At 46.0% G+C, this 109,580-nt stretch overlaps 4 protein-coding genes and 1 long non-coding RNA gene across 6 annotated transcripts in view; 2 read left to right on the top strand and 3 right to left on the bottom strand.

Moving 5' to 3' along the window:
* Positions 1-1,784: 1,784 nt before the first annotated feature.
* On the bottom strand, positions 1,785-51,070 carry LOC121168184 (RNA polymerase-associated protein RTF1 homolog). Its single transcript, XM_040998064.1, has 18 exons — positions 50,867-51,070; positions 37,221-37,331; positions 24,556-24,703; positions 22,380-22,584; positions 15,076-15,190; positions 14,201-14,312; positions 12,409-12,544; positions 11,766-11,943; positions 10,119-10,201; positions 8,745-8,832; positions 8,540-8,647; positions 7,930-8,007; positions 7,248-7,369; positions 7,006-7,063; positions 6,052-6,129; positions 4,954-5,049; positions 4,179-4,290; positions 1,785-3,971 (listed from the first exon to the last, which is right to left on the bottom strand). The coding sequence occupies exons 1-18, from the start codon at positions 51,065-51,067 to the stop codon at positions 3,865-3,867; spliced, it is 2,136 nt and encodes a 711-aa protein (XP_040853998.1). The 5' UTR covers positions 51,068-51,070; the 3' UTR covers positions 1,785-3,864.
* A 7,614-nt stretch (positions 51,071-58,684) lies between these two features.
* LOC121168195 (complex I intermediate-associated protein 30, mitochondrial-like) lies at positions 58,685-70,058 on the top strand. The gene is made up of 5 exons (XM_040998081.1): positions 58,685-58,759; positions 62,446-63,085; positions 64,044-64,229; positions 67,725-67,799; positions 68,604-70,058. Exons 2-5 carry the CDS (start codon positions 62,519-62,521, stop codon positions 68,751-68,753), a joined length of 978 nt encoding a protein of 325 aa, XP_040854015.1. The 5' UTR covers positions 58,685-58,759; positions 62,446-62,518; the 3' UTR covers positions 68,754-70,058.
* LOC121168194 (nucleolar and spindle-associated protein 1-like) lies at positions 70,012-95,643 on the bottom strand. Of its 2 annotated transcripts, none has more exons than XM_040998079.1 (11): positions 95,493-95,643; positions 90,159-90,227; positions 86,990-87,127; positions 85,896-86,058; positions 81,457-81,552; positions 78,920-79,029; positions 77,380-77,567; positions 76,256-76,413; positions 74,517-74,633; positions 71,695-71,803; positions 70,012-70,426 (listed from the first exon to the last, which is right to left on the bottom strand). In XM_040998079.1, the coding sequence occupies exons 1-11, from the start codon at positions 95,583-95,585 to the stop codon at positions 70,339-70,341; spliced, it is 1,329 nt and encodes a 442-aa protein (XP_040854013.1). In that variant the 5' UTR covers positions 95,586-95,643; the 3' UTR covers positions 70,012-70,338. The 2 variants fall into 2 exon arrangements, with proteins under 2 accessions (XP_040854013.1, XP_040854014.1); XM_040998080.1 differs by having other exon boundaries at positions 77,380-77,564; positions 95,493-95,634.
* A 336-nt stretch (positions 95,644-95,979) lies between these two features.
* Positions 95,980-102,964, top strand: LOC121168186 (protein Mis18-beta-like). The gene is made up of 5 exons (XM_040998066.1): positions 95,980-96,298; positions 96,465-96,531; positions 98,515-98,637; positions 100,295-100,376; positions 102,585-102,964. Exons 1-5 carry the CDS (start codon positions 95,980-95,982, stop codon positions 102,708-102,710), a joined length of 717 nt encoding a protein of 238 aa, XP_040854000.1. The 3' UTR covers positions 102,711-102,964.
* Positions 102,965-104,895: 1,931 nt separating this feature from the next.
* LOC121168209 overlaps positions 104,896-109,580 on the bottom strand; it is a 9,791-nt gene continuing 5,106 nt past the window's right edge. Inside the window, exon 4 of the long non-coding RNA XR_005885704.1 lies at positions 104,896-109,580. This exon is cut by the window's right edge and continues 1,678 nt beyond it. This is a non-coding gene — a long non-coding RNA (uncharacterized LOC121168209).

Raw genomic sequence — 109,580 nt, 5'->3', positions numbered from 1 at the left:
GGGGCGGTCGACAAGGCTTCTGAGAGGAGGAAGTTGAGCACTGGGAAAGTCGCTGAAGATGAACTGGGGCATTCTGGGCTCGGATGTCTGCAGGAGCCTTGCAAAGCAGGGCTGTCAGAGGTTTTAGAACTTTGGAGGTGGTGGTGCTGACAGCTTCACACCTGTGAGGATTCTTCCTGTAGCTGTGCGTCCCTCGGGGTCCGCCCTGAGCCATGCTACCCCAAAAGCTTCTCTCCCAAATGTAGTCACTTTTCCCACCACAGCAGCAGTTCTTGAGCCCCTACTGAAATCAGTAATACAGGATCTTGGTGTGTGATGATGATGCCTTTTATTTTAAGGGAGTTCAGAGTTAATTAGCCCAAGCTTAGCTGCACTGAAAACTATTTCAAGTATCTTGGCTTACTGGTCTACCTCCAGACTGCAGCACAAACTGGAAACCTGAGCTGTTGCATGCTGCAATGGCTGACCTAGCAGTCTACACCACAAAGTCCCATTTCCTGGTTCCAGCCAGAGGTCCTGGGACAGCTTGGGAAGCTACAGAGGCAGCAAGCTGCCCTTCCCTGCAGCCTTGGGGACTCAGTGGCTACCTTTGGTCTGGGAAATCAAGTGAAAAACCAAACTTGGGTGCCACCCATAGGAAAGGAGTTGTCCTGGAAAACACTGGGAGACGGAGTTGATCATCACAGCACCCCACCTCCCTCCACCTGCACTGGAGGTTACCTCTCCTTCCTAGAAGGGCCACATGGCCACAGGAGGCTGGGGACAACCTTATTGAGGACACTTGTAGCCAGTCCCTGGGCACACCTCCGTCTGATGAGGTGGATGCTGCAAGATCTCACTTCCAGATTCAGATGGCAGTTGAGACAGCTTCGGGCATTTGCACATCTGCCCAACTCAGGGAGAGAGGGTTGGGAATTAAGGGTTCCTTTGGAGCCTGACTTAACAGCCCCAGGCTTCCCCTTCTCCCGCATGACACACATTCCAGGAGTTAGGCTCAGGCCCTTAGAAAAGTCCACCTAGTTCTGTTAAAAGCTTGGTGACCTCTTCTAGATAGGAAGCAAACAACAACCATGGAAGATATGCTGGGTGCAGGCAATGACCCTAACTAATGGGCTCCTGGAAAACCAGGCTGTGGGAAACTGGTGACAGCCACTCTCACATTTTGGGGTGCAGGGCTGGCAGGAGGGGAAGAAGGGAAGTAGGAGTAGGGAGGCTCCCCTGGTTACCAAAAGCACAGCTCCAGGAGCAGCCATCTAGCACACAATGCTTGCACTCCACTGACCCCGTATTAAAATGATATCATTTATTTACAAATATCTGTACAGTATGAGTGACAAGTCAGGACCTCACAGAAACAAACAAAACATAGCATTCTTTTTGGAGGGAAGGTGCAGGCCCCAGACGCCCCTGTGCCCATCAGCAGCAGCACAGACAGGCCTGAATACTTCACACAGCAGGTGTGGGTGTGGCCCCTTCAACACCAAAACCATGTTAGAGCTGGTGAAGGGATTAGGGAAGACTGTGGGCCACCACAAAGGTGAGACGGTGGGCTGCAGGCAGTGTCTGGTGCCTGGCATGGTCTTGGTGCAGAGGCACAGCCCTGGCAACGACAGGAGACAAGGCCTCCGTGTGGAAGCAAGCTGCCGGCGGGCTGTGCAGCGGCTAAGGTGCCTCTCCATCGTCTTTGGGGGGCTTTTCTCCCTGCTCTGTGCTTTGGCATCTCAGAATGAAGCTCTCAGCAGGTGTGTTTCGGGAGGTAGTGGCAAAGTGGCTACAGGGTGATGCAGTTTGAATAAAAATTTTATTACACAGCCATAATGTCATTGACATGTCTCCAAATCCAAATGATACTAAATACAGATCTACACAATGGGTCAGAGGGATTGCAGCAAATGATATAGACTATCATTTTACGTCCTTTGAAACCAGAAAGGAAAAAAAAGTCTGAGTTCATCATGAGAAAGAGAGGTCCTGGCAGCTCCAGGAATGGCTGGGGGAGCCTGGAAGTATTTACCAGTCTGAGATTCCACATATACACAATGCTCTGTAAAGAGTTTTGGTCAATGGACTCTTCAAGTACACACGATTTTAATGAGTCCATTACCATTCCTTTGTCCAACCGAACCGTGCCACAGCCACCACTAGCTGTGTTACAGTTGTATTTATCAACTTGACATAGTCATAATACTTCTTTAAAACTGTCCATTACTGTTTTCAAAATTAAGAAAATGTAAACTAAGTTAAAGCAATGCCTAGGCTGTTCAACCTGGAAGAGTTACTAAGTTCATTTTCATGTTTAAATACAAATTAATTCCATGATTTCCCATCATCCCCCATCCCTCTTTATACAAAAGTAGGGTGCAGAAGTGACGAGCCCGGCTTCTGGATTCCTGTCCCTCTCGTGGGAATCAGCAGCCCTCAGCAGTCTCTTCAGCTTTGTTCTTGCTCTGTGTGTGTGCATGTGTGTGTATATGCCATATATATATACATATATAGCCAGCTGGACTTTGTTCTGGAAAGATTTGTTAAATGCCACTTTTATTTACAGTTGGAGCTTTACACCTGAGAATGATTATCAAGCAGTCAGCTTATCTCTTTTCAAACATTTCATAAAGACATACACACCTCTTCTGGCTTCACCCTGGCTGCCCAACAACACACACGCTCCCCACATCTCTGTGTACACACACTTGCAAACTGCTCATGCTGGGAACACCTGCAACCTAAAGCTTTATGTGTTCGCTCTCCACGTTCCTGTTGAAGAATTTCTCTTAAAAACAAAACAGAATGTCAATCTTGCCAAGCAGCCAAAAAGAACAACTAGGAAGATAGGTAAGGTAAGTGGGGGGAAAAAATAACACACTGTTCAGCTACAAAGCTATGGGCTGAGCCCATGGGATAAGCAAGACTCCTCCTCTGCCCTCCCAGGTCCGTGGCCATAGGCTTCCCTCCCATCTGCTGGGACACAGCCTGCAGGGCAGGGGACTAACTGGGGCAAATTCTGAGGGGGTGGTGACAGGGTGGGGTGGAGGGGAGAGTGGAAGTTACACAGCTACAGCAGTCAGGCCTGTTTAGTAAGAAGAATCACATTTAATGAATTTCTTTCTTGCAGTTTCAGATGCTCAAGTACAGCTGAAAAAAATCTGAAACAGCTATAGACCCATGACAGACTGATACAAAGAGTACTGCATTTTAAAAAATGATAAAAAAATCCACACACCTACACACACATACACACACTCTCTCTCTCTCTCTCACTCAAATTAGACACCCTCCCTCCCCACAAATGTACACTTTTTGGAAACTAAATTGGTTTTGAAGACCCTTCTTCCACAGTGATGGGAAGGAGGGAAAGGTGAGGAGAGAGGTGGGAGGACCGCAGGTGCCTGATCCCTGCGCGCTCCACAAGGGTCAGGTGCCACATGCTGAATGGATAGGTCCAAGGCAGAAGAGACTGCCCAGTGCTGCTGCTCTGGCCTCCATAGGCTCCAGGAGACTCCCAGCTCCGTGGTTAATACTGAACGTGTGCAGGGAGGCCAGTGAACTCTGCTGGCTTAAAACAAAAACAAAAACAAAAATGGGGGCGGAGAGGGGGAAGAAAAGAAAAAAAGCAAACACAAATCTAAAGTCATGGAAAAAGCTCCAGAGAGCCCAAGGGTACACTGGGAAGGGTCCGGGGCGGTGGGAGATGGTGCGGACAAAGAAGTCTATACAGCGAACGTTTATATTACAAATGACTGGCAGTTTAGAGTCTCTTCCCAGTTTCACTGCTGCTCCAGCCCAAAGGGGGCAAAACAAAGGAAAAGGGAAAGGAGGGCCGTGGAGATGGGACATGCAGGGTTGGAGGCAGTAGGCTGGGCACGCTCAGATAAGCCCCCGTCGTTTTTTGTAGTCTTCCAAGTTCAGTGATCTCCTGGGAGCACCATCCTTGGCTGGCGGGGCCTTGGAGGTGATGGCCAAAGCCTTTGACTCTGTGGGAAAGAATAGCAGATTGGCAGCTGGAGTACCTGCCCACGCCTTTCCTCCTTTGCCAGCCTTGCTGGTGCACCCTGTCTCGTCTCGTGATGCCCACAACCTGGGCCCTAGAGACACTCATGAACTGACACTCTGTTCTTCCCTAAAATCTGGCCTCCCTGTTGGCCAAAAACACATTGTCTCTGCTCCCAGCCCTGGCATACCTGAGCTGGGAACTTGCAAATCAATCTTCACATCAAAATCATGTACTTTGAACAGATCTTCTGAGAGGTCGCTGGCTGATTTTGAATTCAAATCTTTATCCTTCCCCTGGCCCTGCAACATGAGGATAGTGAAAGATAAGCACCCACGTGCAGGCGAGCTTCCAGTGGCAGCAGGTGCAAGCGGTCTCAGCTCGGTTCCAGCTGGCCCTCTGCAGAGGCTCCCGGTGTCTCTGCGAGAGAGCAAGGAGAGCCAAGGCCATCAGCGTTCCTTCTGGAAGCCTTTTTGGTCTTCCAAGCACTGAAGAGCAGGAATGCTCAGGGCCAGGGTATGAGAATAGGAAAGAGGGCCTAAGGCCACAGCCTCCATCCAACCCGAGATTTTACCAATTCCTGGAACAGTTTAGGTTCCCTGGGAAAAGACCTCTCAGGCAGACATTTGATTTTAAACAGGCAGTTTTCATGGTTTGCCTTAATCACTTCAGCAACTGCCTGGTGGGCACACACAGTTATGCTGGGTGGCAGGGAGGGCATCTTCTGCATTTTGCAGAACACGGTGCCAACATCTGCTAATCAATTTCCTAAAGACCCAGACCCCAGTGTGTGGGGGTGACAGGTTAGAATTCAGGTCGACTGATCCAAACTCCACAGCCCCTGGTCCCGTTTGTAAACAATGGGCAAGCAGGAAGATCAAGGCCAAACTAGGCAAGGTGCTTGCTCCAATGAGCAGGTGGCCTGCTCAACAGCCTGCAGAGGTGAAAGTGGGGGAGGTACTCGCCTTGCTCATTTCCTTGGGGGCGTCGGGTAACACTCCAGAACCATATTTTGCATTCAGCTGGGCCAAGATGGCAGCTTGAACAGCAGGGTCTCTGGACTGAGAGAAGAAATAAGCTACTTTAGAGACTGTTGCTTACTGAGCTCATTGCCTCCACCACCCTCACAAGCACCATGGGGGGCCCCAAAGCAGTTCAGTGGGGTTTCCTCAAGGGAGTGAAAAAGGGCAAGTAGATGCTTTAACAGGAAAACCCTGTCCAGCCAGGCCCTACCTAAGTAATGTATTACACACTAGACATCCAGAAGGCCATTAAAAAACAAAACAAAATCCATATGCTTTCATCTATGTGAAATGTAGAGTGACAGAAACAGAGCGAGCAGAGTGAGAGAAAGAAAGAGAGCGAGCTCAAATCCACCAGTCTCCTCTTCAAGTGGTCACCAATGTTGGGCCTCCAACCACTGGAGACTGGAGCCATCACTTCTGACCCCTGCATGCATACTAGGAGGAGCCTGGGGTTGGAGCAGGGGCACAAGCCCAGGTGGAGTGTAGGCATGCCCACCAAGTGTCCATTCTCATCCCGAACTTTGGATTACTGCCATTTCGCCACAAGAGGTAAATTCTCCACCTGATTTCATGTGATGGGTCACAGCTGTATGTAAGCATTCAGCAGATTCTGTTATAGAACTGCTGTCAGCCTGTGTATGTGAGGGCATTATGAAATACACATGAATCTTGTGCTTAGAGTTGGGCCTCACTGCCAAGAAGTCTATGTCAACATGCATATATTATTAAAAAAAAAAAAAAAAAGTGAAAGCTGAAACATTTCTGGCCCCAAGCATTTTGGATAAGGGATTTTTCAGCCCGTGTTCAAGCCTGTGGCATAAGGAGTTAATTGCCAGGCTGATACAGATCCATACCAGTTCTCACTGCCTATATGCCCTATAGCAAGATAAAAAAAGGAAATGTCCAGACCCAGGAGCTTGAGGAGAGCAAATCCCAGCCAAGAAGATATTATTTTTAACTTCTTTATTAATTTCCTAATGGAATTCACTGTCTGTCCTAGAATCTGGGTCCCCACTACCAACGTCCTCAGGCGCTCACGTTGGAGACGATGGTAGGCTTGCACTGCCGCCGGGTGAAGGGGTCCATCTGCTGGTTCTTCATGTTGTGACTTTCCGCCTGCGACACAGAGCAGCGTTACAGAACAGAATCTGCCTCCCTCCTCTCACCCACCGTGGGTCTGCATACAAATTAAGTCTTTGCAAGGAACTGCAAACAAGCAAAAGCTGTTTCTTGTCTTTTTTTTTCTTGCATTTATCTGGAAGGCTGAGCTATAGAGACAGAGAGAATGAGAAAGAGACATTTAACTACTTGTTCAACTCCCCTAAATGGCTGCAATGGTTGGAGGTACTCAGTCTGGAACCAGGAGCCAGAATTCTACCTGCATTTCCCATGTAAGTGCAGGGGCTCTGGCACTTGGGCCATCTTCTGGTGCTTTCCTAGGCTCATTAGCAGGGAGCTGTACTGCAAGTGAAGCAGCCAGAACTTGAACTGGTACTACAATATGAGATGCTGGTGGCAGTGCAACCTGCTGCCCCACAACGTCATCCCTGTTATCCCCTTCCCTTCAAGATTTACCAATGCAACGATCAAACACCAGAAATCAAAAAAATAATTTCTGTGGAGTAGCATCCAAAGGTGGGGAGAGTAAGACAAGAGAGAAGATGTTTTACTATAAATTAAGAAATCTGGAGCGGTGGTGGTACAGCAGTCAAGAAACCTCTTAGGACGCCCACATCCCACATCACAGTGCCTGTACTGAAGTCCCAGCCTTGGAGGCAACAGGTGGTGGTTTAAGTACACAAGTCCCTGTATGGCAAAAGCAGATTGAATTACTTGGCCTAACTTGTAGGAATTCTGGGAGTGAACCAGCAGGTAGAAGACCTTTGTCTTAGTTTTTCAAATCAATAAAAATTTAAATAAAATAGAAAATACAAGCATGCATATCTGCACACAGAGGGTGTGTATGCTAAGCATACAAGTGGTCCTACTCACCACCAGGGCCTTCTCTGACTCCACAATGTTCCACTCCCGGTTGCGCTGGTTGATATAACTGTGGGGTGAGTAAGAGTATGAGTCAGTGGGCTATAAAAGGAGGAAAGGAGCTGTTCAGTCCGATCCCGGAGATCTGTGGGATCAGGACAGCACAGTGGGTCAAGGTCACAGGCTTGCCTACTGGTGTTGCCCAAGATCCAGGGGCTGAGGACAGGGAGCCAACCAAAATAGGCAGTGTTTACCTGATGGCAGATATGTTCTTGGTTCTCTGGCGGTCCAAGGCCTCTGCTCGCTCCTCTAGTTCATTCAGCTGGTCTTGAATCTGTTTGGCTTTGTCCTGATCCCCTAGGTCCTCAGCCATGGCCTGCATACAGAGAGATGTGTCAGCTCTTGGAGACAACCGGCTCGCTATAAATTCTCCTGTCTTCCAGCACAGGCAAGACATGCTCATGTGATGAACAAGCAATAGCAAATGTGCAAAAATAGAAGCAGTACTTTACAAATATGAGATAAAATTTTCATTACAGTAGTAATACCTTCCATATGGGTACCTGACTCTGGGTCCCTAGTGGAGTGACACCCACCCATACCCTTAAGAAGTCAGAGTCCAGATAGCTAAGCCCCTATCATAAGACTTGCCCCATCCTTTTAATGTGAAGAAATGGAAATCCACCAGCCACCATGGCCGGCCAGTCCTTCTGGTCTGCTCATATTGGCTTGGGGCCAACCTTATTGCAAATGATACTAACATGAAAGAAAGGAGGATGGGATCAACAGGGGCCTTTTTGCTCTAGCAGGAAAAGGGCCAAGAACAACTCTGCTGCCTCCAGCTTGCTTCCAAGGGCCTGCAGTGCCTCGGCAGGGAGGGAAGTGTATGCCTTTGCATAGCCTCAGGCAGGGCGAGGCTTGAGTCCAGGGTCTCACCTTTTCCTTCAACAGCTGTGTCTTCTTCATAGCATAGTTGGGAGGAGCTTTTCTGAACCTTTCTTTCTCTTTAACAATCTGCACCAGAGAGGAGACACCAGCAGTGAGTATATGCTCTACCACTTGTGCCCACGGGTCATGTGGTGAGCCCCTTCTGAAGGCAGCCAGCTGGCTCAAGGGGCTGCTCTGCCCACAGCAGTGCCATGTCCCCAGGGAGGAGGCAGGCACACACGAAGGAACAGGATGGTGCTTCCCGGGACATGCATCAACTCTGCACCATTGTGAGGGAGTCAGTGCCCATCAGTGGCAGCAGTCTGAGGGCCAGGCACTGCAAGGCTAGCCACCAGCCTGGAACACAGATGAAAATGTTGGGATAAAGAGGCACACACATCCTGGAGCCTTGAAGGCACTTGAGTCCAGGAAATCTAATCTGTAGATAAGAATGCCCAGAGAAAAGCTGATCAATTCAAAGTTACACGGCAGTGATGTCTGTACTCCCTCATCTTCCTGTGCAGCTAAAAATATCAAGATACAGGGACACAGGAAATCACGATTTTTTCTAACACTTGTTCTTGATAAGCCCCAGGCGCTGGGGGACCAGCTGTCTTACCTCTTCAATGTCCTGATCATTGAATTTATAATTCAGAGCTTCTTTAATAGATAATTCCTTTTTATTGATTTCATCTAGAGTGGGCAATTGCATGCCGGCAGAGAACATCTGGAGAAAACATGATGAAAGGTTATTAGTAAGGAGTCTGGAAGCACCTTCCCCCTCAAGGCTTGTGGACACATGCTGGTTGTCTCCAGCCACTCACCGCCTCTTTCCATTTCATGAACTCGCTTTCAGTGAATTCCTGGTTTGAGACAAATTCTAGGCGAAACACTCGTTGGTCATTGCCATGCCTAAGGAAGAGTCAGCATGTCTAAGAATGTACATGACAACACCAACCTGACCGGATCCCATCTCCCTCTCTCTGTGGTTACTAAGCCAGACTACCCTTTGGAATTAATTATCTAGAAACATTTATATTCTAACGCTAAAGCACCATTCCAGGCCAATAGGATCAGAATCTCTAAGAGAAGAAACAGGCAGTGAAATAAAAATAAAGCAATAGGCCACTTGGATGGAGAATCACAAAGCTGCTGCTGGAACCAAATGGACCAAGTCAGTGCTTCCAAAGGAAACTCAGTTCACAGGACACTCCAGCATGGCCAAGCAATAGCAAGGATTTCCAGTACTAGGCAAGGGTCTGAATGATGAGCAAACAATTCCCTAGAGAAGATCACCGTGCCTCCTACTGTTATGGTAGTGAAGTTTGGTGCCATTCTCCTGGGAACTGTGTTTGTCACAGCCACACTCCCCACACTGGGTGGCTCTAGGATGGTGTGGGGATGTTAGATGGGGACATGGAGATCCAATCAGGCTGTGGGAGAGGGAGAACTGTGACCATGCTGTGTGAGCCTGGCCTGTTACTTCTTCCTACATGGGCTCTTGAGAACCCCCAAGCTACAAGAGGACAGGGATTGTATTGCATTTGTTTTGTTCTCTCCCTTTTCCTGATGCCTACAACAGCGCTGGGTGCACAGCAGACTTTCAGCAAATATTTGCTGAGAAGACATTTCCATTTTACTAACGAGAAGACTAAGTCAGGGGCCAGTGCTGTGACACAGTGGTTAAAGGTGCTATGACCAGCATCCTATTTGGGAACCAATTAGTGTCCTAGCTGTACCACATCCAACCCAACTCCCAGTTGGCTGCCTGGGAAAAACAGATGACCCAAGTACTTGGCCCCTGCCATCCATGTAGGAGACTAGGATGAAGCTCCTAGCTTCAGTCTGGCCCAGTGTTAGCTACTGCAGCCATGTGGGGAGTAAACCAGAGGTGGAAGATCTCTTGGTGACTCTTTCAAACAGATATATAAATCTCTAAAAAGGAAGGAAAAACAAAAGAGAACTAAGTCCAGAGACATGATCCAACTCATCAGGGTTGAAGTGACTTCAATGACATAGCAAGGAGGGAAGGCAGCTCCTCATGGATGGGCTTGCAGCTCGCACCCAATACCTGGCATCTCTGACTCCCCTGGGGGGAGAGAATGTCCTAGTTTCCCCCAGGCAAACACACAACACCAGCCTCCTCCAGCAGCCTGCATTTGAGGCGAAAGGCGAAGCTGCCAGGAAGCGACTCTCACCGTAGTTGTAGCCCTTTGTTTGTCCTGGTGCCACCAAGCTGGTAAACTTTGGCAGTTTCCACAACGCCAGTGATCTCAGCGACCTAAGTGACAGGACAGAGACCTATTAGGGACAAATTCTTCCAGCACTTTCCACACCACTCTTTTTTTTTTTTTTGACAATATTTACATGGTTAATTAGGGCACAAAGGTTCAAGGGCTATAGGAAAGCACACCACTCTTTCTTTAATCATCCTTGCATACCTGCCTGAACACACAGATGACCCTGTACTGAGAGGCGTGCAGGGCTGTCAGGAGACTCTGGGCACCTTTCAGGTATAGAATTGAAAAGGTACAGGGAGCCTCAGGGCAGGGTAACTAAGGGTAAGGATTTGGGGAGGGTGGAGCCCCTAAGAAGCTTTCCCTTCTGCTAACAATGGGGGAGTGGACTTGGGATTTCAGAGATGAAACCCTGATCACCCAGGTGTGAAGACACAGTCAGCGTGTGTTGCTAAGATCTCTGGAATGTGCCCTCAGACAGAGAGATGTTAAAACCAGACAAGCCAGGGGCTGGCATTATGGTATAATGGATAAAGCTGTCACCTGGTCAGCATCCTATGTAAGTGCTGGCTTGAGTCCCGGCTGTTCCACTTTCTGTCCTGTTCCCTAATGGCCTAGGAAAAGTAGCAAAAAGATGGCCCAAATGTTTGGGCCCAGTACCCACATGGGAGACCTGGAAGAAGCTCTTGGCTTTGGCCTGGCCCAGCCCTGGACATTGCGCCCACCTAGGGAGCAAATCAGTGAAAGGTTGCTTTCTCTCTCTCTCTCTCTCTAATGCTGGCTTTATTCAAATAAATGAAATTTCCCCCCCCCTTTTTTGTATGTAAAAGTTTTGCTTCATTCTGTGCCAAGTCACATGCTCTTTCTCAGTAATCACCTGAGCTGATGCAGCACACATGGGCTGGGCTCCTTTGCCTTTCACTGTCCTCTGTCGCTTCCATCTTCCCTTAGAACTGACGTGGCTTTGGAAGTGCCACCTCACCCTACAGGAAGTTCTTCCAGCTAAATGCTGCTCCCACTGAGCACTGAATCAAGCTTATAAGCTTTAAGACTTTATTAATAGAAATGCTGAAGTTCAACTGGAGTGTGGACTATCAAATAATCTTTTTCGAAACACACAATAAGCAAAAAGCCCAATCTAGAACAAAACAAATATAAAACATTTAAAAAGAAAAGGAAACAAAAAAGAAAGCAGCCCTGTTCCAGCTGCCCTGATCACAGAAGCATTGCCAGCGCCTGCACAGTAATCGCAGCAGGTGGCTGCTTTGTGTATTTCTGTAGCCTTTGTCAACTTCACGACAGCTCCCTGGTCTAAAAGTCACTTAGGAAGGAACAGTGAAAATTTTCACCCACTTATTGTCCAAAGGAACGTTATGTAGCTGCCCACAAATACTTCCTAAATGTCTCCCTTCTCCCTTATTTGGTAGCCCAGTACTTCTCCGACAGGCAGGCCTTGTGCGATCCCCACAATCCCCTTTGCTTCACACTGCCACTGTTCTACAGGCACTGTGACCAGGGCCCGTTTCCCAGAGCTGTTCAATAGCTTTGAATCCAGGCTGAGGATTCAAATAAAAACACGGACACCTGTGCCAGTAAGGAGACACCCACCCGGTACACAGGTTTGCTGTTGTGGTTTCCGATGCCAATCCGTACGAAGCAGCCTGTGACAGTTTTAGCAAAGAAGGGCATGTGACACCAACGCTCCAGTTTGTGCCGGGATAATCGGACCCGATTCAATTCTTCTGGTAGGGAGACTGGCTGTGATTTTGGAGGGATTTCTTCTTTCCTATGAAGAGCAAAGGACAGTGAGAAAAGCGCTCATCACAGAAAAAAATATGAGATGGGGAGAGACACCGCCAGCCACTCCGAGCTCCAACCCAGCTCACCTGGGAGGGGGAGTAATGAAGCCCCAGGGAAGGGCCGCGACAGACCCATCCCCAACCGGCCGTGTCAACTGTCTGGAAGAAGGCGGCCGAGCAGAGCCACAGCACTAAAAGAAGCTCCAGGCCAATCTCAGGCAACCGGAAGTCGTGTCCCACCTGCCGAGCCCAAGGGAAATGTCCAGGGACACAGGCTGGGAGCCAGAGGCATAAGAAATAAATGGGGTAGATGTGCTGGTAGACTCGGTTCAGTGATTCAGGTACTGAGCCAAACTGTGGCCCGAGGCCCAGATAGGGAGACTAGACTCCCCACTGAGCTGCTTCTGCAGACCACCCAGCCCGCCTACCAGACCAAAGTGTACACGGCTTACTCCTCTTCCTCGTCGGAGGAAGATGTTCGAGACGAACGGTCCGACTTTTCGCTAGACTTATCATCCTCTTCTTCCTCCTCATCGTCAGAGTAGACCTCACTGGTCTTTAATGGCTGTTTTTTGGCGAGGAGCTCAGCTAGAAAGAGAAAGGAAAGGCTTACGTAGGTTCAAAGGAAACGGAACCAGCTTTCACCCTTGAAAAAGACCTGAAACATGGCAGAGGACTCAAGCAAGCAGGTCTGTCTCCTCTGGACTCTACTATGACCACCTGAGCTGTATTCAAAGGGGAATTAACCCAGAGATGAAAGGAGCTGAGTCACTCATGATAGATCTACCCTATACACTACTACGTAACAAATAAAAAAGGTGAGCCACTGCCTCCTGAGTCAAAAAATGTGTGCTGAAGTTTGAGGTCACCATCTCAACTACTCAGTGTGGTTGTCCTGGCTAGCAAGCAGATAATACACAAATGAAGATCTTGGTCTCAACAATCGTAAAAACACATAGAGACACTGGAATACTGAATATTATATTACATACATACAACTATTACTTCAGTTTAATACAAGAGCCCCTATCTCTTCATTTTTACTTGGTTTATAAAAAGCTTTATTAATTGGGCAGACATGATAGTGCAACAGGCTAAGGTGCTGCTTGGGAGGACTTCATTTCTTTCTTTCTTTTTTTTTTTTTTAAAGATTTATTTTTATTATTTTTTTATTGGAAAGGCAGATATACAGAGAGGAGAGACAGAGAGGAAGATCTTCCGTCCCATGATTCACTCCCCAAGTGAGCACAACGGGCCGATACTATGCCGATCCGAAGCCAGGAGCCTCTTGCGGGTCTCCCACGCGGGTGCAGGGTCCCAAAGCTTTGGGCCATCCTCGACTGCTTTCCCAGGCCACAGGCAGGGAGCTGGAAGGGAAGCGGGGCTGCCGGGATTAGAACCGGCGCCCATATGGGATCCCGGGCGTGCGAGGCGAGGACCTTAACCACTGCGCCACCGTGCCGGGCCCGGGAGGACTTCATTTCTAATTCAGGTTCCTATAAGCATGCCTGGGAAGGTGATGGTGCAAGTACCTTGGTCCCTGCCACCCTTACAGCAAACCCAGATGATTAAGAAAGCATTTGCTTTTTTTTAAAAAATGTACTTGAAAGAGGTGGAAAGAGAGAACTTCCATCTACTGGTTCATTCCCTAAAAGCCCACATCAGACAAGGCTGGGTGAAGCAGAAGCCAGGAGCCAGGAACTCCACCTGAGTCTCCCACATGGGTCCCAGGGGCTCAAGTCCTTGAGCTATTACCTGCCACCTCTCAGGTTTCACATTAGCAAGACTTTGAATCTAGATACCAAACCAGAGTCTGACCCAGGGTCTCTGATACCAGACGCGGGCAACTCAAGCTACATCTTAAAAACTGTGCAAATCCCTACCCCTGTATTGTCTCTACAGAGACATGCCCTGGCGTTGAACTGTCCCAACTGTAGCCATTGTGACCATTCAGGGAATGAGTCAGTAGATGGAAGCCTTTCTCGCTGGAGCTCTCTTTGTGTAGCAATGCCTTTCAATTAAAGAAACAAATCTTTTAAAAATTCTGATGCTAGAAAGGACACAGATGTAATAAAAGTGGCCTGGAGCTGCTTGTTGAGACGGATGGGGGACTCATGTAGGGTTACAGAGTGTGTCAGTGTATACCTGGAATGGTTGATAATAAAGGCCTACAAAATGAGAAGGGCCAGAGGAAGCCAACTCACAGGATCAGACACAAGGCAGCCATGGCATCTGCCCACCTACCTGTCCTGTTCTTCCGTTTTTCTCGTTCGGCTTTCAGCTCCTCCATGGCTTGGGATTTCTTGTCTAGTTTCTCATCCCGTTTGGAACGTCGTTCCTTGTTGTGGGATGTTACCTGGCAAGGGAAGAGAATAAAGGACTTTTTACCAACAGCTGATGATTCGCTTCTTCTCCTCCTACAAAAGGTTAATGCATTCCTTTCTCCAGCAAGAATCTACTCTGGCTGTATCCTGCCAGCTTGTGTGAAGGAGAGAGCACCCTCTTGTGGTCACAGACAGAGGAAACAATCAGCCCCAGCCTTACTCAAGAATGCATAGCAAAATTAAAAAACTTTTTAAAGTGGAAAAACTTTTTTGGATTACACTAGATGATAGCTAATATTTGTTACTATTGTCAACAAACCACTTTATAATTAACGCATAGATGAAAAGTTCCCAAAGATACACATTCAGGAAATCTAGGAAAACATCCACCTGAAAACATGCCAACCAATGTCCCAGCCAGGTGTTAACCAACTGTCCCCAGAGGGTGGCTCTATGAACCTAGACCCCAGGGAAGCTGACCTCAGCAGTTAACAAAACAGTGTGGGCAACCTAGCAGGAACTGAAAGGGAAGTCTATTTAGGAGCAACGACAAAGATCTTAAAATTCATGTGTATATGGGAGCTTCAAAAAGTCCATGGAACTGCCATTATGAAATAGGCAGGGATCTCAATTTTTTTCCCACCCAAATAAACATGTTCTTTAATTCTATTTTTCCATGAACTTTTGAAGCACCCCAATGTAAGCTCACATTACACACACCTTACACACACGTTCTCTTCTACTTTTTAAGAAAACAGGCTCCATCTGAGGACAGTAAGAACCATGCTCCCTTACCTGAGATTCTTGAATCTGTGTCAGCTTTTTCTTTTCCTGTTCCTCTTCTTGCTTTTTCTTTTTTTCTTTTTTCTCTTTCTTTTTGGCCGTTTTCAGCTTCTTCTTGATTTCAAATCTGGTTTAAAGAAATTTATTTGATTTTTAAGTTAACAATGAAAAATATAGGGAAAGAATAGTTTCAATCAGAAAAAGGAAACTAGCAGGCGAAATGAGTTAATAAACATTCAGCTTTCTGGAAGAAACACCACTGTATCCTTTAAGTATATTAAATTTTTTTTTCTTTTTAAAATATTTATTTAGCTTTATTTGAAAGGAAGACTTTAGAGAAATAAAGTCCCCATCCATTGGTTCACTCCCCAAATGACTACAAAGGCCACAGTTGAGCTGATCTGAAACCAGGAGGCACGAGCTTCTTCCGGTCTTCTATGTGGGTGCAGGGACCCCAAGGATTTGGGTCATCCTCTGCTGCTTTCTCAGGCGATAAGCAGGGAGGTGGATCCCAAGTGCAGCAGGTAGACATGAACCAGCACCCATATGAGATGCCAGCACCTTAGGGTGGAAGATTAGTCTGCTGTAGCACAGTGAGCCTGGCCCACTCCTGGCTGCTGCAGGTATTTGAGGAGCAAACCTGTGATATGAGGATCTTCCTTTCTCTTACCCTTTCTCTGTAACTCTATCTTCTGAATGAATGAATAAATGAATTAAAAAATAAATATTAAAAAGCAATAGCTGCAAGGATTTAAATTGATATTTCCTCAAAGATGTATAAACAGCTAGCAAGCACATAAAAAGATCTTCAACATAACATGCCAAGAGCAAATCGAAATGGTAGCATGACATCACGTCACATCTACTAAGAGAGTTATTATTAAAGAATGAGGAAATGACAATGTCAGTGAGGACAGGTCAAAGTGGACACAGATTCACACCAGTGTGACACAGCTTGATGGCATCTTATCCACCCACACAGAACGGAAAAAAAGCTGCAAAATGCTTGTACGGAAATGTTCTTAGGATCACTTTCACAACAGCAAAAAACATGAAAACAACCAACATCAATCAACAGATGAATGGGTAAATACAACGGGGTGTACAGCAACAATGAATATTATTACTCATCTACAAAAAGAGTCAAGTACTAACACACCTCATGGTTACACTTCAAACATTCTAAGTGCAAGAAGCCAGTCATAAAAAATGACCCAGAATCCACACATACAAAACATCCTGCACAGACTGATCTACAGCTACAGTAAGTGGACAAATAGCGACTGTCAGTGAGCACAGACTTTCTCTGACGATGATTAACATATCCTGAAAGTAATCGTGGTGATGGTTACAAAGCTCTAAGAGTAAAAACCACTGAAGTGTTCATTTTAAGCAGATTATTTCAGCGACTTCTCCCCAGATAGCCATGCCCTGGATGGGGTGAAACTGGGAGCCCCATCCTAGTCTCTCACATGGGTGCAGGGTTCAATCATTTGGGCCATTTTCCACTGCTTTCCACAGCATATTGTCAGGGAGTTAGTGGAAGTGAAGCAGTCAGGACAGCATCACAGGGCAATGGCTTTACCTGCTTTGCTACAATGTCAGCCTCCTTCCTCCTACCCCCACCTCCTTTTTAAAGATTTATGTGAAAGGTAAAGTGACAGAGGGAGATCTTCCAGTCGCTGGTTCACTCTCCAAATGGCTGCAACAGCTGTACTGGGCCAGGCTGAAGCCAGAAGCCCAGAATTCTAACAGGGTCTCTCGCAAGGATAGCAGGGGCCCAAGCACATGAGCCTTCTTCTGCCACCTCCCAGGCACATTAGCAAAAAGATGGATCCAAAATGGAGCAGCCCATACATAAACTAGTGTTCCCATTTGATCCCAGTAAGTGACAGCTTGATCTATGGTGTCACAACGTGCTGGTCCTGTAGCTTCTATTTCCATAAGCTTCTGTTCTCATATGTACTACCACTCTAGAGGCTTATGCACAACAATCTAGAAAGAGGAAGTTGAAGCAGGAAGAAGGTAAAGTGATTTTTTTTAAAAAAAGATTTATTTATTTTTATCTGAAGGGCAAATTTACAGAGAGAGAGAGAGGGAGAGATCCATCTTCTATCCACTGGTTCACTCCACAAATGGCCACAATGGTTGCAATTGGTTTAGTTTGAACCCAGGAGCTTCTTTCCAGTCTCCCATGTGGGTGCTGGGGCCCAAACATTCAGGCCATCCTATGCTGCTTTTCAAGGCAAGATAAGCAGGGCACTGGATTAGAATTGAAGCCAAAATGGGATGTGGGTACTACAGGCAGAGGCTTAGGCTACTACACCATGGTGCTGACCCCAACGGTAATGTGATTTACTTAAGATCACCTGGCCAGGGCCCAGCATAATAGCCTAGTGGCTTAAGTCATTGCCTTGCAGGCACTGGGATCAGAAATGGGCACTGCTTCGTATCTCGGCTGCTCCACTTCCCATCCAGCTCCCTAATTGTGGCCTGAGAAAGCAGTAGAGGACAGCCCAAAGCCCTGGGATTCTGCACCTGTGTGGGAGACCCAGAAGAAGCTCCTGACTCCTGGCTTCAGATTGGCTCAGCTCTGGCTGTTGCGACCACTTGGGGAGTGAACTGGTAGATGAAGATCTTTCTGTCTCTCCTCCTCTTTGTAAATCGGACTTTCCAATAAAAACAAATAAATCTTAAAAAAAAAAAAAGGCATCACTTGGCCAGTGAGTGTGACTTCATCAGAGACTCTCTGAAAATGCCAGTATTTCCCCCCACCAGGCCCCTGCAACATTCCTGCCCCACTGAGAATGACACATCCCACCTGGTGCTATGCCACAGAATGGACAGGGATGATAATGGGCTCACACATAAAGGTTAGGGAAACCCATAGGAAGGCCTAGAATAGATGCACAAGATGAAGGAACATTTTGCATTGCTCTATTGCAATTGCCCTAAAGCTAGAAAAAGGAGCCCTAAAAACCCAATTTTCTGTTTCTGTATCTAAATCTGTTCAAGATTTATTCATTTTTACTCCAAAGAGAAGGAGAGACAGAGAGAAAAATCTTCCATCCACTGGTCCACTCCCTAAATGGCCATAATGGCTGGAGCTGAACTGATCTAAAGCCAAGAACCAGGAGTCAGCAGGAGCTTTTTCTGGGTCTCACATGTGGGTGTAGGGTCCCAAGGCTTTGGGCCATCCTTGTTGCTTTCCCAGGCCACAAGCAGGGAGCTGTATGGGAACGGAGAGCAGGATACAAACCGATGCCCAGATGAAATGCTGGCACAGTTAGGTAGAGGATTAGCCAATTGAGCCACTGTGCCAACCCCGAAACTTCTACCTTAACAAGTGTCATTCTAAAAACTTCTTAACCACCATAAACCACAGAATCAGCTGTTTCACTCACAAATGATGAAAAATGTAAAAGCAACCAAGGTTGAAAACAGGTCCCCATGCTTCTTTAGGTACTAGTGGTCTTGAAAGACAATCGTTCTCTTGCACGCTCTCCACAGGTAAGAAATCCGCAGCACACTGGTCCCCTGTACCTGCAGTGCCAGTGGCAACCTCTGACATTATGTTTGTTCCAACACAGGTAACCTTGGAAGCATTTGGACGCCAAACAAATGTCTACTGCTGGCTGCTGACTGAAAGCCAAAAATTCTTTTTGAGAATAACTCAGCACACTTAATATGGTCTCCACAAAGGACAAACAGGCTCTTGGAGGAACCAGAATAAATTGCTGCCAGAGAAGCTGCATTTAGTTTTCTTTCTTATGGTAGATCTGAGACTGTATTTTATTTCTGAAGACAGTTTCACCTTCAAATTGTTAGAAGGAAGAACCTTTGCCATTTAAAACATGGCTTAAGTCCAGAAAAATGAAACAGCTTCTGAATATCACAAAGCAGTGGGGGCGGGTGTTTGGCATGGTCACTGGCCTCCCCTGCCTGAGTGCCTGGGTTTAAGTCCCAGTTGCACTCCCAGTCCCACATTCCTGCTAATGCTTGGAAGGGGAACATGCAAGAGCTGGCAGGAGGCCCAGCTTCTTGGTTTTGGCATGCTCAGTTCCAACATTATGGGAAGATTATAGTGAACCAGCAATGAGACCTCTGTCTCTTTACCTCTCTAATAAAATAACTATTTTAAAAAAAACAATTTAAGGGGCAGGCTTTGTGGCACAGGAAGTAACCTGCTGCTTTTGATGCCCACACCTCAAATTGGAGTGCCAACTTTTGATGTGTCTTGGAAGACAGGAGACAATGGTCCAAGTACTTGGGTCCCTGCAACCCACAAGAGAGACCTGGATGGAATTCCAGTTCTCGGGGTTGTCCTTGCCTATTCTCAGCTGTTGTGGGTATTTGGGGTGTGAGCCAGTAAATGGAAGATCTTCTTGTAATTCTGCTTTTCAAGCATGTTAAATGAAAAGGCAACTTAAAGCTGAGTTTCAGAAAACACAAAACCTGGAGCCAGTGTTGTGGCCAGTGGTTAAGTTACTGTCTGGGACACCAGCATCACATATTACAGTGTTGTTTGAGTCCTGGCTGTTCCACTTCTGATCTAGCTGGCACTAATGCAACTGGCAAGGCAGCGGATGATGGCTCAAGTACCTGCGCCTCTGCCATCAATGCAGGAGACTTGGATCAAGGTCCTGGTTCCTGACTTCAGCCTTGTCAGACCTGGCTGTCACAGTCATTTGGGGAGTGAATAAACAAATGAAAGATCTCTCGGTTTCTTTGCCTTTCATAAAATACATCTAAACCAGTCAATCAATGAAAGCCAGCAGGACTGTGAAACAGGGTTAACCTGCAAGTACAGAGGGCAAATCACAGTCTCCAATCTGATGAAGAGAGAGCTGCCCAGGGCAAATTTGGACAACTGCTTCCACTTAGGTGTTTGGGCAACTTTAGAGCTGCAAAATATCGTTTTTACCATTTACTTTCCACACAGCATTTTATGTGTTCCACATTACTTTCAGTAATGATGGCAGCCATCTCATGGCTGCCTTACTACTTTTGCTTAACAGGAATCCAATCATGTATTGCTTTCTATCAAGTAATTCCCTTAGTGCCTGTGGTACAGAATAAGCAAAAATCACAGGACTCTTGAGGCCTGAGGGGATATTGCCAAAAAGTAATTTTTTTTGGTTTTGTTTTTGTGGGGGTCAGATGGTCCTTTGTTTGAAATCCAATTCTGCCACCTACCAGTCAAATGACCTTGGGCAAGTTCCTTCTTTCACTTACTCCACAAATATTTAGTGCACTCCATGTGTCAGCTACTCTTCCTGGAGCTAGAAACAGAGCAGTAAAGTTTCTGCCTGTACTGAGAGTTAGCTACTATCTCTGGCCTTAAGAGATAACTAATCTCACAGGACTGTTGGGATAATCACACGTGCATTCATTAAAAACATAATGGCCATATGGGTAGGCTTTATGACAAAGACTCTAAGGGGGCCAGCACAATGGCTCAATTGGCTAATCCTTTACCTGTAAGTGCTTGCATCTCATATGGGAACTGGTTCCTGTCCTGAATGCTCCACTTCCCATCCAGCTTCCTGCTTGTGGCCTGGGAAACTGGTAGAAGATGGCTCAAAGTCTTGGGACCCTGCCCCCATGTGGGAGACCCGGAAGAAGCTCCTGGCTGCAGAATGGCTCAGCTCCGGCCATTGTGGCCGCTTGGGGAATGAAACAGTGGAAGGAAGATGTTTCTTTCTCCTACTCCCTGTAAATCTGTCATTCCAATAAAAACAAACAAAAAACCTTAATGAACAATGTGTTTTACAGTTTACAGTGGGTAAAGCTGCTACATTTAATGCTGGCATCCATATGAATGCCAGTTTGAGCCTCTTTGCTTTTCCATTTCTGACCCACTTTCTGTAGGTTGACCCAAGTGCTTGGGCTCCTGTTACCCAAATGGGAAAACTGGAAGAAGCTCCTGATTCCTGCCTCCAGTCTGCCCTAGACCCAGCCACTGTGACAATATGGGGAACAAATAAGCAGATGGAAGATCTCCATGCCCTTTCTGCCTGTCTCTAAATCTTTAGAAATAAATTTAAGGGCCCGGTGTGATAGCGTAGTGATTAAGGTCCTTGCCTTGCATGTGCGGGGATCCCATATGGGCACCAGTTCTACTCCCGGTAGCCCTGCTTCCCATACAGCTCCCTGCCTGTGGCCTGCGAAAGCAGTTGAGGGCGGCCCAAGGCTTTGGGACCCTGCACCCACTTGGAAGACCTGAAGGAGGCTCCTAGCTTTGGATTGGCTCAGCTTCAGCTGTTGCAGCTGCTTGGGGAATCAACCATTGTACGGAAGATCTTCCTCTCTGTCTCTCTTCCTCTCTGTATATCCGCCTTTCCAATAAAAATAAATACATCTTTAAAATAAATAAATAAATAAATAAATAGTGTTCTGGGCTCAGCATAGTAGGCTAGTGGCTAAAGCCCTTGCCTTGCACTCACCAGGATCCCATATGGGCTCTGGCTCATGTCCTGGCAGCCACACTTGTCCCTGAGGTTGCTTGGGGAGTGAATCAGTGGGTCAAGGATCTTCCTTTCTGTCTCTCCTCCTCTATATATATCTGACTTTCTAATGAAAATAAATCTTTAAAAGTAATAATAAATAAATAAATTAATTAAACATTGTGTTGGTTTGATAAAGCAGATGAATGAAAACTTAAAAAAAGTGTTCTAACAAATCTAAATAGTACTGAGTAAACAACAAATATCTTAAATGTAAGCATGTGGTTTGTTTTTCATCATCAGCAATAACATGTTCAATGTTGCAGTTTTACTGAGTGCTCACATCCATACTGGAGTGCCTGGGTTCAAGTCCCACCTTCACAAAAGAATCCAGCTTCCTGCAATGCACACCCTGGAAGGCAGCAGTGATGGGTTAAGTGCTTGGACCCTGCCACTCCTGACTTGAGTTCCAGGCTCTTGGCTTCAGCCCAGCCCAGCTCTGGTCATTGTGGGCATTTGGGGAGTGAACCAGATGACAGGAATTCTATCTCTCTACCTTTCAAAAATGTATCATATCCCAAATACGGCTTGTGCTAGTTACCAAAAACATGATCAGAACATGTAGATTTGCCTATAAGTGAACAAAACCTAATATGAATCTAATTTATAATAATGTTGGATGTAATTTCTTAAACACTATACTAAAAAAACAATGGCCATATGGGAGGCTTTTGTACAGGTGGACAGTAGAAATTCTGGAAGTCCAACAGCCAAAGGTCGGACACTATCTGCACAAGACAGGAGTACGCGGGAGAGGACATGATGAGAGACAAGAAATACACAGAAAAGGCAGGGCAGCTGCAACCTTACCTTCTTTTCAACACCTCCCTCTTCTCTATGCGGTTGAACAGCTCTTGCTCTCTCTCTTTCTCTGTCATCTGCTCCAGACGGGCCCTGTCTTCCTCATCTCCCATGAGGTCCTCTCCATAGCCGTCATGGAACTCTTCATCTTCTGAGGAAGAGTCTGAATCTGAACTAGAAGAGGAGCTGTTGGTGTCAGAATCTGACACCTCACCTGCAACAAAGGCCCAAACTCTAGATTACACAGCAGCCAAGGCGCCCCAAACATTGACAGTCATCAGCACCTGGCCTGTGCCCTGGGGCCCAGCCCTGCACTGTCTTTGGTAACCTTAACAAGGCCTAAAGAACTTTAAGCAGGAATAGAAATGAGCTTGTTCTTTTTGAGAAATAAAAAAGAGAGAAAGAGCTCCCCGTCCATTGGCCACTGGTTCACTCCTTGAATGCTAGCAGCAGCTGGGGCTGAAGCTAGGAGCTGGCACTGCCGAAGGCTTCCCCTGCAGTAGCAACAGGACTGGCACTAGCAGGAAGCTGGAATCCGAAGTTGGAGCCGGGACTTGAACTCAGGCACCCTGTAATGGGTTGCCCTGGTCGTAACTGATGACAGTAGCCTAAAAACCACACCTCACTTGCACTTTTTAATTCACCTATTTTACTTTGACCTACAGAAAAAAAAAAAAAACAAAAAAAAAACTGGAGGAATAATTTGACTTTTATATTCACCTATGGTTAACAGGGTCAATTTATCTTTTCTTTCTGTCTACAGTTATAAAATAGGGTATACATTTTTATTATGGATGCTACCCAACTGAAACTTGCAGTGATCCGAAGCTTTCCCCAATAAATATTTCTCCTAAGGAGAACATTCTCTCACATAACCAATTATACAATTGCCAAATTTAAAAATTAAACACTGATGTAATTCTGTTATCTAATATGCAGTCCATATTCATATTTCACCAGCTGTCCCAACACTATCCTTTCTAGTCAAAGCTGGAACCAACTGAGGATCACACATAGCATTTGGCCATCATGTCCCACTAGAAGCCTTCATCTGAGTCAGCCTTGTCTCTCCTGCCTCTGGCCTTGTGAAAGAGTATGTAGAAGCCCACAAAACTGTCTTAAAGAGTTCTGTGATGTGATAATCAAGATGCTCTCTACTGGATGGCAGCTACCGCACTTGGCTACTGAGACACGGAAATACAGCTGGTGCAATAGAGAAACTGTACTTTAATCGTTTATTTTTAGCTATTTTAAGTAGAAACAGTTATCAAATGTTCTCCAATTTTCTTTGGTTTGTTTTGTAAGAAATGATTCAACGTATGAGTTCTTGGCAAGAATCTTCCTTAAGTGATTGTGTCCTTTTCAATAGATCACATCAGCAGTACATGTCCCATTGTGAGTGGGTGTTACTGGGACCACATGGTTAAGGTGACACTCTCAGCTTTCTCCTTTGTAAAGGCCTTTTTGTCTTTATAGTTTAGTACACTTAGGGAGATGTTTTGAGATTTTATAAATCTCTTGTTTCCCAAAAAGTTTTAAAAATCACCAATACTTCTTAGTAAATCAGTTATTACAATAACAGTTAAAAATGGTAATTTTTTTCTAATACTATAATTTCTTATACATTATTAGTTGGCACTTTAAAAACCAATGTTTTCATGAGTCATTAAACTAATTAGTGAACTCCCAATTACACAGGATCATAAAAGAACAAACGGTGGTATGGAAGAGTATACGCAGGAGTGTTAGGTTAACTCAGCCTTTGAATAAGGACTGAGTTAGCATCTACAAGCAAGTGCTAAAACCAGCCTAGGCCAATTCCACACAGGCCATTTTGTGTGTAAGTACTATTCATTTGACAAGTTCACTTGTCAATCCTGTGTTACTAAGAAATTCTGGAATTGCTTTTAAAAAAAGTGAGCATTTTGTACTGACTCTAGGATTTCCATCCTCAATCAGACCTTGTATGGCCACAGGAAAAAGGAAGAGTAGGTGTTTAGAGTAAAGTGAATTAAAGCAAACGCAGGGACTTGTCACGGACCCATGCTACCAACCACCCAGACTGCAAGTACTGTCCTCGCCTCATGAGGATGCTCGGAGGGCTCTCGCCCGGGAGAAGCAGACAGGCACGGACTCAGGACAGAGGCAGCATGGCCATGGCGGGAAGGGGTGCTGCTCTGCTCACCTTCCTCTGGGGCCGAGCTCTCGGCTGAACTGTCTTTGTCTGAACTGCCTGAGGAGGCAGTTTTGTTGGCTTGTTTCTTCATGGTTCCTTTCTTCTCTGTTTTTCTGGTTTTTCCTTTCTTCTTGTTTTTGTTGTTCCCAAATGTCCACTACAGGAAAGAAGAAAGAGGAAAACTGAAGTAGGAATAGGGACCTCATTGGAAAAGGCTGAGATTGCAAGGTCTCTACTGCTTAAGTGCCAAACAAACACACCTTACACAAAAAACAGATCTTAAAACCTTGGTTGAAACATCCTAACTTCAGGGGGCTTGAGGAGTTAGGCTTAGCAGCTAAGCCACTGGTTAGGATGCCCACATCCCATGTTGCACTGCCTGGGTTTGATTTGTCTCTGGTTCCTGATGATATCTTCCTGCTAACGTCAGAGGTAGCAGTGATGGCTCATTTAACTTCCTGCCACCCATGTGGGCAACTTGGATGCAATTCCTAGCTCCTGGCTTTCGTCCCTTGGGAGTCACAGGCATTTGGAAGTGAACCAGTGCAGAGGAGCCCTTGTGTTCTCCCTCAAAACTATATAAAAACTACACAACTTCTGCTCTGCACCTTTTCTTAGAAATAGCACAGAATTCATGTAATAAACAAAACTTAGTTAATGTAGTCTTTATTGTAACTGGAATTTAATGGTATCAACCTTATGGCAAATCAGCAGCATTATTTAAAAATGCAGAAGAAAGCAGCTTGTCATGTGTGGGGCAGTGATGGCAGGAACTAGCAGGACAGGTTGTGTTTGTGTCTCAGGAAGGCAGGGAATGAAGCTCATGCCCAGGAGGCAACTACAGAAAGCACGGGAAGAAAGGTTAGTTCGTGTCATTTTTTTGGCAAGGACAGTTGCAATGCACCAACATCAAGGAGGCAGAACATGAAGCAGATCATTAAATACATTGGTGTGTATTTTCTGTTAAAAATTTGCATCAGGCTATAGTGTTTCAATTGGGCCTTAACAGAAGGTCCTAGAGGTCTAAACAACCTGCAATTGCCATCATCAAAGTGATAGGCAGGCAAATAAACAGTTAACCATTCCAAGGCTGAAAGACAAATCATCTCCTAGGGCCAGAATTGTGCAGCAGGGTTAGGTTAAGTCACAACTTGTGATGCCAAAGCTGATATCAACATCACATATCAGAATACAGGTGTAAGTCCCAGCTGTTCTTGTTTCCAATCCAACTTGCAGCTAATGTGCCTCCAAGTACAGCAGAAGATGGTCCATGTTTGGAATTCAGGCAGTTACAGGAGAGGCAGGGAGGGATCTTCTGGCTTTTTCAGCCATTTAAGAAATGAACTATTGGGTGGAAGTGCACAAGTACTTGAACCTTCTGTCTCCACAGTGGACGTTAGTAAGAGACTGAATTGGAAGTGGAGTCCTGGTATGTACCCAGGAACTACACTGCTGGACACCAACAACCAAAGCAACAATCTGCCTGTCTTTGATATTTCAACTTTTCAATTTAGAATGATTTTAGGTGAAAAATATTTTTTACTTGAGAACTTTGTTCTATGTACTATAAAGAATAATCTTCATCTTTCCATCATCACAGATTGAAGATTAAATCTATTGTAATAATATTTTTATAATCAATACTGAAGAAAAGGGCAGCCTCTGCATCTACTACAAAGGAATGGCAGGGGTTGATGTGGTTCAGTACGGTATGACACTGCCTGGGATGCCCATAGCTCACATCTGAGCGCCAGTTTGAGTCCAGTTGCTTGACTTCCAGGCCAGCTCCCTGCTCTGTGCCTAGAAAATAGTAGAGAATGATCCAGATACCAGGGACCCGTCACTCATATGAGACACACTATTTGGAGATCCAGTCTCCTGGCTTTAGCCTGGCCCAGCCCTGTCTGTTTTGTCTGTTTGGGGAGTGGGCTAAAGGACAGATCTCTCTATCTTAATCTTTCAAATCAATATTTTAAAAAATGAGTAATAATTACCCTCCCACCTAACAACAGATAAGATTAGAGAGGGTGGGCCCGGCACGGTGGCGCAAGTGGTTAAGTCCTCGCCTTGCACGCCCGGGATCCCATATGGGTGCCGGTTCTAATCCCGGCAGCCCCGCTTCCCTTCCAGCTCCCTGCCTGTGGCCCGGGAGGGCAGTCGAGGATGGCCCAGGGCCTTGGGACCCTGCACCCGCGTGGGAGACCCCGAAGAGGCTCCTGGCTTCGGATCGTCATAGTATCGGCCCGTTGTGCTCACTTGGGGAGTGAATCATTGGACAGAAGATCTTCCTCTCTGTCTCTCCTCTGTGTATATCCACCTTTCCAATAAAAAAATAATAAAAATAAATCTTTAAAAAAAAAAAGAGAGAGAGACAATATTCTTTCTGCTGGTTCACTTCCCTAACAGCTAAAATGGCTAGGTCTGGACCACACCAAAACCAGGAGCTTGTCTGGGTCCCACATGTGAGTGCAGAGGCCTAGGAACTTGGGTCATTTTCAGCAGCTTTCACAAGCACATCAGTAGGTAGCTGGATCAGAAGCAGAGCAGCTGAGAGATGAGCCAGTACCTGTATAGAATGATGGCATCAAAGGTAGCAGTTTTACCTACTTGCTACACCACAACGACCACCACCCATTAAAAGATCTATTCTGGCATCAGTAGAAGGGCCAGATGAATATAAATAGATATAAATGAATGTTAATATAAATTACATGGTCTAGAATAATATAATAAGTAATTGAACAGTGTATTCTCCTTTAAGAAGTGAATTTACAATCTGTACTATAACATTTCAATAACCAGATAAGTATCTAGAAAGAAAACCTAGTGTTTCTCTTTTAAAACCAACAATTTCAAGCTTCCAATCATGTCAAATTTTAATGTTTCATGGAAGGTACACAGGCTAGTGTTGAAGTTTTGAAATTGTTTGTTAACTGAGCATAAATAAATTATTTTTCTGTGTTACAACACAGACGTTACTGAAGTCAACAGCATATAAATAATATCCTGCTACAATCAACAGCAGAACTAAGCACACTATTCTAAATATTCTATGGTTATTAAAATGAGTGTGAACCAGTTTTCCCAAAGAGAGCAGTAGGCCTGTGGACTCGCACCCAGTGGCAGCAATTAGGGTCATACATATGTCACAGTGCCTAGGTCAATTTTTGCCTGCAGAGTTGGTTTTAACATGTGTACTACAGCTAAGCTGTGGGCTTACTTGCTAGGGAGAAAACAAAATGATCTAGATATGCAGTCACACAGGTAAATCCAACTCAGGAGGCATCAGGAAGCGGTTTGACTCACTTATTTTTCCCCTTGTTACAACTCCTCCCCATCTGCCTCAATCTGCCACAGCCCGAGCCAAGCAACTGTCACTTATTTGTAGCCTATGATGTTTATCCCTTGCAGGGGAGGGAGAAAAATACAAAAATGAAAAGAGAAGGAAATAAAACTTCTTCAATTTAAAAGGAGTTTTCCTAGACAAACCAATGCATGATAAAGAAACCTTTCTTCCAGTCAATAATTTTGAATATTCCTGAGCAAATCAGGCTATGTTACCCTCCGTAAGCCTGACTCAGTAGGGTCTGGCCTGCCCAATGCAAACAAGCAACAGCTCCAGGTTCAGGGGAATTATAATAATGCAGGCCACTTTACTTTTAGAAATAAAATTTCAGGGCCCAGTGCGATAGCGCAGGGGTTAAAGTCCTTGCCTTGAACACATTAGGATCCCATATGGGCACCAGTTCTAATCCCGGTAGCCCTGCTTCCCATCCAGCCCTCTGCTTGTGGCCTGGGAAAGCAGTCGAGGATGGCCCAAAGCTTTGGGACCCTGCACCCGCGTGGGAGACTTAGAAGAGGCTCCAGGCTCCTGGCTTCAGATTGGCTCAGCTCCAGCCGTTGCGCTCAATTGCAGAGTCAACCATCAGATGGAAGATGTTCCTCTAGGTCTCTCCTCCTCTCTGTATATCCGAGTTTCCAGTAAAAAAAAAAAAATTAAATTAAAAAAAAAATAAATAAAACTTTATACGAATAATTGAGATTCTAGATTGCAGCCACTGTATATTCTTCCTCTATAAAAGTGTTTTATTTTTTAAAAGATCTATTTTTTTTATTTATTTGAAAGGTAGAGTTAGAGAGTGAAGAGACAGAAAGAGACTTCCATATGCTGGTTCCTGCAATGGGTCAGGCCGAAACCAGGAGCCAGGAGCAGCTTCTGGGTATCCCACGTGGGTGCAATGGCCAAGTATGTATGACCTTCCCAGGTGCATTAGCAGGGAGCTGGATCAAAAGTAGAACAACCAGGACTCAAAGCAGAACAGTCAGGACATGACTGGCACTCAAGGTGGCAGCTTAACCCTAGCCCCAGAAAAGTTACTTTATGGTTAAACAGAACCCCTCCTCTGCATTTCCATCATCAGAAATAAATAATCACATAAAATTTAGGACTTTGTCTCACTATTATGCCACTTTAATTCAGAGACTCAAATGGGTACCCATAATTTCCCAAAGACCTTTTCCTGAAGAACAGATTACATGTATAACATACTACATTTATACTGTAAAACAGACTCCTGAATGCTTTCTGGTTCAAGCACGCATTTTAAACATTCACCCTGTCCCATGTCTCCCAGGAGTCTAATAAACCACCAAGGAAGCAGTCAAGACTGGTGGCAAGCAGAGCTGACAGAGAAATGATCTCAGAAATGAACTAGCCCAGAGCTAGTTCACCAGGCTATACAAAGAGACTAATACTGCTGATTGTTGGAAACCTGTGCTTCCGGGGTATCTTAAGCTCTTCTGAAAACTTAAAAGGGCCCTAAAGTGAACCAGACATTAGGTAAGAATAAGAAAAACAGTGCCTGGTGGTTTGTACCTGAACTTGTAGTACAGAGGCCTGAGTAGGCCCGGGGAAAGGCACCCTTGTCAGCAGGACTCTCCTGCCCCTGATAGCCTGCTTCCTAAGCATACATGTGCGCACGCCCCCACAGCACCAGGCAAATGCTCACATCACGTATACATGCAGGGATGTCCATCTACAACAGAGGCTGGAAGGAAGAAATTAGGAAAAAATTAGCAGTTTGATTCTTGCCAATTTAAGATATTCTTGTGGGTAGCAATCCCCTAATGCTAGAAGGAAGGTGTGCACTACACAATCGCACACTTTCCTGACAGTGTGTGGGATGTGATAGGCAGGTCTGCACTCGGGTAAGCAGCTGTTCTTCCTGGCATTCAGCTCCAGGACAAGAAGGAACAGAGGGTGAGATGCAGCTACTTTGCAATTAGGTGGCATTGAGATGCTCAGCACTTTGAGCATCCTGGCAACCAGGATTCAGGGGAGCAACGTGAAGAGTTCAGTGAGGATGATGTCTTATGGGCGAGAGCACCACACTCACAGATCTCAACCCAGCCCACTCACTCTGAACTGCAGTCACCAGGGGAATGAGATACTTTGAAGTCAGGTTACAGAGTAACAGTTGGGTTAGTGACAGACAACACTGGGACTGGCAGTCAAAGGAACTGGAATAACTCTGGCCTTCATCCTGTAAAGCAGGAATAACAGCAGTTACCCTAACCCTAACAGCAGTGTTTCACACATCCTTCAAGAAAGTGTGCAGCAGAGGAAAAAAGGAGCTTAAAAGCACAATGGAAACCGTTAAGTTTAAAGTAAAGGCACGATACTAATTTTTGTAATGCTTTTATTTGACAGGCAGACAGGATGGGTAGACTGATTGATTCCATCTACTGGGTTATGCCCCAAATGCTACAAGTGGCTGCGGGTAGGCCGGAGCTGGAGGCAGAAGCAGGGAACCCAATCCAGATGCTTGCATAAATAGCAGCATTCCAATCCCGTGAGGGTCTGTGTTAGCAGCAATCTGGAGCCAGGAGCCAGAGATGGTGCCAAACCCAAGTGCTCAGACATGGAACATAAGTGCTCTAACTCCTAAGCCAAATGCCTGTTCCCCAAAGTACCATTTCACAAAAGAAGAAGGGAACTAGAATTCTATGAATCCCTATTTCTTCTCTCTCTCTCAGATTTATTTATTTTTATTAGAAAGGCAGATATACAGAGAAGAGACAGAGAGGAAGATCTTCTGTCCAATGATTCACTTCCCAAGGTGCCACACCACCGTTGGAGCTCAGCTGATCTGAAGCCAGGAACTAGGAATCTCTTTAGGGTCTCCCACACGAGGACAGGATCCTAAGGCTCTGGGCCATTCTCAACTGCTTTCCCAGGCCACAAGCAGGGACCTGGTGAAAAGCAGGGCTGCCAGGATTAGAACTGGTACTCTCATGGGATCCTGGAGCATGCAAGATGAGGACCTTAACCACTAGGCTACTGCACGAGGCTCTGTGATCCCATTTCTTAAAGGAGCTCAGATGATCTCTAAGATCTCCTTGGCAGTGTAAGAGTCTATATGAACTGAGTGTTAGACTAAATCGAAGCAACTGTCAGAAGAGCTCATTTTACATTGAAAGGACAGATTTACAAAGAGAAGGAGAGACAGAGACAAAGATGGTTCATCTGCTGGTTCATTCCCTAAGTGACTGCAACAGCCAGAGCTGTACCAATGCAAAGCCAGGAGCCAGGAGACTCCTCCTGGACTTCCATGTGGGTGCAGGATCCCAAGGCTTTGGGCCAACCTCGACTGCTTTCCCAGGCCACAAGCAGGGAGCAGGGCTGCCAGAATTAAAATCGGCACCCTTATGGGATGCTAGCACTTGCAAGGCAAGGACTTTAGCCCCTAGGCTATCATGCCTGGCCCTCATTTATAGGTAAAAAAAAAAATTTTTTTTTTCAAAAGCAGAGTCTCTCATTCTCTCTCTCATTTCCTCTCTCTTTCTCTCTCACACACACACAAATAGAAGAGAGAGAGATTGTCCATTCACTGGTTCATTCCCAAAATGGCCACAATTGTCAAAGCTTTTATTTCTTTATTTCTTTGGGAAGATTGTTCTGTCTTTCCTTCTCTCTGTATATCTAACTTTCTAATAAAAATAAATAAATCTTAAAAAACAAAAAAAACCTTTTTGAATCCAAAATGCTTTTTCCTGGTAACAAGTGACAACTGAGGTTTACTTCTTGTGGAGTTGGTAGTTACATGTTTTTATTTGCTTTATTATATTTCTTTAAAAAATTATTTTATTAGAGTTTCAGAGTGAGTGAGAGACAGATCAACCTCTATCTCTTGGTTCACTCCCAGATGACCACAATGGCCAGGGCTGGACCAGGCTGTAGCCAAGAGATGCATCTGGGGCTCCATCTACTGCTACTGCTTTTCCCAGGCTATTACCAGGGTGGTGGAACAGAGGTTGAGCAGACGGGACACAAACTGGCACTAACAAGCAACACCAGCATTGCAGGTGATGGCTTTTACCACTATGCAATGCTACCAGCATATACCTACAGAAGACTCTGCCCTATCCAATGTAGGGCTTGAGTCACTCTCGTCTGTTTTCCTAGATCATCAGCATGGAAGTGGAATAGGTGAGAGTAGAACTGGCATTGCAGACAGAAGACTAGCATGTTATATCACCATATTGGTCCCCATGGTTTTACATTTTTAGAGTGTTTAAATATGACGTCACTGAGAATAACTGATTCACCAAAAGTAGCTGATTTTTTTTCCTACTGAAAAACACTGTATACATGAAACACCTGCTTCTTTCTTCACTAATTGGCCTTTAAACTTCATGCCCAAAGTGCCAACTTTTTTCCTAATGATAGATTTCCACAACTTCTCTCCATTTCCCTTCTGCATCGATTTGCCAGGTACCATTTTGCTCTAGCCAAAGCATAGGTATTGTTGTGGCAAGGGAAGTAAGCCACCAAATGTGATGTTGGTATTCCACCTCAGAGTACTGCTCAAATCCTAGCTGCTGAGCTTCCAATCCAGTGACTATTTGGGGAGTAAACCAGGAGATGAAAGATCTTTCTGTCTGCTTCTCCTTCTCTCTGTAAATCTGACTTTCCAATTAAAATAAATCAAACTTAAAAAAAAATTGAGAACCTGTGCAGTAGCCTGGTTGCTAAAATCTGCCTTGCATGCACTGAGATCCCATATGGCCCCGGTTCTAATCCCAGCAGCCCCGCTTCCCATCCAACTCCCTGCTTGTGGCCTGGGAAAGCAGTCAAGGATGACTCAAAGCTTTGGGACCCCACACCCAAGTGGGAGACCCAGGAGAAGCTCTGTGCTTCTGGATTCTGATTGGCTCAGTCTGGCCGTTGCAGACACTTAGCGAGTGAATCAGTGGAGGAAAGATCTTCTCTGTCTCTCCTCTCTGTATATCTGACTTTCCAAGAAAAATAAATTAAAAAAAAAAAAAAAGAAAAGAAAAAAACCTACTTGGGCTGGTATTATGACACTGTGGGTAAAACTACTGTCTGTATTGCCAGCACCTCATATATGTGCTGATTTGAGTCCTGGTTGCTCTATTTCTAGTTCAAGCTCCTGGCTTCAACCTGGCCCGTCTCTGGTCATTGCAACTGTCTGGAGAATGAACAAAGAGATGAAAGATCTCCTTCTGTTAAACTTAAAAAAGAGAGAAAGAGAGAGAGAAAGAGAGAGAGAGAGAGAGAGAGAGAGAGAGAGAAAAGAACCCAACTGCAAATAATGATGGAGAGACACATGAAAAGATTTCAATATTGGGAATAGCTCCTGGTACATCAATATTTCAACAATTGTAATTTCTAAAAGGTGATTGTCGGTAACAAAGAGATATCAGCCAAAGCAGATATAAGAAGACATAAGAAACTACTGCAAAACACATAGCTTTCCTTTCAAGGCAGGCATATGAATATTCTGAAAGAGAAAGCTAATCTCTGAGTTCCTGATCCTAGTTAAAACACCTATCAGAGCGATATCCTGAATTCATAGTGATGACACTGAGTTCTCCAGTGGCTGGCCAGATTGGAAAAAGTTGCCAGGGGAGTACTTCTGGCTTAGTACCTTAGGATGCCACTTGTGTCTCCCATCAGAGTGCCTAAGTACAAATCTCAGCCTTGTTCCAACTAACTAGCACCAGGGAAGAGAGCAGGTGCTCAAGCACTGGGGTCCTCCCAGTCACAGGGGAGACTTGACGGAGTTCCTGACTCCTGGTTGGCATGTTTAGGGAGTGGGCCAGTGGATGGTAGATTTTATTTTCTTGTTCTCTTCTGCTTAAAATATTAGTTTTTTAAAAAAAGTTTTTAATAGTTATTTCTTAATTGGCAAAAAAAGTAATCTTGCTCTAACTTTGAGGTGTTCTATGCTATAGTAGCAGCCCAGGCCAAAGAAATTGTACAAACCAAAGGACCAGAATCCATTAGGATGGCAGCACTGTGAAGACTGCTATTCCAGGAGGCCTGGCACCTGGGGGCTGCCCATGAGCTAAGGACTCAGCAGGGGAAAAGACACTCAGGGGCTCATCTATTGCCGGGCAGGGCACAGCTGGGCTGTCAGCTTCTTCGCCAATTAGTGCAAAAACAGTTGGACAGCATTCTAAGGTGAGCACTTTCCTTACTTGGTTAGGCAGCTGTAAGCAAAAAAGGAATCCAGTATTGAGGATACTGGATCTGCTTCAGCCCAAGTTTTGGGGTCCTCTAAGGCTGTGGGGTAGGCACATACCACCCTCCTGGGAGAAGCAGCTCAGAAGAGGTAAGGACTGCCTTACCAAGGACTCTGACCTAACAATAGGAATGCAGAGAATGCTGGAGTTCCAAGGACAGCTACTGCTTGTGTCTTCAGGGAACCACAAAGACCAAAAATACACCATGGCACATTCCAGTGTGAATGAGAAGGGGAACTCACAGCACCTTGATATGAAAAACGAAATCTAAAAATGACAGTGGTGGGCTTTGGCCACCCTTGGGGGACTTCCCACTCCTAGCAGCCTCTCTACATCCCTTTGCAGGCCTATTTTGAGGCAGTGACCTAATGGATGGGATCGCTTTTTCTCTAGTGCCCTTTTGTCTATATTTGTAAGAACAAAAAGAAGGGAAAATATCCCCAGTTTCCTGTATGGTATACGCATTTAAAACACAAAAACAGTCAAATACTTCATAGGTTCAATTCATTTCCTAACACATCGGGTTATCTTATCAGCTTGAAAGAAATGAAAACTTCTGTAAAAATAAATTTTAAAAAAAAAGAAACAATTCACTACCTCTTGCTGTGGAAAGCAAATTTGAGTCTGCTGAATTATTAATAATAGCAGAAAGTTACTACAGTCAGTCAGAATGTAAAAAAAGAGTTCACTGGGAATGGTGACTGGCTGAGCTAGGCATGACCATGGAACTCTCTGACACTCATGGACACTGGGGCTGGGAGCAGGCCAGACTGGTCCAGGCTGTAGCAGCCACAGGCACACCAAAGAACAGGGTGTAGGGTGGGCTGGGCCACAACATCCAGCAGCTCATGAATGGGTTGGGATAGAGGGGACAGAATATGCCTAGTAAGAGCCTAGCTAGCACCTGTGAGCACATGTGAGATCTGGGTCTGGGAGTGGGCCTGGTGGGGGAACTTGGGAAACTCCCCTGGTGGACCATAGCTCCCCCTGGTGAGCATGTGATTCAGGCCTAGCTGTTGGTCAGGCTGGGCAGGGCAGCTTCACCTGCCAGCATGTGTGTGGAATGGTTTTGGAAGAGGGCCAAAAACAGACAGGGCCAGGCCAAACTTAGCTCACTGGAATGTGTAGGAGCCAGGTTGGAGTGTGGGTCATGGCAGACTAGGCTATCACACCTACCATTTGCATGAGCCAGGGATGGGAGCTGAATGGGCAGGGGTAGGCTGCAGCACCCACCAGTGAGAGTTGGCACTCAGGGCAGGAGAGGCCAAGCCAGGCTGCAGCATCCAATGACAAACGTCAAGACAAGGGATGGGCTACGCCTAGCTGGGGCAGAGCAACCTCTTGCATGTGCCAAGATCTGTGGTTGGGAACAGGCCTGGCTGAGGAGCTAAAGGGATGTCCTGGCTGGGTTGTGGTTCCCACTGTTGAGCACAAGAGCTGGAATGGGGGCAGCAATCTGGGCTGGACATGACTGCAGTGTCCCTCAGCATGGGTATGGACTGGGCCTGGGGTGTGCCAGATTGAGTTAGATTCCAGCACCTGCTGGTGCTTGTGAGAGCCAGGGAGAGTGCAGGATGGGCTGGGCTAGGTCTTGGAACCTGCTGAACCATGCAAGAACTGGGTTTGGGCATGGACCAGGTATGGCTGGGCTGTAGTACCCAACAATGAGAACTAGATGGGGTGTGGGCCAGTTGGGCAAGACCACTGTTCCTGCCAGGACAGGAAGTGGACTAAGTCAGACTAGGCCAAAGACTCACTGGTGTGCCAGTGGGAGGTGACCTGATAGAGGAGCTTAGGGAACTCTGTCAGGATGCAGTCCCTGCAGGTGAGCACAAGAACCAAGGCAAGGAGCAGCCCAGACCAGGCCAGGTTATGGTACCTGCTGGCCAAAGGGCTGGCATATGTGTGGATCAGGTCTGGGGTGGGCCACGCTGGGCCAGTTCATAATATCTGCTGACAGATCCAAGAAACAGGACTGGGTGCAGGGCAGGCCAAGTTAGGCAGCAACATCAGCCAGTTCACGTTAGAGCTGAGACAGGGGCTTGCTGGGCTGAGCTAAGCTGTAGCACTTAGCAGCATGAGGTGGAACTGGGGGCAGACTGGGCTGACCCTAGCTACAGCACCCATTGGTAAATGTCAAGATTAGTCAGACCCTAATGTGAACCATGCCAGTCAATGGACCTTGGAAGATATCCTTATTTTTGCATCAGTGATAGTGACAGCATTTCAGAACTATCAAAACTACTTGAGTAGAACCCTCAGAGGATGCTCCACATCTGAACCCCAGGATCACAAAAAAGTGGCTGTTATCCATTCTTGGGTACTGAGGGCTGCGTGGTTGGGTATGGCTTCTTCGCCTTTTTGCCCCCTTCTCCTGGATATAAGAAGAAACAGAACATTTGGAAACAATGGTCTCATCCAGTCTCCCCTAATCCTTGACCCTTCCCACCCTAAGCAGCTATATATACATCATCAAAAATAAAATTTTTAAAAGATTCCTTTAAAACAATCTTTTTGAGTCTGGCATGGTTGTCTAGTGATTAACGTCCTTGCCTTGAACACTCTGGGAGATCCCATATAGGCACTGGTTCTAATCTCGGCAGCCCAGCTTCCCATTCAGCTCCCTGCTTGTGCCCTGGGAACGTAGTCGAAGATGGCCCAGAGCCTTGGGACTCTGCATCCGCTTGGGAGATCTGGAGTAGGCTCCTGGCTCCTGGCTTTGGATCAGCTCAGCACCGGCCATTACAGCCACTTGGGGAGTGAATCAGCAGACAGATGATATTCCTCTCTGTCTGTCCTCCTCTCTCTTTCCAATAAAAATAAATAAATCTTTTAAAAAATTAGATTAATAAATTAATACTTGTTTAAGGCAAAAAACAAAACTAATAAGTAGCACCCTTTCTTTAGCAAGCAGGCTAAATAAAGAATGGCCAGGACATCGCATAGAGGCACTCACTTGATACCAGAAGTAAAATGAATATGACAATCTGACTTTTCTATATATAAAAAAATGCTGATACATCTTAATCTGTAAGTCTCAATGTAAGGAAAAAAGTCACTGGGTATCACCATTTCAGGAGTCTTCAGACATGCTGGGTCCCCCAGCCTCGCCCCTGCACACGCACCTCATCATCGCTGTCAGACGTCTCGGAGTCAGACGAGGCTGCAGGCTGAGTCACAGGTGGCTCCTTCTCCTCAGAATCACTGCGCTTCCGCTTCGCCAGCGACAAGAGCTCCTGAGGAGGCAGGACAGTCACACCAGCACTGGTCAGCACAGAAGCAATATCCAAGAATAGTGAGATGTCCACTTGCCCTGCAGTTCTTGACTTGCAACTAAAGGGTACCATCATGAAGACTTCAGTCACACAAGAGACTTATAGCTGCTATTCCAAGGTGCTAAAGACCATCAAATCTTCCCCCTCCCTCTTAATGAGAAAATTACATCTAAAATGGAAACTAACTAGAAACTGGTGGCTACCCCAAACTGTTACTGATCTCTTTCCACTAGCACTGGAGCTAGTGAACGAGCTCCCCTGTTCACAAAGCTCACTGTACTAAGTGGCCCAACTGACTGATGATCTGAGCACCTCTGTAGAGATGCTTTGAGGTCATTTTGCAAATTCTTTGAATTAAGTAATTTATTTATTTAAGAGGTAGAGAAAGAATGTCAGAATGATTTCCCATCTGCTGGTTCACCTCACACAGACACCCAAATGCCTGCAACAGCCAAGAGCAGGGACTGAAGTCAGGAGATAATCCTGGTCTCCCACATGGGTGGTGCGAACTCAACTGCATGGCCATCACCAGAGCCCACAGAGTCCACATTACCAAGAAGCTGAAACGAGGAACTATAGCCTGCACCAAATCCATTTACTGCAAATGTGGTTTGTGGGCATCCTAATAGGTGTCGTGACTATTAGACCAACACCTGCCCCTCATTTTCTATTCTGAGTGCTTGAAGAGGACAAAATAAATAAATAAATAAAAATAAAAGGGTACAAACTTACTGTCACGTCTGTAATGATAGTCTTGTGGTTAAATCCTTGCCTTGCATTTGCCGGGATCCCATATGGACACTGGTTCTTCTCCCACCCAGCTACTCCACTTCCTATCCAATTCTCTGCTAGTGACCTGGGAAAGCACCCAAGGTCTGGCTCCTAGCTTTGGATTCGCTCAGCTCCAGCCACTATACTCACTTGGGGAGTGAATTAGTGGATGGAAGATCTTTCTCTCTGTATCTATTTCTCTCTCTGTATATCTGCCTTTCCAATTAAAAATAAAACAAACAAAAAATAAGAAAAATCTGAAAAAAAATTAAAAAAAAATAAAAGAGTGACAGAGACAGACATGTTTCTGTTGGCTAATTCCCCAAATGGCTCCAACAGCTAAACCTGGGCCAGACCTAAGTCAAGCGTCAGCAACGCCATCCTGGTCTCCCATATGGGTGACAAGGGATCCAAATTCTTGCACATTCCTCTGCTGTCTTCCAGACACATCAGTAGGAAGCTGGATGTAAGATGGAGAAGTCAGGCCTCTGGACACCTGCGTCTCATACTAGAGTACTGGGGTTCCAGTCCTAGCTCCGCTTCTGACTCAAGCTTCCTGTTAAAGTGCACCCCAGGAGAGAGCAGGCAGGTGCTCAAGGCACCCACATGGCAGAACCAAGGGAGCTTTAGACTTCTGACTTTCAGCTGACCCAGGCTGGGCTGTTAAGGGCATCTCGGAATAAGCCAGCAGATAAATGACCTGGTGGTGTTGCTGTTTCTGTTTCCCAACTAAATTAAGTGTTTTTAAAAAGTCTGTTGAGAAATGCAATTAAAATATTAATGTCCATCTATAACTTTCATCTTTTTATATAAATATATTCTTTGGAAAGGCAGAGTTAGAAAGAGAAAGGAAGAGATAGTAAGGGAGAAGAAGAGAGATATTCCACCTGCTGGTTTAACCCCCCAAGAGGCCACAATGGCCAAGATTGAGTAAGGTTGAACCCAGGGACCAGAAATTCCATTTAGGTCTCCCACGTGAGTGGCAAGGGCCTAGATACTTGGGATATTTTCCACTACTTTCTCAAGTGCTTTGGCAGGGAGCTTGCTTGCAAGTGGAAAAGCTAGGACTGGCATTCATATGGATACTAGAATTGTAGATGACAAGGTAATCTACTACACCTCAACACTAGCCCCTGCACGTTCGTTCGTTTCTTTCTTTCTTTCTCTCTTCTTTCCTTGTTTCTTTCTTTCTTTTTCTTTCTTTCTTTCCCTCCCTCCCTCTTTCTTCCTTCCTTCCTTCCTTCCTTCCTTTTTTAATAACATTCATTTTCCAGGAACTTTTTGAGGGTCCCTGGTATGCATCGATTTCCTGAGACCCAAGGACTTGGATCACTTCTGCTGTTTTCCCGGCCTATCAGCAGGGAGTTGAATCAGAAGTGGAGCAAACACAGAAGATCCAGTCCTGGCAGCAAGCTTAGCAGAACTGTGGCCACCTATTCCTGGTGAGCACAAGAATCAGTCTGGGGTCCGGTACGATGGCCTAGTGGCTAAAGTTCTCACCTTGAACGCGCCGGGATCCCACCTGGGCGCCAGTTCTAGTCCTAGCAGCTCCACTTCCCATCCAGCTCCCTGCTTGTGGCCTGGGAAAGCAGTCGAGAATGGTCCAAAGCCTTGAGACCCTGACCCTGCATGGGAGACCTGGAGGAAGTTCCTGGTTCCTGGCTTCAGATCAGCTCAGCACCAGCCATTGCAGTCACTTGGGGAGTGAATCACCAGACAGAAGATCTTCCTTTCTGTCTCTCCTCCTCTGTATATATCTAACTTTACAATAAAAGTAAAATAAAATAAAATAAAATAAAACAATAAGTATACATTAAAATAAAAAAATAATCAGTCTAGACAAGGCAGTGGCACCTGTTGGCATACCTGAGGGTTGACTCAGACTAAGCTAAGCCACAGTACCCACAGTGTACAAGAGCTAGATGTAAAGCAGGCTGGGCTGAAAGTCTGAAGGGGATTATTGAGGGTCATCCCAACTAAGACACAGTACCCGCTGGTGTGCATGAGGATCAGGTCTGTAGAAGCCTGGTTGCCTGGGCTGCAGCACCTGTTCGTTCACGTGAGATATGGGACTGGGTGGAACTGATCAGGCAGTTGCATCTACCAGTATGTGTGCTGGCTGGTGCAGGTGACAGACTGAGCCTGACTCTGCACTGGTTGGTGCATACAAGTCAAGTCTGAGGTCATCTCATGCGAGGTTTCTTGGGGGCTCCCCCATTAGACCACTGTACTCAGACCTTGGACACAGGGAAAATCAGGATGTGTGGTCTGACCTTGGAGTGCAAGTATCAGGACTGAACCTCCTCAGTTGCCAATGCCTATGCAATGGACAGCATATACAGAAACACACAGGGGACATGACGACCTCTAGGCCAGCAAAGGATGTCGACTGCCTTGTCAGAGGATGGAGAGAACAGGTTGGATAGAACAGGTTGGAAAATTCTCCTGGCCAAGCTTTATAGCATGTTCCTGGGTCTGTGAATGCACTAAGGTGGTCTCTATCAACCAAAAGACCATGGACAGATTTCCTAAATCCTGGATCAGAACTATCAACACCCCTCAAGTAATAACCTTAGAACACTCTTCCTCACATTGAGGTCTCAATGGTGTCACCAAATGACTTCCCCCATCTCTGGGTGTTGATGTAGTTTGACAGTAAGGAGCAGCCTCCTTCCCTTCCTCCCATGCAGACACAGAAGTGGAAAGGAAAAAAAAACCCACAAAAAACAAAAACCTGAAACATTTGTCCCACCCACCTTCCTCCATACCTGGTCCCTCCACCCTAATCAGAGACCCACATGGGTGTGCATCCCTGTCAAATATGCAAACAATATTAAAAACAAAATTTAAATTAAAAAATGGAACTGCCAGGACTGGTACCAGTGCCTATATTGGGCACTGGCATATTGGGTGGAAATTAGGTTTCAAACTTCCAAAATATTTGTGCTGAAATAAACTTACAATTTAATTCTATTCTGTACAAAGTTGGCTACATACCTTCATAAATATATTTCTGACATCTAACTCAGTATCGGATAACAAATACTAGCCAACACATCCAAATCCTACCATTATCAACTCCAATATTTTCACTGCCTTGTCTTGATGACTACGGTAAGATTAAAGGAGGAAGTACAAATATGTAAGCCTTGGACATGGCAGGATTTACTGTCACATGGTTCCCTTTTCTTTCTTTTTTTGTTTTTAAAATATATTTTTCTTTATTGGAAAGTCAGATATACAGAGAGGAGGAGAGACAGAGAAGAAGATCTTCCATCCAATGATTCACTCTCCAAGTGGCTGCAATGGCTGGAGCTGAGCTAATCTGAAGCCAGGAGCCAGGAGCCTCTTCTGGGTCTCCCACACAGGTGCAGGGTCTCAAGGATTGGGCCATCCTTGACTGCTTTCCTAGGCTACAAGCAGGGAGCTGGCTGGGAAGTGGAGCTGCCAGGATTAGAACTAGCAGCCATATGGGATCCTGTTGGTTTCCTTTTCTCTTCTCCACAACTCAGCTCAGTCATCCAAAAATGCAACAAATTGGGGTTCGTACTGTGCCATTTTGAGTCCGGGCTGCTCTACTTCTGACTCAGCTCTCTGCTAATGAGCCTGTGAAAGCAGATGACCTAAGTCCTTAGGTCTCTAACACCCACATGGAAAACCCAGATAGAGTTCTGGCTCCTGGCTTTGGCCTAGCCCAGGCCCAGAGAGTGAACCAGAGGATAGGAGATATTTCTTTTCTCTTTCTCTATGAAACATTCAAATAAATCTTCAAAAAAAAAAAAAGTGTAATGCAACAAATGATTGCTTGCTCTGCTTCCTGCTAATCCCAATACTAAATTATACTGCACATACTAGATCTGGGTGCTTTTTTTTTTTTTTAAAGATTTATTTATTTATTGGAAAGTCAGATATACAGAGAGGAAGATCTTCCCCCTGATGATTCACTCCCCAAATGGCCACAATGGCCAATGCTATGCCAATCCAAAGCCAGGAACCAGGAACTTCTTCCAGGTCTCCCATGCGGGTGCAGGGTCCTAAGGCTTTGGGCCATCCTTGACTGCTTTCCCAGGCCACAAAGCAGGGAGCTGGATGGGAAGTGGAGCTGCCAGGATTAGAACCAGCACCCATATGGGATCCCGGTGCGTTCAAGGCGAGGACTTTAGCCGCTAGGCCACGCCGCCGGGCCCTAGATCTAGGTGCTTTTAATCTTCGTAACAATCCATAGTAAGTAGTTATCACCCCCCTCCCAAAGGTGAAGAAGCCAAGCAGCAGGCGAGAAGGTGAGTAACTTCTCTAAACCACGTCTTACCCAGTCACACAGTAGGACACACAGAGCCAGAATTCAAACCTGGGCACTCTTGGCTTTTTCATCATAGCCTACTCACCTAAAACATTTTTTCCTGTGCCAAAAAAAGAAAACACAACTAATAAATACTTGTGGTATTATTTCTTGATGACGACAGTGCTGTACTATCATAGGTCAAGTGCCAAGGCAGATTTTCAAACAACAGACTGCTGCTAAGTATCTGATTTCTTCTTCCACTCGCTTTCTATTTTAGGGGTACCCTCCTTCCTTGGCCAGAATGAGAAAACAACCTTCTCAGATTAACCAGCTGACACTCCCTCTCCTTCGTAAGCAGTGATGAAATGTTCCTCTTCCCATTTCATTAGACACTTAGATATCAACTTCCTAAAAAGCCTGAAAACCTAAGATTCACACCAAGAACCTAGTCTTTCACACCAAAACATTAAGCCTCATAGACAGACCAGATGCAAATGTTAGCAATATTTCTATAATGATAGTCTTTTTTAAAAAAGACTTATTTTTATTTGAAACCCAGATACAAATGGAGAGAAGAAGATACAGGCAGAAAGATCTTCTGTCCACTGGTTCACTCCCCAAATGACCACAACGGTTGGAGCTCAGGCGATCCAAAGCCAAGAGCCAGGAGCTTCTTTTGGGCCTCCCACACGGATGCCAGATCCCAACGCTTTGGATCATTTTCTACTGCTTTCACAGGCTACAGGCACGAAGCTGGATAGGAAGTGGAATAACTGGAACAAGAATCCACACCCATGTGGGATCCTAGTGCATTCAAGGCAAGGATTTAGCCACTAGGCTACTGCATCATGCCCATAATAATAGTCTTTCAAAAAAATCAAACCAAGGGGTCAGCACAATGGTATAACAAACTAATCCTCTGTCAGCATCCCAGCAGTGGAGGATGGCTCAGGTTCTTGGATCCCTGCACTCACACAGGAGGTCTGGGAAATAAAGCAGTAGATGAAAGATCTCTCTCTTGGGCCCGGCGCGGTGGCGCAGTGGTTAAGTCCCTCACCTTAAACGCACCCGGATCCCATATGGGCGCCGGTTCTATCCCGGCAGCCCTGCTTCCCTTCCAGCTCTCTGCCTGTGGCCCGGGAAAGCAGCAGTTGAGGACGGCCCAAAGCTTTGGGACCCTGCACCCGCATGGGAGACCTGGAAGAGGCTCCTGGCTTCGAATCAGCATAGCATCGGCCGTTGCGCTCACTTGGGGAGTGAATCATGGGACGGAAGATCTTCCTCTCTGTCTCTCCTCTCTGTATATCCGCCTTTCCAATGAGAAAATAATAAAAATAAATCTTTAATAAAATAAAATAATAATAATAATAATAAAAGAATGCGCTTTAAACAATGGACACAGTTACTTTCTGAGGGGTGGGTATCCTGTGCATGTATGTTTGTAGGTCAGGGAGGCTTTTCTGATTGCTGGAGCTTTTCCAGAGCTGTACTATACAGTGCCATCCCATCTCACAGTATCGGTTGGAGTCCTGGCTACTCTCATTCTGATCCAATTTCCTGTTAATGGGCTTGGGAAGGCAGCAGACAAAGGGCCAAATACTTGGGTTCCTGACACCAATGTGGGAGATTCAGGTAGAAATTCTGGGATGGTGGGGCCCGGCAGCGTGGCCTAGCGGCTAAAGTCCTCGCCTTGAACGCACCAGGATCCCATATGGGTGCTGGTTCTAATCCCGGCAGCTCCACTTCCCATCCAGCTCCCTGCTTGTGGCCTGGGAAAGCAGTCAAGGATGGCCCAAAGCCTTAGGACCCTGCACCCGCATGGGAGACCTGGAGAAGTTCCTGGTTCCTGGCTTTGGATCGGCATAGCATTGGCCATTGTGGCCATTTGGGGAGTGAATCATCAGATGGAAGATCTTCCTCTCTGTCTCTCCTCCCCTCTGTATATCTGACATTGTAATAATAATAAATCTTTTTTTTTTCTTTTTTTTCTTTTTTTTTCTTCCTTTTTTTTGCCTCTTTTTTTCTTTTCTTTTAATAATAATAATAAATCTTAAAAAAAAAATTCTGGGATGGTGACTTCAACCTGGCCCATTCTGGGCTATTGCAAACTATTTAGGGGGTGAACCAGCAAATGGAAGATATCTCTTCCATCTCTTCAAATCAACCTTTTGAAAAAAGCATAAATTTTTATAATAAAAGAATGAAAAGATGCAAACATTTCTGAAGTAGTAATTCCAAATTCGCAGCACAGGGGCCAGCATGGTGGTTCAGCTGGGTCACAGAGATATTACTTCCTGCTACTCTACCTATTTGATGTCTCTGCACAGAAATCTCAGACATTCCATAAACTTTACATACCCTGGGCTGGCATCATTATTTCTACCTCCAAAGACAATCTTCCTCCAGGGTTCCCCCATGCCAGAGAGTCTAGCACCATCCCATATGCCTCCTCTTCTCATCCCCACATCCAATCGGCCATCAAGTCCTCTCAGCTCTCCATCCTGGACATGACATCCAGTCCACTCAACTACATACACTGTACAACTGTTATGGCAGTCCACACTAGTCCTGGACACCCTGGATCTCCCACCATCTCTCTAATGCTTTATCCAAGTTACTCCTCATGTTATAGCTGGGTAAGCTTTTACTGTTTTATTTTGAAATGAGGTCTCAATAATTTACTGTTTTATTTAGTAAATTTATTTGGAATACACAGACAGAAATGTAGATATACAGAGAGATCTCCAACTGCTGGTTTACCCTCTAAATGCCTATGATGGCCAGGACTAGGCTGACCAGGAGCCAGGAACTCAACCCAGGTCTCCCATATGGGTATCAGGGAGCTGAGCACCACCCCTGCCTCTCAGGGTGTGCATTAGCAGGAAGCTAGATCAGGAGCACCAGCCTGGGATGCCAGCATCCTAACAGGTAGCCCTGTCAACGACTTTAAAATCTTTTAGCCTCAGCTTTTCAGAAGTCAGAAGATACACACAAGTTTATACATAAATATAGTTTTGTAAAATAGTATTCATCTTTACTATGTATGATACTTGATGTTTTCATCTGATAAGGTTTCCATTTTGCTAGCTGCAATCTACTAAACTGACTTCTCTATCCCCAAACAATCAAAACAATTTATCTCTTTGGTTTCATTTTCAGTCCTCTCAATCCAACAAGTTACCTTTAGTCGTTCTGTATTTTTGGTTTCATGATAGCACTAGGTCCCTCAAGCATGAGCCCTCCACACCCTTCTCTGTTCTTCAGACTGCTAATCTTTTTCCATCTCTCCCTCCCGACTTCAAGCTCCTTCAACATAGGCATTGATTCCATTTTGTTCACCCAATAGCACTATGCCTGGCACGGTCTCACACATTTGCTGAAAGATGAACGGACAATCTCTACTGTTAAGGGAATGATAAATATGCTAAAAGAACTATGTAGGAGATGGGCTTTATATTTTTCCTAAAAGCTTTGCTGCCAAAGCTCCTAAGGGATTCTCTCTTCCCCAGGACTATTTGTAAAGAAAAGCTGAGAGAAATAAGCAAGTAAAGCACATCAAGTAGCTGCAACATTATAACAATTAAAAATTTCACAAGTTAACAGTAACATTTCTCAAAAATTTAGCAGACTTCCAAATCTGCCTTTGACCAATATGGGAAAGACTATACTAATGAGATGTGCAACTTCCAAACTTGTCACTTTGGGGAAAGGTTTATAGGAATATACCTTATAACAATTATATATTTTATAAATAATATCTAGAAATAGCTCATGAAAAATACTTAGGAGGCCTATTCTTGTAAAGCTAAATTTAATTACTGCTACTTCAACTTGGATGAGCAGAAAAAAAACAGGCCATAATAGCATAAACACCATTTTAAATAAAAATGGAAACTAAAGTATCTTAATGTGTACATAGTTTTTTTTCTTAAGAAAGGCAGAGTTACATTTTTATAAATATTGAAATGAACAGATCTATACAGAGAAATCTATCTTCTCAGATGTTTTTCATTTTATAGTATCTACAGAATAAATATTCCATAAAAAGTGACATATTCCCTTCACGGAAATAAATAAAGAGGCAAAAAGCCCAGAGGCATGCCTCAAATTCTGTTACTTTTTTTTCCCCCCTTAATAAGCGCCAGAACAAATTTCCTGCCATTTAAAAATACGGAAGAAAAGATGTGTGCAATGTAAGAGGATCACTATTAGGTCACATGCGAAAAGAAAATACTTTAGATTCTCAAAGTAAGGTCTCAGTTTTAAAAACCCACGGAAGTTAAAACAAATTTTAAACAATTCTAAGTACTGCACACCTCTTCCCAAGAAGGAAAAAAAAATGTGTAGCCCAATAAGAAATACTGCAGAACTCAAATAGCTTCAGAAATGCAGAAGAACCAGCAGCTCTGCCACCTTCCATACATCAGTCAAGTTCCTTGGTTATATACATGCCTTTCATTTGCAGAGCCATGAAGGTACTTCTCTCCCCTGCCACTCACTGTGTCTTACTGTAAACATGCACATACACACAGCAGTCTCAATCATTAACATAAATCATAATTACTTGGGTTATAACTGTTACAAATGCAAGGACAGGTCTCTTTCATTTGGGTGGCTGATTCAGTCACTTTGGGATGGGAACAGTAGCATCCCTTACATCCCCAACCTACATCTTCTTTACTTTCTTTTTTTTTTTTTTTTAAGATGTATTTATTATTATTGCAAAGTCAGATATACAGAGAGGAGGAGAGACAGAAAGGAAGATCTTCCATCCGATGACTCACTCCCCAAGTGATGGCAAAGGCCAAAGCTGAGCTGATCCAAAGCCAGAAGCATGGAGCCTCCTCCGGTTCTCCCACACGGGTGCGTGGTCAAGGCTTTGGGCCATCTTCAATTGCTTTCCCAGACCACAAGCAGGGCGCTGGGTGGGAAGCAGGGCTGACAGGGATTAGAATTGTGTCCATATGGGCCACCAAACTACATTTTAAATATGCAACCCAGACAGCTTTTTCATACCCAACATCACCAGGAAAAACTAGTCTCAAAAGTTCAATGATCTGGGGTAAAAAGGGGTAAGGCCACAGCCAGCAATGCCAGCATCCCACATGAGTCAGTTGCTCCACCTCTGATCCAGCTCCCTGCTAATGGCCTGGGAGAGCAGTGAGGAATGGTCTAAAGTGCTTGGACCCCTGCACCCACGTGACATACAGAAAAAAAGCTCCAGGCTTCTTTCTGGCTTTGGCCTGGCCTAGCCTTGGCCTTGCTTACCTTCAATAAGGTTTAACTTGGAGTTACTTACAGTATTTTTGACTTAACCGCTTAGATTTTCATCTGGAAAATGCAGGGACAAAGAGTTTCCTTATCAACTGTGCTCCACCAGCGCTGTGGTACAGCAATTAAAGCCACCACTTTTGACACTGGCCTCCTAGATACAAGCCAGTTCAAATCCCGCTGCTTTACTTCTGATCCAGCTCCCTGCTAATGTGCCTGGAAAAAGCAACAGCAGATGGCCCAAGCACTTGGGCCCCTGTACCCACAAAGGAGACCAGAGCCCCCACAGGCTCCTGGTTTCTCACCTGCCCAACTCTGGCAACTGCAGCCACTCCAGCCATGAACCAGAGGAGAGAAGAATGCTCTTCTCTCTCCCACTCTCTAATACTAATTTTTAAATAAATAAATAAGTCTTCAAAACAAAACAAATTGTGCTTCACTCCCACACTACAGACTCAAGATTTTCAGTCTGTTCTTTCCACAGGACCATTCTCTGGTCAGCAAGTTCAAGGTGAGACCCTCAGTGATTCTAAATGGAGCAGGGCAAGGAGGACGCCTGAGCTGAGTTCTGGATGGCGATCTGTGCTGAGGACCTCTGGGGAGAACACCCAGAGGGCAGAGACCTTTCCTTGGACTTCCGAGAGTCAAACACCCGAACAATGGGGAGCACTGCTGTATGCACAGCGAAAGAGTGACAAGAATGTCAGGGAGCAGTTGGAGAGAAAAAAGTTGGAACTGTCATTAAACTGTATGAGGTGTTACTTAGAAGCATCATAGCTAATTTCACTTTAAATGCAGAACTAAACTTAAAGCTGAAATTCCCTCTAGATCCACTCTGGGAAAGCTTTTTGTGGATCTGGTAAAAAGCCTCCACAACAGGAAGCACTAAGCTCATTGCACTCTCAGAATTCTATGGAAAGCCACGAAATAAGGAATGACTTGTGGCTGAGTTCATGCATCTTCAAATCAGATGTCTTAAGAGTGCTTTACCAAGGAAGTCCCCCAAATCTTCTTAAATGGTGAAACAATTTCCTCTAAACCACTCAGTGTACTTCATAAGCTTGAATTCTAGTCATAAAGAAAATGGCTATAAAACATCCTCATTTTGCAATAAGAAAAAGTCAGACTTAATAGATTAAGTTGGTATAACAGAAAGAGTACAGATTGTCTACCTATGCAGATTTAGGTTCAAATCCCAATTCTACCACTTTAAAACACTTAACTGAGGTCTCTAGTTCATCTTAGCATTTATAGAAGTGGTAACTGAAGTTATTATCCAAAACTATAGTTGTATAACAGAAAATAGTAAACAAACAAACAAAGAGCCTAATCCTTTGAACTTGCAAGTCTAAAACTACCAAACTTCTACAGACAAGAATATATTTTGGGGCCCGGCGCGGTGGCGCAAGTGGTTAAGGTCCTCGCCTTGCACGCCCAGGATCCCATATGGGCGCCGGTTCTATCCCGGCAGTCCCGCTTCCCATCCAACTCCCTGCCTGTGGCCCGGGAAAGCAGTCGAGGACGGCCCAAAGCTTTGGGACCCTGCACCCGCGTGGGAGACCCGGAAGAGGCTCCTGGCTTCAGATCGTCATAGTATCGGCCGTTGCGCTCACTTGGGGAGTGAATCATGGGACGGAAGATCTTCCTCTCTGTCTCTCTTCCTCTCTGTATATCCACCTTTCCAATAAAGAAATAATAAAAATAAATCTTTTTTTAAAAAAAGAATATATTTTGGTGTTTGTAACTATCAGGAGTGGTTTAACAAGAATACTTTCAACCTACCCCTAATTCCTACTTCTCAAATGGGGCTTCTATTCCTCAGATAGCCTTCCAGGAGCCCTGTTACTTCCTCACCTTTGTCTTTCAAATAAATACAAAATAAACCTTTAAAAAAATGCACCTACTACTATGTTCAAACATACCTCTTTTCTTCAACACCTCTCCCAATCTTCCTTCTTAAAAATATTTCTCCTTCAGCCCTAATACTTTCCCTAGATCTTTGGCCTAACATCAGCCAAGAAGCTACTTACACAAAAACTTTCTGGTTTGCAAAGACTTGCCTGAACCTTAATTCTCATGCACATTTGATCTTGGAGTAACTATTTAGATACACAATGCCTACTGCTCTGTCTTGAGCAAAGACTGAAGACACCAAACTAGAAATTGGCCTGAAATTGGTCTGCAGCTCAAATTTTCCGATTCTGATTTCAATACTCTCTCTACTCAACTTATAAAGCTGCTATTTGTGACATATTCCTTCTTTCTACCGTTTATTCATTAAACATGGTATAAACTATCCCTGCACCTTGGTGTCCCCAAAGCACTGTTCTAAAGAACCACTTCCTACGGGACTTTTTAAAGTTCATCAGTTCAGGCTACTCCATGACAGTGACGCCAAAAGTTACTTTCAGTGCTTTTTCTCTGCAGTTTTCCAGTGAGAAGGAATCCTGGAGTGCTACATGAAAAATGCCCAGAGTCCCCGGCCACAGTCCCCCTCCACGCCTTCTCTATCTGCCCTCTTTCCTCCTTTGCAAGTGTGTGACATCCCAGCCGGAACGCATCACAACCACAAACGACCCTAAGACGTCGAAAGGACTCCGCGCCCCACACTGTCTTCCTTGCCAGGCATGGCATAAGCTCCTCGGAATATTCACGAGTGTCTCTCCTCTTTACCCACACTATTTGTCTGAAAAATTTCACATTTCCGAGCCTGCCCTCTTCCAGCATCCTCCCATGCTCACCCGCGTACCTCCTCCTAAACCTTTTAGCCTCCAGGGTTGGCGGGAGATACTTCCTACTCCAGGGTCGCGAGCACCTGGCCGACAGCTCGTCGTTCCGGTGCGGCCAGCAGATCGAAGCCTCTTTTTGGTACTCTCCGACCCCTGAGACCCCCTTTGGGATCTCCACGAGCCGGAGGCCCTTCAGCTCCGTCCCTGCCCCGCCTCCCCGCCCTAGGCGCCAAGTCCTCGGGGCTCGGTCTCCAGGCCTGGGCCGGACTCCGAGGGCCTCGGACGCTGCGGGGATGACGGGAACGGGGCTGCACGGCACTCAGGAAACCGGGCACACCGGGCGCTCGGGCCAGCAGGCTCCGGGCCCGGCCGGGTCCCGGATCCCGTGGCCCGGACTCATCCCTCCGGCTCTGCCGGCCCGCGCCTTCGCGGCCTGCCCCTACCTGATCCAGGTTCTCGTCACTGCCGCTATCCTCTGTGTCTGAGTCGATCACGACGCGGCCTTTCCGCTTCTTTACCATGGTGGTCCCCCGGCTCCCACGCCGGACGCCGCCCGGACTCCCCTCTTGCCCGCCTGCCAGTGGGACCGCCACTGCCGCTGCCGCCGCCGCCGCCGCTCGACCCACACAAAGGCGACCGCGCATGCGCGCTCCGCTCCGCCCCTGGCTCCGCCCCCCGCCCGGCGCACGCCGTTCGCCAGAGCCTTTCGCCCCGCCCCGTCGCACCCCCGACGCAACGTGGGAGGCGGGGCCACGCGCCTGGCGGAGTTCCGGGTGGAGGACAGCAGTGGCTTGCTGGCGCGGGGAGGGCAGCGTTGCTTGTGCCACCCGAGCTAGGTAGACTGCTTCGCTGTTCTAGACTGGAGTCTAAAAGACTCGAGTTCGCTCCGAAGAGGCTCTTGCGTCTCCAACGTTTCGACTGTCAGAATGATGAAGTGTGTAGAGCGGCTTCCGAGGCCGCCCCCTGGAAGACACCTGCCGCCCAGCCGCCAACCTGAGTTGTGGAAATGACATCTGCGGAAAATGCGCCTGAGTTGCTTAGCAGACGAATAGAGTAAGATTGTAGCAAGCAGACAGCAGCGTGGACAAAGGCCCCAACAATAACAAAGTTGGTTCATGGAACAGACAGTTCATTATAGCTGGAGCGGAGGGTGTAGGGATCAGAGGGAGAAGACCTGGGTGAGATGCTGCAGCCACATCCCTCAGAGCCTAGTTAGCTCTATTAGAGAATTTGAACAGTAGTCCTAAAATACTTTAAGCTGAAGAACGAAAGGGCGGAAGTTTACGCCGTTAACTCTTGCTACACCATGACTAACAGAGGGAGGGAGACCGTGGGTGGGGGGGATAGTTGGGCTGTTGATGTTTTCCTAGCTGTAGATTATGGTGTGCAGAGCCAGGGAAGAAGGAATGGGGATGGGGAGAAGCAGGTGGGATATGGATTATTCAGGAGGCAAATCCTGCAGTTTTCCGATGTTAGTTGGGGGAGGAGTTAGGAAGGAGAGGCCCCAGACATGGATCATATTCAGCTCCTCACTTAGAGCCATTCATCAGACTGGAAAGCAGTAACACATAGACACACACAAAGAAGAAGGTTTGAACGACTGGTGGTTGAAGGAAACAGTCCAGTTTGATCCTTGCTGAGTTTGAGGTCATCTGGTAAAGTTCATTCCAGAAGTGATTTCCTTGTGGCCTATGAAATACAGGGTAGAGGGCATAAAAAATAGTATATTGAGAGTGATGTCAGAACTCTTTATTCTGATTGAGGATAATGTGACTTGAAGATTTTCTGCCTTATATTGGTGAGAAGACAATTGAGTAGAAACCATATTTGAAGGTTTGATTTTTTTTTAATTTTTTTTTAAAGATTTATTTATTTTATTACAAAGTCAGATATACAGAGAGGAGGAGAGACAGAGAGGAAGATCTTCCATCCGATGATTTATTCCCCAAGTGAGCGCAACGGCTGGTGCTGTGCCGATCCAAAGCCAGGATAGAGGAACTTCTTTCAGGTCTCCTATGCGGGCTCAGGGTCACAAGGCTTTGGACAATTCTCTACTGCTTTCCCAGGCCACAAGCAGGGAGCTGGATGGGAAGTGGAGCTGCCGGGATTAGAACTGGCACCCATATGGGATCCAGGTGCTTTAAAGGCGAGGACTTTAGCCACTAGGCCACTACTCTGGGCACAGAGAAATTTTTTATCAGCTGATTTATTCCCTCAGTGCCCACAATAGCCAGGCCTGGGCTGAGCCAGGTTGAAGCCAGGAATTCCATCCAAGTTTCCCTCATGGTGGCAAGAATCCAAGTACTTAAACCATGATCCTCTGCCTTCCAGGGTATATAACAGGAAGCTGCTCAAACGTTGAAGCAAGGCTCAGTCCCAGGCATTCCAGTATGGGATGTGGGCATCCCGAGTGGGGTCCTAACCTGTTATACACCAACTCCTTTTTCATGTTCCTCTTGGCTTATGATGCTGCTTTCTCGAGGTTTTGTTCTTACCCTTGGGGCTTCTCTTTCTCAAGCTGTCCCAGTTTTCTCAGGCTGTCCTTTGAATTTCATTTTTCCATTGCTGCAGTTTGAATGTCCCCTCTAAAACGCATATGGGGCAAGGAGCACTGTGGCATAGCAGGTAAAGCCAGCACTTATCTCCTGCATCCTATATGCTCAGGAGCTGCTCAATCTCCAGAGCAATGAGTCAAATACATAAACTTGTCTTGTGACTACTCTGCTTCTAATAGTCTATTACAGCAGCGGCAAACGAGGTAAAACTGTTTTCTCTTGTCACCCTGCAGACTCCTGTTTCCACATCTTGCCTGGCAGTCAGACGTATATTGAGCGGATGAATTATTGCCATTAGAAAGACCAGGGCCTGATACGAACCCCAGGACTATCTAACCAACCAGCTATCACCTGGTCTCCAGGTATGTCAGCAGATCTAGCACTTCTTCCCTCCCCTGTGCCCTACCATGCTCTCAGGTTAGTGTGCCCAAACTCATCTCCAAGCTGGCCTATTCTCTTTCACACCTCACATTAATCATTGTCCATCCAGTTCTCCAAACTTGCTCCCTGTTAACGCTCCCCAAACTGTCACTCATATGCTTCTGTAGCCTCCCGATTCTGTCTCCTTAGAGCTATGTCCCCTTCCTCCGGCCCCTTTGCTTAATGCTCTCTGCTGTGTGTATTATCTTAATCTCTTTATCTTATCCTAAGTCTCTGTGCATGTTTTGTTCCATATAATCATCATGTGGCTCATTTTTTAAAAGATTTTTTATTTTATTTTTATTACAAAGTCAAATATACAGAGAGGAACAGAGACAGAGAGGAAGATCTTCCATCCGATGATTCACTCCCCAAATGGCCACAACGGCCAATGCTATGCTGATCCAAAGCCAGGAACCAGGAACTTCGTCCAGGTCTCCCACACGGGTGCAGGGTCCCAAGGCTTTGGGCTGTCCTCAACTGCTTTCCCAGGTTACAAGCAGGGAGCTGGATGGGAAGTGGAGCTGCTGGGATTAGAACCAGCACCCATATGGGATCCCGGCGCATTCAAGGTGAGGACTTTAGCCACTAGGCCACGCTGCCGGGCCCCATGTGGTTCATTTTTGAGAGCATTTAAGGAGTTATGCCTGGCCATATTTCCCCTGTCCTTGGGCTTGATGTATAATGTACTTGGTGGCAGAGTATGGGCCAGACCACTTTCACAAGTGTTTCAAACTGCAGTGCAAATGTATCTTCAGGTCATGAAATCAATTTAGTAACAAGAAACCATTAATTTTTTTTTAAATTTCACATACACCAGCTAGAACTAAAGCCTAGTCTAATTGACCCCCAACAAAACCCACCAGACTCACACCCCATCCCTGGTTCATGTGCTTGCCAGTATGTGCAGCAGACTGGTCCAGTCTGTCCCACATCCCACTGAGCTGTCATACATATCAGTGGGAGTTGAAGTCCAGCTCATAACAGCCAACCCCACCATCCAGCCCACACTTATACAGGCAAGTACCACCAGCTGTTTAGCCAAGTATGCCCCAGACTTGGTTCTCATGTTTACTAATGGGAGTTGTAACCTGTCAGAGAGGTGCCGACATTTTCATCACTGGACCTACTCCCAGTCCTGAATCTTGCCTCTCACGGTGGTTCTGCAGTCTACTTTCACAATATTTGCCTGCCCTGCCGTTCCCTCACTTGCCAGCTGATACTTTGGCAAAGCCTAACCAGCCTGCTCTTACTCCGCCTATGCATGCAGCAATGGTAGTCTGTTAGCCCAGGCTGGCTCTCGCCCTAACCCACTTCACATGTAGGCCAACAGGTGCTATAGCCCTGCCCAACCTGTCAGCCCTGAATCCCAATTCTCACACTCAACAGTGAGATCGGTAGCCCAGCAGGAAAGCACATACACAGCATCCCTACGGGGAAACCACCTCCCACCTGGGTCTCCTGCCAATGGGTGCTGTAGCTTGGGTAAGCCCAGTCTGCCCCCAGTTCCACCTCATGCTGCTAAGTGCTATAGCTTAGCTCAGCCCAGCAAGCCCCTGTCTCAGCTCTAACGTGAACTGGCTGATGTTGCTGCCTAACTTGGCCTGCCCTGCACCCAGTCCTGTTTCTTGGATCTGTCAGCAGGTATTATGAACTGGCCCAGCGTGGCCCACCCCAGACCTGATCCACACATATGCCAGCCCTTTGGCCAGCAGGTACCATAACCTGGCCTGGTCTGGGCTGCTCCTTGCCTTGGTTCTTGTGCTCACCTACAGGGACTGCATCCTGACAGAGGAGTTTCCTAAGCTCCTCTATCAGGTCACCTCCCACTGGCACACCGGTGAGTCTTTGGCCCAGCCTGACTTAGTCCACTTCCTGTCCTGGCAGGAACAGTGGTCTTGCCCAACTGGCCCACACCCCATCTAGTTCCTATTGTTGGGTACTACAACCCAGCCATACCTGGTCCATGCCCAAACCCAGTTCTTGCATGGTTCAGCAGGTGCCAAGACCTAGCCCAGCCCATCCTGCACTCTCCCTGGCTCTCACAAGCACCAGCAGGTGCTGGAATTTAACTCAATCTGGCACACCTCAGGCCTAGTCCATACCCATGCTGAGGGACACTGCAGTCATGTCCAGCCCAGATTGCTGCCACCATTCCAGCTCTTGTGCTCACCAGTGGGAACCACAACCCAGCCAGGGCATCCCTTTAGCTCCTCAGCCAGGCCTGTTCCCAACCACAGATCTTGGCACATGCAAGAGGTTGCTCTGCCCCAGCTAGGCGTAGCCCATCCCTTGTCTTGACGTTTGTCATTGGATGCTGCAGCCTGGCTTGGCCTCTCCTGCCCTGAGTGCCAACTCTCACTGGTGGGTGCTGCAGCCTACCCCTGCCCAGTCAGCTCCCATCCCTGGCTCATGCAAATGGTAGGTGTGATAGCCTAGTCTGCCATGACCCACACTCCAACCTGGCTCCTACACATTCCAGTGAGCTAAGTTTGGCCTGGCCCTGTCTGTTTTTGGCCCTCTTCCAAAACCATTCCACACACATGCTGGCAGGTGAAGCTGCCCTGCCCAGCCTGACCAACACCTAGGCCTGAATCACATGCTCACCAGGGGGAGCTATGGTCCACCAGGGGAGTTTCCCAAGTTCCCCCACCAGGCCCACTCCCAGACCCAGATCTCACATGTGCTCACAGGTGCTAGCTAGGCTCTTACTAGGCATATTCTGTCCCCTCTATCCCAACCTATTCATGAGCTGCTGGATGTTGTGGCCCAGCCTACCCCTACACCCTATTCTTTGGTGTGCCTGTGGCTGCTACAGCCTGGACCAGTCTGGCCTGCTCCCAGCCCCAGTGTCCATGAGTGTCAGAGAGTTCCATGGTCATGCCTAGCTCAGCCAGTCACCACTCCCAGCGAACTCTTTTTTTACATTCTGACTGACTGTAGTAACTTTCTGCTATTATTAATAATTCAGCAGACTCAAATTTGCTTTCCACAGCAAGAGGTAGTGAATTGTTTCTTTTTTTTTAAAATTTATTTTTACAGAAGTTTTCATTTCTTTCAAATTGATAAATCCGCCTTTCCAATAAAAATAAATACATCTTAAAAAAAAAAAAAAGGACAGAGGGCCTGGCAGTGTGGCCTAGCAGCTAAAGTCCTCGCCTTGAACGCACCAGGATCCCATATAGGCTCCGGTTCTAATCCCGGCAGCTCCACTTCCCATCCAGCTCCCTACTTGTGGCCTGGGAAAGCAGTCGAGGACGGCCTAATGCTTTGGGACCCTGCACCCGCATGGGAGACCCGGAAGAAGTTCCTGGCTCCTTGCTCTGGATCTGCATAGCATCGGCCGTTGAGCTCATTTGGGGAGTGAATCATCAGAAGGAAGAGCTTCCTCTCTGTCTCTCCTCCTCTCTCTATATTTGACTTTCCAATAAATAAATAAATCTTAAAAAAAAAAAAAGGAAAAAAAGAAAGCAAAGAAAGACTAAATAGCTAAGTTATGGGAAAAGCACAGATGCAGCTGCATCTCAGGCAACCTGAATACTAACTAGTCCTTCTCATTAATCTTTTTATTTGGTTCTCTCCTACCTGCCTCTCTTTCAGTGTCTTCATTTTAATTTTTTTTTTTTTTTGCTACAAATTAATGTCCTTTACAATGTTTTCAGGAAGTCCAGGAACTCTGCCTGAGTCAGCAGGGTTAAAGGACCATGCTTAGATTTAGTTCAGAAAATTTTGAGAATAGCTCCTTATTGTCAGTGCAAAACAGATGCCTAACGAATTAATTAGCTGAAGGATAAAAGCAGGTCATGTACCTATGAAGTCAAATCGTTGGGATGGGGAAGCAGATGGAGTGTTGAGAAAGACAGGGAGGCAGCAAGGGAGAATATGGTAATTCTGTGATGATACCAGTTAAAGTGAGAACTGAAAGATGAAAACAAGTAGTATAAATGGAGTCAGGGTTATGGGACCTTGGACTTTACGTGGTGGCACCTTCTGACACCAAAAAACTGATGTTTAACTTCGGATGCCAATATTTTAAACATGGAAATGGGCCATCTGTAATGGGTGCAGCATAAGACAATCAGTAGTATGAATGTGACTTGTGTAAGGGCAATAGCAATCGGGGAGTTGATGAGTTTGAAAGGGAGAAGTTAGCTAAGAGAACTCAGTAGGCCCCAGTGACTTAGCAAGCAGATTTGCAGCGAATCCCAGGAAAACCTAGCATTTCCAGTCTGGAAAGATGACGGAGGTTGCATAAACAGGGAGCAAAGAGGAATTTAAATGGGGGGAAAATGGTCCTTTCGGCTTTAGATATATCAAATATGAGGTGCTGGTAAGTTATACCCTACAGTTGGATCTGCTCCAAGAGATTGGGAATGTGTGCGGGGGCCTACAGAGAAACTAGGTCACATTGTGGTTATTCCTACTTGAAACCAGAGACGAGAAAATGCTGGTTCTGGAGGCGACCTGCAGGTAGGGTTGTGGGAACTCAGGGAAGCAGGGAGGTGGGCCAAGTTCCAGAAGGTGAATCAGTATCTAGGGAAGCACAGCTGAATTTCAAGTCGGAATGGTGTAGAAGCTAGAGCAGCAGGAAGCAGAAGGCAGACTGTATAGTGAACTCTTTCGGAAACCAGGCTGTCAGGGGTTATAATTAATTCAAAGTCAACACGGTGACCCCAGTTCTTGTCAGCGCTCGGCTAGACGCCAGGGAGAAGAACAGCAGGATTGTGCACCCAGGCTCGCTGCGTCGCAGGGCAGGTGAGAAGGGGATGAACAACACACAATGCCTAAAGAGTGTGTCCACGTGGGGATCCACGCCGTCCCGGCGCAGGGGATGTCGCCCGAGCCTGGTGGGTCTGTAGGGATTCCTGGGTGCAACAGAGGGACAGGGGGTGGTGGTGGTCGAGAAGGCTCTAGTACTAACTAGAAAATGCAGGGGATGGAGTTTACAACCTGGAGGCAGGTTACAGGAAGGCGAAACAAGAAACTTCTCTAATCCTTTTCTCACACAGAGCAGAAAAGACCGGAAGGCGTGGTGCTCAGCCTTTCGGAAAAGGAGAGGACCGCAAGCCTCTGGCCTCCTGAGCACCCCAAGCCTCTGGCCGCCTGAGCAGCCCAAACCTCTGCCCGTCTGGCCCGGGGATCCTCGCTAACCTTCCTGTCCGTCTCCCGTTGGCCGGAACTCCAGTGTCCCACACCCTTAGTTGGATGCCGGAAGGGAAAAGCCAGAGGGACCGACTCGGGGAAGTAGCGAACCCGGCGGTGAAGAGGGGCGGACTCGCTGGCGGAAGTGTGGTTCTTCGGCTTGGGGACCGGCGGCCGCAGTCCGCTCGGACGTCCCGGGCGCGGAGGGCGCCTAGCCCTGTAAGTGAGGGGCTGGGCGGGCGGCCCCGGCGCCACACCCGGCTCCGCAGAGGCACCTCAGCTCCAGAGCCGCCGGCACCGCACCGCGCGTCTGTGGTTTGACTGATTGTGGGACCGCTCTCGGGGCTGCGGTGGGCAGTCGGAAAATACACTTAGGACGGTTCTCTGTCTCCTTCACTGTGTAAAGCTAACTTTCCAATATTAATAAAATAGATCTTTCAAAGAATATTTTCTGGAGACGTATGTACAGACTAATCCTCTGCCTGTAGTGCAGGCATCCCACATGGGGCACAGTTTTGTGTCCCACATGCTCCGTTACTTATCCAGTTCCCTGCTAATGTGCCCTGGGAAAGCAGCAGAGGGTGGCTGGTGTGCTTGGCCCTTGCCATCTACAAAGGAGACTCAGGAAATTTTATGGTTCCTGGCTTCGGCCTGGTCTAGTCCTGGTCATTGTGGCCATTTGAGGAGTGAACCAGTGGATGGAGGGTCTTTCTTATTCAAATTCTTGCTTTCAAATAAATATATTTTAAAGAGATTTATTTATTTTTATTGGAAAGGCAAATTTACAGAGGCTAGAGATCCTGCATCTACTAATTCACTTCCTAAATGACTGTAATAACGAGCTGAACTGATCCAAAGGCAGGAGCCAGGAGCTGCTTCTGAGTCTCCCGTGGGGGTGCAGCGACCCAAAGACCTGATATGTCCCCTGCTGGTTTTCAGCTGGGTCGGAAGTGGAGTGGCTAGGGCGCATGTCAGCACCTATATGGGATCCTGCCAATGAAGGTAGAAAATTAGCTTGCTCCGCCACCATGGTGGCCCATCAGATAAATAGAAAATTTAAAAGGATAAATTCTGGGGGAAATTGGTGAAGAATTGTAAGGGAAGTGCCATCGTTTTGAGAAAAATTCCTCTTGTGTTCAGATAAGGCATAGGGAGAGGAGATTATTCAGGGGGATGAATGAGGGGTTTGATGGTTACAGAGTATTTCCTGTGAATCAATAAGGCATGAGCAGGGAGTTTGTCAGACATGGAGTGGACCCTACTTCATGATACTTAATAATCGTGTGTTCCCAGGTGACTCATGGGCACCTAACACTTGAAAAACTATGTGCTGAGGGAATTACGGTAGTTCTGGCAAGAAGCAAGAAGTTCTAATCCAAGATCCCAACAAAAGTACAGAAATGTGATGTACCCCTTAAAAGTAGAAGCCAGGGCCCAGCGCAATGGCACAGTGGTTAAAGTCCTCGCCTTGCACGCCCGGGATCCCATAGGGGCGCCGGTTTTATCCTGGCAGCTCCAGTTCCCATCCAGCTCCCTGCCTGTGGCCTGGGAAGGCAGTCGAGGTCGGCCCAAAAGCTTTGGGACCCTGCACCCGTGTGGGAGACCTGGAAGAGGCTCCTGGCTTCGGATTGGCATAGCATTGGCCGTTTCGCTCACTTGGGGAGTGAATCAGTGGATGGAAGATCTTCCTCTCTGTCTCTTCTCTCTGTATATCCGCCTTTCCAATAAAAAAAAAAAAAAAAAGTAGAAGCCATACCAGGTGCCATCCTGGGATCTGGAGATGGCACCACAATTATTCCAGTGGGGTTGGCACTAGGTCCTGGGACAGGGTAAGTATAGGGCTAGGATACAGTCAGTTTATCGGGTGGCATTTGTTGGCTTACAAGTACAGGGATACTTGCAATAGGTCATGGAAATGTAATTATGAACGTAAGTACTAAGTATGTACTAAGTTGCCACTTGGGATACCTGCATCCTGTATTGAGTGCCAGTTAGAGTCCCAGCTCTTCAACTTCCAGTCTACCTTTCTGATTGTGCTGGGATGCCTGGGATGTAGCAGATGATGGCTCAGGTATTGGATCCCACACCATACCTCGGTTTTATTCAAATCCTCTAGCTTCACTGTGGCTCGGCCCTTCCAATACGGACATTTGGAAAGCAAATGAGTGGATAAATTTCTCTTCTGTCCTCCCTTTGTCTGTTTCTCTGGCTTTTCGGTAGATGAAAATAAGTAAGTATACAAAATAAGTTTATTTTGGTACAAAATTTAAAAATCCATGGGGAGTTTTCTCATGAATTTTCCATGAATAGTTTGAAAAGTTCTTAAATATATGAGTTTCAGATCTTTGTGCCAAAGTAAGCATTTATCTTTTAATTTTGTTTCCATGAATTTTTCCAGGTTACCTCATATTTTTTATGATTGGTGCATGGAGTGGGGTGTGGCTAGAGGTGAGGCTGGAGAAGCAAGCAGTAAACTGATCTGTTGAGTTGTAGACAGGGAGTCCTGAAGGGTTTGGCCAGAGGACAGAAAGGATCATTAATGCTGAGTGGGGGCATCAAGTAGGGTTAAGGACTGAGCTTGGAGGTGGTGAACAGAGTGCAGGGCTCCAGGAGAGGGGAGGAGCCTTCCAGCAGGATCATGACTTAGACTTCCAAGTGCTGTTTTGATATGGATGGACTCATAAGCAACTAAGGCAGATGAGTTGCATTGTTGAAGGTTAGTCATTTTGAGGCTTAGTTTTTCTTCATAGCCTGCTTCTGGCTAGTGTATAGGCCTTTGTCACTCTTGCTGTCTCGGGCTGGGACAGAAGAGAAAAAAGCTGACATTGCATGTTTTTTTCCTCCCAGAGAATGCTGTGGTGGATGGTAGAGTCTTCCGGGTTCTGCCAGCATTCATTAGCTGTTGCCAATAAAGGAAACCTTGTTAGGTTAGAACTATAGAAGTTATATTGTTTTGGTTTGCCTTTTTTTTGTTTTTAAAGATTTTATTTTTATTGAAAAGGCGAATTTACAGAGAAAGAAAGATCTTACATCTGCTGATTTACTCCCCAAATGGCTACAGCAGCCAGAGCTGAACCAATCTGAAGTCAGGAGCCAGGAACTTCTTCAGGTCTCCCATGGGGATGCAGGATCCAAGACTTTTGGCCATCCTCTACTGCTTTCTCAGGCTGGAGATGAGCTTATCTGAGGCCAAAAGCCAGGAGCTTCTTCTGGGTTTCCGATGCAGGTGCAAGGTCCCAAAAGGCTTTGGACCATCCTCAACTGCTTTCTCAGGCCACAAGCAGGAAACTGGGTGGGAAGTGGAGCAGCTGGGACACAAATCAGTGTCCATATGGGATCCTGGTGCACATTTTAGGCACTAGACCACCCAGTTGGGCCCTTTCATATTCATTTTTATTGGAAAGGCAAATCAGATTTACAGAGATAAGGAAAGAAGGAGTAAGATCTTTTATCTGCTAGTTTACTCCCTGTTGGCCGCAATGGCCAGAGCTGAACCTATCTGAAGCCAGGAGCCAAGTGCTTCTGCTGTGTCTCTCATGTGGGTGCAGGATCCCAAGCCTTTGGGCCGTCTTCTACTGCCTTCCCAGGACATGAGCAGGGAGCTGGCTGGAACGTGGAGCAGCCGGGACACAAACTGGCACCCATATGGGATGCTGCTGCTAGGAGGTGGAGCATTAGCCAATTGAACCATTGCATTGGCCCCACGCCATATGGAGGCTTTTGGGGTTGTTTTTCACTTGCATAAGATAGTGCTCAACTCGTAGTAGGTACTGGATAAGTGTTCATAAAGTTAGAAAATAAGTTCATGACCTTTACAATGCAACAATGCATGAATTTTGCTGAACTTACAGTTGTGATACCTTCAGTTCTGCACTGGTAACTCTTCAATATCTCTTTTCTTCTAGGTGGAATTGAACTGCTTGACACTTCATTTCCTGATAGACCGGGAGAAATTAACAATTGGGACTTTTCCTTATCATGGCTTGGTTTCCCAAATTGCTTAAAGGCACTTTTATTCTCAGAAAATACCCAAAGTACAGGGTTGCCTCGTCTTGTATTTGCTTTGCAGACTATTGTTCGGGTACTCTCCCAAAGCCAGTGTCTGCTGCTGGGAAAGCCTCCCAGCTGGGAACAGCTCAAGGGGACTTGCAAGGACATCAGCAGAAAGAAACTGGTGTGAGTGTGCCTTCTCCCGAGGAGACACCCCAAGTTAGCTTTGATCAAGCCATTGCAGAAGAAGTCAAGGACCATCTTAGGCATTTAAAGGATGAAATTGTGAGCCATTGGATAGGACCAGAAGGCCGGCCGCTGCATGAAGTCTTGATGGAACAAGCCAAGGTCATCTGGCGGTTTCGTGGAAAAGAAGATTTGGCTAAGTGGACAGTGACTTCTGATAAGACGATAGGAGGCAGAAGTGAAGTGTTCTTGAAAATGGGCAAGAATAACCAGAGTGCTCTGCTCTATGGCACGCTGAGCTCCCAGGCCCCTCAGGATGGTGAAAGTAGCCGTGGCGGCTACTGTGCCATGATGTCCAAGGTGCCCAGGGTAAGTGGGGCCCCACCCAGTCTTTGAAGGAACTTCACTGTTGTGCACGCTAGCACAGACAGCTGTATTTCTGTATGATGATACCCAGTGTAATGTACATGGGCATCTCCCTGTGTTGGGGATAGCTACTTATTGTAAAGTCTGGGAAGAAGGTGGATAAAAGTCTGGGTGGGAGTGGGGCAGTGGCTCAATGACTAAATCCCTTGCAAGCACAGGGATCCCATTTGGCACGGATTTGTAGCCTAGTTGCTCCACTTTGCATCTAGCTCGCTGCTTGTGGCCTGATAAAGCAGTAGAAGACAGCCCAAGGTCTTGGGACCCTGTACTCAGTTGGAAGATCTGTAACTCCCCTCAAACACTGAATAACCATTGTGTTGCTGTCCTCCATCCATTTATTTTAATTCAACCCCAGGATACTTTTTGTTGCTGTTGTTTTCTTTTCTTTTTCTTTTTTTTTTGTTTCGTTCTCAGTATATTTTATATTTTAAAGATTTGCTTATTTTTATTTGAGTGGGAGAGTTTAAGAGAGTAAAAGGAATCTTCCATCCATTGGTTCACTGCCCTAAATGGGCCTGTCTGAAGCCAGGAACCTTGTTTGAGGTCTCCTGTGGGATATTGGGTCTCAAGGCTTAGGGCTTTCCTCCCCTACTTTGCCAGGCCATAAGCAAGGAGTTGGATCAGAAGTGGAGCAGGTGGAACACAAACTAGAGCACCAGTTTACATGAAATAAATACGGATGAGCCCTTGTCCCTGTGAACACTGTGGGATTGACATTACCTTAGAAGTATTTTCCTGTGTCAATCTTTTATATCAAAACTCTTATCAGTTTTACATTGCCTCCTTATGGTGGGAGAAAGAAGAGTGGGTAGCAGATTCTTTTTGATGACGCTGACTGTGTGACGATTCATAATTTGCTGATGGTGGAGAATGAGGGGAAACTAACTTTTCTGTGTCTTAGGGCTTCTTGGAGAGGAAGAAATTCTATGATTGGTCCCAGTTCAACACCCTGTATCTCCGAGTCCGTGGGGATGGCCGACCTTGGATGGTGAATATCAAGCAGGATACGGATTTAGTGCAGAGGAGCAATCAGATGTACAGTTACTTCATGTTCACGCGTGGGGGCCCCTACTGGCAGGACGTCAAGGTAATGGCGCAGCCTTTCCTGGCTGTGGAAGGGAACTCTGGGAGATTCTGGTTGCTTTGTCCTTGGTTTTTTCTTACTTGGTCCTGCTGGGAAGGTGGAGTAGGTTGTGTGAAAAGAAATCAACTTTGATAAGTGACCTTTCATTAACACAAATGATAGCTTACAAGCCAGTAGGTGTTTTAGATATAAATATAGGCACACTTAATATAAGATTCCCTAAAGCATGCTCACTTGACTCATGATAACCATCGCATTATTTATTTATTTATTTATCAGTACTACTACCGGAAAGCAGACTTATTTCAATGGGAAAATGAAACTAGAAAGTAAGCTATGTTAACTGAAGGAAACTAAGAGGAAATGTTGAGAATGAGGGTGAAAGCAAGTGCTGTTCTTTGATTCTGCCTACTGAAGGCTTTTCTCCACCAACTCCAAGACTAGTACCCACCCTGCTCATGTCACGGACTTTGTTTCGTGCTGAATTCCTCTAACCTCACATATGAACTGTCAGCAGGTTTCAGGCCCCTCTACATCTGGAATCTGTTTCTAGCTGTCTCTTCTTCTTTTTTTTTAATGAGTTGTTTTATTTTTTTTCGAAATTTTTTGGTGTTTACAAAGTTGATTAGTGTGGGAAGGTCAGGGATTACAGGAAAGTGGGTGAGACAATTGTTTCCAAATTTTTTTTCTTCTTCCTGTATCTGGGGGAAGAGGGCAGAAAAGGGGAGAAACTACACCCAGCCATCCAAGTGCCACAGGATTCAGGTGTTGGGAATGGCCGCCCACTGTCATCCCAGGGTCCTCGAAGTGGAGCACGCACCAAGGGTTCTGCTCAAGTGGTTTTGGTAGTTCTAAAATGCTGTTGATCTTGTCAATCCAAGGATGAGGAAATCATTCCACGGTTCTTTGACTGATGTAGTTCACCCATTTGCCCAGATATTTGCTACCAATGCTAGCTGGGGGAGTTGACCAATTTGTTCTGCTCCCCTTTTTCTGCTCTGGTACCAGCGTTCTCTGCAGATTCCAGTGGACTGCCATATCCTCCATGTGCATCTGGGTATGCCGTTCACTGCTCTATCTTAGCCACTAGAGAGATCCAGTTCTGACGCATGCACTCTATGCTCAGATCCTGTAATTCTTCCCATTGTTGGAGTTCTGAGTCCAGTGTTTCAGTTGGGGGGATCCCCAAAGTAACTTTGTCTGAAGTGATCCCAGACCTCACTATTCTGTGTGCTTGCTAGCTTGGGGTCAAGTTCTATCACCCACATCAGTCTACACACACACTGGTAATTGGAATTGCTGGGTCAGTTCTGTGTCCTGCCCCGGCTCTTACAAAAGCCAATCAGTGCTGTGGCCCAGCCTAACACCGCCCACCACTCACCACCAGTGAGTGCACTCATATACACCAGTGGGAGCTGCAGCCTAGTCGGAGCAACTCCTAAAACCCTCACCAGGCCGGCCCCAGCCCTGGTTCCTATGCTTGCCAGTATGTGCAGCACTGGTCCAGTCTGTCTCACATCCCATTTGGTTCTTGTACACGTCAGTAGGCATTGAAGCCTAGCTCATCGCAACTGACCCCAGTATCCAGCCTGGTTCTCATGCTCACCAGTAGGAGTTGCAACCCTTCAGAGAATTTGCCACAGTTCCCCTACTGGGTCCGCTCACAGATGCGCCACATCTTGCACTCTCCAGGTGGTTCTGCGGTCTAGCTTGACAGGATTTGCTCTCAGTACCAGCACTTGCCAGCTGATACTGTGGGAATTCCCAACCAGCTTGCTCTTGCTTTGACCTCATGCACCAGTGGATGCAGTCGGCTACCCCAGTTTGGCTCTTTGAGGCCAGTTCACATGCAGGTCAATAGGTGTTATAGCCCTGCCTGGCTTGGTCTGCCCTTGATCCCAGTTCTGTTCCCAGTTCTGATGCTGTCCAGTGGGAGCAGTGCCCCCGTAGCCTCTCTGCCCCATATCTCGCATGTGCTGTTTGGTGCTACAACCCAGGATGGCATCACCTGCCTCACCTTGTCTTTCCATCTCTTCTACTCTCGCCTCTCTTGGCAGTTTTATTATTGGTTTCTGGAGAGGACAGAGGGGCTGAAGGTTAAGTTGACTACCATTGTCAAATGGTGTAATACATCATGCTTATTGAATGACACCTGCAGAGAGCCAAAATGACAGTTTGCAGCTCTGGGTAACTAAACACGTGGAGGTTCTTGGAAGGTGGGATTTCTGTAAAAGACCTGGGAAATTCCATATCCCTTGTCCCATACCTAACTGCACCTCTTTTCCATGTTCATCCCCATCTTTATGCTGTCTTATAATAAATCAGTAATGTATTGCTCTGAGTTCTTTGAGTCGCTTTAGCAAATTAATTGAACTCAAGGAAGTAAATTGATCTATACCTATAGAGATAGAGAAATAAATTGACTGGAGGAGGGGGTCATGGAACTCTTGAGTTAGTGGGTCTGGCATGTTGGTGACATGCTGCTACTTGTGACTAATGTAAGGTCTGTCATTGGGGACAGAGCCCTCAGCTTGCGAGACCTGCTTGTCTCTGTAGAGTGGATCTTAATTGAAGAGGACACCCAGCTCGCCATACACTGGGTTGTGGTGTGGCTTTGTTCCATGTTCAGGTTCTCAAAAGGCTGTGCTGCTTTCTGGAGTCTCTAGGGAGCACTCTGTTTTCAAGGTCATGGTGGCCATTGGTCAGAGTGAGTGCCTTGTGATGGTAGAACTGAGGAAATCTTTGTGTCCCTGCTTGCCAGCAAGTTGAGGCCCTCCTGCTTGCAGCTCCCAGCAGGTGCCCATGTTCCTTGCTGCTAGCTACTGTCTGCCTTTTCCCTCATATAGAATATTCTAATCTCTCTCATCAGCCCCTTTTATGTACCCTATTGATTGTTAGTCTTGCAGTGGATGATGTTCTCAACTGACTTGGGAAACCTGCCTGGCAGAATCCCTTTGCAAAGGCATTGAGATTAGTATTTGTCTCAATTCCTGAAGGAAGGCACGTGTACACAAGGGGTTGAAAATCGGAATTCTGCCTATCCCAGTAGACTGCCCTCTAATGTAGTTGTGTGGATTTGCAATCCTGTGAATAATCAGGGAAATCCCTTTGTCTGTCAAGTTCTGCATAGTTTAATATTTATTTATTTTTATTAGAAAGGCAGATTTAGAGGAGCCACAAATATCTTTGATCCACTGAGCTGATCCGAAGCCAGGAACTTCTTCTGGGTCTTTCATGTAGCTGCAGGGTCCCAAGGCTCTGGGTTGTCCTCGATTGCTTTCCCAGGCCACAAGCAGGGAGCTGGATGGGAAGTGAAGCTGCAGGGATATAAATAGGTGCCAAAATAGGATCACAGCTTGTAGTGGGAGGATTAGCCAATGGAGCCATCATGCTAGGCCCAGTTTTTTTATTACGCATTTTCAATTTCAATGAAGTTTCTGAATATCAAGAACAACTTTGGGCAAAACTTGAGCTGTTTTTTTCATCTTTTTTTTTCAGATTCCTTTTTCCAAATTTTTCTTCTCAAACCAAGGGAGAGTACGGGACGTGCAGCACCAGCTGCTTCTTGACAAGGTAACACTTCCCCACATTTCTGTCTCAGAGCTGTGTTGTCATCAGTGAGACACAACTCCCACGAGGGTGAGCTTGGCTCCTCCTGCACAGGGATGGAGACGCCTCTGTCGGGTCCTCCGGGGTCAGCCAGACAGGTGCTGGTGCAGGCCTGTTCTGTGAGTAAGCCCCACCCGAGGGATTTGAGTGATGATCTCTTCAACATACATTCTGTTGTGGCTTTAAAAGTTCAGGAAGATCCTCCTTAGATCTTCATGTTGTCCTTGCCTTTTTTTTTAAAGACTTATTTATTGAAAAGTCAGATTTACAGAGAAGATCTTCCGTCTGATGATTCACTGAAGTGACTGCAAAGACCTGAGCTGATCTAAAGCCAGGAGCCATGAGCTTCTAATCTGGGTCTCCCACATGGGTGCAGGGAGACAAGCAAGGCTTTGGGCCGTCCTCGACTACTTTCCCAGGCCACAAGCAGAGAGCTGGATGGGAAGTGGGGCCATTGGGTCATGAATTGTTACACATGGGATCCCAGTGTGTGCAAGGACCATACTTTGGCTACTAGGCTGCCATGCCGGGCTCTGTCCTTGTTATCTTAAATAACATTGCCCCAAAAGGAAAGGTATGGGAGCAAAATATCGAATGAAAAGCAGTCTTGTAATTGTGTAATTTGCTATAGTATGAGAACTGTTTCCTTGCCGAAGCCTGCTAGTGAGGATGCAATCACAGGAAGTGTGTCACGGGATTTCAAATAACATTGGAATAACATTGGCACATCAGTGTATGATGCTACAATCAAACTTCTCTTAAATTTAGATCTCTTCTATCGGATTCACCCTGGCTGACAAAGTGGATGGTCCATTCTTCCTGGAAATTGATTTTATTGGAGTGTTTACTGATCCAGCCCACACAGAAGAATTTGCCTATGAAAATTCTCCAGAGCTTAACCCAGGACTTTTTAAATAGAGTATTGTGTGCCAGTTTTGTGTTTGCTAAACTAAGCCTGTAACCATCAACAGTGATAAAGAAAAAGATAAATTATTTCTTGAAAGGCATCCAACCAGTGGCTGGTATGTATTCCCTGACGAGGCCGACTCTGTGGTTGAGAGGGACGAATTATGCTCTGTGCCCTGTGCTGTAGCTCATAGAATGCGAGTGCCAGTGCAGAGGTATTATGTCAGTAACTTACTTGTTAGCTGATTGCTTCCTTTTTTTTTTTTTTTTAAAGATTTGTTTACTTGAAAGAGATATGTGTAATGAGGAAGAACACAGAACTTCAAACTGCTTGTTCACTCCCTAGATGGTCACAGCAGCCAAGGCTCGGCCAAACCAAAGCCAGGAGCCAGGAACTTCATCTGGGTCTCCCACGTGTTTGGCAGGAGTCCAAATAATTGAGCTTCTGACACTTTTCTCAGGCCACAACCAGAGAGCAGAATGGGGAAGTGGAGCAACCAGGATGGTGCCCATATGGGTTCCCCTGGCACATGCAAGGCAAGGACTTAAACCACCAGGCTACTGTGTCATGCCCTAAAAATAAATCTCAAAAAATAAAAGTGGTTATACTCTTTTACATTCATAGAAATATATTGGACCCAGAGGCTTTTTTTTGAGTGATCAGCTTCTGTCTCTTGGTAGGAAAATATGAATTTTTCAAATTCTCAGGTACAGGCCATGTTCTGAACATATGCAAAATAAAGATAATAAAACCCAAGTGGTGTTATGCAAATACAAAGGAAAATATGCTTATTTTTTTGGAGGGGATGAGGAACGGTATACTCTTATTAATCTTAGTTGGTCAACTAAATCTTGAAAGACTTATGCTTAGAAAGGATAAATTAACATAATAAAAAATTTTATTTATGAAAGTCTTGAGTAGTATAAAACTCAAACTCTATTTGGAGGAAGAAATGAGGATATTATGTAAGCAACTCTTTTTCCATAAAATAAGATGCAAGGTTGACATAGAATGGTCACCCTCAAATCATAAGACCCTGTACCTTTTTAAATAAGCAAGGCTAGAACAGACTCAATAATAAATTGTTAACAGACGTTAAGTATATGCAGTGATCTGAACAAAGAGGCAAACAAACAAGATCCTTTCTAGTAAACACAGATACCATACTCATGCCCCTGGTCCACAAAGATGACTAGAGGAGGAAGACCACAGGATGAAGAGGCGGCCTTTCCACCCCAGCTCCCCAGCCAGCCGCTTTTGTCTGCTCTCATTCCACTGGAACTCATGCTGCCACTGGCTGCCCTCAGCTAGTGTGTTAGTAAGCAGACAAGCAGGTGGAACGTCCCATAAAGCATCTAAGACTCTCTGGGATAGGCTCTATTAGAAAACTGAATGGCCCGGAGTTTGGCTAAAAACCACTGCCCAAACCTGAGATTGAAGGTAGGACATCTTTTTCAGAGATACAACACACAAATTCCTGGATAGTACAGAGATTGTTGAGAGATGTTTTGAGTTAGAAGACAGTACAGAAATATTTACAAAAGGAAACAAATGCAAAATAAGGAATATTTACAGGATATGCAAAAATTATTAATCTTAAGCCATGCTGAGGCCCCGTCGTGCTTCCAAAACCTTCGCTTTCTTCTCCTTCCGCTCCTGTTCATGTTTCTGCCGGTGTTCTTCCCTAAGGGGGACAGGACACACATGAGGCTGCAGCAGGGTTCCCCAACACACACTTGCATACTCGACACGGCATGCTGGGTCAGACACTTCTAGGGGTTCTAACTCTGTTAGCCTTTGGGCTACAAAGGGCTAGCAATGGGTGTTTTCATTTGACATTAACTCAGCTTTCTAAGTACATGCATTGAACTGGCACCAGAGGCATACTGGTGATTGGATTCAAGTTGTATACTTCAAAAATGTGTTTTAATTTTGAATCTCTACTGTTGGAAGTCAAGTCAAAGGTAGGTGCAAAATCAAGTAGTCCAGAGAAACAGCTAGAACTAGAATAATTCCCCAGGGGGAAAAAAAAACCTCAGGATCGTATTAACTTGTCTTACAAGCAAGTGCTGTTTAAAGGCCTTGGTGGCAGTGGGACACAGGCAAGAGGCAAGCCTGTTTGAAGAGAAGAGGCTCCTCACAGGGTGTCTGAACTCACCATGACCAGCTGCAGCCCAGAATGAGCTCTGGCTTTACTCGGTCTGGATGCTGAGGACAAGTCTGGGTTTCTAATCTGAGGGCAGCCTTCATGTCCCCTGAACCCTTCTTTAGGACTTGACAGCTACGTGCAGTCAGAGTCCCTGGGCACTTGAGCACAGTGTCTGGAGGAACTTTGTGATGCAGAAGCTGAACTTGGTTTGGATCTTGTGAATTACAGCAGCACCTTGGAAACACTGCTGCTGCTTGGGCTTTACCCAAACCTGATTAGTAGTCTACTGCACTGGAGCCTGGGCAGTAATTAGTTCTATAACTGATTTCAGGCTATAGTTTGCTCCCCATGGTTCAAATGCTGGAAGTTAATGTTGACAATGTACTGAGAAGTGGTGGAACCTTAAAAGGGCAGGGACCAGCAAGAGGAAATTAGGCGACAGGGGCCTCACCATCTTGTGGGAACAGGGTAGCTGTAGCAGGACAGTCAGTCACCTCAGCTGTGGCACACTGTAAAGGACAGTCACCCATCTGCTCTCCAAAGTGTTCCCACACCGTGAGGTCATCTATGGCATGGCCCGTCATGAGACTCTCACCAAAGGTCGCCTCATCTCGGGTTCCAGAACCATGAATCAAAGGAAACCACCTTTATTTTTAAAGTACGTAATTGTGGGTTTTTTTCACACAAGTATGCTGACATAAACCTCTTTCCCCTTCTGCTGTGACTTGCCATTGCAGGAATACTGGTTTTGTGCAGTCTTTAGAAATGAGAAGAATGGTAGAAGTGCATAACCGGGGACTTACCTGGTCTGAAGATGTGGTTGTTTATAAGTTTTCTTGTGGAAGCTAACTCTGTTTCCACATTCACTCAGAGATTTATTTTCTTTAGCTTGGCCCCATGGTTTCAGCTTCCCTAATTTAAGACAGAGACAACAATTTTATACATTCTTTTATTTATAATCCCAGCTTTATTTTCTTCAGCTGTGGCTGCCTGTTAACATTTATACTTATAATTTCAGTCTTCTGCAAAGTAATTTAACTTCACATTCCACAAATGTTGTCCTCTTTGATTGTTGGAAAAAATCACAGGAAAGAAAACTGACAGCATAGATAGTGTGCTTAAGGTAATCTTTCATTTGTGTCATTACTGTTACTTTTTAAATGTACTTGGTAATGGACTAATGGGAATATTTTGTTGGCATCAGAACTGGGACCAGATTTAACCATCTAATCTTTTGGAGTTTACTCAAAAGATTTGACACTAGTTTGTCAAAGAGATGTTTGTGTTCACTGTCAATATTCACAAAAGCCAAGACGGAATCAGCCTAAGTGTCCACCAATGGCTGAACAGATAGAGTGCAGTACATTTAGACTTACACAGTGGAACACTATGCACCCTTCAAAAGGAAGGAAATCCTATCATTTGCAATAGCATGGATGCAATTAGAGAACACTGTGTTAGGCAAAATACCAGGAATGGAACAATTACTGCATTCTTCTCATGTAGCAAATAAGCAAAATGGTGGCGTGCACAGAAGCAGAGGACTTACAGTCACTGTATCATTCAGGTCTTCTAAAAACCTGTGAGCTAACTGTAGCTTGCATAAAACAGAAGGAACCAAGTGGAGTGTTTAGGATATATAAGAAATAGAAGCACAGAAGGAGCTCAAATCAAGGTTTTCTAGTGACAGTGGCAGTCAGTGGTGGGTCAGAGTTGTGCTTGTATTAGATGCTTTGGGAGCAGCTGAAAGGAGATGCAGATGACATCACAGTGCACCAACAGTCACAATTCCATGCTCTAGGGTTTCCTCACAGCAGCAAACTCTAATAATGTGACATCTGGTGGTTACAAAGGTGCCATGAAGAAGTGTCAAAGAAAGAGTAAAGAGTGGGGGCGGGGAGGGGAGCCAAGATCTGAGATGGACACAGTTGAGGGGACACCTCATAAGAAGCAGAGTGCCAGCTCCATGTGGTCAGTGGGAAGAGTCCTGTGGGCTGAAGAGGAGAGCCGTTCAAAGACCGTAATTGAGAATGAATTCACAGGAGCCCACACGAAGGAGTGTGTGTGGCAGGAGTGTAGTCAGGGCGGAAGCAATGGTGAAATAAAGGAATCTTGGAAAATTGTGAGCAAGACAGTGGCATGCTCTGCCTTGTGGAGCAGAGCAGGAAGCAAGCATATTGGCGACCTGGAAGAGGAGGCTGCAGTAGAGGAGTGAAACGGATCACAGTAGAGACCCATGAGCGAGGGGAGCTGGGGAGGCAGCATTACAATTAGGGCTGTATCTCACCCTGAACAACTGGGTAGCTGGGCAGCCCAGGCCACAGATGAGCCTATGTGCAGGACTCCCTTCTAAACCACAGCTTAGCTGACTCTTTAAGATTTGTTAAGAGAAAAACACAGTGGGGAAAGACTGTAAATCTGTCTTTCCAATAAAATAAATCTTTATTTACAGTGGGGAAAGACAAAGATCTTGCATCCACTGGTTCATTCTCAAAGGGCTGCAATAGGCAAAGCTGAGCCAATCAAGAGAGCCAGGAGCGTCTTCCAGGTCCCCCATGCGGGTGCAGGATCCCAAAGCTTTGGGCTGTCCTCAACTGCTTTCCCAGGCCACAGGCAGGGAGCTAGATGGGAAGTGGGGTCACTTGGATTAGAACCGGAGCCCATATGGGATCCCGGCACATTCAAGGAGAGAACTTCAGCCACTATGTTATCACACTGCCCGCCTCCCGCACGCCCCCCCTCCTGCCTTTTTAAGATTTATTTATTTTCAGGCCCGGCGCAGTGGCGCAGTGGTTACGCCTTGCACGCCTGGGATCCCATATGGGCGCTGGTTCTAATCCCGGCGGCCCGCTTCCCATCCAGCTCCCTGCCTGTGGCCGGGGAAAGCAGTCGAGGACAGCCCAAAGCTTTGGAGCCCTGCGCCCACGTGGGAGACCTGGAAGAGGCTCCTGGCTTTGGATTGGCACAGCTCCAGCCGTTGCGGCCGCCTGGGGAGTGAATCAGTGGACAGAAGATCTTCCTCTCTGTCTCTCTTCCTCTCTGTATATCTGCCTTTCCAATAAAAATAAAATCTTAAAAAAAAAAAAAGGCCAGAAAGAGGGAAGGGGAAGTGGAGAGACAGAGAGCTCGTCTACCTGCTGGTTCACTTCTCAAGGCCACATCAGCCATGACTGGGCTTGGCCTGAGGCTAGGAGCCTGTAATTCCATCTAGGTCTTCCTCATGGGTGGCAGAGACCCAAGTCCATGAGCCATCATAGGCTGCTTCCCGAAGCACACATCAGCAGAACGCTGGATTGGAAGTGGAGTAGCCAATATTCCAAACCAGGTACTAACTCTTTGAAGACCCCTCATATGCATGGATTTCAAGTTTTTGCTAAAATAAATGTTGCTTTTAAAATAAATATTGAAGTACCTTCCCACTGGTTAGGAATTAAACCTTCCAAACGTGAGGGATTTGTTATTTGTTTCATGGATGCTCTGAAATCCTGCAGCAGAGGAAGCAAAGGCAGAGAAAGCCTCCTGGGTAAGTGCAGCCTCCACGGCGTTTCTGACGTTCCACACCTTCAGGCTCTTTAATCCTAAATTGTTTAGTTTACCAGCCATCCCTCTACATGCCTCCACATACCTTTGTGCGGCTCATAATTGAGAGGCCGAGATAGACTTGCTTTGAGATCAAACACAGGTTTCTTATTGGAGAATGGAGTCTGCATTGCCGTAGTTGTTGACTTGAGTGGCGTAATAACTGAAAAGAAACAAAGCCAGTCAGAGAAGATGAAGAAAAAATGGAACTCCCCAAATACTTGGTTATGGCATTTCCTTGGATCAGCCAGGAGTCTGGAATCCTGTGTGAAGACACAGCAGTCTCTGTGATGGCTGATGACAGATACAAAGATTGGCAGCTCTGGCTGCTTGTTTGGGCGGGCTGTTAACATAAAGATGGCAGATGCTGTGCTATAATCAGGATGGTGCAGCTGGGCAGCCTGTCTCTGGCACACTTTGTAAGCCTTTCCCCTCATAGCAGGAGCCGGGCACCTGCACTGAGGGCACTGCAGACGTTAACGCTGTTGTTAGCCACAGTCTAGGATCTCTTGGCCAAACAGAAAAACGCAAGCCCTGGTCGTTGACACTGCCCCTGGTCAGTGTGACGGGCTGGCAGGAGTGGGACAATGAGGCTGTCATACACTGCCCCAGGGAGCAGCATAGTGAAGCACCAGCTATCCTGCTCCTGTGTGAAGAGAGCCTGGCACCTGTGCAGCAGATGTGTTCTCAAGTTTTCCTGGTCATACCACACAATCATAAAGGCTGCTAACAGCGACACATCCTGAGCACTATAATGGCTATGTAACTGAAAATGCAGCCATACCACTGAAAGGTACGGGGGACAGGACTCAGCAGTTTGGATGATTGATGTATGCTCAGCACATCACACAGAAACAATGATGTTCCCATTACAATCAGAAAAAAATCTACAAAAGCTGTCCTAGACCAACTGAGGACAGCTATAATTCCTCCGGTGAGACAGCTAAAACATGGCTTATATGTAGTTTTGGCCTCTTGTTCCTCCCACGAGTGTCTGTGAGCCTTCCTCATGAGAAAGTAGCAACTGCTGCTCAGTGGCTCCCAGGTCTTCATAAAAGTAACAAGCAAACAAACAAATAAAAAAACACCCAAGTTATACAACCACAGATTTGGTTAGCCCAACTCTGTAGGATGGCTTAGAGGAGCCTATTCCCACCTCTAGAGTCAGTCTTGCAGGTGAGCTGCGTCACTGATCAGTTCTGGGGCTGAAAGAAGAGGAATTCCTGCAACCAAACTTCCACACTGCCCACTAGCATCGAGGGTGGGTCCCCTCTGGTCTGAAGCTCTGGGATTCCTACAGTCTTGGGCAACCAAGCCAACAATCCCTCTTAGGTCATCAAGGCTCACCCTACAACGTGTCACCTGACATGTTCCATGGAATGCTGCATTTAAGGGGAGCTTCAATCCACTGGCCACAGCACCGGACCACTTTCCACTGGCACCACTGCAGGGTTGTTTTCCACATACCCTGGATGCTGACAGTGGTGGGCAGGCAGGTAGTCCATGGGTTCTGTCACATGCTCAGATTTGTCACGAGTGTGGCATCTGGGATGACATGGGACTGCAGGGAGGGTGCCCCCGCTGGATGCTGTGCACAGGTCAGATTCCTGGAGCAGTTCTGTTTTCTGTTTGGGTCTTTGGCATTTCTTTCTCCAGTGTAAAATGAAAACACAGTGGAAAAGCTTTGTGCTTTTGACTTAATAGATATGGACAGGCTTTAAAGAAACACACATTACATATTTTGGGGAAGTTATGTGCCTAAAAGATGCAGGAGGTTTTCCTTACCAGCAGCAGAAGTCCTCTTGGTGGTCTTTAACTTGGGTGTCCCGAGCACAGCCTGGCTTTTTGGGGTGTTCCCGAACGTGGTCACATGGGGAGACTTTCTGGCAGGAGTCTTGGTCAGTGAACGCTTATGCTCATTATCTTTAGTAGCTGCTGAAAACCTGAATAGCGTGGTGGCATGTAAGACATGAGTGACTGCCAAGTTCAATGCGTGTCAGACTTGTATACGAAGCCTGGCTGTGATGGCCCAACAGCAAAGCGGAGTTAGTAGACACTTGCCAGAGACTGGTTCTCTTGCACAAGAGACCCACCTGTTCTTAAAGGCACAGGCTAAAGCCAATCAACTTCAGCTGTCAACTTCTGTTCTTCCTAAAACATGTTTGCATTTTCTCCCCTCCCTGACTTGCCAATGACATTGCCAAAAGCCAAAGGGTCTTGCATGCAGGCTTCAAATTCATAAAACAACCCAAGCAGCTCTCCTCCCACTGGAGTCTCAGAGAACTGTCACACCATGTGAACAAACCATATTGTGTCATCTTGGCAGAGGATCATTCTAGAGATTTGTAACTGTAGATAAGTCTGTTCTGTACTCAGGGAAAACTCAAAAGGGTTCACTGATGTGTATAAACACACATAAGGGTGCTGGTAGTACAGGTTAATGGAAAGCAGTTTGGAACTTTACATATTTGATGGTGGTCTCGAATCAACACCCCCCAAGGACTCAAGTGTTGTGGCACAGTGGGTTGATCTACAGCTTGCAGTGCTAGCACCCACATTATAATACTGGTTCTAGTCCTAGCTACTCCAGTCTCATCCACCTTCCTGGTGGTGTGCCTGGAGAAGCAGTGGAAGATGGTGCTAGTAACTGGGCTCCTGCCATCCATGCAGCCATATAACAAACCAGGATGGAGCTCTTAGTTCCTGACTTCAAACTGGCCTGTTTGGAGCAATTTGGGGAGTGACTCTCTAGATGAGATATTCAACAAGTGTATGTATGTCTTTCATTTACATTTTTTCAAGCAAGTAAATAAATCATAAAACAAATTTAAACAAATTAATTACAGATTAAACAGTAAAAACAAGTTTGCTATCTTGCCCTTGATGACGTCACGGAGCGGCTTCCTTACCTGACGTTCATTTTAGTTGCTGAGAGAGTGGAGCGCTTGGCAGACCCCTTGAGACATAAGGCACTGTGTCCTGCAGGGCCGTGAGGCTGGCCTCTGGAGCGCCGCCGCTGGCTGCTGGGGGTACAGGCCGCAAGGGCTGTGGCTCGCTGAGGAACTGGAGTCACTGCCCCTCTCTTACTGATGGACTGCTTCAGAAGAAAAAAAGAGCTTGACATAGCCTGGTCTTTACACAACACTGTCTCCCTGACACTGTGCCAGCAGATCCTGCATTCTCCTGGAACCTCACTTACCTCCCTCCTGACCTCGTCGCTGTCTGGCCTGCTGCACACTTCACCTGCCCCTATGGTGCTGACAGGATTGTGACATCAACAATAACCTCCGGTGTGGTGAATAGTGCCTTAAACATCCCACTGACTGCCCAGTACCCAGGCATTTGCTGATCAGAGACAGTGGTAAACAGTCCCACTTAGCCAGAAAAAAAGAACTATTCTGGAAATCCAGTACGTGCATGAATACGGCATACAGAGCTAGAATAGAATGTGTAATCTAGCATGTGTAATCTAAAAATCATGCTGCCCGCTCTCCGAAATAATTTATTTTTATTGGAAAGCCAGATCTACAGAGAGAAGGAGACAGAAAAATCTTCCATCCACTGGTCCACTCCCCAAGTGGCCATAATGGTCAGAGCTGAGCCAATGCAAAGCCAGGAGCCAGGAACTTCCTCCAGATCTCCCATGCAGGTGCAGCGTCCCAGGGATTTGGGTCATCTTCCACTACTTTCCCAGGGCACAAGCAGGGAGCTGGATGGGAAGTGGAGTACCCAGGATATGAACTGGCAATCATATGGGATCACAGTACACGCAAGGCGAGGACTTTAGCCACTAAGCTACTGTGCTGGTGCAGGCCAAGCCTTTCCAAGCATGTGAAAAAATAGCTTTTAAAGACAAAACAAAATAGATATTAACGAAAACAAAATTAGTATCATCAAGATAAACTGGAAATGTATCTATAATGTTTAATACCTACTGTTAATTTAATAGGAATGTACTAACGTTAAGCAATTTTAAAATAAAAACAGATTAAATTCAAATCCATCCCGTTGTTCTAATGATAGAGGGTGGAAATCATCAAACAGCATAATGTTTAGACCCATTAAGAACAACTGTTTCGGGTCCAGCACTGTGGCATAGTAGGTTGAGCTTCTGTCTGCAGCTGTGGCATCCAATATGGGTACAAGTTTGAGTTCCAGCTGCTTCACTTCTGATTCAACTTGCTGCTTAGGGCTTGGGAAAACAGCAGAAGGCTCAAGTCCTTGCTTCCCTGCAACTACGTGGGAGACCTGGAAGAACCTTCTAGATCCTGGCCTTATAAGTTCAGCTCCAGCTGGTGAAGCCATTTAAGGAATGAACCATTAGGTGGAAGATTCTGTCTCCTTTCTCTATAACTCCCATCTTTTAAGTAAAAATAAAATATTTTTATTTATTTTTGTGTGTGTGTGAATAAAAAGAAAATCTAAAACAGAAAAATTGTTTCTACATACCTTCAGTTCATTCAATGAATTGTGTTGTTGAAAATGTTTCTTTTTTCTCTCCATGTACTGATCAATAGACTCCATCTCCTTAAAACGAGCCTCATGCAGCTTCTTAAAGTCTAAAATGTGACAGAAAACATGAAAATCACAAAATCCATTTATTCACCTTTTCTGTTAACACCGTTTTTTTGCATTGCTGACTCACTGTAATGTCATCTCTGCAGAAACTTGAATGTCAAAACACTATTTTTGGCCCAGCACAATGGCTCAGTGGCTAAATCTTCACTTTGCAAGTGCCGGGATCCTATAGGGTGCTGGTTCATGTCCCAGCTGTTCACTTTCCATCTAACTCACTGCTTGTGGCCTGGGAAAGCAATACAGGATGGCCCAGGTGCTTGGGACCCTGCACCTGTGTGGGAGACCTGGAAGAAGCTCTTGGCTCCTGATTCGCTCAGCTCTGGCCGTTTCAGCCATTTGGGCAGTGAACCAGCAGATGAAGATCTTTTTCCTAACTGACCTACCAAGCTAAACTCCCCACCTTGCACGCTGCAGGATCACATATAGGTGTTGGTTTGTGTCCCAGTGGCACTGCTTCCCATCCAGCTCCCTGCTTGTAGCCTGGGAAAGCAGTCCAGGACGGCCCAAAGCCATGGGACCCTGCACCCACTCAGGAGACCTGGAAGAGGTTCTGGGTGCCTGGTTTCAGATCGGCTCAGCTCTGGCCATTGTGTCCCCTGGGGAGTGAATCATCCGATGGAAGATCTTCCTGTCTCTCCTCTCTGTATCTTTGACTTTCCAATAAAAATAAATAAATCTTTAAAAAAAGAAAAAGGCTGATCTACCTTTCCAATAAAAATTAAAACAACAAACAATTTTGAGTAGTCAAGGGCATCCCCTCATGTGTATTTTGCTAAGTGGTGTCTTGGTCCAGAGATGTTTTTTTCACATTTACCAATTAGTCAAATGGTCTTTATTTAACCATCATAAATAAAATATTTTCTAATGTCTAAAAAGTTCTATAACAGATCAGAGAGTAAATATTTTAGCCTTTATAGTCACCTTTGTAGTTTCTTTATTCATTATTTAAATTCATTAGAAATGGAAACCCTTTACCACCAGGCACTGTGGTGTAGCCAATAAGGATGCTGCTTGCAGCATCAGCATACCACAGACACAAAAGTTGAGTCCTGGCTGCTTCCCTTCCCTTCCACGTCCCTGACTGGTGGCCTAGGAAAGCACTGGAGGGTAACCCAAGTACTTGGGCTCCCACCATCCATTTGTGAGACATAGTTGAAGTTCCCCAGCTTTTGCGAACGACCTGGTGAGTGAGCCTAGAAATCTCTCTCCCTAATTGCAAAGTCAGATATACAGACAATAGGGGAGACAAAGATCTTCCACCTGCTCGGTCACTTCCCAAGTAGCAACAATGGACAGAGCTGAGCTTTATCTGAAGCCAGGAGCTTCTTCTGGGTTTCTGACAGGGGTTCAGGGTCCTCAACTGCTTTCCCAGGCAACAAACTAGGAGCTGGAAGGGAACTGGAGCAGCAGGGACATGATCCAGCACCCATGAGATCCCATTACGTGCAAGGAAAAGCAGTTAGCCAATAGGCCATTGCAACAGGCCTGGAAGATCTTTTAATCCATCTGTCCCTCTTTCTGCAGCCTTGAATTTCAAATAAGTAACTTTTTAAACTGTGGAACCCTTTATAGTTCAAGGAACATAGATTGGCCAAGGTGGTGGTTGACTGACCTTGATTTTGCTATTCTTAAGTATATCAACCTTTAGAATCTATCATATTGGGCCCTGCACGATAGTGTAGTGGTTAATGACCTCACCTTGCATGCGCCGGGATCCCATATGGGCACCAGTTCTAATCTCGGTGGCCCTGCTTCCCATCCCTGCTTCCCATTCCCTCCTTGTGGCCTGGGAAAGCAGTTGAGAATGGCCAAAAGCCTTGGGACCCTGTACCCGCGTGGGAGACCCAAGAGGCTCCTGACTCCTGATTGGGTCAGCTCCAGCCGTTGCGGCTACTTGGGGAGTCAACCATCAGATGGAAGATGTTCCTCCAGGTTTCTCCTCCTCTCTGTATATCTGACTTTCCAATAAAAGTAAATTAAGCTTTAAAAACAAGCAACATTCACCACGATGTGTACCCAGCAGTATTCCCACAACACAAGGTGGAGAAGCAGGAACTCCCTCCCTACAAACCAGAGTCCCTGTGATTCAGCAGGAAATCGTCACAAACCGGACCCTGTGCCCAGTGCTTCCCGACAGTGCGTTCCTCTGCCACATGCCATCTACTGTGCCAGTCAGCAGCATTCTCAACATACACACCCACCCGCTGAAACAGGTAGCATAAGCATTTCCAAGTTATACTGAACAGCTGGGCCTACTGAAGATTCAAGTTGCTCAAGTTTCTCACACTAGAAAACACGAGAGCAGAGATCAAAGCCAGCCCCAGCCTCTGGCTGTCCTGGTCCACTGTCCCCCGGGCAGCAGTCCCAAGTGGGCCAACCAAGAGTTCCTCTCTGTGTACAAAACTTACTTGGAGTAGTGACTGCAGCTCTTTTAGTTTTTCCTGGTTTGGGAAACTCTCCGCAGAAAGACTTTCCTCCAGAAGGCACCTGTGAGTCTTCGTTCCCTAAACCCAAAGACACAAGAACCTAGGTAACCTTCTCTGTGGGGAATGTCTGAGTGCCAAGAACATTTTCACAGGGCATGCTCTGCTGACGGGGTGGCAGAGGTGGCCCATGGGGACAGCCCTGCTCCAACCCTGGTGTGGATGCTCCAAGGAGCTACAACATTGATGCTGTCTACATCCTTTACGTAAGTATCCCAGAAGCCTAAGAACACATGCTTGCAATTTATACTGCAGACCTGTCATCACTATAACAAGACCAACCAATTCCCACACCCGCAGCAACCAAGCAGGGAACTGGATGGGAAGTAGAGCAGCTGGGATACAAACTAGTGCCCCTATGGGATCCTGGGCATGCAAGGAGAGGATTTAACCTCTAGGCTACTACACTGGGTCCTTCCCTTGCTTTCATCAAGGTGTGCTGTTACTCTTCTGTGAAGTTACTCTTCTGTGTGTGGTGATGACATATAAATAACTGCAGCTACCCTGTTTCTCATGCATACATCCTGCAGTGTGGAGCTGCTGTCCCTGCCTCAGCCCCTGCGACGTCCCTTCAGCTCTGTGACGCAGGCTTTCCCTCCTTGATGTCCGTATTCACGCTTACTCTACAGAGCAACAGCTGCAAACCTAAAGTTTTTCAACCTGAGTTTCAGTCTCCTAGCTTTAGCTTTCTCCAGGGGCCTTCTGAGTGCATTTGGGGAGTGAATCAGGATAAAAGAGCTCTTTTAGTCTCTCCTTTTCTTGCTCTGCCATTTTACCTTTCAAATAAATAGTCTTTAAAAAAATTTTTTTTTTTAATTTGAAAGGTGGATATACAGAGAGGAGGAGCAACAGAGAGGAAGATCTTCCGTCCTGTGGTTTAGTCCCCAGGTGACTGCAACGGCTGGTGCTATGCCAATCCGAAGCCAGGACCCAGAAGCTCTTCCAGGTCTCCCATTCAGGTGAAGGGTCTCAAGGCTTTGGGCAGTCCTCGAGTGCTTTCCCAGGCCTCAAGAGGGGAGCTGGATGGAAAGCTGCCAGGATTAGAACCGGCGACCATATGGGATCCGCTGCTATCACGCCAGGCCCCACATAAATAGTCCTAGAAGCAAAACCAAGCAATGTTTCTCCAGGAAAAAAAAAAAAAAAAAAAGAAAGAAAAACAAAAAACCAACCAACCCTAGGTTAGGCAAATACTTTGGATAGACTAAACAGTTAATCAGGAGGTTGGTGTTGTGGATAAGCTGCTGCTCGCAGTAACAAGCCCAGCATTTGAGAGTGCCACTTCCAGACTCTGCTGCTTCACTTTTTTTCTTTTTTTTTTTAAGTTTTATTGGTTTTTTTTTTTTTATTGGAAAGTCAGATATACAGAGAGGAAGGTCTTCATCCGATGATTCACTCCCCAAGTGCGCACAACAGCCGATGCTATGCTGATCTGAAGCCAGGATCCAGGAACTTCTTCCGGGTCTCCTACATGGGTGCAGGGTCCCAAAGGCTTTGGGTCATCCTCGACTGCCTTCCCAGGCCACAAACAGGGAGCTGGATGGGAAGTAGAGCCCGCTGGGATTAAGGCCGGCACCCACGTGGGGATCACGGTGCGTTCAAGACGAGGACTTTAGCTACTAGGCTAGTGTTGCAGGCCCTGCTGCTTCACATCTGAACCTCCTCATATGTCAGGGAACATAGTGCTTGGTCCCTGCCGCCTACATGGGAGATGCAGACAGGCATTGGCTCCTGGCTTCAGTAGGCCATGCCCTGACACTGAGTGAACTAGTAGATAGAAGACCTGTCAGTAGGCCTTTTAAATAAATAAAGTATAAAAAATAAGCTATAGCCTGGCACAGTGGCCTAGCGGCTAAAGTCCTCGCCTTGAACGCACTGGGATCCCATATGGGCGCTGGTTCTAATCCTGGCAGCCCCACTTCCCATCCAGCTCCCTGCTTGTGGCCTGGGAAAGCAGTCAAGGACGGTCCATGGCCTTGGGACCCTGCACCCGCATGAGGGACCTAGAGGAACTTCCTGGCTCCTGGCTTCGGATCAGCTCAGCACCAAGCGTTGTGGCCATTTGGGGAGTGAATCATTGGATGGAAGATCTTCCTTTTTGTCTCTCCTCCTCTCTGTGTATTTGGCTTTCTAATAAAAATAAAAATAAAAAAAAATAAAGCTTAAAAAAAATAAGTTATATGCAACCTTAAAGAATTTTTGTCTGTGTATATCAGTAAACCATATTAAGACATTTAATATTTATTGACTCCTAACTGTAAGTACTTAGGAGAAACAGCAACATTTTTAGAACATTCTGTACAGACTGGCACTGCTATATAAGCCATCTAATGTATGAGTAAGAAGACAGATAGGGGGCTGGCGTCATGGCTCAGTGGGCTTAATCTTCTGTCTCCAAATCTGGTATCCCATACGCGTGTTGGTTCATGTCCCAGCTGCTCTACTAGAAATCCACTCTCCTGTTGTGACCTGGGAAAGCAGCAGAGTGGTCCAAGGCCTTGGGATCCTGCTCTCATGTTAGAAACTTAGAAAAAGCTCCTGATTCCGGGCTTCAGATTGCCTGAGCTTTGGCAGGTGTGCCCACTTGGGGAGTGAACCAAAAGGTGAAAGATCTTTCTGTCTTTCCAATAAATATAAATCGATATTAGAAAAAAATTATTTCATTAAAAAAAAAATCTTAAAAAAAGAAAAAGGCAGGGCCCAGTATGGTAGCCTAGTGGCTAAAGTCCTCACTTTGCACAGGCTGGGATCCCATGTGGGTGCCAATTTGTATCCTGGCTGCCCCACTTTGCATCCAATTGGGTCCCTGCTACAAAATGCTCCTGCATACACTGTGCTGTGATGGGGTCACTAGCTGCAGTGCCAGCATCCCATATGGTTACTAATTCAAGTCCTGGCTGCTCCATTTCTGGTCCAGCTCCTTTTTGATATACTTGGGAAAGCAGGGGAAGATGGTCCAAGTGCTTGTGTCCCACCACAAGAGACCAGGTCCAAGCTCCTGGCTTTGGACGGACCCAGCATTGGTTGTAGCCCTTTGGGAAGTGAACCAGTGGATGGAATCTCTTTGTCTCTCCCTCTATCTGTAACTCTGCCTTTCAAATAAATACATTTAAAAAAATATGTTGTGGGCCCAGCATGGTATCCTAGTGGTTCTAGTGGCTAAAGTCCTCAATTTGTGTCAAGATCCAATATGAGCACTGGTTTGTGTCCCAGTTGCTCCACTTCGTATCCATCTACCTTCTTCTGGCCTGGGAAAGAAACAGAACAGCCCAAAGCCTTGGGACCCTGTACCTGCATGGGAGACCCAGAAGAAGCTTTGGGCTCCTGGCTTTGGATCGGCTCAGCTCCGGCCACTGGGGAGTGAACCAGTGGATGGAAGATCTTTCACTCTATTTTTCCTTCTCTCTGTAAATCTGACTTTGCAATTAAAGTAAATAAATAAATAAATATTTTTGTTAAAGTAATGCCTCAGATAGAGGGTTCAAAAAGGTAAACAGCTGTAGATATTCTGGTTTGATGCTACACCCAGCTATGCCAAGTGACAGCGCTTGAAGGTTCGCTGCAATGGTGGAGCAGCTGGCCTCCTGAGAGTTGCACTCAGCACCATGGCCTGCCAGGCAAGGAGGAACTGAGCTTTCTGAAGTGCCTGAAGCCCATTTTCAGGTGAGAGAGTTTAGAGAGGAGGTTTTTCGGGCATGTAGAGGGTAAGGAAGATCTGGTGTTTCTCACCATGACAGTGGCTGCCAGCTGGGAAGGCAGGCTCTGTGGCTCCTTGTCACTGCCCTGGTTGAGGTGGCTGATAGGGACTCTCCTCACTGGATAGGGATCCACTCACCCACACCTCCTGGCTTCCAGCCTTATTCTCCTTTCTGTATGTTTGGTGAAGACACCCTCCTGGCCTTCTGTCCTTGGCCTGAACATTCACTCTCAGCATGGGATGCAGGAGTGCTCCAGCGTGCTGCTGGGAGCTCACCTCTGGCCTTCTGTGTCTCCCCCTCCATGCCGGTGACATGAGCTTGGTCAGAAATAGAGTTGCTACAGGCCTCAAGTTAGGGTGAGGTCATGGGTTGGATACAAACTGCACGTGAGTGGTGTCACAGAGACAAGAACAACTCTGTGTGATAACAGAAGCAGGGACTTGGTGGTGAGGCTGCACACTGAGGCAGGCCCAGTGTCAGCTGCCGCCAGGATCAGGGAGAAGGGCCGAGATCCCACTCGGAGCCCCATAGGAGCACGGCTCTGCTAGCACTCTGAGGTTGGACCTGGAGCCCCAGAGCCTAAAGAAGTCCATTTCCAGGCATGTGTGCATGTGTTTTTATGTGAGTGTATGTATGTGTGTGTGTGCGTGTGAGCTGCTGTCGTACCATTCACGTGGGTGTCTCCCGAGGAAAGAATGCTTGCATCTTCATCTCTGTGCTCCTGGGGCACAGGGGGCCCTTCCGGGGCAATCCCCAGACTCTGAGCTTCAGGCTCATCTGCATTCTGGTGCTCACTAGGATCACTTGTTGCTCCCTCTGAATGATCATGCTGGGAATTTAAAAAGAAGACACATTATCATATGAATAAGAAGTAACTGCTGCTTTACAAAAATTGGGCAGGGATGAGGAGAAGGACAGAAAGGGAGAGTAAGACTTTAAGTGTCCCAAAATGGGTATTTGGGAACTGGTAACCCCAGGGATCACTGGAGGGCACAGAGGCAGGGCAAGATTGGCTCCCTCAGAGATGATAAGCCAACAGCAAGCAACGACGGTGGTCCACTGACCAAGCTGGAAAACAAGAAGTTAGGGCCAAGCTAGTACCAGGTCTGTTTGGACTGAAGGATAAGACAGAAGAAAACTGAGAGGTGGTGAATGGCAGCCTCATTGTGGCTGGACACTTGTGTTATGCATGACTGCTGCATTTCTGAAACAGCTTCCTGCTAGCTTTCCCTGGGAAAGCAGCAGCAGATGGGCCAAGGACTAGGACTCCTGCACCCACGTGGGAAACCCGGAGGAAGTTCCTGGTTTTGGACCAGTCCAGCTCTGACCACTGCAACCATTTGGGAAGATTTCTCTCTCTGCCTTTCCTTCTCTTCGTAATTCTGCCTTTCAAATAAATAAGTAAATGTTAAAAAGAAAATTGTGGGTGGGCCTTTGGTATCCTAGTTAAACTGTCATTAGGGATGGCCTGGGTTCGAACCCCAGCTCTGCTTTCCATCCTACCGCCCTGCCTCTGTGCACCTGGGAGGCAGGGTGCCGACACCAGGACGCAGGTCCTTGCAATTTCCTATAGGTCTCGAATGAGTTCTCAACTGCTGGCTTTGGCCTGGCTCACCCTTGACCAAAGTGGACATTTGGGAAGCAAACCAGAAGATGGGAGGCTGTCTTTATCTCAAATAAATTGGAAAAAAAAAAAAAGGAATAAAACTAGAGTTTGGGCACAGGTGGCAGCCTCCTAGAGGCCGCACACTGGCACTCACCTGGGCCTCGGGGCTCCTATGGGCAGTCTTGCGCCGTCCCCTCATTTTGGTGACGTGGCTGGTCAGCTCCCCGGCTGCTGGCTCCCCAGCTTCAAGCTGGATCTTGTCTCGGGTGGTTGCGGATGTCTGGCATTCAGCCTGAAAAGAGATTGTTTACGTGCCACATCCTCAGGTACAGAGGTACAAGGCTCAGGTGTCAGCTCTTCAACTGAATGAAAACGGAGCCATGGGGAATGTTTAGAACTCTTCGCACTGAAGGATAGGCCAGGATAATAGTAGCATATTTGCAAAGAAACAATCTCAATCACCATCCTTGGCTCATGTACTAGGCTAGAAAAGCACTCCCGGTTATCCAAGTGCAAGGAAACGAGCCAGTTACCAGTGGAGGGCAGTGTTCTTTCACAGCACAATGCTGTAAGCTGGAAGTAATGACAGCTAACATTACCACTTTACTGAGCTGGATTATCTCAATCTATGCCACCAGTGAGGTAGGCACTGATATTAGCCTATCTCACAGATGGGGAAACCGAAGCTCAGTGAGTACAAAGGCACTCAAAGGGAAAAATAAAAGATTAAGATGAGAATGAGACCTGATCACCACAAACAAGTCATGACATGAAGTCAGTGTGGTCCGCTATCAGAACATCAGTAAGAAAGCATTCTAGGGTGCCAGGGGCACTTCACTTTAAAAGAGGAAGGCTGGGTTTCTCTTCAATAGGTAATGCTAGCACACCAGAATGAAATTCAAAAACAATTCAATTACAAATCAGCAAAGATTCAAATGCAAAGTCAACAACAATAGCACTAGGGCAAAAAAAAAGTGCTGAGCAAGACCTTCAGCATGCTGCTTCATCTGGACATTGTAAAGGAAAGGCTTGGCTTTCCTCTATTTCTACAGGAGAGTTAAATTTTTGAAATAAATTTTTCAGGTGGCTCAAAATCTATTAAAACACTGACAAGGGGCGTGGCTGCTTCCCCGCACATCCTGGGCTGTAGGTTGGGCTGAAGTGGGTGTGCTCACAGTGCATCTGCTGACTTGGTGATGGGAGGTTGTGATTCCCGCTGGGATTTTTTTTAAAGATTTATTTATTTATTGGAAAGTCAGATATACAGAGAGGAGGAGAGACAGAGAGGAAGATCTTTCTTCTGATGGTTCACCCCCCCCAAGTGAGTGCAACGGCCGATACTATGCCAATCCGAAGCCAGGATCCAGGAACTTCTTCTGGGTCTCCCACATGGGTGCAGGGTCCCAAAGCTTTGGGTCCTCTACTGCTTTCCCAGGCCACAAGCAGGGAGCTGGATGGGAAGTGGAGCTGCCTGGGATTAGAACTGGCGCCCATATGGGATCCGGGTGCGTTCAAGGTGAGGACTTTAGCCACCAGACCATGCCGCCGGGCCCCTCCCGCTGGGATTTTTAGTCCCCATTACTGGCTACCAGCGAGTTTGCTTGTGATCCACACTACCAGTCACGTCTCCAGCTTTAACTGCACTGCTACAGCTTGCCCTCCAGTGACAGGCCATCTGCCGGTGAGTCACTGCTGAGGGTCGCATCCACCCACGGCAGCAGTCACCTCTGCTCCCCTGCTGGCCATCCACTCTTTTTTTTTTTCATTTTTATGTTACTTTATTTTTGAATAAGATCATATTCCAGAAAGCTATGGATTTTTAGCACACTGGTTTCCTATGTAAGTGCTTTCATTGAATTTTTTTTTTTAAATTACATTGTATTATGTGACACAGTTTTATAGGTACTGGGATTCCCCCCACCCCTCCCCTAACCCTCCCCCCATGGTGGATTCCTCCCCCTTGTTGTGTAACCACAGTTCAAGTTCAGTTGAGATTCCTTCATTGCAAGCATATACCAAGCATAGAGTCCAGCATCTTATTGTCCAGATAAGTTCAACGGCTTCTTGGGGAGACCTTCTCTGGTCTGAAGGTAGAGCCAACAGAGTAAAATCCTGATCAATTAAAAGCCCCAACATAACATCAGCAACAATATATAACGTTATGGAATTAATTGACATAGTATTGAGTAAACAATATGTTAAAATTAAATGCAAGTTCTTAACAACCTCCTGTGACTACTTCAATGACATTTCAACAATTGAGGTGCAAAACAATTGAAGTATCAAACGACACTGTCCCCGGGTAGCCTTGGCTGAATCATTTCTGCTCTCATCTGTTTGATTCACAAAGTTGATGAATCAATGAGTTGTGGGAAGGCTTTTTTGTCCTTAAAGGTTTCTAAATGTTTTCTACATTATTTCCTCTTCTTTTAGGGGTGCTTCTCATTTACCTGAAGATGGCCATTAAGTGTCTGGCAGTTAGTGGCTGCCCTTGTGAGGATCACTGCTGCGTGAGAAGGTCTCAGGCCTGGGAGGACGATGGCATGCTAGTCTGAGGGTGGAGGCCTCCCTTAGCTTCCTGACAGAAACACTGTAAGACTGCAGAGGGTGTAGAGACCTGGAAGGAGGTGGCCAGATCCGCCCCCGAAATGCTGACTCCTGGCGTGGGAGACTCCCAAACACCCACAACATAAAAGCACTGAGTTGGGAGTCAAATCAGCAGCTTCCAATGAGAGGCTATCACACTGGCAAAGCACTGCGCAGGTGGAACAAGGCTGGGGTCTGTCCAGAGCTGACAGGGGAGGCAGAGGAGGAGAAACGAGGTCACCAGAGTTGAAGAACAAGCAGGAGGAAGTCTGCTTTCAGGAGCACAAAGTCCATCCTGCTTTCAGCATCTTCCTCCAGTGCCGCTCTCAGCGATCCACCTGGGATCCCTGCCACCAGTACGGTTGGCGGCGGACAGGTCAGCTGGCGGGCCTTGCTGCTGAGGCCCACAGCATTCACTTCAGCAGGTGGGCACTTCGCTTGCCAAGTCACTCAGCAATGGCAGCAGCTACTTCACTTGGGTCCTTTCTGACTGCAAAACCTTCCTCCACACCCTTCATTTGCTCTCTCATAACACTGGACATTGAGCACTACGGTCACAATCGTTTAATAACATTCCACAGACAGCTAGCTTGCAAGGCAGTTTCACCATTCATAACAAACCGTTGTGGCTGATAATAGCTTAGTAAATCAACAGCAGGTCTTAAATCATCACTAAATGTGTTTACTAACCAGGATTGTTTGTCAGCTAACAAATAATGAAGAAAAACATTACTCACCTGAGTCTCCTTTTCTTTTTCTGCTTCCTGTTTAAGGTGGGCTTTCAAGGTCTTTAGCAGCTTCTCTGCCTGTAGAAGAGACCTTATCGTTAGAGCCAAAGTCCATACGCAAGAAAAGACCTGGAGCATTCTCTGTTGCTTGCTGCCTGGCCAGGTTTGTAGGACCAGAACCCAGACCAAGACCCAGCTGCTCCTTGCCCTCAGCCATCTCACAGTTGAGCAGAGCAGTCAGGACAAAAGAGGCAGTGCCACACAGTGTGGGGCACACATAGGGACACCCAGGCTGTCATGATCCAGCAACCAGCCACTGAGACACAGATACACTCAGGTGCAGAACCATAGCATGGGAAGGCAGTGATGGCCTGGCAAAGTGGAGCTGCTGGTGAGACAGGCAATGCTGGGAAGTGATCTGGCCAGGCAGTGCCAGCCTCTTCTAGTAGGAACTGTACCCTCAGGACAGAGGGCAGCCTCTCAGAGCTGGCAGTGGTGAGCAGCTGTGCATTCCTCAGAAGGCTCCCCACCCACTACACGCTGTACAGGCTGCAGCTGGGGCAGGGGGTGATGTGAATGAAGGTGGGAAAGGAAGGCTACACTAAAGCATCAGGGAAGACTGTCGCCTGCTCAAGAACAGCGCAGAGGCAAGACAGACACATTCAACACCTCGCAAGGAAGTACAATCAGTGTGAATGGAAGAGTCCAAGAACAGGGAGAGCTTCGTGTGCCCAGGTTTCTGGCTTGGTGGTCGGATAGGCCAACAGGGCACCCAGATGGGGGCTACAAAGGGCAAGGTTGGTCTCAGGGAATGCTGGCATGTTGCTGGGGGCAGAAGACTTGTTTCCCCCCAGGAAATCTCGATCTGTCCTGAGAGCCTACTAACCTGACCGCTGGTATTTTCCTGTGATTTCAGAGGCCAAGAGTCTATCGGTGGGCTTTTGTGTTTCCTCTTCCACTAGGCTGTGCAGCGCTGGGTCGGAGCTGGCCCTTTCAATGCCGGGTAGCCGCCAGGTGCTGCTGTGTTTTCAGTCATTAGGGAGGCTGAGAGTGAGAGATCTTCCATGCACTGGTTCAGGCCCTGAATGCCTGCAGTCACCAGGGCAGGCCAGCCTGCAGCCAGGGTCCCTCAACTCCATTTGGGAGTTCTTTTTCCTTCCTTGCCTCTATCTCTTGATTTCTCTCCGTCTTTGCTTTTATTCTCCCCTAAATTTTATTTCTTTTTTTTTTTTTTAAGATTTATTTATTTATTGGAAAGTCAGATATACAGAGAGGAGGAGAGACAGAGAGGAAGATCTTTCTTCTGATGGTTCACTCCCCCAAGTGAGTGCAACGGCCGATGCTATGCCGATCCGAAGCCAGGATCCAGGAACTTCTCCCCGGTATCCTACACAGGTGCAGGGTCCCAAGGCTTTGGACTGTCCTCGACTGCTTTCCCAGGCCACAAGCAGGGAGCTGGATGGGAAGTGGAGCTGCCTGGGATTAGAACTGGTGCCCATATGGGATCCGGGTGCGTTCAAGGCGAGGACTTTAGCTGCTAGGCCACATCACCAGGCCCTAAATTTTATTTCTTTCAAGTTTTCTTTCCTTTCCTAGTTATTTTTTCTTTTATACCTATTTCTAATTTTTTTCATTTTTTTAAAAGATTTTATTCATTTGTATTGGAAAGTCAGATTTACAGAGAAGAAGAAACAGAAAAAGGTCTTTATCTGCTTATTCACTCCCCAAGTGGTTGTAACGGCTGGAGTTGAGCCAATCCGAGCAAGATTTTAGCCACTAGGCTACCATACCAGGCAACTTAGATTCTCTCTCATGGTCTCATCATATTTACACTTGATCTTAGCCAAAAGACTGAGAAATGATGGTCTTATAATTCTTTCCACTTAATTTTTTAAAATAATTAACATACTTAGTTTTATAGGTTGCTTTAAATAGAACAAATGGCTCACAAATAGGGCTCTTTTTTTTTTTTTTAAGATCTATTTCTTTGTGTTGGAAAGTCAGATTTACAGAGAAAAGAAGAAACAGGAAAAGGTCTTCTATCTGCTGATTCACCGAGCTGACTCGTCCGAAGCCAGGAGCCTCCTCTGGGTCTCCCATGCGGGTGCAGGGTCCCAAAGCTTTGGGCCGTCCTCGACTGCCTTCCCAGGCCACAGGCAGGGAGCCGGATGGGAAGCAGGGCTGCTGGGACTAGAACCGGCGCCCATATAAGATCCTGGCATGTGCAAAGCAAGGACTCTGGTTGCTAGGTTACCGTGCCAGGACCTTTTTTATTTATTTGAGTGGCCAAATCCACTTCTGAAGTGGCAATTCCTCTCTGTACCAAGCCAAGATTTAGTTTCCATCCTGGATTGTAGAGAAAACGATCCAGTTGAATTTCCAATTTTGGTGCCTGGTAGATATGCCATTTAAAAGAGATGTTCTGTATTGTAACAATATGGGAAAATCAGTCGGGGGTGGGAGTTTGGTGGGGGGAATCCCAGACTTTACAGAATTGTACCATAAAATTCAAAATTCAAAATAAAAATAGGGGCCCGGCATGCTAGTGTAGTGATTAAAGTCTTTGCCTTGAATGCTCTGGGATCCCATAAGGGCGCCGGTTCTAATCCTTGCAGCCCCACTTCCCAGCTCCCAGCTTGTGGCCCGGGAAAGCAGTCAAGAACGGCCCAAAGCCTTGGGACCCTGCACCCACATGGGAGACTCAGATGTTCATTGCTCCTGGCTTCAGGTCAGCTCAGATCTGGCCTTTGCAGCTGGTTGCGGAGTCAATCATCGGACAGAAGGTCTTCCTCTTTGTATATCTCACTTGCCAATAAAAACTAAATAAATAAATCTATTTAAAAATAAAAATAAAAAAGTAAATAAGATGTTCTGAATAGCTGGTGCTGAGGCACCGTGAGTATTTGGGCCCCTGCCACCTAGGTGGAAGAACTGTCTGGAATTCCTGGCTTCAGGCTCTGAATTACCTTTGCTCGGCTTGTTGTATATAAACCCATGGATATAAGACCTCTGTCTCTCCTCTCTGTAAATCTGCCTTCCAGACAAATAAATTTATTTACTTGAAAGGCAGATTTTACAGAGAGAGAAGGAGAGATAGAGAAAAGGTTTTTATCTAATGGTTTACTTCCCAGATGACTACAACAGGTAGCACCCATATGGGATGCCAGAGCCACAGAGCAGGGCATTATCTTACTGAGCAAGTACACTGGTCCCATCAGATAAATAAATATTAAGGTAAAGAAAAAAGTAAAAACAAAAAACCCACCAGGGGCTGGTACCTTGGTGTAGCAGGTTAAACTGCTATTTTGGTGTTGGCATTCCATATGAGTCTTGTTCGAGTCCCAGCTGTTCCATTTAGATCCAGCTTCCTAATACAGCTGCTTTTCTGGGAAAGCAGGAGATGATGGCCCAAGTGCTTGAGGCCTTGCACCCACATGGGAGACCCAGAAGAAGCTCTTGGCTCTTGGCTTCTAACCTGCCCAGCTCTAGGAATTAAATCAGTGAATGGAAGCTCTGTCTTTCCATTTCTCTGTAAATCTACCTTTAATATAAAAAAAGATTTATTTATTTATTTATTGGAAAGTCGATTTACAGAGAGAAGGAGAGATAGGGAGAAAGATCTTCCATCCCCATGTCATCCCCATGGTTCACTCCCCATGTGACTGCAATGGCTGGAGATAAGCTAATCTGAAGCCAGGAGCTGTGAGCCTCTTCCAGGTCTCCCACGTGGTGCAGGTTCCCAAGGCTTTGGACCATCTTCAACTGCTTTCCAGGCCACAGGCACAGAGCTGAATGGGAAGCGGGGCTGCCAGGATTAGAACTGGTGTCCATATAGGATCCTGGTGCATTCAAGGCAAGGATTTTAGCTGCTAGGTTATCACACCAGCCCAACAAGTATTTTTGGCTAAGAGTTCTAGTTTTGCTTTTATTTTATTATTATTTTTGTTGTTGTTGTTGTTTGAAAGATCAGATACTGAGAAAGACTACACAAAGACAAAGGGATTTTCCATCTGTAGGTTCATTTTCCAAATGCTTCAATAACTAGAGCTGGGCAAGGTTAAAGTCAGGAGCCTGGAATGCAATCCAACCCTGCGCCTGGCTGACAGGAACCTGCATGACTAGGAAGCTGGCCATGGAGGAATCAGGAGTGCTTTGCTGTGGGCAGGTGCCTCTTATGGAGCCAGGAAGAGCCTGATGGTCAGCACTGGGAATTGATCAAGCTCTACTTCCTATCTAGTTCTCTGCTGTGGCCTGGGAAAGCAGCAGAGGACGGCCCAAAGCCATGGGACCCTGCACATGTGTATGGGAAACCCAGAGGAAGCTCCTGGCTCCTGGCTTTGGATTGGCTCAACTCTGGCTGTTGTGGTCATTTGGGGAGTTAAACAGTGGACAGAAGATCTTTCTTTCTCTCTTTCTGTAAATGTGACTTTCAAATAAATAAATGAATAAACAAACAAATCTTTTAAAAAAATAAATAAATGTTAAAAAGTGACAAGGGGATCTAAAACAAAGTGTCAGAATGACAGAAAAGATGGACTAAGGGACCAGGCATTCAGGAGTGCAGCCCCACACACAGAAGCTCCCAGCCAGACAGCAAACAACAAACAAAGAAAAAAACCCAAGAGGGGCACTTTGTCCCTCAACTAGAGGAGAGGCCAGCTAAACGGACACTCATTGGTAACTGAGCCCCAACGGGTGCCTGTTGAGTTAACGCTTTAAAAATTCTTGTGATAACCGATGAAGACCTTCATTCTGGGAAATAACCAACCTGTTCACCATATATATCCCGAGAATATACGTTAGTATTTTGAGAGCAATATGCCGAATTAACACAACTCCAGGCCTCCATAGAATCCCCACATTCCGTCCAACACCTCATTGACCACCGGGTCTCCGCAAAGATATCCAAGGTTAAACGTCTTCCTCAAAGTCCTACAGCCTGGAAAGGCCTTTGCGGGTTTATAAGAGGAGCATCAGTGATCAGCGAGTGAATCTTCACACTAGAATAAAGGCCGAGTTACAGAAATCTGTGCACCGAGTGAGTCCCCTAATAAGGATTATCAAAACACTGCAGCCGCTGTGCGTTACAACCAGGAGTTTTTCTAGAAGTCAACCCAATTATTCTTCAGTTGCCTAATCACGATGCTGATGTAAGTGAAGGCATTCTGCCCTGCGTTTTAGACATTATTAAGAATACTTTCAACAAAAAGCAAAACGACGCGTCTGGATCCGTTTCTCGGAGTTCTGTGACCACCGCGGAGTGAATCCAAGGCCGCGGGGCGGGGCGCCCGCGGTTCCTCCATCCCTCCACCCAGCCCGCCCGCGGACCCGCCGGCCCCGTACCTTCAGGTTAGCCCGGAGCCCCAGACTCTTGGCTAAATTCTGCAGGTCACTGTACTTGAAGGAGTCCAACTCCTCCGGAGAAGGGACCGTCATCTTCAGCCGTAACCCCAGCGACAAACACAAGACGACACAAGACGGACGTCCACACCAGACGAGCACCGTTCAAAACTGGCGCCCGGTTAATCGTTGACCAAACAGAAGTTTATATCTAGTTTAAATGATGGACGGTGCACTCCCATTGGTTGAAGCCGTCTCGAAGGCGGGGTTTTCTGACACTGGCCAATAGAAAGGCTGAATGTTATATCGACAATCATTCGCTCCACCCCTCGTCCCCACAAGACGCCGGCGCCGAGAAGCCCACAGGCGTGCCAGGGCCAGCCAGGGCGCGGGCAAAGCCCCGGCTGATCGCCGTCCAATGAGGACGCAGCATCCACGCCTGGGGCGGGGCCTGGTGCGTTTTCGGATCCGAGGCGCGGGATTCAGGAAGATGGCCGCTGGGCGGTGGTCGCTGCGTTCCCACAAGGCAAAACCTCTCCGCTGTGACTCGTATGATACCGCTAAGGAGGCGACCGACGAAGCTTCTTTAGCTTCCATGGAGTGGGACACGCAGGTGGTGGACGGGTCCTCGCCGCTCGGGCCTGCGGGCCGGGGGTCGGAGGAGCCGGCCGCCGGCCCGCGGATGCCTGCGTGGCTGCGGCCCGAGAGGTGCGCCGTGTTCCAGTGCGCGCAGTGCTACGCGGTGCTCGCCGACTCGGTGCACCTCGCCTGGGACCTGTCGCGGTCCCTCGGGGCCGTGGCCTTCTCCAGTGAGTGGGGCTGGGGGCCGCCAGAGGTTTGCTGTTCATTGCTGTGGCCGTGTCTACTCTGTCCAGGAGGCAGATGTGTATCTGTCTATCTATCTATTTATTTATTTATTTCCCCCTGTTCGAGGCCCTCGGAGGTAGCGATTCTGACCAGCGTTTACCTTCCTAGGAGTCACCAACAACGTGGTTTTGGAAAAGCCGTTGCTAGTGGGTATCGAAGGGGCGCTGAAACTGAGGTAGGTGCCCATTGTGGCGGCCCCGCCCCCCGGCTTCCTGACTGGAGGAGGCTGAGCGGTGCGGAGTTGACACTTGCCTGGAAAAGTTTGTTTCTTGGCTACAGGCAAAGTGTGGGCTGGGCCCGCAGTATCCGTTCAGGATATGAGGCTGCTTGTACCCAGTCGTGGGAACATTGCATTACTGTGTGAGACTGGAGATCTTTCTAGGGCTACCTGTCCCTAAGTGGCATGCACGTGTGAAATGCAAGGAAAATGGAGACCGCAAGCTAAGCACTTACAGTCAGAACAGCTGACTGCTACATGCCATCATTTGCTTTTAACATGGAGTGGACAATGAACTGGTTGGGCGGTGGAATTCAGTCACCCCAGAAACTGGGAGGGGAACACAGGCTGAATGTTTGTACTTCAGTACTGCGTAATCAGCCTTGTACCTGGCTGGACTGTGATTCACAGATAGTGATAAAATACTCAGTGAATTTGGGTTATATATTTTCTACATCGTGACTGTCAGCTTTCACGCAAGACAGTTCATTTGGACCAGTTCAGTTCAAGTGTAGGGGTTGCTAATTGCTTTAATCCCAGGAGAATTTTGGAATATAGCAAACTCAGCATAGTGGCATCCTTGCTGTTGTCCAGTGCTCCTTGGAAAGATGAGAATAATGTATCTAGCCTTGAGCTGTCCAGTAAGGTCATTGGTAGGTACTGTATCTGTTAAAGTGTAAGCCATTCAAATTGGGAATGATGCTGCGAGTGCAGATAACACACCACATTTGAAAGAGCTGGTATAGAAAATTATCTATTGAATCACCTAAAATATTTTAAAACTGATTTTTCCCTGTTTCCAGTTTGTTTTTTTTTTTTAATTTTTGAAAATGATTGGGTGGGTTTAGACAGCAGGTAAAGTGCCTGTTTCCCAGTGTGAAGCCACTGGCTTTCACTCCCAGCTCTGTTTCCTGGCCAGCTTTTTGTTAATGTGACCCTGGGAGGAAGCAGATGATAGCTGCAGTACTTGGGTCACAACTTCAGCCTGGCCCAGCCCCAGCTGTTGGCAGGCACTTGAGGAGTGAACCAATGGGAGAAATCTGCTTGTCCCACTGCATTTCAGACAAGTAAAATAAATAATAAGGCATGTGAAAGTAATGACATACATCTCATGTCCTATTCCTGTAGGATAATACTATTCTAGATGGTTTGTAAAATGTTGGCAAGAAAAGTCTCAACTGTTTATTTGTAGACTAGAAAAAGCTGTGGGAGGCCCAGATAGCTCAGTGGCTAAATCTTCACCTTGTACATGCTGGGATCTCATATGGGTGACATTTTTTTTCCCAAGTTGTTCCATTTCCCATCCAGCTCCCTGCTTGTGGTCTGGGAAAGCAGAATGGCTCAATGCCTTGGGACCCTGCACTCCCATGGGACACCAGGAGGTGGCTGCTGGCTGCAGATCGGTTCAGCTCTGACTGTTGTGGCCACTTCGGGAGTGAACCAGCAGATGGAAGATCTTTCTCTGTCTCTCCTTCTCACTATACATCTGCCTTTCCAATTAAAAAAAAAAAAAAGCTATAGGACCTGTGTAGTGTTATGAAATGGTACTTTAGCGCTTTTTTCTCTTTTTTGGGGGGGTTGGTAAGATTTTATATTTACTTGGGAATCAAAGTTACAGGAGGTGGGGGAGACAAAGAGATCTTCCATCCACATAGAAGTCAGAAACTTCCTCTGGGTCTCCCAACTTGGTGCAGGGGCCCAAGGATTTGGGTCAGCCTCCACCACTTTTGCAGACCATAAGCAGGAAATCAGATTGGAAGCCAGGACTCAAACCAGTGCAGAATATGGGGAAATTGGCAGCATAGTCAGCATCTTTAACTGTTGTGCCACAGCGCCAACCCCTCACCTGTCTTAGGTGACAGCAGTGTCCCATGAGACTAGTTAACTATTACACATCCACTAAGAATGTTTCTTACTCATATTCTGTTTTATTTCCCTTAGTATTTACAACCTTTTGTTCTGTAATTCCTGTGGGATTCCCATTGGTTTCCATCTCTATTCTACATATGCTGCCCTGGCTGCCCTGAGAGGTCATTTCTGCCTTTCCAGTGACAAAATGGTGTGGTAAGTAACTGTGTGTATCCAAGAAGATGCTAAAGCCAGCCACTGTGTCTTAAAGTTGGGGTCATCCCTTGCATTGCAAACATTGCATATCTGAATGCTGATTTGGAACCCTGCTACTCTGCTTCTGATCCAGTTGCCTGCTAATGTGTCTAGGACAAATAATTTTTTTTAAGGTAGCAGGTGAACCAAAAATGCCCTTGAGAACACAATTCATTTATGTATCTTCTAGTCATAACATGGATTAATAGTCATACTAAGGAATAATTCAGCGTATACTGTTTTATTGGAAAATTTCTGGAAGGTAAGCTTTTACTTGTAAAAGCTTTTATACATTTTTTTCTTTTTGTTTTACAGACTTATTTCTTATTCTTGAAAGTCAGAATTACACAGAAAGGGCCAAAGTGGCAAAATCCTCACTTGCAACTGCCAGGATCCTATGTGGACACTGGGTCATATCCCAGCTTCCCCACTTCGCATTCAACTCCCTCCTTGTGACCTGGGAAAACAGTGGAGGACGGCCCAAAGCCTTGGGCCCCTGTACCCATGTGGGAGACGCAGAAGAAGCTCCTGGCTCCTGACTCCAGCAGTTGTGGCCTCTTGTAGAGTGAACTAGGCAACAGACAAAAGATCTTTGTTTCTCCTGCTCTCTGTAAATCTGCCATTCCAATAAAAATAAATAAATCTTAAAGAAAGAAAAAAGAGGGAGAGACAGAGAGAGCGTCCTTCTGCTGGCTCACTCCATGATAGCCAAAGTTGTGTCTATCAGGAGCCTGGAGCTTCCTGTAGGTCTTCCATGTGACTGCAGGGGTCCAAGGAGTTGCACTATCTTCTGCTGCTTTCCCAGGCCATAAGTAGAGAGCTAGGTCAGAAGTGGAGCAGCCGGGACACCAATTGGTACCCACAGGGGATGGCAGAGCCACAGGGTGGTAGAATAGACTGCTGTGCCACCACACCAGACCCTTCATTGCATATTTCTAACAGCAAGTACATACTTGACTTGGAGTGATATTTTATTTTTAATTTCAAAAATTTTGTTTATAGCTAAGTTTAAAGAGGAAAAAAGAAATCTTTAAATGTATGTTACTATTTTGGAAACAGATAGCCCAAAAGAGCTGTAACTTGAGTTCTTGTTAGTGGAATAAACTCGAATTTCTTAATCTTTAAAATGAGTCAGGGAAGATTCTGTGCCCAATAAATAAACTGACTCACTGGTTCTCAGTACAGGGTGGGGCTGGCCGGCACGCCATGTGTCTCTTAGCACCTCAGCTGAGACAGGGTTCAGGGTCAGCATCTCTGTGGCTCTTGTGGCCTTTCCTTGTGGGCAGTTGGGCTCCTTGAGCGATAGTTACTGTAACCCCAACAAAAAAGAGGATATTGGGGGTGGCATTGTGGTGTAACAAGTGAAGCCTCCACTCCAATGCCAGCATCCCATATAGACGCTGGTTTGAGTCCTGGCTACTCTACTTCCAATCCAGGTCCCTTCTTATGGCTAGGGAAAGTGGTGGAGGATGGCCCCAAGTCCATGGTCCCCTGCAATCACATGGGAGAACAGGAAGAAGCTCCAGGCACCGGGCCTGTTCCAGCCCTGACCATTGCAGTCATTTGGGGAGTGGACCACAGCAGACAGAAGCATTGATATTTCTTGTTTCCTGTCTAGCTATCTCCTGAAAACAAAAGCCATAGTGGATGCATCTGAGATGGATTTTCACAATATGCCCTTGGCAGAGAAGATTGCAGAGGTAAATTTCAGCATGGTTGTAGAACTCCTTTAACACATGAGCCATGTTGTTAGGTAAGTTGGAGTGCTGGATATGTGTGTAAGCACTACATTCCTGCTTCCTCCGCTGTGCTAGGAGAGAGCATCACCCTTTTGGACCAAGTTTTGCTATTTGTCTCTCAGAAAAGTGGTAAGACAGTTTAAATGGGCTTTGGAATTGGTAGATGTTTTGGAGTTTAATAAAACAGCTTGTTTTGAATAGCTTGCTCATTCATTCTGGTGAAATGCCTTAACCTTCCTCAGAAGAACAAATTGTTGGTTTTGTGCTTAGAGGTATTCATCATTTGCTAATTACACATCAGTAACCAGTGACATTTCATTTTTCAGTAGGAGTAATGTTAAGGAAAGATAACAATTATTTAAAAGCTTATTTTTTTTCAAAGCTCATTATACTTTTGAGGCCATGTTTCAAGCCAGGAGTAGGCAACTTTTCCTGTAAAGGGCCAGATAACAAATATTTTAAGCTTTTTGACCAATGTTCTGAATTACCCTACTGTGCCACTCTAGTGCAAGAGCAGCCACAGGTAATCCATAAACTAATGGGCATGGCTGGGTCCAGCCCAATAGCCTAGTAGCAAATCCTTGCATTGCATGTCCGGGATCCCATATGGGCGCCGGTTCATGACCTGGCTGCTCCGCTTCCCTTCCAGCTCCCTGCCTGTGGCCTGGGAAAGCAGTCCAGGGCAGCCCAAAGCCTTGGGACCCTGCACCTGTGTGGGAGGCTTGGAGGAATCTCCTGGCTCTGGATCAGTTTAGTTTTGGCCACTGCAGCCACTGGGGAATGAACCAGCAGACAAAAAAGCATTCTCTTTCTCTATCTGCCTTTCCACTTAAAAAAAAATAGGCTTGGCACTTGGTTCACTAAAATGGGCAACAGGCCGTTTGAACAGGTTGGGCTTGAACACCCTGTTACTGGCTGGCTTGGATCATGGGAAGTCCATCCTAGGAGAGGCTAAAGCAGGAGTGGCACTCCATGAGACTGTCCCTGCCACCCAGCTTGGGAGCAGAAGCGTAGGGATTCTGCCTGGGAAGGAGGCACACTGAAAGCCGAGAACCCAGGCGTGCTCTGCACAGAAACAGCATGGGGAAGTAGGTCTAAGGGCCGCCCATAGGAACTCTGCAATAGTGTTTTTCCTTTGACTTAATGTTGAGTCTTTTGAAACTTTCGAATTTTTTTTTTTTAAAAAGATTTATTTTTATTGGAGAGTCATATATACAGAGAGGAGGAAAGACAGAGAGGAAGATCTTCCATCCAATGATTCACTCCCCAGATGGCTGCAATGGCCAGGTCTCCGACGCGGGTGCAGAGTCCCAAGGTTTTGGGTCATTCTCGACTGCTTTCCCAGGCCACAAGCAGGGAGCTAGATGGGAAGTGGGGCCGTGGGGCATAGAACTAGTGCCCATATGGGATCCTGGGCATGTGAGACGAGGACTTTAGCTGCTAAGCTCTCCGCCAGGCCCAGATTATTACTCTTTCTTTTTTTTAAGATTTATTTATTTTTCTTGGAAAGTCAGATATACAGAGAGGAGGAGAGACAGAGTAAGATCTTCTGTCTAAAGATTCACTCCCTAAGCGACCACAAAGCCTCGAGCTGTGCCAGTGTGAAGCCAGGAACCAGGAACCAGGAACCTCTTCTGGGTCTCCCATGCAGGTGCAGGGTCTAAAAGCTTTGTACCATCCTCTACTGCTTTCCCAGGCTACAAACAGGGAGTGGCTAGGAAGCACGGGTGTCAGGATTAGAACCAGTGCCCGTATGGGATCCTGGCATGTGCTATATGATAACTTCAGCTGCTAGGCTAATGTGCTAAGCCCTAACCTTTGTTTTTATTGGAAAGGCGTATTTATAGAGAAGGAGACAGAGATCTTCCACAGCCAGGAGCTTTATCCAGGTCTCTCACCTGGGTGCAAAGTCCCAAGATTTGGGCCTTACCCTGCTGCTTCTGTTTCCACAGCTTTTTGCTGCCACTTGTTCACAAGATTGGCAATGCTCAGGAACCACTGGACTCCTTTCGCATCTAAGTCTATGTGGGGATCTCCCTGCACACTATGTTGTATAACATTCTTTCACTGACCAAAGAAATGTGTTTTTATCATTAGAGGTAACTTAATGTTTTCTTACATCAGCTGACTGACTTGAGCTAAGGTACCCTAATGCATTTGTCTTCCCAGCTGAAAGAGAAGATCATGCTGACACACAGTCGCTTACATTCCCTAGTGAAGACCCTGCAGCAGGCGGCTCCTGAACAGAGCAAGAGCAGGACCAACACAGAACCAAGATTTGGGAATGGGGTCTAGGCCCCCTACGGTCTTCAGCCACCAGTGCCATCTGGTCAGTTCTGAGGAACCACTGGGGCAGGATGTGCTGTGTGCCTGTAAGCTGATGTTCTGAGTGACTTCTGTAGCTGAAAGACTAAAGCCTTCTATGTATATTCCGTGGCCATTTGTTTTAAGAACCTAGCCAATTTCCTATCAATTTCGTGATACTTAGCTCTGAAAACATCTTGCTTTGTTATTTAGGAATTAGAAAACAATATCTCATGTGTCCCCTTGAACCAAAGGAGCATGATTGATCTAAAATTGGAGCTGGTGTTCATGGTAAACCCCAATATCCTTCTGTGGATGAGTATGTGGAGAGCACTGCTGAAAATCACTTTTTTTTAATAAAGTACACGGTGTTCGTGATATTTAATAAGTTGCTGGACAATGTAGACTTTGTCAGCAGTGGTAAACGTAGCTTAACATGGTAATAAAATAAAACATCATTCAATGAAATGTTTATATAGCACTTTGGTCATATATAGCTTGTTGAAACATCATTTAATATTTACAAGGTACTAGGCTAATGATTCAGGAGAAAGACAGCTACTGCCTATCCTGAATTTATAATCGAATTTATAATCTAATTAGAGATAGACATGTAAAGTTCTAACTGTATTAAGGGGTTTGAAGAGACAGAAAGTCATAACCACATAATAAACAGTAGGTGGCTGGGTAGATTTCAGCATTGGAGGCTGCCAGTGTAGTATAATAGGCTAAGCCTCCACCTACACTGTCAGCATTCTATATGGGTGCCAGTTCAGGTCCCAAGTGCTCCACTTCCCATCACCTTCCCTGCTAATAGCCTGGGAGCATGGAGGGTGGCACAAAGCTTCGGGACCCTGCACCCACATGGGAGGCCTGGAAGAAGCTCCTAGATTCGGATTAGCTCAGCTCAAACCATTGTGGCCACTTGAGGAGCGAACCAGTAGACAGATCTTCCTCTCTGTCTCTTCTGTTAGTCTGAGTTTCCAATACAAAAATAAATTAATCTTAAAAAAAGTTCCTGATTATTTCAAGCTGAACATACTCCCTTAATTTGATTTTAAAGGTTGATCTTTTGTAGCTGTTTTTAACCTGTGGAGTTGGTCTTGTTTGAGATCTTTCAGTATAATACTAAGTGCTTGGAAACCAGGTTTGAGACTTAGCCATCACCTGTGGGCCACTATCAGTTGCAGTCTTGTCTGCTTCGCTTCCAATCTACCTCTCTGGTAATGTGCCTGGGAAGGCAGCAGAATGAAGCTCCTGGTTTCAACTCTACTCATGGACCACTGTGGCCATCTTAGTGAGCCAGTGAACAGAAGATGTGCTCTTTGGAAATCTGCCTTTCAAATAAATGCATGCTTAGGATACTTGTGCTATGGCATAGTGGCTAATCTGCCTGTGGTTCTAGTATCTCAAATGAGCACTGATTCAGGTCCCAACCACTGTGTTTCCAACCAGTTCTTCACTTATGGCCTGGAAAAGCAGCAAGATGGCTGGAATTCTTGGTCCCTGGCAACCATGTGGGAGACCTAGAGGAAGCTGCTGGTTTATGGTTTCTGACTGGTCCAGTTCAGGCTGCTGCCACTTAGAGTGAACAAGCTGATGGATGATTCTGTCTCTTTTTGTAATAACTACTTTTCAAGTGAAAATTAATTTTAAAAATTAAATGCTTGAACTGGCATCAAATTAAGTTGAGCGGTGACAGAATTTGTCCTAGAGGTTAAGATGCCACTTAGATATCAGGTAGTTCCCAGCACCCTGCCTGAGAGGTTGGGTCCCTGCCACAGCTTTGACCATTGCAGCCATCTGAGAATTTATGACAAAACCAATACTTCCATATTAAATACAATAGCATCTTAAGATGCTTTACATTTCAGATGGGAAGGAGTCGCTGGAATGGTTCTTTCATCATTATGCTTAGTATCTCACTATCCCTTTACCACAAAGCATACTTGTTCACAGGTTGGTCCTAATGGTAAAACAGGGCGATTTAAACACATGCATTTCTTTTCACATCAAACAGTAACACCAGAAACTGCCACAAATAAGTTTTCAAAAAACTCATGACTTTGTTCTTAAATATCTATTTCTCCTCATGTCCATGGAAAGGCTTCTTTCATTTTCACCAATCTGCATTTCTTGATGTTGTCTATTAGTTAATAAACAACAACAACAAAAGTTTCAGTGCATTCTCAGCCCATGCTGCTTTATTGCTAAGAAGTAAATATATACAAACACATAGGTGCAGAGTTTCCAACTCTACAACAGTTCCTTTTCACATCAAAGAATAAAATTTCTCCTTCAGAAATCCCAAAAATGCATAGATAATAAGCAAGCTGCCTTTGTAATACTTCAAACATATTCAAAGCAATTCTTTAACATACCAGTGATGCAAAGGAGACGACACAAAACAAGCACACTGAGCATCTCATACATGGGGAAAAGGAACTACATTGTGAAGTCACTCCCATAGTCTTCATGTTTTTACTATGAGGTGTTATTTTAAGGTATGATCCAAAACTAGTACATTAAGCTTGAAGATAATGCATTGCCAGAATAGCTTTTATTAACCTGTGGGAGGATATATTTTAATATCAATTATATTCCATCACCACAGGAGACAAAACCTGAGAATAGTAAACGTAAGATTATCTACTCTCGCTCTAGTGGAGGTCTCTGGGGAAATCACCTGTGAGAATTTGGTTTCCTGATATTTATTTGAATATGTCTTTCACTGGAATAATGGGAACAGAGTTAACTCTGAGCTTAAATTTTACTGGCTGGAAGACACATTATCAGTAAGTGGCAAAAGAGAAATTTTTATGTGGGAAATACATCTCATTTCTTATACCTGAACAGAAACCAAACTTCACAAAGACAAGTCTAATTCCAAATCATGGACAGATACCTTTGCTAGAGGTGCTGACCAAGACATCTCATATCACAAACAAGTGAACATGATTTTGGAGATAGTATTCTCCCTCTCCCAGCATAGAAGCCCAGCAGTCCAACGGTCCCCTAGGCTGATCTGAATTCCCTGGTGGCTCCATTCAGACAGTAGGAATTTCACCTGTGGTTCTTTCAACATCAACTTTATCAGAAAAATTTTAACCCACAACAATAAATTGATTTTTTTCCCCATTAAAACAAGGTTTTCTGTTTTTTTTGAAGTAGGAAAACCATATTCTATTTACCTAGGATCAAAATCTGTGACAAAAAAACTATCAAAGATGACACTCTAGCTATTAAAACAAATATTTAAATGTAAATACAGTAACTAGAAAACGCAAAACTTAGATGTACAGGCATTCTGAGGACTATTTCTGCCGAATGGCATCGTCTCCCTCGCACCATGGATCCTGAACAATGGGTCAGGACAAGAGCCATGCACAAGAGCTGCCACAGCGTGGGGGATATGTGTGTACTGACAGTTCACGTCTGAGATATTTCAGTCTACAGAAATGTTTTCAGACAAACTGCATACCTAGCTATTCTATACATGCCATACTAACACTCCCTACTTTCCCACCCTCCCTGAAAACCCTGCACCTTTTTGATATTATAGCAGCGTGTTCATCCAACATGCTTACTTTGTGCCTTTTATTTTGAAACATGCGTGTGGACTATTGAGTCTAGAAAAGAGGTTAGAGGGCGAGCATCATTATGCTCTGCTAGTTTAGTATGAATGTCTTGTGGTTGCCCCTGTTCTACTTCCCATTTTCAGTGGAAGTAAGGTAATCTTTGATTAGAAAATGAAAATGATACAAACAATAAATTTAAGCTATTGGTTCAGGTCTATTGCTTCATCATTATTAAGAAATGCATATATAAAACTACTAGTAGCCACACAGTACTGGAATTTTTCACTCATGCATTAGAATATTAGTACTGTGAAATCAGAGTTGAAAGTGCCACTACTCACTTGCACTTTCAACCAGATCCAGTTGTAATAAGCATGCAAAGAAACCCCATGTTCAAGAGGAGTTATGGGAAATAACAAGGATGCATGCAAAGTGCCAATGGAAGATTGGAGTTGAAGTAAAGTAACTGCTTAGGAATGCAGGCCGATGCTTCATATCTAACACAAAATGCTGCTTCACGGCAGAGGTGCAAGTCAAGCCAAAAGGTTAAAATTAGGATCACTGTTGGGTTATAAAACGCTTACATGTAAATCATGGGGGCCCTCCTGGGCAAAGACTGTTGTGAAAGCAGTGGGAAAGGAAAAGCCACGGCCAGTCACTGAGAGCTCTACTCTAGGTGGCCTGTGGTGAAGGTGCCGTTAGGCGGGATGGGCTTCTGAGTCACAGCACTGCCTGCACAGCTCACGGTGGGCGGGGGAGAACTGCTGAAGAGCAGAGCCAATACAATGTAAACGCAAACATCAATGCCCTGAAATTTAGTATAGTCCTCTGCTTTTTCAACTGTCTGCCAGGGGAGCCTTCCAAATATGGTCGAATAGCCAAGCAATGTTCTAAAAAAAAAACTAGAAGCAATTTGCTTGCACCAACAGCACCATGAGAATGTAAACTCCTGGAGGCGGGGGGTCTGTTCATATTTTGCATATCATAGGTACATAAAAAGTAAACATGAGATCACAGCTCCCAAAATTAAATACATGCTCTAAATCTACAAAAACTTGTGCCATGTCTTATTTAGCACTGGAACTATCACCATGGCTGTTAAGGGTAACCCAATTTTTGCCATCACTTGGGAGTGCAGTTATGTTCCTCCGGTTGTGCAGATGCTTGAATATTGCTTTGTTGTTTCAATGTTGAACATCAACTGACAGTGTTAAGACATTTAGAAGAGCTGTAATCAATTTAAAACTTTTTCCTGTCTACTGGAATTGCCCCTTTAGTAACTGAATATTCATGATACTCTTCAATTTAACCAACTTTTGAGATTTTTCCCTTGGGACACTAAAGGCCCAGAGATCCAGCCTTTTCTTGGATCTTCAAGGTGCCGATGGCCAGTGTGGACATGATGCAAAAGAAAGAGGAGGTCATGCCTTTTCCACTGTCATATGTGATGCCAGAGATCAAGAAAAAGTAGTTTCCCAGGTTTTGCTTGTTAAAACATAAATAAGTAAATAAAGAATGAGCAGTCATAGACCAGAAGCTTCAGTACATCTGCATTAGACAAAGGTTTTTAAAAAAGTCTGTTAAAAGTCTTTGGCTATTCCTTTTCACCTTTAAATTCTAACTTCATAAGCATGAGGAAAAGTGTATTGTTCATTTATTTTTGACCCTTAACCCATACACCCCACACTTTCTTCCTGAAAGTGAACCTGGAAGCCCAGGGAGAAGGACGAGGAACAAAGATTAAAGGAACCGTACAGTAAATGGCATGGAGAACATATGAAAGAAAAAGCCTGAGGGTTGGATTCCCTGGGACTGCCCGGACATTTCCAGGAAGGGTTCACAGCAACAGCTCTGACCCTGTGCTTTAGAAAAACGGGTCAGCCTCCAACAGAAGTTCATTTTTCTAACACATTTACATAGCCATATACATTCACACTGTTTTAAAACAAAGTACCTTTTATATGATCTTTGCCCACAGCATTTTTCCTTCTGTGCCATTCTATTGGTCAGAGAACTCCACAAACTCAGGTAGCAATCACTTACTCTACAAACCCTGCTGAAGCCACTCGCTACACATGCAAAACTGTTATTGCTACTAAATTTCTACCTCTTGAAAACTATTAGTTAATTTTATGGCTTTACAAGGTTTTTTGTTTGTTTGTTTGTTTATTTTTTGCAACAGGAACCAGCCTATATACTGTGCCACTTTTGTACCTTTTGTAGCATTACCTTTTCAGAGGTATTTGTAAAAAATTAAATGCCTTTCAAAAATGAATTTTCTCAGCCACACAACTTTAAACACACTAACATGGTTTGATGCTCCGGCCAGGAGCCCTGCGGCCAGTCTGCTTGTTCTTGCTTGCTCATGTACAAGATATGCTACATTATTAACACAGATTTGCATTTCCTATCATACTCATGTAAAATATTGGTCTCTTACTGGGATTGACAAACCACCCCAGAAAACTGCCACTTCCAAGTTCTCATGGCAGCTTTTTGAGGTAGCTTTTCTATAGGAAAGCTATCTGTGCTTTCAGAACAAAAGAACCATTTTGGGAAGTAAAGAGTGGAAGCTGCCTGAGGTTTATTGTACCAAGGGAAACAGTCATTTTATCACCTAGGTAGGCTACACTACCAATTCTCAATTCAGCAGATTTGGAAAAAAAAAAAAACGGGGGAGGGGGGAAGAGGGTAGGAATACTTTAGGACAGTCCAAACTATGGACTGCATTTGTCCATTAACACACATGCTACAGAGAGGAAATATAAATGGCCTGCAATTAGAAAGCAATCGAAGCAATTAACATAGCATCTCAATAAGACATGCAAAATATAAAAGTTTCTGATGTACATGGAGTGAAAAATAATGAGCCCAAAACATACAATGTGAGAACAAGCTCATTTCAAACTAATAGAGCAGAATCATCAAACGGGGCCTCATTTAGATTTGAGGTTTCACAAGATACAAAGGCAGCTGGTTTCCAGCTACCTCATAAAAAAATATCCTCAAAGTATTTCAAGTTGCAAACCCCTATTTCTATTTATAAATGAGTCTTTTTGGCCTTAAACTCTTTTCCCCAGGGAGAATATCACAGATTCAGATATTAACAATAAAAGATCTATTTAATCTACTCTTTCTACACTATTGGTTATTATCAATAATTCATCCTGAAGTTTAAAATTATTACTAGGCTCATGCACTACTAACCCCTAACATGGCACTACAATATGCTACCAAGCACTAATGCTTACAAAACTATACACATCTCAAAATGGAAGACATT

Source organism: Ochotona curzoniae, unplaced genomic scaffold (assembly GCF_017591425.1).
Source record: "Ochotona curzoniae isolate NIBS_2020 unplaced genomic scaffold, NIBS_Ocur_1.0 patch75, whole genome shotgun sequence".
In the NCBI taxonomy this organism is placed as follows: Eukaryota; Metazoa; Chordata; class Mammalia; order Lagomorpha; family Ochotonidae; genus Ochotona; species Ochotona curzoniae.
The sequence above is the reverse complement of the archived record's forward strand: the minus strand, read 5'-3'. Positions and strand labels throughout refer to the sequence as shown.

Excerpts from the sequence above, each read along its gene's own strand:
- LOC121168184 (XM_040998064.1), bottom strand. The coding sequence starts at position 51,067 with ATGCGCGGTCGCCTTTGTGTGGGTCGAGCGGCGGCGGCGGCGGCAGCG. Across the intron at positions 24,704-37,220 it reads CGTCTGACAGCGATGATGAG|TGGACATTTGGGAACAACAA; the intron begins GTGCGTGTGCAG and ends TCTTTCCTGTAG. Across the intron at positions 10,202-11,765 it reads ACAGCAAACCTGTGTACCGG|GTCGCTGAGATCACTGGCGT; the intron begins GTGGGTGTCTCC and ends CCTGTCACTTAG.
- LOC121168195 (XM_040998081.1), top strand. The coding sequence starts at position 62,519 with ATGGCTTGGTTTCCCAAATTGCTTAAAGGCACTTTTATTCTCAGAAAA. Across the intron at positions 64,230-67,724 it reads CCTACTGGCAGGACGTCAAG|ATTCCTTTTTCCAAATTTTT; the intron begins GTAATGGCGCAG and ends TTTTTTTTTCAG. Across the intron at positions 67,800-68,603 it reads ACCAGCTGCTTCTTGACAAG|ATCTCTTCTATCGGATTCAC; the intron begins GTAACACTTCCC and ends TCTTAAATTTAG.
- LOC121168194 (XM_040998079.1), bottom strand. The coding sequence starts at position 95,585 with ATGACGGTCCCTTCTCCGGAGGAGTTGGACTCCTTCAAGTACAGTGAC. Across the intron at positions 74,634-76,255 it reads CAAGAGGACTTCTGCTGCTG|TTATTACGCCACTCAAGTCA; the intron begins GTAAGGAAAACC and ends GTTTCTTTTCAG. Across the intron at positions 70,427-71,694 it reads CAACCACATCTTCAGACCAG|GGAAGAACACCGGCAGAAAC; the intron begins GTAAGTCCCCGG and ends TGTCCCCCTTAG.
- LOC121168186 (XM_040998066.1), top strand. The coding sequence starts at position 95,980 with ATGGCCGCTGGGCGGTGGTCGCTGCGTTCCCACAAGGCAAAACCTCTC. Across the intron at positions 96,532-98,514 it reads GAAGGGGCGCTGAAACTGAG|TATTTACAACCTTTTGTTCT; the intron begins GTAGGTGCCCAT and ends TATTTCCCTTAG. Across the intron at positions 100,377-102,584 it reads TGGCAGAGAAGATTGCAGAG|CTGAAAGAGAAGATCATGCT; the intron begins GTAAATTTCAGC and ends TTGTCTTCCCAG.